At 47.6% G+C, this 121,896-nt stretch overlaps 1 protein-coding gene across 2 annotated transcripts; it reads left to right on the top strand.

Annotated features, from left to right (window-relative positions):
- Positions 1-387: 387 nt before the first annotated feature.
- Positions 388-108,115, top strand: ULK1 (unc-51 like autophagy activating kinase 1). Of its 2 annotated transcripts, none has more exons than XM_056859320.1 (28): positions 388-528; positions 1,702-1,794; positions 1,932-1,973; positions 25,778-25,810; positions 27,748-27,784; positions 33,739-33,912; positions 35,535-35,608; positions 43,919-44,020; positions 53,189-53,247; positions 60,704-60,786; positions 63,854-63,904; positions 75,044-75,126; positions 76,977-77,136; positions 81,350-81,410; positions 81,994-82,083; positions 83,206-83,331; positions 90,917-91,071; positions 92,838-92,921; positions 93,449-93,729; positions 94,085-94,269; positions 95,773-95,888; positions 96,053-96,196; positions 97,398-97,585; positions 100,008-100,186; positions 101,214-101,332; positions 104,245-104,402; positions 106,347-106,482; positions 108,037-108,115. In XM_056859320.1, the coding sequence occupies exons 1-28, from the start codon at positions 439-441 to the stop codon at positions 108,090-108,092; spliced, it is 3,159 nt and encodes a 1,052-aa protein (XP_056715298.1). In that variant the 5' UTR covers positions 388-438; the 3' UTR covers positions 108,093-108,115. The 2 variants fall into 2 exon arrangements, with proteins under 2 accessions (XP_056715298.1, XP_056715297.1); XM_056859319.1 differs by having other exon boundaries at positions 83,203-83,331.
- Positions 108,116-121,896: the final 13,781 nt, after the last annotated feature.

Raw genomic sequence — 121,896 nt, 5'->3', positions numbered from 1 at the left:
CTCCCCTCCTGGCAAGGAATGGGGCGAGTTGGCTAGCCGGACCGTGAACCCAGCCTCTTGTCTCCCCCACCCCCCACCCCTTCTCTCTGTGTGACCATGACTAAATCCCGGCCTTTTTGCAGAAAAAGACAGCCGATGGAAGGAGCCGAGCTGGGAATTCAGAGCCAGAAATTTAGCAGCCGAGAATTGGACGGGAGAGAAGGTTTACTTTTTCAACAAGTTTCTAGCTCTTCTTGATCATTCTTGAAAGGAGGGGGGGGGTCGCCTTGGAAAACTTAAGCAGGTTTTTTTGGTTTTTTTTTTGTTTTGGTGTAGGGATCTGGGCAGACGCCTGTGTTTTTTCCCCCCTCCCCTCGTTTTCATCTATACATACCCCCCCTTTTTTTTTTTAATTTGTCGCCAACCCTTTTCAAGAGCCAAAGAAGGACTTAAAAAGACATGGAAACGGTGGGGAAATTTGAATTCAGCCGGAAAGACTTGATCGGCCATGGAGCTTTTGCGGTGGTTTTCAAAGGGAGACACAAAGAGGTAACTGGAAATATATATTTATATATAGAATTTTCCTCCATGTTTTTTTCCCTCCTCTTCCTCCTCCTCCTACAATTGATCCCAGAGCCTTTCTGCCTTCTGTTCTTTATGGGGGGGATGGATGGATTGATGGATATTGAGGTCTCTCTTTTTTTCCTGATCTTTGCACATTGGGGGGAGAAATGTTTTGATTGGGTGTGTTTAGAAAAAGAATATACATTTTCCCCATGAATATTAGGCTAAGTACATTTACTTTTTGAAAGTTCTGTTGATACACATAGAATCATACAGAAGAACTTCAGCCAAAAGCACATTGATTTGAATCACCTGCCCTTGGAAGTCCCGTGGCTTCCCTTAGGGGCAAAAATGTTGTGTATGGGGAGCAACAGAGGAACCTAGCTGCCCCTCTGGAGTTCAAAAGGCTCTTTCTCCCAGGTAAATGCCATTGAAATCCAAAAGGGCTTTCTTCCCAGGAAATGAGGTCAGGATGATGCAAATCCCTTCGGGCGATCTACTCAGGAGTAAATCCCACTGACATCCTGAGACTGCCTGTCCAAGAAAATAGGGTGGGAGATTCTAGTTTGCTGCAAGGTTTTTTTTTTTTTAATTGAGTTTGGGGGTTGGGGGGATGTAATTCTCCAAGTCAAGAGCACTGAAACTTTGGACAGGCAAACAAAACCAGGCCTTGACTCTTCGGGCTGCCCAACTGGGATCTAATGCAGCAGAGAGCCTGCAAACATTGCCATATAGAATTATAAGTATTTATTTAGGGTGTCTCGGAGACCAGAAGGTGAAAATGCAGCTCTTCTGCTGTCGATTTCCACAGAGTTGGAATAGCTTTTGAGTGTCTGGCTTCTTATCCTCAAAGATTAGCCTATGTCTCCTTAGCGTCCTTACGTTGTCATATGTTGATTAAGCAAAAGAGAAGCAATCCATCAGTGGATGTAAAAATGCATATATACTCGTAAAGCTGCAGATCAGTTCCTACCATGGCTTAATGCAGAAGATAATGGCTTTGTACAATTCATTCAAGGGCAAGTCTGAACATGTATTGGGTATGGCTTAAGATGCTGAGCTGCTCTTGTGATCTGAAGCGCTCTGATCCATTCAAGAAACTGTGTATTCCTCTTGTTTATATGTTTCAACTGTGCCTGTACGTTATTTAACTTTCAGAAACCTGAACTGGAGGTCGCGATCAAATGCATTAACAAGAAAAACCTGGCAAAATCCCAAACCCTCTTGGGGAAGGAGATTAAAATACTCAAGGTAAACACACAAACACCAGAAATCCTTGGGCTCTTGCAGCATTTCAACTGAGGGGCCTGTTTGTGTGTGTGTGTGTGTGTGTGCGTGCGTGCTTTTGTGACTTTGTTATGCTTATCTGCCTTTCTCTCTCCTTCTAGGAACTGAAACACGAAAACATTGTGGCCTTGTATGATTTCCAGGTATTACTTTTCATCGAGGTTGACGGGTTGAATGGGGAGGGACAGAGGAGGGGGGCATGAACATAAGATACGCACTTAGATGCAGTGAGAGATTTGTTTGGAAACTTGGCCAAAAAGTCTGCAATGTATCTTGAAAACAGTCTGGGCTGTTAATGTCGGCCAAAAGTCTACGTATGTGGGAGGGTAGATGCTGGAAATAGATAAATGGGATGGCGGAGACGCTTTTGAATTGCTGTGGATTGATAATGGGGTGTATGGTATGTTCCTTATCGATGCCGTTTGGTCACTGTGGCTGTGCTCATTTCACCATCTGTGTTTTTGAGCACTTAATTATATTGTGTTCAGAATTTGTATATATACACACAGAACCGTTGGAGAAAAGCTGCTTCCGTTCCCATTTTTCAACCTGTCAGGTTCCCCTGTACATCCACTTGGCTTTATGCTGGCCAGTCTAGGAAGTTGGCATTCTGTTCAAATAAATACCCCCTCTTTGATGGCTGTTCGTAGGATTCTTTGCGGGGTTGGGGGAGCTTTGGCTTAGTGGGAGAGCATCTTGATATGCGGAGGGTCCCAGGTTCAATCTCTGGCATCTCCAGTTAAGGGACCAGGCAGTAGGTGCAGTCCCTGGCACCTCTATTTGAAAGGCTCCGGTGATATGAAAGACCTCTGCTTGAGACCCTGGAGAGTAGCTACCAGTCTGAGTAGACAGTGTTGACTTTGACACTTCAATGGTTTGACTCGGTAGAAGGGCAGCTTCACGGATAGCTACCAGTCTGAGTAGACAGTGTTGACTTTGACACTTCAATGGTTTGACTCGGTAGAAGGGCAGCTTCACGGATGTTTCGAGACTGAATTGCGTTTTCCTAGAAAGTCAGCACTGAAATCCTAGAGGGGAAGGCATGTGACTCTGTTGCAACCAGAAATAAACAGAATATCCCAGCCAGAAATTCTTAGCTGATATAGAGTGTAAAGCAGCTTAGCAAAACTTGAGAGGGTGACAGTTCTGTTTTGAAGGGTCTCTGTTCTTGTTGCCCTGTCTGTACTTTTCTCGATTGTATCTGAGTTTTACATAATTGAATATTGCACTGTACTTGGCCGTTGGCCCTGTTTTAAACCTCGTATATAAATCTGTTCCTAATGAGGCCCCTCTACATACGTCTCGCCCGCGAAAGCGGATGCTAGAACTAAAAGCTTCCTCTGTCTTTTCGGTGCCGCAAGGCTCCTGGTTAATTTGTGACTGAAATCCCAATTTCAACCCCCCACCCCACATCTCTCCCTCGGTGAAATTTTGATGAGCTGTCCCAGATGGGCCCTGACCTGGATAGCTCAATCTCATCAGATCTCGGAAGCTAAGCAGAGTCAGCCCTGGTTAGTATTTGGATGGGAGACCACGAAAGAATACCAGGGTTGCTATGCAGAGGAAAGCAATGCCAAACCACGTCTGGTAGTCTCTTGCCTTGAAACCCCATAAGGAGTTGCCATAAGCTGGCTGTGACTTGACAGCACTTTACACACACGCACATCCCAGATGGAACTTCTTGTGTTTCTGCAATGAAATCACCAGATAGAGGCGAATCCTCCGGTGTAAGCCCAGCATTAAATTCTAGTTTGGATCATGAGGGCTGACTCACACAAACCGATGCTGAAATACATTGTGTTAGTTAAATTGTGGAACTCCCTGCCCAGGATGTGGTGATGGCGGCCAACTTGGAGGGCTTTAAGAGGGGAGTGGACATGTTCATGGAGGAGAGGAGTATTCATGGCTACTAGTTAAAATGGATACTAGTCATGATGCATACCTATTCTCTCTAGTATCAGAGGAGCATGCTGAATATATTAGGTGCTGTGGAACACAGGCAGGATGGTGCTGCTGCAGTCGTCTTGTTTGGGGGCTTCCTGGAGGCACCTGGCTGGCAGCTGTGTGAACAGGCTGCTGGACTTGATGGGCCTGGGTCTGATCCAGCAGGGCCTTTCTTATGTTCTTATGTAGTCTGTAGGGTGCCCTTGTTTTGTGTTGCTGCAACAGATTTGTGTGTGTGTGTTAAGTGCCGTCAAGTCGCTTCCGACTCATGGCGACCCCATGAATGAAAGTCCTCCAAAATTTCCAATCCTTGACAGCCTTGCTTAGATCTTGCAAACTGAGGGCCGTGGCTTCCTTTATTGAGTCAATCCATCTCTTGTTGGGTCTTCCTCTTTTCCTGCTGCCCTCAACTTTTCCTAGCATGACTGTCTTTTCCAGTGACTCTTGTCGTCTCATGACGTGACCAAAATATGACAGCCTCAATTTAGTCATTTTAGCTTCTAGGGTCAGTTCAGGCTTGATTTGATCTATAATCCACTGATTTGTTTTTTTGGCAGTCCACGGTATCCGTCACACTCTCCTCCAACACCACATTTCAAAGGAATCTATTTTCTTCCTATCAGCTTTCTTCGCTGTCCAGCTTTCACACAGATTTACCCCTCTGGAATAATTTTGCCTTTGATCCCTGTGCCAGTTTTCCACCCCAGAGCCCTTTTTTCCGTTTGGGATTTAGAGCCCTGCCTTGCTTCTGCATCTGCAAGAGGATTTGCAGCCCCAGTCCTTGTTGTCCCTGATCTGGGGCTTGTTGCCCTGTCTGGTGTCACGTGGCCTCCAGGCCTCCTTGTTTGTTGACATTCCTCCCGCGCTCTGCGATTGGTTGAGCGGAGCCGTGGCGCCATTGGTGCAACCAGATCCCCGTCTGTTCGGCGTCGGGTGAGGGCAGTGCCTTCTGGGAGATGTAGTCTCAGCTCCAAGACACGGAGTGGCTTTTGCTTTGGTGCGTCTCGAGCAAAGGACTGTCTTTCCCAGCCTGCCTTTCTGTCTGTCTTTGAAAGAAAGGCTGGATGTTGCATTGGGGGAAGGTTATCTTGGGTCAGATAATCAGGAAGCAAATAGGTTTTGCGCAGTCTCTCGTTTTTAAGGCAGATAGATAGCTTCCCCCCCCCCCCAATGCGTGTTTTTCTGCTTCTCCCTTGGAAATGGAGCAAAAAGCTTATATTGCAAAACTGAAATAAATGTTCTGCCGCACACATGATACGCCAGTATTATTGTATCAATTCCCAACGACAATAACACAGTAGGAGGTTGATAGTTCAAAGCAGTTTGTTTATTAGGCCCAATATACACACATTGTATATATACAATATACACAATATACAATATACACAATTGCCCAAATGCGCAGGACAATTCACACCAACATCAAAGGAGTGCAAGCACGGATATAATCTTTGGTAATGGGAGGTACAAAAGACGAAATGCATGGCGTCAATACATAGAACCAATAATAGATAATTAAGGATTTGAATACCCTATTAGAGATTCGCAGGCTTTACATAGAAATGGTGATCTCATTCTCACTAATGAGCAGTGAAGACCCTCATGGTCAGGTGCTTCTCTATTTGATCCTAAATTGCTGCAGTTCTTATCTTGGACCCTGGCAGCTGCCAAGGCTAACTAAGAGGGTTCCTAGCTGGTTCTTATCTCTGGAAAACCAGCTTATGCAAGCATACTAAGGCCATCTATGGATCCTTTAATTAGCTTCTAACTAAGGCGCAACAGTGGGCCTCTTATACTCACATATGCAAGTGCTTGGTGTAACTACACAAGCCACCTCCAATATGCTGAGTGTGGCATGTTCATGAGTGCAGATATACTTTATTGAGTACAAAGAATATATTTCAAATCAAAGAATACATTTCCAATACATTTGTAGTGAATGAATACATTTCTTCAGTGAAAGAATACATTTTCAATAACATATAATGATTTCAGGCATTACAAACAAGTCTCATGACAGTACTTAGAAAGTCATTGTGCCTTTGGCCCTCTTTTTACCCCTCGGACCGATCAAAAACACAGTTGTGTGTGTGCGTTTTTTCTTTTTGAAAAGGAACTTTGGGATTTGCAGAGCTGCTAGTATTTTCCTTCTGCGTAATTCACTCCTTCCAAACAAACCCGCAGAAAAAAAAAAAAACATCAGACTACAAAAGGCTGAGAATAAAATGAGAGGGGAGGGAAGCCAGTTCACTTCCCAAACATTCTTTTCATTAAAAAAAAAGCATTTAAAAAAAAAGCATTGTCAGTAATGTATAAAGCTTCTGCCGGAGTCTCAATTTGCCAAATCGATGGATCCAGTAACAATCTTTTTTAATACCAAAGCCAAGTAAATGATGTAGATCTGGGCTATCTACAAACTGGAGTCAAATATTCCATCTATGCCTCTGGTTTACACTGTTTTAAATGTACTGGTCTTGGATGGTTCAATTTTTCCATAATTTCCATTCTCCAGTATCTAGAGCATCTGCTGATGTCACGTCTGCGTTTTCACCCAGACGCGTCATCCCTCTCTCCTGCACTGTTCTCCCACTAGGATCTTCATTCCATGTTGGGTTTGGGATAGGGTTGCCAACTCCGCACTGGGAAATTCTTGGAGATTCTAGGGGTGGAGTCTGGGTAAGGAGGCTTTTCAGAAGGGAGGGTCCATGGCTCAGTGGTAGAGCATCTGCTTGGCATGCAGAAAGTCCCAGGTTCAATCCCCGGCATCTTCAGTTAAAGGGACTAGGCGAGTAGGTGATGTGAAAGACCTCCGCCTGAGACCCTGGAGAGCCGCTGCCGGTCTGAGTACACAATGCTGACTTCAATGGACCGAGGGTCTGATTCAGTATAAGGCAGCTTCATGTTTTCATGGAAGGGGGAGACTTCAGCAAGATATAATGCCATAGAGTCCACCCTCCAAAGCAGCCATTTTCTTCAGGGGAACTGATCTTTGTGGTCTGGAGATCAAAGGCAATTCCAAGAGATCTCCAGGCCCCACCTGGAGCTTGGCAACACTGGGGAGTCATATAGAAGGTGGGTCATATCTTTCTAAAATTCTTGTACTCTGTTGTGTCCAACATAGGTTTGCCAACCTCCAGGTACTAGCTGGAGATCTCCTGCTATTACAACTGAAGAGGGACTTGGCAACCCTAGTCCAACAAAATGCTTGCGTGTTAGGGGGTGGCATTAGGGTTGCCAAACTGAAGTCGGCACTAGCTTGCAGAGATCCATTCCCCTAGATAAAATGGCTGCTTTGGAGAACTGTGTGGCATTATACCCTGCTGAGGTTCCTCCCCTCCCCAAACCTTTCCCTTCCCACCCTCCACCCCCAAATCTCCAGGAATTTCCCTACCCAGAGTTGGCAGCCCTACATGGCATGCTCGGTAGGTGGTTACCTTGCCCAAAGTTGCCCCAAATCTGATGCCATCCCAGCAGGCTGCGGTACATGGGTCTGGTGACCTGCATTTTGCTTGCCAGGTAATGCCTTGTTGCTCTTCTTCTGAGGACAGAGCGCTAAATGGGGTCATTGGGTCTGATTCAGATTCAGGCATCTGCTTGGGCATGGCTACATTGCAAACCTCCCATCTGTTTCATGGTTACTGCTTCCTTGCAAGGAATTCCGGGAACTGTAGTTTTGGGAGGAATCCCTGGATTGGAGCAGCCCGCAGCCTCACAGGATGGCAGAATTTCTTGGGCTCTGGCCCGACCGGATGCTTAAACTGGTTGTAAAGTGGGTAGTACGTACAGTGTAATTATGTCATAATCTGTCTCTAGGGGAGGGGTGGGTAGAGAGACCCCTGCTCCGGCTTCATTCTTCTTTTCCCTACAACTGTGCCCCGCCGTCTTGCACAATTAGATCAGCAAAGCTCTCGTTTCCGTCTTTTATTTCTTAAAGAGCAAACTTTGTTTCTCGACATTTTTCTCTCCTCCAACACCGTGGCTGCTTGCCAATACTTGAGATAGTTATTGTTCTGTTGTTTGAAATTTGCTTCCATCTGCCCTTGGCAATTAATGATTCTAAAAATAGGCGGCAGTTAGATTTTTTTTTTTTTCCTGGAACGTTTCTAAATTTGTGTTGTTGTTTTTCTAGGGTTGGTTTTGACATTTCCTTGCCTTGTTTTCCCCGCCTCCTTTTTGTTCGGCGCTGTCTTTGTTGCTTTCTTCCTGCACCAGGAAATTGGTGACAAAACCACAGCGAATGCCGTTACCAAGCAGTGGCACACCAAGATCTTGTGTTGTTTGCACTTGATTTTCGAAAGGGAAGACTTAAAAAAAAAAATACACGCACAAACAAAACAAAAAGCCTGCCAAAAGGTTAGATTTATGATGTAATAAGATTTCAGGAGGAGTAACACCCTAACCCAGCATCCTGTTGAAATGCAGGCATTTGTGTCGTAAGAGAGTATTTCTTCTTCCATCCTAGGGGAAAATGGGTGTTTGTTTTCACACGGGTTTTGTAATACCGGCTTGGGTTGCAGGATAAGCAGCCAAAGATCGCCAGATAAACCTGGTCTGTGTAGGGTTGCTCGGCTTGGAAGCGGGGATCACTTGTGTGCACGGCCACGCCAACGCGATGACATCACTTCGGGTTTACACCTGGAAGCACTGCTTGAGTGGTAAAAGTAGGGTTGACAATCTCCAGGTAGTAGCTAGAGATCTCCTGCTATTACAACTGATATCCAGCCGATAGAGATCAGTTCACCTGGAGAAAAGGGCCGCTTTGGCCATTGGACTCCATGGCATTGATGTCCCTCCCCTCCCCAAACCCCGCCCTCCTCGGGCTCCTCCCCAAAAATCTCCTGCCGGTGGCGAAAAGGGACCTGGCAACGCTAGGTAAAAGGCTCGTTGCAATGTGGCGCTTCCGGGTGTAAACCCTCAGTGGGTGGGAGGGTTGTGGGGAGGGGGCAGCATCCCAGGAGAAAAATTAGAAACAAAACTAAGGCCTCATCTACTTCCAGGACGCTCTTTTTTTAAAAAAAAAAATTTAAATCTATATAACAAACACAAAAAACAAAACAACAAATACAGTAATAATAATAATAAAAATACAAAAACAAAAAAATACAAACGAATATCAATTATATAATCTACTTAGTAAAATCAGAATTACAAAATTCATTATATCTTTTTTACCCACCACCCACCCAAAAAGTGACCCATCACCGGACTTCCGGAGAAGTGTCTAAACAGTTTAAAATTACACTATTGACAGTAAAGTAAAAAAAGTTAAACTTATTTCTATAACTCATTAACTAAAATAGTAAAATCCATTTTTGCCAGTTTATCCCAATATGTGACGGCCTTTGCCCATGTTTTTTTGAATTCTTCCATATCTTTTCCATGTAGGAATTCTGTTAATTTGGCCATCCTCATATACGTCCATAGTTTCTCTCTCCAGTCCCTTATCGAAGGTTTATTTACTTGCTTCCAAACTTTAGCTATCCTGACTTCCAGGAAGTTCTGACCATAGCATATATGTAAAGTGCCGTCAAGTCACAGCCGACTTATGACAACCCCTTATGGGGTTTTCAGGTCAAGAGGTTAACAGAGGTGGTTTGCCATTACCTGCCTCCACATCACAACCCTGGTATTCCTTGGAGGTCTCCCATCCAAATACTTGCCAGGGCTGGCCTTGCTTAGCTTCCAAGTTCTGATGAGATCGGACTAGCTTGGGCCATCCAGGTCAGGGCTCTGGAAAGAAAGAAGAATGAATTGCCAGGAGCTCTGACCATAGAGCTCCTGGCAATTCATTTTTTTTCTTTTTTGCTATCAAGTTTATGGTGACCCCATAGGGTTTTCAAGGTCAGAGATGCTCAGAGGTGGTTTGCCATTGCCTGCCTCCACGTCACAACCCTGGTATTCCTTGGAGGTCTCCCATCCAAATACTTGTCAGGGCTGGCCTTGCTTAGCTTCCAAGTTCTGACGAGATCGGACTAGCTTGGGCCATCCAGGTCAGGGCTCTGGAAAGAAAGAAGAATGAATTGCCAGGAGCTCTGACCATAGAGCTCCTGGCAATTCATTTTTTTCTTTTTTGCAATCAAGTTTATGGTGACCCCGTAGGGTTTTCAAGGTAAGAGATGCTCAGAGATGCTCAGAGGTGGTTTTCCATTGCCTGCCCCCATGTCACGACCCTGGAATTCCTTAGAGGTCTCCCATCAAAATACTTGCCAGGGTCAGGGCGGAGTGTGTGTGACTGGCCCAAGGTCACCCAGCGAGTGGGTATTTGGACCTGTCCTGGTCCAACACCGTCACCATGCTGGCTCTCTCCAGCTACCTAAAAGTGACAAAGGTAGCTCTAGGAACCACCAGAAGCTTTATGGTCAGAACTTTCTGCAAGTAGACAAGGCTTTCTTTTTCTTTTTTCTTCTCAGGTCAACGGGTGGGAGGGTTGTGGGGGGGCGGGCGGCGTCCCAGGAAAAAAAATCAAAAACAAATATAAGGCTTGAGTGGTCTGTGGAGGACATTGATTCACTCGCCCCTGAAAATAAGCCCTCTTGCTTGAAATGCTTTGAAGGGCAATCCGAGGCCTTGTCTCTGCAAAGCCTTGCTAATTCCAGCTTGGGAAATTCCTGGCAATTTGGGGACAGTGCCTGGAGGAGGGCAGAATTTGGGGAGGGGAGGGAGTTCAGCAGGGATGTGATGTTGTAGAGTCCACCCTCCAAAGCAGCCGTTTCTGCAGGGGACCTGATCTCTGTAGTCTAGAGAACAGCAACAATTCCAGGAGATCACCAGGTCCCACTTGGAGGGTCGTAAGCCTAGCTGGCTCTTTTCATTTTTAAGACTTTGAGAGGAGGGAATGAGATCTGATTGTTGACCGATGGAAGGAAGTTGTGTCGAAAACCAAGAGAGCTTTTTAAAGGCTTCAGCCTCTAGCAAATGTTGAAAGCAGGATGCGGTGAGTTAATCACAGAGGGTAAGCATATCTTTCTAGTTGCCAAAGTCTGACCCATCATCCAATCCAAGTGGCCAGATTTTTGGGAAACGGTTTCAACGCGCGAGTCAATACTGCCAGTGTGGTGTATCAGACTGTGTCAGACTGTGATCTGGAAGACTTGTGTTCAAATCCCCAATCTCCTGTGACCTTGCTGGCAGTCACATTCGCTCGGTGTAACCTACCTCGCAGGATACTTGTGAAGATAAAAATGCGGAAGGGAAAACCCTGTCCTACCCTGATGTCCTTGAAGGAGGGGTGGGAGAAAGATATAGTAGATAGAAAAACCTGGTCTGCCTAAGTTGAACACATGAACACATGAAGTTGCCTTATGCTGAATCAGACCCTTGGTCCATCAAAGTCAGTATTGTCTACTCAGACCGGCAGCAGCTCTCCAGGGTCTCAGGCAGATGTCTTTCACATCACCTACTTGCCTAGTCCCTTTAGCTGGAGATGCCGGGAATTGAACCTGGGACCTTCTACATGTCAAACAGATGCTCTATCACTGATATCTCTCATGCTTTCTCCCTACACCGTCCTAGCCTTTGACTTTTGTACCTGCCGCTGCTCCTTTCTCTCTGTCCCCCTTTCCTGTCCTTGTATCTTCTTGTGTGTGTGAGAGAGAGAGGTTCCTCCCACCCTAATCTGATCTCGATCGTTTTATGATAGCTGCACTGATTGTCAACCTTCTACAGTGGACGTTTTCACGCCGAGCAGTTTTAACTAACATTTTGTAAGGATGGTCGATTGGCTAGGGGGTAGATTGCTGGTGAAACCCAGTTCTTAGAATTAAGATGTCTTCAACTTTGTGTTACCAATGGATTCTGGAAATTGTGGGGTCGGGGATGGGGGAGCCGCCCCACCCCTTCTCCTTTCCTTCTGAAGTTCTAAACAAAAGCAGCTGTGGTCTAGAACGGCCTCTCAAAAGCATTGAAAATAGATGTCCCAGTTCCTGTTTCGTTATATATTATTGAACAGAGCTAATGGGGTCAGCGTGAAGCAAAAGGCTGCATGAGATTGTCCCCGATGAAGGATGGGGAGGAATCTGTTATTTTTAGAACCAGAAAGATGATATTTGAAGCAGGCTCCCAGATAGGTGTGAGCTATTCAGGGTAAATCTCAGTCTATGTGTGAGAGTGTGCGTAGGAGACCATTTATTTGGGCAAAAGCCAGTGCATCCTCTGTCGGTACATGACACTTAACGTCACAGATGGCCCCCAAGGCAGTTTGATTTGGGGCCCCTGGCTGTTGTGCCAAACTTTGATCGAGACATGGTGAAAGTTTGCAGATACTTCTTGTACAGAAAAGATAATTTGTCTTAAGAGTGAATTCATGCTTAAAGTTATGGCACTTGCTGTCATGGGAAGTGGCAAGGGCTACTGTTTTGCATGGCTTTTTAAAAGGGGACTAGGTAAATCCATGCTGCCTAGGTCTATCCGTGGTGGCAAAAAGCAGTGTACCTTTAAATTCCAGTTGCTGGACGGGGCAAGTGGGGGAGTATTACTTCGCTTGCTTGCTTATTTATTTAGAACATTATTATCCTGCTGTGCCTCCAGTGAGCTCAGAGCTGTGACTAAGAGTCTCCTTTCTGTCATTTTACCCTCACAACAACCCTGCGAGGTAGGTTAGACTGAGAGAGAGAGAGTGACTGGCTGAAGGTCATCCAGCAAAGCAGAGTGGAGACTGGAACCTGGGGCTCGCAGGCAGTATTTTAACACTCTAACCACTCCAGTATGCTGGTTCTCCTGGGAAGCTTGTGGGCTTGCTGGGTGTCTTTTGGTGACTTCTGGCGGAAATAGTATGTTGGACTAGAGGGATTTTTTTTTGGTCCCATCCAAAAGGATTTTCTTGCATTAAATTTTTGTATGGGATGCCCCATTTTGCCTGAACGCCTGTATTACAAACTTGTAAAGCTTAGCTTTCTAGGTGACCCTGGTTTTCTTACATCGTCCCAGTTTAGGGGGCAACATATGTTTCTGGGTTATGAGCTGTTGCGCTGATTTTGCCCATTTCTGACCTAATTCATCAGACTGTTTGAATTCAGTTTCTTAGGAAGAGCATATGCTCTCCCTAAGCCAGCGTGGTGTAGGAGAGCCAGAGCGGTGTAGTGGTTAAGAGCGGCGGTTAAGAGCTGCGGACTCTAATCTGGAGAACCGGGTTGGTTTCCCCACTCCTCCACATGAAGCCTGCAGGGTGACCTTTGGCCAGTCACGGTTCTCTCCGAACTCTCCCAGCCCCACCTACCTCACAAGGTGTCTTGTTATGGGGAGAGGAAGGGAAGGAGATTGTAAGCCGGTTTGATTCTCCTTAAAATGCAAGACAAGTTCTGACGACACAAACTAACCCGAGTCAAAACCGAACTGTGGTTTCGCGTTACGTTGGGGGCCGGCTTTTCGTATGTGCGTTCCCCTCCCTCGTGCTGTTTTTGATCCTTTCTCGGACCTTCTCCTCCGATGATGTTTGCTTTTTGCAATGTCCTTGGCCCATTCCTTCTGGTCACAACGCAGCCCTTTGGGATCCGGGACGGTGTCGGCTGGCGTCCTGGTACCTGCCGGAAGGCCCTGCTTGCTGGGTGGGTGCACGTGTCTTCGTGTGACTTCAAATCCTGCAAACGGCGAGCCTCCTTAGCCTGTGAAGGACTACCTTTCTGAGACCAGAGGGCTTCCTGGCCTCTAGAGAAGGCCCTGGGGAATACAACGACTCCCACTTGCGGCTGTTTTGAGTGAGAATATTCACCTATCGGCAGAGGGCGGGGCCGTTTGGCCATTTTTTGGCAGTGACGGTCCCTCTTACTCAGATGTTGACGTTTTTGACGGGTCTCGTGTTTTCCCTCCCCGTCACCTGATTGTACCTCCGAGCAGCGGTGGTGAAAAGAGGCAGCTTTCCAGATTCTCAAACTTCCTTCTGGAAACCGGCGTCCGGCTTACTCAGCGTCCTTAAGGGATGTTTCCCAAGAGTAACCGGAGACCGGCATGTGGTTTTGTTTTTGAATGCTGCAGCGGGGTCTCGGGTTACTGCAGCCGTGTTGTTCCCAGGGCCGCCGTTTTTTCCCTGGGCTCTGTCAGCGTTTCCATTATGAAAATCCCCCCTTCAGGAGCGATTTTTACGAGCGGGTTTGTAAAATGCTTTTCCGCTGTCTGGCCGAAAGCTGGCTTTGCTTGGGTTTCCAGGGGTGACATTTGCCCACAGTGTAAAGTTTCAAGCTTGGCGCTTGGAAAATGCTAGAAAGGTGTAAGGGAGACCCAGCCTCACAGATGGGAACATTTTCCTATCATAGGAACAGTTGGGGGGTTACCGCACTTTGTATTCCCAGCAATGTATTAAGAGTTTGAAAATGTTATAAAACACATCGCTTTAAAAGGGTTTTTGGATACCATGGCTTATAAATGGTTGGAAGACGTCTTCACAGCTAAAGGGGCCAAACAAAGTGCGAACAGTATTTATTATAACGTTTTCATAATCTTAATACATCGGTGGGAATACATAGAAAGTGCGAACAGTATTTTTTATAACATTTTCAAACTCTTAATACATCGCTGGGAATACAAGTGCGGTAACAGCCTTGGTTGCAAGGCAAGAGACTAACAGAGGTGGTGTGCCATTGCCTTCCTCTGCCTAGCAACCCTGCTATTCCTTGGTGGTCTCCCATCCAAGTCCCAACCAAGGCCGGCCCTGCTTAGGTTCTGAGATCTAATGAAATTGGGCTAGCCTGGGCCATCCAGATCACGGTAGAAGAAGAAGAGTTGGTTTTTTATATGCCGACTTTCTCTACCACTTAAGGAAGAATCAAACCAGCTTACAACCACCTTCCCTTCCCCTCCCCACAACAGACACCCTGTGAGGTAGGTGGGGCTGAGAGAGCTCGAAGAGAGCTGTGACTAGCCCAAGGTCACCCAGCTGGCTTCATGTGTTGGAGTGGGGAAACAAATCCAGTTCACCAGATTAGAGTCTGCCACTAATGTGGAGGAGTGGGGAATCAAACCCAGTTCTTCAGATCAGAGTCCATCACTCCAAACCACCGCTCTTTAACCACTACGCCACACTAGTCCATGGGATCTTTACTTGAGAGCTGCTGTAGAACCGTCCAAGCCTAGATTAATGTAATCCAAGCGAGAGACAGCGTGGTTTTGTGGTTAGAGTGCTGGACTAGGATCTGGGTTTGAATCCCCACTCTTCTATGGAAGATTGCTGGGTGACCTGGAACCAGTCATTCTCTGTCTCTCTGTCCTACTGCACAGGATTGTTGTATGGACAAATGGGAGGATGTGGTAAACCACTTCTGGGTTTCCCATTGGCGAGGAAGGGCGAGGCGGGGCGTAAATGAAGTAAATAAGGAGACAGCTCTGTGCCCCAAGTGAGCATACAGCTAAATTTAGGCACTTGAGGAGACAAACAGGGAGAGGGAAGAATAACAGCGAAGGACATGTATAATTCATGACTCATCTGAAAATTTAATAATTATACCGATGTGATTAGGTAACCTGTGATTTCTACTCTGGTTTCAAAGACAAAAGCCATTTCAATGTGTTTAATTAGGATCAGCCCACAATGTAGAAACGTTGAGTTCTCTAGACATCTTCATCAGGCTGAATGGTTTTTGGGGAGGGGGTAAGATTGTCTCTTCCCTGTATAGAGTGCCTGCGGATTTGAATAGATGGTTGCGTTGAGCAGAGTTAGGATCAAGTTGCGTCTTTAGCCTTTTGTGAACGAGAAGGGGAAATGTCAGGCTTCAACTGGAAATGTAAACCCGTAGAGAAATCCTTATTGCTTTGCTAGGTTGCCCAGTCTGCTTAGCCTAGTACAGATAGGTTCTTCCCGTTGGGTAGGTTCTGGATGTGAAACGGATGCCCAGATAGGGTTGCCAACCTCCAGGTGGTTATGCCAATAACTCACTCTACTGTAAATAGTAATGATGCAAATAAAACAGTAGTAGGCAAAACTGAATGAGACAATAGGCAATGGATAGCAGGCAGCAAAACAGCCAAGGCTGTAACTATATTACAAATAAATTAATATACAATGAAGCTAAGCAACAAGGGTTACAAAGCAAGGAAATAGCAACGTCAAGAAGGTGGTGGCTGGAGATCTCCCGCTCTTACAACTGATTGCCAGCCAATAGCGATCAGTTCACCTGGAGAAAATGGCCGCTTGGGCAATTGGAGGCTATGGCATTGAAGCCCCTCCCCTCCCCAAACTCCGCCCTCCTCAGGCTCTACCCCCAAAATCACCTGGAGATCACCCAACCTGGAGCTGGCAACCCTATGCCCAGATTACAGCAGCCGTGGCTGTTCAGAATATCGACATTTCTGGGACCTGACCTTCCAGTCGCTTTACAATTTAAAATATGGGGGCTTCCATGCTCGCCTTTTCCCTTTGTTCTTTGTTTGCTGCTGGCAATCCTGGCGAAGTTCACCCCAAATCATCATATTCCTAAAATCTGCCTGCTGCTATGCTGGTTTGTTCAAGTGCAAAATCCCTACCCCCCCCCCACCTCAGGTTTCCATCCCATTTGCAGTGTGTTTTTGGGGCTGGCTGATGAGGGTATGTTAAGCTTCATTATTGTCAATTTCAATCTTCAGTGCCTTCCGTTTTTGTCAGTTTCATTCTTTTTCTTTGCCTTTTTTTTTTTTTTTTTAAAGAAAGGTATTTTTGTACTTCCCCTGCTTAAAATAGAATATCCACACACCTCTCCTCGGTGCAGAAATGTTCCTGGAGCGCATTCAAAAATCATCCCATCCCATCCTGAGCCCTTCTTCCGTGGTCAGGCAGGAAACACGGGCAAAATGAATACGGCCAGTAGGATGGGAGGCCTTTGCAAAGAGCACCCGCTGGACTGGCTAGCCGATAAATCAATCAAATGGAGTGTGTGTGCATGAATCAATTTAGGGGAAATTGGGCATGGAGCCCTACGACCATTTGAAATGCCTCCTTTGCGAGTGGGCTTGAAAATACGCAAACGGGCTGAGCGGCTCCGGTGAAAACAGAGTCGTGGGAAAAATACTCTGCCTTTTTTGCTGTCCTCTGGAAGCATCCAAGGCTTTCAGTTGTTGGTGTAATTGGCTACTATTAATTTGCTGGCACCTAAGCTTTCATCATTCTTCTCTTCTCCATTTTATCTTCACACTAACCCTGTGAGGTTTTCAGGGTGGAGCCTGAGGAGGGCAGGGTTTGGGGAGGGGAGGGACTTCAATGCCATGGTTTCTGAACTGAGCCTAAGCCTGTGGGGAAATGCTAAGTTCTGGGCATGGAAATGTTAGTGGAGTAGTGTGGTTAATTCAGACTACAAACTAGGTCTTTTTTGGTTCTTGTAGGTTATCCGGGCTGTGTAACCGTGGTCTTGGTATTTTCTTTCCTGACGTTTCGCCAGCAACTGTGGCAGGCATCTTCAGAGTAGTAACACTGAAGGACAGTGTCTCTCAGTGTCAAGTGTGTAGGAAGATATAGTCAGAAAGGGGTTGGGTTTGAGCTGAGTCATTGTCCTGCAAAAGTAATGTGCTAGTCATTGTCCTGTAAGTATCAAGATAATGTGCTAATGACGGTGTGGTATGTTAATATGGAACCATTGTATCCTGAAGTGATCTGTTAATGTGTGAAGTCCAAAGCTAATCTCCATGGCTATTGTTGACTATAGTCTTTGTTAGTCTGGAGGTTTTTTAGGACAGGAAGCCAAGCCTTATTCATTCTTAAACTCTCTTCTTTTCTGTTAAAGTTGTGCTGATGTTTATGAATTTCAATGGCTTCTCTGTGCAATCTGACAAAATAGTTGGTAGAATTGTCCAGTCTTTCGGTGTCTTGGAATAAGACCCTGTGTCCTGTTTTTTTTACTGGGGAATTTTGGGTCTCTGTCTGTGCATTGTATATTGCTTGAGTATAGGGTTGTGAGGTCCCTCTTCGCCACAGGCGGGAGGTTTTTGGGGTAGAGCCTGTCAACCATCGCTTAAGCTTCTTTCCACACATCTTGACATGGTTTCTGAACTGAGCCTAAGTTGGCAACCCTACTTGAGTAGATGGAAGGTTAATGTATGGGCCAGGAATGCTTTGCCAGTCTAAGTTGGGTTACCAGGTCCCTCTTCGCCACTGGGAGGAGGTTTTTGGGGTGGAGCCTGAAGAGGGCGGGATTTGGGGAGGGGAAGGACTTCAATGCCATAGAGTCCAATTGCCAAAGCCGTCATTTTCTCCAGGGGAACTGATTTCTATTGGCTGGAGATCAGTTGTAATAGCAGGAGATCTCCAGCTAGTACCTGGAGGTTGGCAACCCTAGTCTAAGCTAGTCTTTTCCAAACAAGCAAGGTCCTTGAATCCTGTTCTAAAAAATATATTTTCCTTTCTTTGCCTTGTATAAGCTTGCTTTTGACCTTGCTTCAGAATTCATAGTTGTATAAAAGTGCATATGTTTTCTTTCCCTTTTTCATTAGTGCAGAAGCATAAATCTTCTTGCTTTTAATAGAACCATTTCTTATTTTTTTTAAAAAGCCACAGCAACCTCAGTTTGCATTTCCCTCTGGTTTCCTAACAAGCATGGCGTTTTGAAGAGGGAGCAGACGCAAAGCTGGCTGCGTTTATTGAATGGCATGGGACGCTTTTGCCTTCCCTGCACCGCGCGGCCGGTGAGTTAGCATCAGGACAGGCAGCAGAATTAGGTCATCGGCGCTAGCAGCCTACTGATCGACCAGACGTTAAATATCACTTGCCGTCGTCGATGTGGGATGCTGAATTGAAAGCCTCCGGGGATCCAATTAGCAAAGCATCTTACAACTCCCAAAAAAGGAAGGCCTGTGCAAATCCACCTTGGTCTCTCTCAGCAGGGCCAAGATGCTGACGTGCCGGGAGAGGCGTAACACCCTGTTTACTCTTGCAGCTGTTCAGAAGCAAGGCCCTCTCTAGATTTGCAAAGACTATGGCGGGTGGAGAACAGGAAAACGGGGGTCAGGTCAAAAAGTCATAGATGAGCGTGGAGGTTGGTTTTTCAAGGCAGCATAGTAGAGTGGTTAGTGTTAGACTAGGCCCTAGGAGTCCCACCTTAGCCTATCCTGTTTACCTGAAAGGAAGACTTTCCCCCTACACCCTGGAGTAGTGTTAAGAAAAATGGGGTTGGGGGTCATCTTAAATTTACATACAGGTTGCAAGAAAGTACAGTAATAAAAAGCCTTTGGTGTATCATTTTTTAAAAGGGGTGCAGTAGAAAAGAGGAGGAGTCCAGTAGCACCTTAAAGACTCACAAAATTTCTGGCAGGGCGTGAGCTTTTGTGAGCCACAGCTCACTTCTTCTGTGGCTCGCGAAAGCTCATACCCTGCCAGAAATTTTGTTAAGTCTTTGAAGTGCTACTGGATTCCTGCTCTTTTGTACTGCTAGTGACAGACTAACATGGCCCCCCCATCGTGATCTAAAAGGGGTGCGTTCAGGTTTGTCTTCCTTGTGTGTCAATACAGTACCCCACGGGGTTGTTGGTAGGATAAAATGGGGGAGAAGACAGCCTCCTTGAGGTCTTTAGAAGTAGGGTCGGATAGAAACACAGTGGATTTTTATCAAGGCAGGGGGTTGGACTAGATGACTCTTGCAGTCCCTTCCAGCTCTGTCTTTTCTATGTTTCCTTGCCTCTCATTAATATTCATCGGCTTCAAGTCGGAGACATCACCTGTTTTACAGGTGTGTGTTTTCTGGGTGACCCGGCACCCAGCCCATAGCACCTATCTGGCCTGTAGGTATCACTAGATCAGCGATTCTCTTAAGTGTGACAAGGCATTGCTTGCAAAGGGGCCTCTGGAGCCGAAATTAGAGAGGCCATTAGAGAGACTCTGTGAGAGCATCACTTTTGCTTGCAGAAGGCCGCTGGTTCAAACCCTGGCATCTCCAGTTAACAGATCTCAGGGCGCAGATGGTGGGGGAAGACCTTTCTCTGAGATAGTTGACAACTGGAGTGGACAATATTAAGTGAAATGGACCGTTTTTTCCCAAGGGAAGAGCCATGGCTTAGTGGCCTAGATTTTATGCAGAAGGTCCCCAATCCCTGGCATCTCCAGGGATTTCAGAATATCTGTGGTGGCACCATGGCTGGGAAAGTCCGACCCTGCCTGGGATTTTGGAGGGCTGCTGCCATTCACAGTGAACCACAATGGGGGGAGGGGCCGTGGCACAGCAGTAGAGCATCTGCTTGGCATGCAGAAGGTCCCAGGTTCAATCCTTGGCATCTCCAGTTAAAGGGACTAGGCAAGTAGGTGATGTGAAATACCTTTCTCTGCTTGAGACCCTGGAGAGCCACTGCCGGTCTTAGACAATGCTGACTTCAGTGGACCAAGGGTATGATTCAGTAAAAGGCAGCTTCATGGGTTCATTTGTTCATCCTGGGCTAGATGGATCAATGGTATTACTCTGTATAAGGCAGTGTTCCACAACAGTGTTGTGGCCTGCGTCAACCTAAATCCAGTGCGACTGGCACAGTTGGTTGAGAGGACATCATGGGAAATAACTGCTGTTGCGCCCGCGGACATGGTACTTCCTTACAGATGTGCTAAAATGGCGTGGGACCGTTGCAATTGTGAATGGCTCCCCTGTGGATTTTTGTTGTTCTGCGTTTCATTCCTAGTTGCCTGGGGCCATTCCATAGTCATGCATATATCCGCCCGCCTGTCTGGTTTGGTAGCATTTTTACCCCCCATTTGTGTGGGTGGGTGATTGCCGGAATGAGGCATTAGGAATCAGGATGGAAGCAATCATCTTGTGAAGAGGAAGCTGGAAATGTGGCTCCAGAATTGGGGGGAAAGCCAGTTGGATCACTTTCCCCTCCATTTAGGGAGGGGCCGTGGCTCAATGGTAGAGCATCTGCTTGGCATGCAGGAGGTCCCAGGTACAATCCCCGGCATCTCCAGTTCAAGGGGCTGGGCAAGTAGGTGATGTGAAAGACCCCTGCCTGAGACCCTAGAGAGCCACTGCCGGTCAGAGTAGACAGTATTGACTTTGATGGACCAAGGGTCTGATACACATGAACACATGAAGCTGTCTTATACTGAATCAGACCCTTGGTCCATCAGCGTATTGTCTACTCAGACCGGCAGCGGCTCTCCAGGGTCTCAGGCAGAGGTCTTTCACATCACCTACTTGCCTAGTCCCTTTCACTGGAGATGCCGAGGATTTAACCTGGGATCTTCTTCATGCCAAGCAGAGGCTCTACTGCTGAGCCACAGCCCCTCCCCAGCTGTGACATAGCAAGTGGGCATCCTTGTGTGTTCTTGTTGTCGCCGGTGGAAGGTTGTTTGTCCTGCAGAAGGTCCCAGGTTCAAACCCCAGCATCGTCAGTTAAAAGTGTCAAGTAGCCCAAGCTTGCCCAATGTTGTCCGATCTTGGAAGCTAAGCACGGTTGGTCCTCCTTAGTACCTCGTTGATTCTCATTAGTTGGATGGGTGACCACTAAAGAAGCCCAGGGTTGTGACGCAGAGGCAGGCAATGGCAAACCACCCCTGAATACGTCTTGCCTTGAAAACCCCACGGGGTCACCGTAAGGCAGCTGTGAATTGACGGTTAAAAAAAGTAAGTCATGTGAAAGCCCTGAGACCCTGGAGGGATGCTGCCAGTCAGAGTAGACATTAGTGATCTTTGTAGAAAGCATCTTCATGTGTTCATATATATGTGACTGGGGGCTGGTATGATTTGGACCTATCAAGCTACAGAGGGGGGAAAGTCTTATTACCGTTCCCTAAATAATTTCCCCCATCAAAAATTCAGATTTTTCAGTAGGGGGGCCCCGGGAGATCTCTTAGAATTGCAACTGACCTCCAACTGATTTCCAGACCACAGAGATTAATTCCCTTGGAGGAAACAGCTGCTTCCGAGGGTGAACTCTTTGGCATTGTATTCCACTGACGTTTCTCCCCAAACCCTGCCCTCCCTAGGCTCCGCCGCCCAAACCTTCAGGAATTTCCCAACCCGGAGTCAGCATCCCTAGTTGAGTTAGGCCAGCGGGTGAAATCCATGGCCTTCAGGTGTTCAAAATAGGCCATGTAGTTTTTATTAACATAGGACTCTCTTGCATACTACAAAAAAGGCTTTCTTCCTCTGAACATGGGGAGATGTGCTTATGTATTGATGGTGATGCTACAGGTTCCTATACCAGGTCCCCAAATAAGTCATAGTCTTATGAGCTGGCCATAATTGTAAACATGCGACTCTTAATTGGCCAGCAGGATCGGCTGATGTAATGACCCTCTGGTGTCTGCCATCTATGCGGCATTTGGCCGTAGGTTGCAATTCTATGCATACTTCTTTGGGAGTAAGTCCTGTTGAATTCGGTGGAATTACTTCTGAGTCACAGATTCTTGGAGAGCGTTCTCACCCCACATCAGGCCACAATGCAAGTTACCTTTCCTCCTGGGCTTCATGGATTTAATTAGGTGCCTGCTCAGGTCGGCTGGTCGCCAACTTCTCTGGATACCACTTAGGGGCTTTAGCAAACTGAGGATGTTCTCTGAGCAACCCCCTCCCCAACTAGGGTTGTCAACCTCCAGGTGGTGGCTGGAGATCTCCCACTATTACAACTGATCTCCAGCCGGCAGAGGTCCGTTCCCCTGCAGAAAATGGCCGCTTTGGCGATTGGACTCTATGGCATTGAAGTCCATCCCCTCTCCAGACCCCGCCCTCCTTAGGCTCCACCCCCAAAATCTCCCGCCGGTGGCGAAGAGGGACCTGGCAACCCTATATATTTTATGTGTTTTGTAATGCTATTCAAAGAGGTTGCGTAGCAAGGTTTTGAAAAAAATTATTTACGAGAGTCACAAACTCCTGTTGCCCAAAGGCTGTTTTCCTTCCTGAAGAAGCCCCCTTGAAATATTGCAGAAAAATTGCATGTTGGCGTAACAAAAGGGACTTTTTTCCTGGCCGGCAGCAGCTGTAAGAGCTACAGACAGTCTGGCTGGGCGTCTGGTTGAACGCTGAACTGGGGGGGTGGGGACTGTTGGAGCATGTGCCGGCAAGCTGTCGGCGCCCTGCGTCGAGTCGATGAACGTTCTGCCGCCGGAGTAAAACCTCACAATGTCATCTTGCTCCGCTTGACTTTGCACCCTCTCTAGTTAGGTAAAAGCCTGCAGAGCGAAATGATCCGCTTGTGTTCTGAAAAAATCGAAAGCCGTTAAAATTCAGCTGTGCCTACAGGACAAAGCTGTATCCCTTTCACGCTCATCAAATGGCCATAGGTTCCCCCTTCCCCCCCCCAAAAAAAAGGATTGTGGGACTTGTAGTTTGGTCAGGATGCTGAGGCTTTTCTCCTGGGGTGCAGACAGGTGTGCCTAACTGGAGCATAATGTGGAAACCTTCCTGTTGTTTTGGTCAGGCGTACCATGTTCTGTCCCAGACAGAGCCTGCAGGAAACCGGTTTGGTGTGCTGGCAGCAGAAGCTGACTGTGCATAGCACTGATTGGCCCAAACCTGTGGTGTGGCTAACCCTCCTCCTGGAAGTGGCTTTTCAGCACTTTTGGTTTACCTGAAACATGGAAGGGGATGGGGGCAGACTACCACATCAGCGTTCTGTGTGCTTGCCGATGCCTCTTAATTGGGTGAGAAGGCGGTGAGGCTTACCAAGCTCTAGCTGCGGGGGGTGGGGGAATATCCTTCACACCCCTCTCTGCAAATGGTAGCTCCTTGGGTTGAGTTGGTAGGAAAACATATTGGTAGATATCGATATATAAATAGATATATTGCTTGGAGATAGAGATTATACGTTGCAACGTGAAAAAAAAGCAATGGAATTTTGTTGTTGCAAAATTAATACATGCAATTTTGATTCATCTGCCTCGTGCGCCCCCCAGGTCTTTTTTTTTTTTTTAATGCTATGAATTTCATGCTCCCGAACCCTGGAGTTCTACTGATTCTGCATTCCCTTCACCTCTGAAATGACTATGAACATTCAGTGGCTAGCACTTCCCCCTTGGAGACTGGAAACACCTGTGGACATTTTTGTGACATCGGGGGTTACTGCACTTGTATTCCCAGCGATGTATTAAGAGTTTGAAAATGTTCTATAAATTCTGTTCACACTTTCTATGTATTCCCACCGATGTATTAAGAGTTTGAAAACGTTATAAAAAATACTGTTTGCACTTTGTTTGGCCCCTTTAGCTGTGAAGACGTTTTCCAACCATTTATAAGCTGTGGTATCCAAAAACCCTTTTAAAGCGATGTTTTTTATAACATTTTCAAACTTTTAATACATCACTGGGAATACAAAGTGCGGAAACCCCCATTGGCGTATCTTGGCCAGTGTTTCAGGCAAATGGTGGTGAGGGGATAGGGGGCAGATGGCCATTGATTTTAGACTTATCTATAGTATCTTTTTAACATCCCCTAAAAGATGTCTGTTTGGATGTTTCTCGAACTGGGGGGTTTGCCTAGCTAGATGGAGTTGGGAGAGCATGCCGAGGTCGGTAATATACAGGATATCCAGTTGGGGATTTGTGCCAGGATTTGGTGATGCAAACCTGTAAACTTCTGCGCTCGTAAAGAACCTGAGCTGCGTGCCGTCAATATAACCATCTGTTTATTAGCGTGTAGCGTGGGATTTGACAATTCGCACGCAGGCTGGAATAGAGCGGCCAACCCAAAGCCACGCTGGTTGCTAACCTCATGCAGCTACCTGCAGGTAGTGTATTTTGATAGGGATGAGATACTTTACTCTGAACGACTGTGCTGATATAGTGTTCTGCATAAAATTAATATCCCCGCCTTTAAATCAACCGAGGCTAGGGTTGCCATCACTGTCTTGGGAAATTCCTGGAAATTTGGGGGTGGAGCCTGGGGAGGGCGAGGTTTGGGGAGGGGGCTCAGTGGAGTATGGTGCCATAGAGCCCACCCGCCAAAGCAGTCATTTTCTCCAGGGGAACTATTCCCTTTTGTCTGAAGGTCAGCTGTAATTCTGGGCGATCTCCAGGCCCCAGCTGGAGGCTGGCAACCCTAACTGAGTCACCTATAGATTTGTATTTAAAAACTGATTTGTGCTGCTCCCCTTCCCAAGCAGCCATTTTCTCCAGGGTAACTGGTGCAGACCTATTCTCTCCGGTATCAGCAGAGCATGCCTATTGTATTAGGTGTTGTGGAACACAGGCAGGATGGTGCTGCTGCAGTCGTCTTGTTTGTGGGCTTCCTAGAGGCACCTGGTTGGCCACCGTGTGAACAGACTGCTGGACTTGATGGGCCTTGGTCTGATCCAGCATGGCTTTTTCTTATGCTCTTGTGGAGGACAGGGCTATCCATGGATACTAGTCATGATGCATACCTGTTCTCTCCAGGCTCAGAGGAGCATGCCTATTATATTAGGTGCTGTGGAACACAGGCAGGATGGTGCTGCTGCAGTCGTCTTGTTTGTGGGCTTCCTAGAGGCACCTGGTTGGCCACCGTGTGAACAGACTGCTGGACTTGATGGACCTTGGTCTGATCCAGCATGGCTTTTTCTTATGTTCTTATGTGCTCCTAGGGTTGCCAAAGCCAAGCTGGGAAATTCATGGAGATTTTTTTTTTGGGGGGGTGGATTCTGGGGAGGAGGGGGACCTCTCAGTGGGGTACAATGCCTCAGAGTCCACCCTCCAAAGTATCCATTTTCTTCAGGGGAAACTGATCTCTGTAGTCTGGAGATGAGCTGTAATTCTGGGGGATCCCCAGGTGCCACCAGGAGACTGGCATCCCTAGCCACACCAGCTCTGCTCTGTGAACTGGAAAAAAAAAGCTTGAGGCAAAGCTGAACAGCTTGCTAAGCTCTGCATTAAATCTTTGGCACCCACATTGTATTCTTGTCCTTCTTTTTAAAAAAGATCCCAACAATTGTAATCCTCCCCAATTATCCATGTGTGGTATGCAAGAGGAACTTTTTCTCCCCCTCTCCCTCCACCCCTGCAAAGCAGGATTATGAGACAGGGTGGGTGAAGGTTTAACATAAAAATGGGAATAACCTGTGGCGTTCCCCCCCCCCTTTCCTCCCTCAATTTATGCAACAGGTTTTGTTATCTGGACTCATTGAATAATAATGGCTTTTCTTTTCTCTCCTCCCCTTTCAGGAAATGGCCAACTCTGTTTACTTGGTTATGGAGGTGAGTGATTCTGCTATTCCTTTCACTGAGTTCTTTCTCTTGAATCTAATACTTAGGACATAAATAAAACTGATTACCTGGAGCAGCGAGTCTCAAACTGGTAGGGTTGCCAACTCCAGCTTGGGAAATTCCTCGAGATGTGGGGGACAGTGTTTGGGGAGGGGTGGAGTTTGGGGAAGGGAGTTCGGTGGGCTATAATGCCACAGAGCAGGGGTGTCGAACTCATTTGTTACGAGGGCTGGTTGTGACGTCAATGTCACTTGGCCGGGCCATGCCTCGCCAACCCAGATCGGGACTGGGGGTGGTGGTGGCATCCTCAGCTGGCTCGTGGGCTGTATAAAAGCTCTCAAGGGGCTGGATCCGGCCACCGGGCCATATGTTTGACACCCGTGCCATAGCGTATGCCCTCCTGAGCTGCCATTCCTCCAGGCGAATTGGTCTCTGTTGTCTGGCACTCAACTGTAATTCCAGGAGCTCTCCAGGCCTCAACTGGAAGGTTGGCAACTAGGGTTGCCAGCTTCTTCTTTTCCACCGGTGGGAGGGTTTGGGGGCGGAGCCTGAGGACGGCGGAGTTTGGGGAGGGGAGGGACTTCAACGCTATAGAGTCCAATTACCAAAGCGGCCCTTTTCTCCAGGTGAACTGATTTCTATCGGCTGGAGATCAGTTGTAATAGCAGGAGATCTCCAGCTAGTACCTGGAGGTTGTGAAATCAAAAAATTGAGCACTGATGGCATAAAAAAACCTGTTAAGCCTATTTCAGAGTAGTGCAACCTTTATCTAGGTCCTTGACACTTGTAAAATACAGTGTGTAGCCAGCTAGCAAGGGAGCGCCTTGTCGCTGTACAGTTGTTAACAAGTATCCCAATTTACAATTTTTTCACAATAAAGTGGCTTTTCAATATTTGTGGTATATAACACAACACAATAGAAATGTCCATAGAGGCCACCGGCAATGGGGTTCCGGTATTTTATCCCATTTCGCATCTGCTTCTTGGGTCGTGGCGATCTTATGTTGATCGTTCCGACTGGAACTTTTGTTCTGCAAAAATTTAATATATACCATACTGCATAGTGGTATATATTTAATATATACCACAAAAAATGTAACTTGTGATACTTGTTAACAATTGTACAGCGACAAGGCGCTCCCTTGCTAGCTGGCTACACACTGTATTTTACAAGTGTCAAGGAGCTAGATAAAGGTTGCACTACTCTGAAATAGGCTTAACAGCTTTTTTTATGCCATCAGTGCTCAATTTTTTGATTTCACAGTCTCCTTTGGGGCACTAGTTATTTCTGTTTGACTACCAAACTACCTGGAGGTTGGCAACCCTAACCTAGAAATGGAGGTGGCTGGTTAGTCTGGCTTAATGTTGAGGGAGTCTAGCCTTGCTGCATCAAATCTAGAATTTGTTTTTTGCTCTGAGCCTGTTTGACGATTTTGGGAGAGAATTTTGGCACCTTTTTTCCCCCTGGCATTCTTTTTGTGCCGGTAACTGCCTTGCAGCAAGCAGAATTTAAGTAGCAGGGACCTGTTTTCACATCTCTGTGCCAGGAACACCTTCGAGAGGGGCTGGGGCTCAGTGGTAGAGCATCGGCGTTGCAAGCAGAACATCGCAGGCCAGTCTTTGCCCTTTCCACTTAAAGGATTTCTGGTAGCGGGTGTGGGCGCACCGAGTTTTCTCTACCTGCGACCCTAGACAGCCACTGCCAGCCAGGCTGATTTCGGTACCTTTAACAACTCTTACTTTGCTCTGACTGACAATTTAGATAGGAAATGGTCCAAGATTTATCTTGTGTCTGAGCCACCTCGATCATTTTGGAAAAGTGGCATCTTAAGTGTTTAAATAGATAAAACTTAGCTTGTTCTGGCTGTCCATGCAAAACAAAATCAATCTGATATGCTTTTCTCTCTTTCCCCACCCCTTCCTCCTAGTACTGCAATGGGGGTGATCTGGCAGATTACTTGCAAAGTAAGTACCACCATGAGGATTCTTTCTTTTGCGTAAAGAAGTGAGCGTATGAAAAAGGGTTTTAGTGTTGGCTGCGGGTGCTGAGAGGCCTGGTAACACACTGCTTGCCCAGTCTGCCCTCCTGGAGGTGTAGGGTTGCCCAAGTTGGAGACTGGGCCCTGGTGGGATGGTGTCGTGCCGGCACGCTGACGTCACTCCTGGTTGGAACTGAAGGTGACACAGTGGGGAGTGGCCTAGCATTTTGCAAAAATGCATTTTGCATGAGAAGATATGCCCTGCACCTAAAAAATTAGCATCTCATTGAGAAGGGCTAAAAGTGGAACCCTTTCTGCTGGCTTTCTATGTGCAAGGATTTTTAAAAAAAGTACACAAAAGCCATTCTGAAGTGGTCCAGGTCCGGTCCAGTCAAACACTGGCTTAGCTTCCCAGCGAGAAAGCTGACCAAAGAAAGGTCACACGCCGGGAAACTAGGAACCGGTTTGCAGCTGGTAAGGCAGGCGGTTCTAGCACCATGACGCCGTCCAAGGGGGCTTCCCCGCTGATCATCTTAAAAGAATTTTTCTCAAGGATTTGAGCCCTTGAGAACTGGCTTGTGTGATTTGCGGGTTGTGTGTAATCCAGATCAGCAGCAGCTGATAGGGATCGGGCTGCTTTCTGCAGTGGTATTCTGTTTATAAAGCCATTGCAGATTTTGTTTTGTTTTGTTTCTAAGTTTGAGTACTAACAATGATAAAAGCCTCAGGCGGAGGTTTGCAGTTGTTGCCCGTTGGATGTGGGAAACGTTTCTCAGTACTTAGTGGGAACTTGGCATTTATCCCATTTTTTTTAACATTGAAAAATTCATGTTCCTTTTGGGGGGAGATGGGTTGGAGGGTCTTTCCCCAATTTAGCCATTCATTATATTGTCGAAGGTTTTCACGGTCAGAGTTCATTGGTTCTTGTAGGTTATCCGGGCTGTGTAACCATGGTCTTGGAATTTTCTTTCCTGACGTTTCGCCAGCAACTGTGGCAGGCATCTTCAGAGGAGTAACACTGAAGGACAGTGTCTCTCAGTGTCAAGTGTGTAGGAAGATATAGTCAGAGACTCCTGTGGATTGAGACTCAATCCACAGGATGTATTAGTCAGTTTTGATGTTGTATCCCTCTTTACTAAGGTTCCAGTAAAAGACACAATCTCATTGATTAACCAGATTTTTCCAGAAGATATAACAGCCTTATTTCACCATTGTTTGACAACAAGTTATTTCCTATGGGATCAAGAATTTTATGAACAGATTGATGGAGTAGCTATGGGAAGTCCACTCAGTCCAGTAATAGCAAACTTTTACATGGAATATTTTGAAAAGACAGCATTAGAATCGGCACCTTACAAACCTACAGTCTGGTTCAGGTTTGTAGATGATACATTTACTATTTGGAGCCATGGTGAAGAAAAATTAATGGACTTTCTAAACCGTCTTAATAATATCCATCCAAACATTTAGTTTACCATGGAAAAGGAAATTGAAAGTAAACTCCCATTTCTTGATACCCTTGTCATCCGTAAAACAAACTCTCAGTTAGGTCACAAGGTCTACCGGAAATCAACTCACACAGATCGCTACTGACACAAAAACTCCAACCACCACCCCCGACAGAAAAGAGGAATAATCAAAACATTAATGGACCGTGCAACACGGATCTGTGAACCACACTTTCTCAAGGAAGAAACTAATCATCTAAATCACGCACTGCTAGCAAACGGCTATTCCAAGAATGAAATCAGAAGGGCCATTAAACCAAACAAAAATCAGAAAACTCAGGAAAAACAGTCTCCCATAGGAAAGGTATTCTTGCCATTTATTAAAGGAGTCACTGATAGGATGGAGAAACTTTTGAAAAAACATAACCTACAAACAGTGTTTAAACCCACCAAGAAAATACAACAAATGCTACGATCAGCAAAAGAGACCCCCTCACCTCTGCAGGAGCATATCGTATACCTTGCAGCTGTGGAGAAGTTTACATCGGGACCACAAAACGCAGCATACAAACAAGGATAAAAGAACATGAAAGATACTGCAGACTTGGCCAACCTGAGAAATCAGCAGTGGCTGAACATAAACTGACCCAAACAGGACACAGGGTCTTATTCCAAGACACTGAAAGACTGGACAATTCTACCAACTATTTTTTCAGATTGCACAGAGAAGCCATTGAAATTCATAAACATCAGCACAACTTTAACAGAAAAGAAGAGAGTTTAAGAATGAATAAGGCTTGGCTTCCTGTCCTAAAAAACCTCCAGACTAACAAAGACTATAGTCAACAATAGCCATGGAGATTAGCTTTGGACTTCACACATTAACAGATCACTTCAGGATACAATGGTTCCATATTAACATACCACACCGTCATTAGCACATTATCTTGATACTTACAGGACAATGATTAGCACATTACTTTTGCAGGACAATGACTCAGCTCAAACCCAACCCCTCTCTGACTATATCTTCCTACACACTTGGCACTGAGAGACACTGTCCTTCAGTGTTACTACTCTGAAGATGCCTGCCACAGTTGTTAGCCATTCATTCTTTGCCACTTTCAAAAAGCTCAGGGTGATATATGCCCCCCTTCCCAAATCCCCCCGTAATCACTGACTGGTCTAAGATCATGTTGTGTCTGAGCAGGGATTTGAATCTGTTACTTCCCTGAAGGTAAAAGGTAAAGGTCCCCTGTGCAAGCACCAGGTCATTCCTGACCCATGGAGTGACGTCATATCCCGACGTTTCCAAGGCAGATTTTGTTTGCGGGGTGGTTTGCCAGTGCCTTCTCCAGTCATCTTCCCTTTACCCCCAGCAAGCTGGGTACTCATTTCACCGACCTCGGAAGGATGGAAGGCTGAATCAACCTTGAAGCCCACCCTCAATTATTGTCATTGGCTCAAATCCTACAGATCTGTTTCCACAAATGGCTATGCTTTCCCCCAGCTCAAGGAAACTATTGAGACGGGACAGCTTCCTTGCACTAGGGGGAAAGCATCCCCATAGCAGGATTCCAACCATGTTGTTTCCTCCAGAGTTTTAAATAAGCATTTGCAGTATGGTGCCAGTGTGGTATAGTGGTTAAGAGTGGTGGTTTGGATCAGTGGACTCTGATCTGGAGAACTGGGTTTGATTCCCCACTCTTCCCCATGAGCAGCGGAGGCTAATCTGGTGAACTGGATTTGTTTCCCCACTCCTACACACAAAGCCAACTGGGTGACCTTGGGCAAGTCACAGCTCGGTTAGAGCTCTCTCAGCCCCACCTATCTCACAGGGTGTCTGTTGTGGGAAGGGGAAAGGAAAGGTGATTGTAAACCAGTTTGAGTTTCCCTTAAGTGGTAAAGAAAGTCGGCATATAAAAACCAACTGTTCTCCTTCCTCTCCTCCTCCTCTTCCTTGCAGTGGTACATTGCGGGATTTTTAACTGGTAGCTCTTTAAAAATGCGCTCGGATTTAGAATTCAGTCTTCTCCCCTGCCTTTTCCCAGTAAAAAAAAAAAGACATTAAGGCTTGCATGCTAACTAAAAGATTAAAGCTGTCTCTTCATGTTTATTAATCACTTTCTACTCCGATTTTTGGTTCCCGTTTAAACAAACAACGTTAATCTACTTTGTCGGCCTTTTTTTGTTAATTTTTGTTTGGTTGACTTCTGGGAGAAAGGAGGGGGGAGTTCTGTCAGATGCTCTCGGAGGTTCTTTCATGTTGATCTGCTGGAATGGAAGGATTAAAAAGCTAAGTTCGTATTTACCCAGAGGCTGACGTTGAGAGTTTTATGAATGATTAGTTCAGGCCCGAATGCAAAATGTGCAACGCCCGCCCATTTGTCTGGGATAGCAACCGGTGTTTGAAGTATTAACAAGGCTGTGTGAACTCCTGGACTGAAAAATAATTCGACATTCTGTTTGGGGTAGCTGCAGGGGAAAATCGGAGACAGCTCCTGCAGCTCAGACCAGAACTAGATATTGCAAGTAACGCAGGGCTGCCAATGAAAACAGCAGCCTTGGGTCTGTTTTGTAGTGTCTGGCTTCACAGTGTGACCTCGCCGTGCTATAGGTTTTCCTGAGTTGTCCTTTATTGAGTTCCCACCCTCTGTAGGTCATGATGACCTCAACACTGCATTCAGACAACACATGTAACAACGATTAAGTAAAAAGTGCAAAAGCAGTGTAGTGGTGAAGAGTGGTGGACTCTAAAGTCCACCACTCTTAATTACTACACCACAAATTTCCTGCACTGTGCAGGGGGTTGGACTAGATGACCCTGCTGGTCCCTTCCAACTCTATGATTCTTCTATTTTTATCACCCTTGACTATATAACTTGATCACTGCCCAAGTTTGAACTCACGGGGCATGCTACTACAATGCCAGTGGAAACCAAAGGCCGCTGCCCTTCAGTTCTACATCCAGGCTGGATCTACGCATCGTTGGCAATTGGGCCGTCGTAAAGATTTGTCAGCAAATCCAGGAGGCTAATCTTCACGGCAATACAATTTCCAGCAACGTGTCGATCTGGTCCCGGTACCCAGTCCTGGGCTAGAAGTTCTTACTCATTATAAGGCAACTTTCTCTGTGTCCTCTCAAAGTGCAGAATCACCATGGGGAGGGACCGTGGCTCAGTGGTAGAGCATCTGCTTGGCATGCAGAAGGTCCCAGGTTCAATCCCCGGCATCTCCAGTGAAAGGGACTAGGCAAGTAATTAGAAATAATCTGGAGAGCCACTGCCAGTCAGAGTAGACAATACTGACTTTGATGGACCGAGGGTCTGATTCAGTATAAGGTCACCTGTACGTATCCCTGCGTCACACCTCATGACAAAGCTGGTCACATTTGGTTGCCTGAGGGCTTCTTCTGACATCTTGGGTGTGTTTCACTTTCCTAGGCTCATAACATGCATAGTTCATTTGCCAGGCTCCTGACAGACAAGCAGCATTTTTAGCTGACTGAAGTCCCCCTGATCCCTGGAGCGGGGCTGTAGCTCAGTGGTAGAGCATCTGCTTGGCATGCAGAAGGTCCCAAGTTCAATCCCTGGCATCTCCAGTTCAAGGGACCAGGCAAGTAGGTGATGTGAAAGACCCCTGCCTGAGACCCTAGAGAGCCACTGCCGGTCAGAGTAGACAGTATTGACTTTGATGGACCAAGGGTCTGAAACACATGAACACATGAAGCTGTCTTATACTGAATCAGACCCTTGATCCATCAACGTATTGTCTACTCAAACCGGCAGCGGCTCTCCAGGGTCTCAGGCAGAGGTCTTTCACATCACCTACTTGCCTAGTCCCTTTAACTGGAGATGCCGGGGATTGAACCTGGGACCTTCTGCATGCCAAGCAGAGGCTCTACCACTGAGCCACAGCCCCTCCCCAGCTGTGACATAGCAAGTGGGCATCCTTGTGTGTTCTTGTTGTCGCCGGTGGAAGGTTGTTTGTCCTGCAGAAGGTCCCAGGTTCAAACCCCAGCATCGTCAGTTAAAAGTGTCAAGTAGCCCAAGCTTGCCCAATGTTGTCCGGCATGGCATGGGGGCTCTCAAACGTACACCCAAAATTGTGTGGTTTAGAGTATCAGCTGGAGCCAGCATGGTATAGTGGTTAAGAGCGGTGGTTTGGTTTGGAGTGGTGGAGTCTGATCTGGAGACCGGGTTTGATTTCCCACTCCTCCACATGAGCGGCGGAGGCTAATCTGGTGAACCGGGTTGGTTTCCCCACTCCTACGCACGAAGTCAGCTGGGTGACCTTGGGCTAGCCACAGCTCTCTTAGAGCTCTCTCAGCCTCACCTACCTCACAGGGTGTCTGTTGTGGGGAGAGGAAGGGAAGGTGATTGTAAGCCAGTTTGAGTCTCCCTTAAGTGGTAGAGAAAGTCAGCATATAAAAACCAACTCTTCTTCTGCTGCTGTCTGGGTTTGCAACCGTTAACCTTTTCCCTCTCACCAGGTATGAGGACACTCAGTGAGGACACGATCCGACTCTTTCTCCAACAAATTGCTGGCGCCATGAAGGTGTTGCATAGCAAAGGGATAATCCATCGGGACCTGAAGCCTCAAAATATTCTCCTTTCCTTTGCGGGGGGCAAGAAATCGAATCCCAATAACATCCGTATTAAGATCGGTAAGCTGGCCTTCAAATCTTCTGAAAAGAAAGAGGACTTGTGCCTTTTTTGGGGGGGTGGTTAGATCCCACAAATTTGTTCTTGCATAGGGAAAAGCTCCTTCCGTTCTGCTGGGGGAAATGCCTTCACTAGAACAGACCCACAGAATCCAACCCAATCCCTCTTCATACAGAACTTTTAATATTTCCCCTACACAAAGAAGGCAGCTGTCTGCATCCATTACCTCGAGATTTCTAAAGAATTCTAAATTCCAAAACCCAGTCATCTTTTCTTATTGTTGCATCTGACTATGGGAATTGGCCCCTTTCGAAAGACCATAGCACTGTTCACAAGTTACAGTGAACTAGGGTTGCAGCTCCGGGCTGGGAAATTCCTGGAGATTTTTGGGGTGGTGCATGAGGACGGCGGGGCTTGGGGAGGGGAGGGACTTCAGTGTGATAGAATCCAATTGCCAAAATGGCCATTTTCTTCAGGTGAACAGTCTATTGGTTGGAGATCAGTTGTAACAGCAGGAGATCTCCAGCTAATACCTGGAGGTTCAACAAAAACAAAGCAGAGCTACTTTCAAAACTAGTACTAAAAATTGTAGCTACAATGGCTAAATTTTATATACCCTTATATAAACAAATAATGAATTAGGTAAGCTTATTTGCCATTCTTATGTATTACTTCTCCTATTCTCTCTAGTATCAGAGGAGCATGGCTGTTATATTAGGTGCTGTGGAACACAGGCAGGACGGTGCTGCTGCTGTCGTCTTGTTTGTGGCTTTCTAGAGGCACCTGGTTGGCCACTGTGTGAACAGACTGCTAGATTTGATGGGCCTTGGTCTGATCCAGCAGGGCCTTTCTTATGTTCTTACGTTCTTATGTACTTTCATGCATTTTATCATCATGTCAATTGCATTTTACATACAGCATGTCAATACAGCTTGTCAATTTCATCTCAAGAGTTCAGTATATAACGGAAAAATCTTTCACAGAGGACTTTCCTTACAGAATTGTGGGACTATCTGAAGGACTTTCCGTTATATATTGAACTCTTGAGATGAAATTGACAAGCTGTATTGACATGCTGTATGTAAAATGCAATTGACATGATAAAATGTATGAAAGTAATACATAAGAATGGCAAATAAGCTTACCTAATTCATTATTTGTTTATATAAGGGTATATAAAATTTAGCCATTGTAGCTACAATTTTTAGTACTAATACCTGGAGGTTGGCAACCCTGCAGTGAACACATGTACAGTCCGTGCACAGTTGTACACTGGAATTTTCTTTATTCGTGCATTGAGTACTTCCCATGTTACGTTCAACGTACAGCTCAATGGGTGATCGAAACCCCACATTTATCCGGGTGCTGGTCCCTGGTTTAATTTGGAAAGTGAATGTGTGTTGCCTCTTTCTCACAAGCGGACTAACACAAGTACACGCAAGATGAAAATCCGTTTGCAGTAGCGTGTGATCAGGGCTTGTGTGTTTGGGAGGTGAAACGAAAGCCCTGTTGGTGGAACTGGCTGAACAGCAGTTGTTGGGCAAATGCTGGTGGCTGTCCTTGTGTGGTTGCATATGAGTGAACTTCCCTTTCTCATCTCTGCCTTGTTTTATTCTGCACATAGCTGATTTTGGATTCGCACGGTACCTGCAAAATAACATGATGGCTGCGACGCTCTGTGGGTCCCCGATGTACATGGTGAGTCCCTTTTGGTTGTTTGTTGAAGGGGGTCTCCCCTTCCCAGTTGGAAGCGCAAAAATAACCCGTCTGCTTCTGCCACAGAAAAAAACGACTTGTAGGTATTTTTCTTTTTGCAAAAGATGAAGTTAAAGAAGCATAGGTAAATTGTGGAACTCCCTACCCTAGGATGTGGTGGTGGCTGCCAACTTGGAAGGCTTTAAGAGGGGAGTGGACATGTTCATGGAGGAGAGGGCAATTCAGGGCTACTGGTCAAAATGAATACTAGTCATGATGCAGACCTATTCTCTCCGGTATCAGCAGAGCTTGCCTATTGTATTAGGTGCTGTGGAACACAGGCAGGATGGTGCTGCTGCAGTTGTCTTGTTTGTGGGCTTCCTAGAGGCACCTGGGTAGCCACTGTGTGAACAGACTGCTGGACTTGGATGGACCTTGGTCTGATCCAGGATAGCCTTTCTTGTGTTCTTGTCTGGTGCTCGTGTTTCAAGCTCTCTGCCCCGGCTGTTTCTCCTCCCTTTCTTTTACCTAAACCTACTTTGCATCCTGTCTCTTGCTAACTGTTAAGCCACAGCAGCAGGGGGTGGAGAGAGGAATATATGTCAGGGAACTTTGAGGGGAGGAGGGGGAGGACGTGGTGTGTCTCTCCTGAGCCTTGTTTTTTGCAAGCCCAGTTTGCAAAACACAGAGACAGCACTGTGCGGTTGCCCAGCAGTTATACAATAACAAGTCCTTATCTACACCCATGCATTTTATAGATGTATACACATGCGAGCAAACAAAGCCAGTTCTTGGACTGCTTTTTTAACTCACTGTTTGGTGTCACTGTTCAGCAGGAAGCAGAAATGGAAGATGGGGCGGAGTTATGCAATGAAAGGGGCAATGAAATGCAAATCAGGGCAGGCTGAGTTCTCAGGAGTCCTCATTGTATCTGTGTCACTAATGGCTAGATGATACCATATCCCCTAGTCTGCCTCGGGGACGTGGCACCTTTTTAGAGGGGTTCAAACCATCATGGGGAGGCAATCCAGCGTAGTGTAGTGGTGAGGAGCTGCAGACGCTAATCTGGTGGACCAGGTTTGATTCCCCACTCCTCCACATGAGCGGCGGGCCCTGATCTGGTGAACCGGGTTGGTTTCCCCACTCCTACACACGAAGCCAGCTGGGTGACCTTGGGCCAGTCACAGTTCTTTCTGAACTCTCAGTCCCCACCTACCTCACAAGGTAGGGGAGGAAGGGGAGAGGAAGGGGAGGCGATTATAAGCCGGTTTGATTCTCCTTAAAAGGTCGAGAAAGTCAGCATATAAAAAACCAACTCTTCTTCTTCTCTGGAGATCTCATGGAATTACAACAGAGATCAGTTTCCATGGAGAAAATGGCTGCTTTTGAGGGTGGCATTGTATTGCACTGAGGTCCCACCCATCCCAAACCACATCCTCTCAAGGCCCACTCAGTGTTAGAGCATCTGCTTGGCGTGCAGAAGGTCCCAGGTTCAATCCGCAGCATCTCCAGTTAAAGGGACTAGGCAAGTAGGTCATGTGGAAGACCTCTGCCTGAGACCCTGGAGAGCCGTTGCCGGTCTGAGTAGACAGTACTGACTTTAATGGATCAAGGGTCTGATTCAGTATAAGGCAGCTTCATGCGTTCATGTGTACCCCCAAATTTCCAGGAATTTCCCAAACTGGAGTTGGCAGCCCAACCAATCCTGCTAGTGACTGCAGTTTTGTGGGGACGAGGGGTTTCTCTCTCTGCCCCACCCTTGTGTTCCATTTTCAAGAGCAGAAATGGCTGTCGTGGCAGAGTTGGGGACGTGGTATCATCTACTTTGGCCCATCGTGGTATGTGAAATGAGGACCACTGAGAATTCAGTCTCCTTGTATTTGCATCACCCCACCCCCTTATTTGCATCACCCGCCTTTTGAATTGCATAACTCCACCCTTTGCTCCATTTCTGCATCCTACTGAAGCGTCCACTAACCATACAATAATATCATACATTAGTCATAGTAATAATCCTAAATAACTACCTAATGCACAATGAAAGTCCAAAAAGCATAACACGATTCCACATTAAGTCAGCTCAGTTTCAACCATAGCGACTTGATTCCAACTGAAGCTCACTTCTAAGCAACTCAGTTCCAAGCGTGAACAGCTCAGTCCCACACTTGGAATAGAGTTGTTTTGCTTAGATTTTATTGTATTGTTAGTGTTATGTATAGGTGTATTCATATTTATACTGTTTGTGTGTGTGTGTGTGTGTGTGTGTGTGTGTGTGTGTGTGTGTGAAGTGCCGTCAAGTCGCAGCCGACTTATGGCGACCCCTTATGGGGTTTTCAAGGCAAGAGACTAACAGAGGTGGTTTGCCAGTGCCTTCCTCTGCCCAGCAACCCTGGTATTCCTTGGAGGTCTCCCAGCCAAATACTAACCAGGGCTGACCCTGCTTAGCTTCTGAGATCTGACAAGATCAGGCTAGCCTGGACCATCCAGGTAAGGGCATATTTATATGACTGCATACTTAAATTATGATTTTGTGAATATCATTGTATGTGTTTGGCATATCTATGTGGTTTGCATTTGTGATTGCAGTATGCAGTTCATAGAGATGTGTCTTATTGTTTATTCCTACTGAAGCGTGACACCAAACAGTGATAAAAACAACAACAATCCCTTAGTTAGAATGTATGCGTAAAGGTAGTCCCCCGTGCAAGCATCAGATCATTCCTGACCCATGGGGTGATGTCACATCCCGACGTTTCCTAGGCAAACTGTGTTTATAGGGTGGTTTGCCAGCGCCTTCCCTAGTCATCTACACTTTACCCCCAGCAAGCTGGGTACCCATTTTACCGACCTCAGAAGGATGGAAGGCCGAGTCAACCTTGAGCCGGCTATCTGAAACCGACTTCCGTTGGGATCGAACTCCGGTCGTGAGCAGAGCTTGGACTGCAGTACTGCAGCTTACCCCTCTGTGCCACTGGGCTCTTATAGAATGGATGTGTACAGATCTGTCAACAACAGATCTGTAAAATACGCGGGCCTTTGTAAAGAATCATTATTGTATGCCTTGTGGGCAGCAACAGTGTTGTTTATGTGTTCTGTAAGGTGCCTAGCGCGGTACTGATCCTTCCGTAAACGTGGAATTTAGGCCTGCGTCTCAGGAGTGACCTGAGCACGACTTGAATCAGCTCACGGGCTCTTAAACTGGCGAAGATGGTGATCCGCTAATCTTGATTTGTGGCAACACAAGTGTCTGTGGATGCGCGGGGTTGTTTTGTTAGGGCATGCTTCCAGTCTAACATGGGCTGTGCCAGTGAAACGTGGGTGCGCAGATGGGTTTTCAAATTGTTCATCACAAAGAGTGCACCTCTCTTGTTAAGGGAAGAGATGTGGTTGTGGGTCCCTTTGGGCTGTTGCTGTTGTATGCACGCACTGAGGCTGGTTGTGTTGCTATGAGCCGGTGCGGTTTGTGCTGTTATGTACACAAAAGCTAGAGAGTAATCTCCACTGGAGTTAATTTAGCCCAGGCTAGGCTTCTAGACCTGGGCTCAGTATAGGGTTGCCAACCTCCAGGTACTCGCTCGAGATCTCCTGCTCGACTGATCTCCAGCCGATAGAGGCCAGTTCACCTGGAGAAAATTGCCGCTTGGGCAATTGGACTCTATGGCATTGAAGTCCCTCCCCTCCCCAAACCCCGCCCTCCTCAGGCTCTGCCCCCAAAACCTCCTGCCGGTGGCAAAGAGGGACCTGGCAACCCTAGCTCAGTAGTAAGCCGTAGCCTCGAAAATTGGGGTGTCAGACATAAGGCCCGAGGGCCGGATCCAGGCCCTTGAGAGCTCTTATCTGGCCCGCGAACCAGCCGAGGCACCCCCCCCCCCCAATTCTCAATCTGGGCCAGCAAGGCATGGCCCAGTCCAACCAAGTGACATTTATGCTGTATTCGGCCCTTGTAACAATTGAGTTCGACACCCCTGCTCTAAATAGGGTTGCCAAGCACCAGGTACTAGCTGGAGATCTCCTGCTATTCCAATTGATCTCCAGCCGATAGAGACCAGTTCCCCTGGAGAAAATGGCCACTTTGGCTAATTGGACTCTATGGTGTTGAAGTCCCTCCCCTCCCCAAACCCCGTCCTCCTCAGGCTCAGCCCCAAAAACCTCCCGCCGGTGGCAAAGACAGACCTGGCAACCCTAGCTCTAAAATATGAATTGGAACAGTCATATATTTCTAGAAGGGTGCTTCCCTTGTAAGATGCCCTTTATAAAGGAAGGGCCATGGCTCCATTGGTAGAACGTCTGCTTGGCATGTCGAAGGTCCCATATTCAATTCCTGGCATCTCCCGTTAAAAAGATTGGGTAGCAGGTAACGTGAAAGAGCCCTGGCTGAGAACCCGGAGAGGCGCTGCCAACCAGAAAGGAGAAGGGTGACCTTGATCGATCGACGATCCCACTTGGCATAAAAGGCACCTTCGCGTGCTCCCGGAAGAGCCGTCATGTATTTATAATGTCAAGTGTATTTAATTGCAGCGTTGGATTCGGCGTGGGTGGTCTTGAGGATTTGCATCAGCTCTTTCTTGCATTTTGCAAGTGCCTCGGAGCACAGACGACGCGGGGCTTTTCTCGGATGCTCGTTGTTTAGTCTTGGGAGCCGCCGGCAGATGGCTTTCTTTGTGCTGCCCGCCGCTTTCCGCTTTTGAGCCTATGTTTTGTGCAAGAGAGGAAGGGAGACAGACAGAACGACGTCCCTCTGGAAAGGCAGCCAAGTACCTGCCCGGTCGGGGGCGGGGGGAGAATAACGGCTTCAAGTTTTTATCTCTTGAGATGAGTATATAATCTGCTTCCAAGAGGAGAGTGCTGCCTCTCTAATGGAAGAATTACATTTCTGGTTTCTACTGGATGAAAATTTGGCTTGCTGCAGGAGATCCAGTATATATGTGTCTACTGGGGGATGCCTCTGAGTTGGGTCTCCGACTGGCTGCTTCACCTGCCTGTCGAGAATGGGCCAGTCTAGCTCTCACGAGACACCATGTGCATCTGCTCCCACGGTCCATGCAAAAGGTATTACGGGACGTTCCAACCTCCTAACTGGACCAGAATCTGAAAATACCTCTTTTGATCATATATGGCCTTATGCCAGGGGCTCCCAAAGGTTTTATGCCCATCTCCTAGACAGTGCTTCAGCACTCCAACAGCCACGGCCCACCACGTTGCCCACACACCTTGCCTCCCCACCAAAATACCAGGCACCCCACATTAGGAAACCCCATGTCAAAGATCCCATGCTGAGATAACTAGCTAGTTCTGAAGTTTCTTGGGAAACGGGAAGATGTTCTCATTCTACGGGCTGAGCAGACAAAGTTATAAGAACATAAGAAAGGCCCTGCTGGATCAGACCAAAGCACATCAAGTCCAACAGTCTGTTCACCCAGTGGCCAACCAGGTGCCTCTAGGAAGCCCACCAACAAGACGACTGCAGCAGCATTGTCCTTCCTGTGTTCCACAGCACCTGATACAATAGGCATGCTCTTCGGATACTAGAGAGAATAGGTATGCATCGTGACTAGTATCCATTTTGACTAGTAGCCATGAATAGCCCTCTCCTCCATGAACATGTCCACTCCCCTCTTAAAGCCTTCCAAGTTGGCAGCCATCACCACATCCTGGGGCAGGGAATTTTTGTGTGTGCTGTTCTGCAGTGGGAAACTTGGGTTTGCTACTTGAAAGGATAGGGGGCTACGCTCAGAGGGCAGATTCGCACATTATGGCGAGCGCATTATGGAGAGCCACCCTGTGTAGCCATCAGTTGTTCTTCTCAGTTCTTCTCAGTTCTTCTCAGTTCCTGAAATCGTCTGAGGGGGATGCTGTTTGATTTGCTGGGGAAATTTCTAATAATACATGTGGATTTTAGGACTGGCGGACTTCCTGCTGTGGTGGGAGAACCAGCGTGGTGTAGTGGTTACGAGCGGTGGTTTGGAGCGGTGGACTTTACCACTCTTAACCACTACACCACACTGGCTCTTTGGAGGGTAGACTCTATGGCATTATACCCTGCCAAGGTCCCTCCTTTCCCCAAACCCCCAAATCTCTAGGTATTTCCCAACCCAGAGCTGGCAACCCTATACCGAGAGGAAGTAATGTGTAAATCAGGCCTAGCTTCCCATGGAACGTCGCCTGGTTCACATGTGCGTTTTAGTCCCTTCACGACTGCAGCATGTGTGGAGGGACTGTCACCGACGCAACATGTACACACGTGAAGCTGCCTTATACTGAACCAGACCCTTGGTCCATCAAAGTCAAAAGTCTTTCGCATCACCTGCCTGCCTAGTCCCTTTAACTGGAGATGCCGGGGATGGAACCTGGGACCTTCTGCATGCCAAGCAGATGCTCTACCACTGAGCCACAGCCCCTCCCCAAAATTTAGAGGGCAGAGTGTGTCCTCCCACCTGTTTTTGTTACTGTCGTTCATGTCTGTTCTTGTATTCAGCTGTGAGTCCAGAGCAGAGATTGTATGTGCACGTGTGAATCCTGTCTGTGTGTGCCCAATGCACGTATTTGCGAACTCAAAACCGTTCCCAATCTCCCCCCATCCCCAGTATAGCAGCCAGAACCAAGTGTTTATGCTCCTCCAACAAAAGCTTTATTTTCATAGGGTCGCCATGAGTCGGAAGCGACTTGACGGCACTTAACACACACACATGTACATGAAGCTTGGTATTTATGGGCGTGAAACATAACCTCGGGGAAAGGAGAATTCTTGTCCCGATATGCACAGCCTTCAAAAGTGGGAAGGTTTTATACATCTGCTCCTGAGCTTAATTGGAAAAAAGTCTGGATTAGCCTGGAATTGGCTGGCCCTCTGTTTGTTGCTATGGCTTCAGCTAGGATGCTCACAAGGGGTTGGCGGAGCTTGCAAAAACGAGGGAGGAGGAAGAGAAGGGGAAGACCCAGGCTGGGATGCAGCAATTGCCTGTTTGTGTGAAGTCAGCAAATGTGGACTAGCACCGGGTGTGCAGCCGTTGGCACCGGCGCAACCCCAATAGCCAAGGCAGTCTTTAAACTCAGTCTTGGTGACTTTTTGGAGAGAGTGTTTCATGGGGCAGCTGGAAAGAAAAAAGACTGGGGCCAATAGGCGTGCAGTGCCATTTTAATACGCGGGTGAATTCAAACTAAGTTTGAGCCCTGTACGATCTGGTTCTCTCGCAACCACGTTGTGCCAAGCCTCGATATTCGTGCCTTAAAGCCTTTCTGATAATGATCTGTTCTGCATTTTAAAAGGGTAGGCTGGTGGTGGATCAACATTCAGGCACCGGAGTATGAAATTACCTATCCTGGCGTGATCTTTTTGTTTACCTGTGTGGCAGCCGGTAAACGCGGCCTCCGAAACACGCTTGCGCACATTCACCTCCCCTTTTAAGACCCTATTTGTGTCCATGGCCCAGAATGGGGATTTTTGTTTTATCCTCAAAAGTGACTCAGTCGAGTGAATGCAAGAACATGTGCGCGTGTGTGCATTTAAATATCATTTTAAGTTGAAATGGCAACCACTATGTTGACAAATATCCATGTGTCTCATGTTCCCTTGCCTTCTCGCGGGTATACAGGTAGAATTTCAAATTAGTATTTAGCATTAGAAGCCTGTAGTTTTAGATTATGATATAAAAAAGGGTACTTGTAGGTGCATCGTCATAGTCACTGTTCGATGATGAACAACCAATGAGTACTCCCAGTTTCTTTGCTTTTTAATATGAAACTCGGAAGATCCACAAATTAATAATCAATACAAGATTTTAATAGTGCAAATGTAAAGTTGAAGATGGATGTATTCATTTAAGATTATATTGAATCTCGGACACTGACACAATGTTTTGACTTGATTTCCCCCCCCTTTTTTTCCCCCCTTTCTTTTTTTCTGTATCCCAATATATAAAAATAAAATTATTTTTTAAAAATAGAGAGAGAGATGAGAAAGGATTTGCTTCTTTAGCCGATCAAGGGCCACGGAGTGTGTGTATGTGGGTCTTCTTTGATCTCATTAAAGCAAAATGAATGCCCGAATTAATCAGATTAGAGTTATGAAACGGCCTCCTCCGTGCCTGTTATTATTACATCGGTTTGAGCTGGGAACAAAATCGGTAATCTCCCTTTTGTGAGATCTTGGCCGGCGCCGTCCTTTTACCTTTTTTTTAAATACAAAAAAAACTAATTGGAGAGGGGGGAGAGGAGGGCAGGCGCTCAGTTCCTTTCACAGCTACCAAGAAAGGGGGTGGGATTTGGAAGCCGAGGCATTAAATGAAAATTAATGTTCTGTTCCCCCCACCGCAGGCCCCAGAAGTCATCATGTCACAACACTATGACGCCAAAGCTGACCTGTGGAGTATTGGCACCATCATTTACCAGTGTCTGACGGGAAAAGCACCCTTCCAGGTGAGTTATTTGGTGGTTCATAACAGGCTCCCATTCTGGGTTCCCAGTCGCCCGACTGCTTCCCACAATTCGCCTGAGGAGGGTCAGCTTGACCTTCAGAGGGGACCAGCCTTCTACTTGGGTGTCATTATCCCTCTTCTGGAATCGTCCTCTACCAAGACTCGTATCCTGTCCTTTCATGCTTGGACGAAGCTTCTTTAGCTGATCAAGGGCCATGGAGTGTGTGTGTGTGTGTGGGGGGGCTTCTTTGATCTTATGAAAGCAACACAAGGAATGGACATGTTCATGGAGGAGAGGGGTATTCATGGTTACTAGTCATGATGCATGCCTATTCGCTCCAGGATCAGAGGAGCAGGCCTATTATATCAGGTGCTGTGGAACACAGGCAGAATAATGCTGCTCCAGTCGTCTTGTTTGTGGGCTTCCTAGAGGCACCTGGTTGGCCATTGTGTGAACAGACTGCTGGATGGGGCTTGATCTGATCCAGCATGGCCTTTCTTATGTTCTAAGAAATGTGTGCATGTGTGCACTTGTAAACAAGGATTTAATTTGGGCATGAGGAAATTTGTGTAAGGTAGGGTGTGGCCGTTGCTACAGGGGTTCCACCATTTCTGCTTGTGGCTAGTGGCTAGTATGTTGGATTAGTTGGGGAGCCCAGGTTCAAATCCGTGTTCACTATCGAACTGTTGTTGGATGACTGTGGTCACTTGGCTTGAGCCCCCTAGGGTGGCCAACTGTGGTTGGGAAATTCCTGGAGATTTGGCAGTGAAGCCTGGGGAGGGGGCGGTTTGAGGAGGGGAGGGAACTTGGCAGGGTACAATGCCATCGAGTCCAAAACAACCCTTTTCTCCAGGGGAAATGATCTCTATAGTCTGGTGACCAGTTGTAATTCTGGGAGGTCACCAGGCCCCACCTGGGGGTTGGCAACCGTATAACTACCTCACTTCTTTGTTTGAGGGTAATCTGGAGGACAGGCGAACCACGTATACCACATTGAGCTTCTCGGAGGAAGGGTTGGATAAAAATATACCAAATATGCACATTTTCCTTCGGGAATGTTTCCTAGGAGATAAAGGCTGCATAGGAGCCAGTGTGGCACAGCGGTTAGAGTTTTAGGCTATTTATTTAGGAAAAAATTTTATGCCACCTCTCCAGAATCCTGCATGAATCTGCTAGGGAGAGAGGCTTCAGGTTCATTTCTCCACAGCCATGAAACTCAGCAGGTAGCCTTAGGCCCATCTTTGGTCTCGGGCAGACCTACCTCGGGGGATTGTTGTAATGGTAAAATAGAGGGTGGCTCCTTCCCTCTGAGCAGTTGGGCAGAATACTGCTCATACAGTTTGGTTTGTCACTCTGGATCTCTCAGAACAAGAGACTGGTTTATATATTTGTTTTTAAAATGAAAGCTGGGAACGGAGCCAAGCTCAGGAGCCCAAGAAGATCCTAAATGATTTCCTTAGCGTGGTGTAGTGGTTGAAGTGTTGGGCTAGGATCTGGGACGTACAGGTTTGACTCCTCATTTGTGCCATGGATACTTGCTGGGTGACCTTGGGTGGGTCATGCCCGCTCAGCCTAACTTACCTCCAGGGTTGTTGTGAAGATAAAATGGAGGGGAGGAGAATGATGTAAACCACCCTGGGTCCCCATTGGGGTGAAAGGCGGGATAAATGAAATAAATAATAAATAAGTAATCCTCCCCCCCCCCCAAATTCTTGGTTACAAACAAGCATCAGAAGAGGAGGTGGAGGGGGAACGTGATTGCTCTCTTGAAGTATTTGAAGGGCTGTCACTTAGAGGAGGGCTGGGAGCTGTTCCTGTTGACAGCAGTGGATAAGACTCACAATAGTGGGTTTAAATTGCGAGCAGAAAGGTACCAGCTGGATATTAGGGGGGAAAGTATGTAAGACTTAAGTATGTAATTCTTAAGTATGTAAGAATTGTATGTAAGTATGTAAGAATTGGGAGTTGGGAATGTTTAGTCTGGAGAAGAGGAGGTTGAGAGGGGACATGATTGCTCTCTTTAATTATTTGAAGGGCTGCCACTTAGAAGAGGGCAGGGAGGTGTTCTTGTTGGCAGCAGAGGAGAGGACTCGCAATAATGGGTTTAAATTGAGGGCGGAAAGGTACCGGCTGGCTATTAAGGGAAATTGCTTTTACAGTAAGAGTTGTTCAACAGTGGAATTGTCTACCTAGGGAGGTGGTGAGCTCCCCCTCACTGGCAGTCTTTAAGCAGAGGCTGGACAAACACTTGTCGGGGATGCTCTAGGCTGATCCTGCATTAAGCAGGGGGTTGGACTAGGTGGGCCTGTGTGGCCCCTTCCAACTCTATGAGTCTATCATTTTCATTTCATTGCATGCCCAGTCTCAATATTACAGTTGAGACCACTGGGGGACATATATTTGAAATTGGGACATTCCAAGGTGACGGTCACCTCATATCGTTTTGGGCAGATTACTTTCCAGCCTTGACCTAGGTCATGCAAACGAGAAGGGAGGGAGAATCTTCTATAAGATACTCCACCAACGTTTATGCTAACTAAGTAGCCAAATGAGTCATAGAGCCCAAAGCGCTGTTGCTGATAACTTTCTTGTCCTTCAAAGACCTTCTTAAGCAAACATTACAAATGCTAGGCAATGAATACTGGCCCAGTGAGTTTTATGCAAATGTTCAAGCCATTTCGACACACAATAGTGACTCTCTTCCAGTTTCGGAAAGCCAACAGTGGGGTTTATATTTCATGAACCTTTCTTAACCCCCTTGGAGAGCCATCTATGCTAGAAGCTATCATTATCATCACCCTTATTAGGCATTTACTTCACCCTAGTTATAAATAAGATGACAAAAAGTCTATAGAAGCATTAAAATAACATTGCTGGTCACATTATCTGGGAGCACGTACAAGCAGTTCGCGTATCCTTGATACAGCTAGCAGGTATCTGGCTACTTGTTGAGTAATAAAAGAATTTCCGTCTGATAAAAGATACACCACCAAGTACTGGTCTGAAAAATTCTGAGCATTCGACAACAGAAGTCTGATATTCCTCTGCCTCAAGTAAAACGTACGGTGCAGTAAGACATGAATTAAGTGTTCAGGTACCCCAATCATGCGTGGACAACACCCGTCGCTGAGAGGAATTATCTTATATCTACTATATAAAATGGCTGATAGAAGAATATGAGAGGATTCTAACATGGCAGCTGGCTACTGGCTATCACTACATTCGCCAGCAGTGAATCCCACAATTTAATTACTCGTTGAATATGGAAATACTTCCTTTTGTCATTCTTGAATCTGTTGCCCACCACCTTCAGTTTTGTGAACTTTATTATTAGTATTTTTTGCCGTTAAGTCACAGCTGACCTATGGCAGCCTTGTGGGTTTTCAGGGTAGGAGACATTTCACGGTGGTTTGCCATGGCCTGTCTCTGCGGCATGACCCTGTTATTCCTTGGAGGCCTCACATCCCAATACTAGCCAGGGTCGACCCTGCTTAGCTTCTGAGATCTGATGCGATCAGGCTAGCCTGGGCGATCCAGGTCAGGGAACGTCGGCCTTGACAAGTTGCCTTCAGCGTTAGGAGCCACCCCAAAAATTTAGGAGCCAGACTTATTTGTCAGCTTTCATGGTTTTTATATTTTAACAACCACACTTTGTCACGATTGTTACCCCAAAGCCTAATCCTACACTCTTCACAGTTTATCGTCATTTTTAAAGCTGTAACAAAAGCCTTATAGTCAATAAATAATTACGGGGACGCTGTAGTTGTTATCCCAACAAAAAGCTAACCTCTGTCCCTTACCTAAATAAGCTTTGAGAATCACCAAGAGGCTCTTTCGGTAAATGACTTACAGGAAGATCAGGCGCCGCGATGGGATTTCTCGGCGCCCTGGCACCTGGGACTTGTCGAGTCCTGATATAAACAGCGAGAAAGCGATCCTGCTAAAGTAAAGTGTTTCGACATTCCTTTTATTTCGGCAGTTGAAACCTATACGAGGTTCAGTGTGTTTAACATCGCAGGATTGTGTATTAAGAATATTGCGTATAACCGGTTTAATGACAGTCTTTGGAATAAGGGCGATCCGTCGTTATCGTCTCCTTTGTTTTGGCTTTGAGTTCCATCTGCGACTGGGCTGGATGGTTTGCTCAGAGTTGCAGCCGAAGCAGGAGGCTCCAGGTTGAGAGGCCGTCCTTTGAGTAAACAGTCTCTGTTGGGAGACGGGGAAATGCTGATTCGACATGATCTCATGAAGGGGCAGCAGAACGAGCTCAGCCTGCAGAGTTGGCTGTAATCGGGCTGCTCAGAATCGCAGGTCAATATGCAAACAAAGCAGTGACCCCAAAACCAAGGGAGGGAAAGGTATCCATATCCAAAAAACCCTGTTCTATTAGAGAAGCTCGTAAATACCAGATCCCTTCATTTCCCTATCTCGTTTTAGCTTTCAGGCTGGATTTCTCGGCGTTTGCTGACCCAAGGTGCCCTCTAAGCCTTTTGGGCAGAAGTCTGCTCATTTCGAATGATTGTGTTACGAATAGGGCGTATGGGCCTGTGCCTGATAAGTGGTTCTGCAGACGCCTTGTTCAAAATAGCTTGTGACTCCAGGAAGAACCCAGAGAGGGATCTGGCTGCTGCTCTGACACCCCCTCCCTCCTCTGGTGTAACGGGATATAGATGCCTTGCTCTCAAATGATGGTTCCTTTGCATTCGATCCCACACGAGGCTTCCCACATTCTTGTGTTAGTGTCTGGCAGGTGCAGCGTGCATGCTCAGGGATCGAAGTATCAAGGGGTGGGGTGGCATAGCCTTCCAAAAATACTGCAAAGGCATGTCCCGTTCTTTGGAAACCTGGTCTGTAGGTAAGAGGGCTGGGTCTCAGACCTTTCTTCCTGCAATGTTTATGGAACAGGCTGGAGTATTTTTCCATCCAGATGAATGAGAACTGATGCCAAGCCGAGATTTTAGCATTTACCAGCTTCCTGCAGCACTGGATTAACTGGGACTCCAAGTGTGGAAATTCTGTGGTGTCTTTGTTTTTGCAGACTTTTCTTTTTTTCCTTTTAGAGAATGTAAATGCTCAGGCTGTGGTTTTGAAGGGGAGGTCGCGTGTGTGGAGGGGGAAAAGAGAGGCTTTTAAATTCCAGTAGAAAAGAGCAAGAGGTCCAGTAGCACCTTAAAGACTAACAAAATTTCTGGCCGGGTATGAGCTGAAGAAGTGAGCGGTGGCTCACGAAAGCTCATACCCTGCCAGAAATTTTGTTCATCTTTAAGGTGCTACTGGACTCTGGCTCTTTTCTACTGCTAGTGACAGACTAACACGGCTACCCATCGTGATCTTTTTAATTCCAGGTGGTGATGATCATGGGAGGAGTATTTGAATAGTATGAAAATTGTTCTCCCATTCAGAGCAAGGGCAGGAAACATTGTCCTTGCTCTTACTTGGCTTGGTGATGTTGTTACATGTTGCCGTCTGATAGGCTATGAGGTGCCATGATGTCCTCACTCTGGCTACGTGGTCCCTCATTGGTTTGGATCACATACCCTGCTAGGGGGGAAAAATCCCTCTTTTGAAAATAATCGGTACTGAAGCTGCTGCCAAGAAAGGCAAAGGAATACGAGCCAAACCAGACAAAACGTTGCGTGAAAGGGGAAGGTTTATGGAGCCCGTGGCCAAATATCTGAGCTGCTTGAAGCTCCCTTATTTTTTATTGCAACTATCACTGCCGAAATTTCAGTTCGGCCAGAATTGTGGCCACCCAAAGATACATTCCCCGCTGGCCAGACGTCGACATTGGGCCGAGCCTTATGTGTGGCGAACGGTGGCTCGACATTAAAGCCGTGGAAGCTACGAGGGTGAATGAGATTAATGAGATTTGTGATCCCTCTAAACAGATTGGCTGAAGGCTGTTGAATGGTTAATTTGATTCTCCCTGAAAGCAATGGTCTTTCCCTCTAATTCAAATGTTTGTATCAATTAACAGATGCACAGGTCATGTGTTTCTCTAGTTTACATGCTCATCTCTCTGATGTGGTTGTTGCCGGTGTGCTTTCCCCCCCCCCTTTTTTTTTTTTTTGGTCCAAAGCTTGCTGCATGGTGTTATGCTTTATGAAGTACAAATTGAGAAGAGGAAGATGTTTCCTCCCCCCAATTTTTTTTTGTTATATAAAGTATAAAAGGGGTACAAAAGGAAAACAGGGAAAGGGGGGAAATATAAGTATCTAACGTATCATTAAAAAACTGAAGATAAAAATTCTAATGCAAATCAAGCAGACGACGTCACTTTGCATTTCAGTATTTGGGCGAGTGGCACAGATAACATATTCGAAAAATGATCGCTATCTATATCTAGTTAATATGTTAACAAATTGGCAAACCACCCCGTAAACAAAGTCTGCCTAGTAAATGTCGTGATGTGACATCACCTAATGGGTCAGGAATGAACCAGGGGACCTTTACCTTTTTAAAAAATTGAAGTTACATTATAATACCACTAACTATTGTCTGGTTTTTCACTTTCTATTTGTTAACCATGAGCCTCGACATAACTATAAAATAGGGAGATGGGTTTTGAGATATTTTTCTACTGGTCTCCCTATTTTTTATTTTGTAATTTAATAGCTATTGCAGTTGCATTTCCTGTTTTTCCTCCAGAGACCCTAAGGAAGCATCCATGGGTTTATCCCACGCTATCCTCACAATAACCCCGTGCAGTAGGATAGGCTGGGAGAGTAATTCTCTGGGTAAGGGTTACCCCAGGCACTTTCATAGCTGAGGGAGGATTTGAACCTGGGCCTTCAAGTTCCTTATCTGATACTCTAACCACTGTACAGACCGACTTTAATCACCTCAGTGCAACACTCTGTACTTCTCATTGGCTCAGTTTTGATGGTTTGGAGTACGGGGAACGTACTGTCCACTCCCTGGCTCTCTTCTTTCCCCTCCGAATCTAGATTGCAAAAGCAATTTGTACAAATTATCACTAGCTTAATTTCCCAACCTTGATCTCAAACCCTATTTGGAAGAGGATTAGCGAACCGTGGCTTGGAGCTTGGCCGCCATCAGCAGTTGTACAATGTGTAAGTCGTGGCGAACTCTGGTTATTTCGGGCTGGAAATGGAGGGGAAACCTGTGCATGTTGGGGGGCGGGGAGACAGGCTCACAGCTTCTTGCTGCGTTCCAAAGTGGGGTTTGGGGGATCATCCAAACTGAGCTGTGGGCCTTCGGGGCTTCGATGCATTCGGCATCCGCTTCTGTCTCCTTCGGTAGCGTGCCGAAATGACAGACGGTCGTGGCTTTTTGCTGTTGGATAAACGTTTAAAGAAATGGCTGTTGTCGTTGTCGCGGGACTGGACTCCAGCCAGCTGCAGTAGCGGTGGATTTGGTCTGTTTTCACATCTGTTTTGTCCTGGTGATCTTTGGTTGCGATGTAAGTCACGTTCAAGCTGATGTGACCAGTTCAATGAATAAATGTACCTGTGACATTAAAAAAAGAGAGAAAGACAGAGAGAGTCCACCGGAAGAGCAGGCAAGACTGACAACCCAACCAGTGTTCAATTTGCAGATAAGGACAGCAGTCATTTATATCGGGTGTCAAACGTAAGGCCCGTGGGCCAGATCTGGCCCCTTGAGAGCTCTTATTTGGCCCTCAAGCCATCGACCCCCTCCACTCTCGATCTGGGCTGGCGAGGCATGGTGCTGCCCGGCCAAGTGACATTTATGACATTTCCGGCCCTTGTCTCAGTTGAGTTCCACGCCCCTGATTTATGTTGTGCATGCGGGAGGAAGCCGGGCTCTCTGCAAGGGACCGAAATCTACTGTGACTCCCAGTTTTATCGCTAAGCTTGTAAGCACCTTTACTCTCTCGTCATCCAACCTACCTCACAGGGTTGTTGTGAAGATAAAACGAAATAACCGTGGCACTTTTAGGAAGAAAGGCGTGATAGGGATTAAAGAAGTAGTTCCAGGAGAGTAGCTGTGTTGATCTGCAGTAGAAATCTAGAATTGAGTCCAGTAGCACCTTAGAGGCAGACAAGATTTTCAGGGCATATTCTTTTGAGAGCCAGCGTTCGCTTCGTCAGATCTTACAAAGAGAGCTTTGGCTCTTAAAAGTATATACCCCGAAAATCTTGTCAGTCTCTAACAAGTTACTGGACTCGAATCAAGATGAAATAAATGCAGTTTAATTGTAGCAACTAGCAACAATGGTGTGGGTGGCAGCGGTGTTTGTTATAATTCTGGGGCACAAAGTGTCTTACGACTTGCATTAATGAAAAAAGGATATTTCTGGTTAGAACTAAGCAGCTTTAACATAAATCTCTGTTTATTATTGGGGGGGGGGATAAAAATCAAGTTTCTAGTCCTGAAACTGGGAAGTGCTGCAGAAATTTCCAAAGCCAAGCTAGATTTTCAGCAGCTGATGTGCCCTCAGGGTCCTTACCAGCTCTTTGCCCCTTCCCCAGTTACTGGAACATATAAATGATTTACAGGTAGATTTTATGCTGCCTGTGTCTAATGGCTTGCGTTTTATCCTGCGGTTTTTAATTGTAAGCTGCCTGGAGCAGGACTCTGGAGAGGTGGCATAGACGTGTTCTAAATAAGTAAATAAATTGTGAAGCATGTTGCATATATGCATGCAGAGGAAAGAATTTGCCTTTTATTAGCGCAGAGCAGTGAATCCAGGCCCTGGAAGTTACCAGGTATCCAAATGGAGAGGTGGCAGAGACATGTTCTAAATAAACCGCAAAGCATGCTGCATATATGTGTAGCGAGCAAGGAATTGGCCTTTGAGCAGTGAATCCAGGCCCTGGAAGTTACCAGGTATCTAAATGGGGAGGTGGCAGAGACATGTTCTAAATAAATTGCAAAGCATGTTGCATATATGTATAGCGAGCAAGGAATTTGCCTTTTATTAGCGTGGAGCAGTGAATTCAGGCCCTGGATGTTACCAGGTATCCAAATGGAGAGGTGGCAGAGACATGTTCTAAATAAATTGCAAAGCATGTTGCCTATATGTATAGTGAGCAAGGAATTTGCCTTTTATTAGCGTGGAGCAGTGAATCCAGGCCCTGGAAGTCACCAGGTATTAAAGTAGGGACTCCGTAACTTTCCAGGCAGTTGCGTGCACTTGTTGATGACTTTTCTTTTTCTCCTCTTTGCCCCCCTTCTTTGCAGGCCAGCAGCCCTCAAGATCTCCGACTCTTCTACGAGAAAAACAAGACGTTAATGCCCAAGTAAGCATTCTTCCGACGCCGCTATTCCCCCCCTCCCCACCCTGCCCCTGCATGCCCCATTTGCTCGTACACCTGTCCCCTCGTGCACTCGACTCTGCATGTTTTGAAATTCTTGGCAACCAGACTCCCGGCTCGTTTGCCAGGAATGATGCCCAGAGGCAGGCTGGCAAGCTGAAACTCGATTACCCGAAGTGACCTCGTCCCGGAGCATAAAGAACAGTCTCCCTGTGTTGTTGTTGTTGTTATTAAGTGGGGTGGAGGAAGGAGGGTTGAATGATGCTGGGTGCCGAAGCCTTTGCCTGCTCAGCCCAGCTCAGCCCCTCCAAAGCCTGCCATCTCCACTAATCTTGAGCGTTGTTAGGGGAGGGGCTGGAGCACACCAGTAGAACATCTGCTTGGCATGCAGAAGGTCCCAGGTTCAATCCCCTGCAGTAAGATCATGCAGTATAAGGTAAAGGTCCCCTGTGCAAGCACCGGGTCATTCCTGACCCATGGGGTGACGTCACATCCCGACGTTTCCAGGGCAGACTTTGTTTGCGGGGTGGTTTGCCAGTGCCTTCCCCAGTCATCTTCCCTTTACCCCCAGCAAGCTTGGTACTTATTTCACCGACCTTGGAAGGATGGAAGGCTGAGTCAACCTTGAGCCGGCTACCTGAAACCAACTTCCGTTGGGATCGAACTCAGGTCGTGAGCAGAGCTTTTGACTGCAGTACTGTAGCTTAACACTCTGCGCCACGGGGCTCCTAGGATCATGCAGTAGGTGATGTGAAAGATCTTTGCCTGAGACCCTGGAGAGCCTTGGAGAGGGGCCGTGGCTCAGAGGCAGAGCATTTGCTTGGCATGCAGAAGGTCCCAGGTTCAATCCCCGGCATCTCCAGTTAAAGGGACTAGGCAAGTAAGTGATGTGGACCCCTGGAGAGCCGCTGCCGGTCTGAGTAGACAATACTGACTTTGATGGTCCAAGGAGTCTGATTCAGTAGAAGGCAGCTTCGTGTGTTCATGTGTTCAAAGCTCCATCACATACAGCATGGGGCACGTGATGCTAAATGTTATGGGGGGGGAGCATTCGAGATGAGGGATTGGGTTCTGGCGGCGTCCCCTTATTGTACACAAGTTCTCCCCACCTAAGTAAGTGGGTGAAGTTCTGTGTTTTGTAGAAGCTCCTGTTTTGCTGACACAGACAGATGCCATTCTGAGGTGGGGAAGCCCTTGGCTGGGAGCTGAATAAGTTTGCTATTTTAATTACCCGACCTGAAACAGAACGTCTTCATCACCCCAAACAAATGTGCAGGCAGTGTGTTTTTCTTTTTCAAGTGACTAGGGCTTGAGGAAACAAATGTTGGAGAGATGAGAATGTGCAGATTTCGGTAGAGGCTGGGAACAGCCTCTTCATCAGCTCTCAGTGGTCCCCGCGTGACCCCTGAAGGGTCATGTGGGTGTGTGTGTGAAGTGCCGTCAAGTTGCTTCTGACTCATGGAGACCCTAGCGTCATGGGCCGTCCTGTTTAAAGTACTAGTAAAATGGATACTAGTCACAATGCATACCTATTATCTCCAGGATCAGAGGAGCATGCCTATGATATTAGGTGCTTTGGAACACGGGCAGGACAATGCTGCTGCAGCTGTCTTGTTTCTGGGCTTCCTAGAGGCACCTGGTTGGCCACTATGTGAACAGGCTGCTGGACTTGATGGGCCTTGGTCTGATCCAGCAGGGCCTTTTTTTATGTTCTTATGAGTCTATGGCATTGTACTCTGCTGAGGTCCCTCCCCTTCCAAAACCCTGTCCTCTCCAGGCTCCACCCCCAAAATCTCCAGGAATTTCCCAACCTTTGTTGTGAGGGCTGTTGTGAGGATGAACAAGCCTACCCCCTCCTCCACTTAGTAAAATCCTTTGTTTATGAAAAGTGATCAGGGGGCTAGAGCATCTGCCCTATGAGGAGCTGTTGAAACGCTTAGGGCTCTTTAGCTTGGAGACATGATCAAGGTCTATAAAATTATGCATGGTATGGAGAGAGTGGACAGGGAGAAGCTTTTCTCCCTCTCTTATAATACTATCCATGGCTGCTAGTGAAAATGGATATTAGTCATGATGCAAACCTATTCTCTCCAGGATCAGAGGAGCATGCCTTTTATCTTAGGTGCTGTAAAGGAACACAGGCAGGATGGTGCTGCTGTAGTCGTCTTGTTTGGGGGCTTCCTAGAGGCATCTGGTTGGCCACTGGGTGAACAGGCTGCTGGACTTGATGGGCCTTGGTCTGATCCAGCAGGGCCTTTCTTATGTTCTGAACGACATGGAAGAAAGGGGGGAAATGTGAACATTGTTGTTTCTATTCTGTGCAGTGAGATAACTGAATGTAGGCTTTCATTGAGAGCCCATTTCCTCACCACTGTGATGCAGATGAGAGCCAGGGTGGTATAATGGCTGGGATCTGAGAGACTCCGGTTCAAATCACCTTGCTGGGGAGGGCTTGTGGCTTAGTAGAAAAGAGTGGCTGTGGCTCAGTGGCAGAGCCTCTGCTTTGTATGCAGAAGGTTTGAGGCCTGACATCTCCAGACGAAAGGACCAGGCAGTAAGTAAGTAGGCCATGTGAGAGACCCTGGAGAGCCGCTGCCAATCTGAGTAGACAATACTGACCTTGATGGACAGAAGGTCTGGTTCAGTATAAGGCAGCTTCATGTGTGTGCCATGGCTGCTCACTTGGGTGGTCCCTTCCAACTCTATGATTCCTCTTGAGTAGGGGGAAGAATGAATGAATAATAATAATAATAATAATAATAATAATAATAGTTGGTTTTTAAATGCCGACTTTCTCTACCACTTAAGGAAGAATAAAACTGGCTTACAATCACCTTCCCTTCCCCTCCCCGCAACAGACACCCTGTGAGGTAGGTGGAGCTGAGAGAGCTCTAAGAGAGCTGTGGCTTGCCCAAGGTCACCCAGCTGGCTTCATGTGGAGGAGTGGGGAAACCAATCCAGTTCACCAGATTAGTGTCCACCACTCCTGTGGAGGAGTGGGGAATCAAACCTGGTTCTCCAGATCAGAGTCCACCGCTGCAAACCACAGCTTTTAACCACCACACCACGCTGGCTCCCCCCCTCCACTGCTTATCTTTGCAGAGAAGCAGCTTGCCATTTAGCAAGGCAGTCTCCAGCACCCAAAGCCGCAGGACGGGAAAACCTTCCTCCCCAGTTTGTGAGTGCCCAGAGGCTCTGCCGCTGTCAGAGAAGCATAGGGTGGGACCACCTGGAATGCCATCGAGATCCATTAAGGCCATGTTTATCTTCTGAACCGCCGGCTGCTGCGTGTCTCATGGAAGCAGCTGTGCATTAGGAGAGCATGCGGTGTAGGGGTGGGAGGGGAAGCGCCCGACGCTTCCTCTTCTAACATTCCACGTGTCAGCAACGCCGCCTCTCATGTGCATCCCGGCTGGCAAATTTCCTTTTGGCTCCACCTCTGGAGGCCAAGGCATTTGACTTGCAGCTGCTTGCCGGTTTCTAGGAACTGCCTGTGAGAAGCTTGTGGGTTTCTTTGTTGGGGGGGCGCGGGAGACGGACAACCTCTCCGAACAAGAGAGCCTTGAAAGTCTCTGAATAGCAGCCAGGTGCGGCTCTGAAAAGGCAGTCTTGGGAATTCTCCAGTTGCTTTAACTCGTGTGGGGTTCCTTCCCCCCAACCCCATGCCGGTGTCCTTAGCTGGAGGGTTCACTTGGAGAAAAAGACAAAAGCTGAAAATGTGCCGCAAATATTAACTCTTGGCAAATAGTTGTTTATGCCTATGTTTCTAAGTGGAAAAAAGAGGTCAGTCCCAGAAGGTACAGGATCCTGCCCATCTGAGTGGGGCGGGTTAGCCTCAAAGGACCGGGTCGGTGTAGGGTGACCGCCCCGTTACCTTGCCTGACCCCGCCAAGCAGAAGTGGAAAAGTCTGGCAGGCAGGTAGCGGCCGTGCTGTGTGTACACAGCAAATGCCAAGGCGGCCTGGGTTTGGCCGAGCAGAACTTTTTACTGTCTCTGCCAGCTTGGGTATTTTCCCCCACTCTGTCTTCTAGACAGGTCTCTGCCATGCCTGGGTATATTACCCAAAAAGGTGGGGGGGAGCCCTTTCTGTTTGGCGACTTTTATTTTCCCTGGACTGCAAGTTCAGAGAGCAGCATTTGGAAAAAAGAAAAGGAAAGAAAAATGCCCGTGCATGCAGAAAACGAATGTCAGAAAGAAAGGCTGACCTGTTCTGTATAGTGTGTCCCAGTGCCATTTTAAGCAGATAGTTTCAGAGGGCAGCTATGGAGTAGAACAGCTAGATTTGATTCCAGTAGAACCTTAAGAGACCAACCAGACCAACCTTGTGAAAAAGATCTTGGGGTCTTAGTAGACCAAACACTGAACATGAGTCAGCAGTGTGATGCTGTAACTAAAAAGGCAAATGCGATCTTGGGCTGCATCAACAGAAGTATAGTGTCTAGATCACACAAAGTGATGGTATCGCTTTACTCTGCTCTGGTTAGACCTCACCTAGAGTATTGTGTTCAGTTTGGGGCACCACAATTTAAGAAAGATATAGACAAGCTGGAAGGTGTCCAGAGGAGGGCAACAAAGATGGTGAGGGGTCTGGAGACCAAGTCCTATGAGGAAAGGTTGAAGGAGCTGGGTATGTTTAGCCTGAAGAGGAGAAGACTGAGAGGGGATATGGTAACCATCTTCAAGTACTTGAAGGGTTGTCATATAGAGGAGGGTGCCGTTGTTTTCTGTTGCCCTAGAAGGTCGGACCAGAACGGGTTGAAATTAAATCAAAAGAGTTTCCGTCTGGACGTTAGGAAGAATTTTCTAACAGAGCGGTTCCTCAGTGGAACAGGCTTCCTCAGGAGGTGTTAAGCTCTCCTTCCCTGGAGGTTTTTAAGAAGAGGTTAGATGGCCATCTGTCAGCGATGCTGATTCTGTGACCATAGGTAGATGATGAGAGGGAGGGCATCTTGGCCATCTTCTGGTCACTGGGGTTGTGGGGTGGGGGAGGTAGTTGTGAATTTCCTGCATTGTGCAGGGGGTTGGACTTGATGACCCTGGTGGTCCCTTCCAACTCTATGATTCTAAGATTTTTGGAGTGTAAGCTTTCAAGAGTCAAAAGTATCTGACGAAGAGAGCTCTCTGACTCTTGAGAGCTCATACCCTGAAAATCGTGAACACATGAAGCTGCCTTATACTGAATCAGACCCTTGGTCCATCAAAGTCAGTATTGTCTACTCTGACTGGCAGCGGCTCTCCAGGGTCTTAGGCAGGGGACTTTCACATCGCCAACTTCCTAGTCCCTTTAACTGGAGATGCCGGGGACTGAACCTGGGACCTTCTGCATGCCAAGCAGATGCTCTGCCACTGAGCCACAGCCCCTCCCTTGTTGGTTTCTAAGATGCTACTGGCCTTGAATCTAGCTATCCTAGGCCAAGTTACACCCTTCTAAGTCTGTGGATTTCAGTGGACTTAGAAGGACGTAACTCTGCTTAGGATGTCAGTGGAACACACCATATAGAAAAGTTTGCTATATGCAAAGAATAGTTACAATATGTATATTGGAATCAGGGTGGATGAAGATACTTTTTGGTACCTAGAATCATAGAGTTGGAAGTGACCACCAGGGTCATCTAGTCCAACCTCCTGCACAGTGCAGGAAATTCACAACTACCTCCCCCCCATACCGCCAATGACCCCTACTCCATCAGAAGATCCAAGTAGCACCTTCCTTATGTATGGATGTGCTGTTAAGTTGCAGCCGTTGCCTTCCTCTACAAAGCCTTTCTTGGTTGTCTTCCATCCAAGTGCCGACCCTGCTTAACTTCTGCGATCTGACGACATCGGGCTGTAGCATGTCGCCTTCCTTTCTAGTGTTTCCCTTACACCAATTGAAATGGAGTATAATCTACCTGGGTAGATCCCCTTCTCCGAAGTCTGGAAAAAAGGCTCTTCCTTGCTCATCACGCTAGTCAAATTTCCTCGCTGTGAAACTCTTGCTCGGCTTGTAATTAAAAGCGAGAGCTATTAAGGGCATGTGTGCTTTCACACCTGCACGGTCAGCATTCATCACACCAAGCTCCGAAAGCCAAGAACGGTTGCTGACGTACAGTTAGATTAATTCCCTGCAATTAAACTTCCTTTTAACCTTCTGTCCTGCTGAAACTTGTCTTTGCTGAAATTAACTAGAACTTTTAAAAAAATGGGAATGTCAGTTGCAAAACAATTGCATGACCCCAGCTGTCAATCTGATTGGTAATGTCCAAGTTGTGTCTGTGTGTGTGTGTGGGGGGGGAGATCACAGATACCCCACAGACAGGGTGTGCCTGGTGCTCATGATAATGCATCACAGGTACATTGTGGCATAAGCTTTTATAAGATAGAGATCTGTCTGCATTAGAATACACAAAGGGCTCTGCTGAATCAGACCAGTGGTCCATCTAGTCCGGCACCCTGTCTCGTAGGGTTTTCAACGCGAGAGACAAACAGAGGTGGGTTTGCCAGTGCCCTCCTCTGCGCAGCGACCCTGGACTTCCTTGGTGGTCTCCCATCCAAGTACTAACCAGGGCTGACCCTGCTTAGCTTCTGAGATCTGATGAGATCAGGCTAGTCTGGCCCATCCATGCCAGGAGACCAAGCCCTTTGAGAAAAGGTTGAAGAAGATGGGTATGTTTACCCTGAGGAGGAGAAGACTGAGAGGTGATATGATAACCATCTTCAAGTACTTGAAGAGGATGGTGCCAAGTTGTTTTCTGTTGCCCCAGAAGATCAGACCAGAAACAATGGGTTGAAATGAAATTAAAAGAGTTTCCATCCAGACATTAGAAAGAATTTTCTAACCGTTAGAACAGTTTCTAACAGTTAGAGCGGCGATGAGCTCTCCTTCCCTGGAGGTTTTTAAGCAGAGGCTAGATGGCCATCTGTCAGCAATGCTGATTCTATGACTGTAGGCATATCATGAGAGGGAGGGCATCTTGGCCATCTACTGGGCATGGAGTAGGGGTCACTGGGGATGTAGGGGGAGGTAGTTGTTAATTTCCTGCATTGTGCAGGGGGTTGGACTAGATGACCCTGGTGGTTCCTTCCAACTCTATGATTCAAGTCAGGACCCCCCTTTGTTTATAAATAGAAATGAAACAGCATCTCTTTCCCAAAGAAAAACCCTAATTCCACTCCAGCAACCGTTTTGTGATTGGATCAGTCCCCGTGGCAGCCATTTTTGTAGTGGCACCAACTTCCCTTTCTCAATATTTGGAAACTGTGGGGACCCCCGCCATAACAGACTGATGTGACTGCCCCTCTGGATTTTGCCAAAAGACAGATTAGGGAGTGGCTTCTATTGTGTTGGAGCTTTTCCCTTGAGGACATTGTGTCAGTGTGTGCTTCACAGTCCAGAAAACCAATATACAAGCATAGCACGGTGCTGAATTTCTTTTCTCCCCACCTTCTTTGTTTTTAAAGCATCCCCAGAGAGACATCCAGCCACTTGAGACAGTTGCTGCTTGGACTCTTGCAACGAAATCACAAGGACCGCATGGATTTTGGTAAGTGGTTCTCCTGTCTCTGCCTTCACATTGTATACCTACCCACCAGAGCCCCAGGGCTCGGTGAAAATGAAGCTTACACATCTCCGTGATGCATTTCTGTCCATCTATACAGTATGAGCTGCAGCCTTATTCGGCCTCAAAGATTTCCTGATCCATTTCTCTGTCTCTTACAACTGACCTACAGTGGTTAAAGTTGAAAAAGAGACTTGGTCTCCCATGCATTCGGTGGGCTGTGTGGGGAGCATGTGTCTTCCACCCCTGCATTACGAGGTTCATCTTCATAAGAACAGCAGTGGAATTAGCTGCCTAGGGAGGTGGTGAGCTCCCCCTCTCTGGCAGTCTTCAAGCAGCGGCTGGACAGACACTTATCAGGGGTGCTCTAGGCTGGTCCTGCATTGAGCAGGGGCTTGGACTAGATGGCCTGTGTGGCCCCTTCCAACTCTATGATTCTATGGTTCTAAGCTGCATGGCCTGCCCATTGTGCTCCCCTGCCTGGTTAAGAACATAAGGAAAGCCCTGCTGGTTCAGACCAAGCCCCATCAAGTCCACACTGTTCACACAGTGGCCAACCAGGGGCCTTTAGGAAGCCCACAAACAAGACAATTGCAGCAGCATTGTCCTGCCTGTGTTCCAGAGCACCTAATGTAATAGGCATGCTCCTCTAATACTGGAGAGAACAGGTGTGCATCATGACTAGTATTCATTTTGACTGGTATCCATGGATAGCCCTCTGCTCCATGAACATGTCCAAGCTGGTAGCCATCACCACATATGAACATAAGAAAATCCATGCTGGATCAGACCAAGGCCCATCAAGTCTAGCAGTCTGTTCACACAGTGGTCAACCAGGGGCCTCCAGGAAGCCCACAAACAACTGCAGCAGCATTGTCCTGCCTGTGTTCTACTAAATCTAATATAATGGGCATGCTCCTCAGATCCTGGAGAGAATAGGTGTGCATTATGACTAGTATCCACTTTTACTAGTAGCCTTGGATAGCCCTCTCCTCCATGAACATGTCCACTCCCCTCTTAAAGCCTTCCAAGTTGGCAGCCATCACCACATCCTGGGGCAGGGAGTTCCATTATTTAACATCTTCAGATGTTCCTTCTCCTAAATATTCAGGGTCACACCCCATGGTCTAAAGGTACATGATTCAGCAGCCTTGCTGAAGCAGAGCAGGTTTGGCCAGTGCCAGACACGGGAAGAACGCTCTGTGCAGTGCCCCGAGTCCCAAAGATAAATATCCTCCCTAAGCTTGCCTGTCTTGCCCTCTGGCCACTTTGGTCTAACCTGACCCTCTGGAACAGGTAAAGCCGAACACAGGTAGAGCCTGCTGGATCAGACCAGTGCTCCAGCATTGTGTTTCACACAGTGGCCAGCCAGTTGCCCTGGAGAGCCAACAAACAGGTCGTAGAGGCCAAAGCCTTCCCCTGATGTTGACTACCTCTAAACAAGGAGGTTTCCTTTAGTCATCACACTGGAGAGACAGTGTGGTGTAGTGGTTAAGAACGGTGGTTTGGAGCAGTGGACTCTGATCTGGAGAACCGGGTTTGATTCCCCACTCCTCCACATGAGCGGCGGAGGCTAATCTGGTGAACTGGATTTGTTTCCATACTCCTACACACGAAGCCAACTGGGTGACCTTGGGCTAGATTAGAGCCCGCCATTCATGTGGAGGAGTAGGGAATCAAGCCCGGTTCTCCAGATTGGAGTCCACCACTCTCAACCACTTCACCCCACTGGCTATGTAAAAGCAGGCAGGGTGTAAAGTAAGCATAGAAATAAATGTAGCTCTGACAACTGTCCTGTTGAATAACCACTGTGAGCAGTGAGCAGGTCAGAGATGTCGCTCCTCCTAGCTAATAATCATGTGTGTTGTAAAACAAAACTGGAGGGGGGATATTCTTCTTCCTTTTCCTTTTCTTAGTGTCCTTTTCTCCAGTAAAGCTTCCCCCCTCTCTTTGACATTATGCCAACCATCTCCTTAATCCTAATTGGTTTGCAGTCTGTTATTCTTTCAGATTATAGCTGCCAATGAAACCGTTCTTAGCGTCCTCCCCTCGGTACCCCGCCCCGAGCATCTGGCCAAACCATCCGCAAATCAATCCTGGTTGTAATCACGTATTACTCTTTTTACGTGTTAGCAGCCTGGTTGCATTTAATAAAATCAAGGCAGGCTCGTCCCATCGCCTTTGGGGATTAATTTTGCTAACAGGGCGGCCCCATAATGCCTCTGTTGTGTGGGTTTAAACTCTTAGCAACCTGCTGTGGGGGTTCCCCGTCTGCTGGCAGATGTCTGAAGCAGGGTTACCAACCTCAAGGAGAGGGGTTGGAGTATACCCAGAATTACGCCTGGTCTCCAGCCTACAGTGATCAGTTCCCCTGCAGCAAATGGCAGCTTCACAGGGGGGGACTCTGCAGTACAGCAGATAATCTAGGATAAACAGGCGTCCTAGAGCAAGGGTGTCAAACTCATTTGTTACGAGGGCCAGATATGACATAAAAGTCACATGGTCGGGCCATAGGGTTGCCAGGTCCCTCTTCACCATGGGCGGGAGGTTTTTGGGGCAGAGCCTGAGGAGGGCAGGGTTTGGGAAGGGGAGGGACTTCAGTGCCATAGAGTGCAGTTGCCAAAGTGGCCATTTTCTCCAGGAGAACCGATCTCTGTCGGCTGGAGATCAGTTGTAATAGCAGGAGATCTCCAGCTAGTGCCTACTACTGTCTTATTTGACCAATACCCATTACAGTAGAGTGAGTTATTTGTATAGTACCTGGAGGTTGGCAACCCTATCGGGCTGGGCCATCTCTCGCCAGGTCAGATCGGGCGCAGGAAAGGGTTGCTGCTTCGGCTGGCTTGTGGGCCAGGTAAGAGCTCTCTAGGGGCTGGATCCGGCCTGTGGGCCATAGGTTTGACACCCCTGTCCTAGAGTGACGTATCCTGCAGTGTACTGTGCAGCATGATGCATGCGGAGAAGGCGGTCTTCGTTTGAACTTGTGACGTATCCAGGTTCATGGTCGCTAAAGCTTATGCAATCCTCATTCACTTCTTTTTTTCCTCCTCAGATGAATTTTTCCATCACCCTTTCTTGGATGCAAGTGCCTCTATGAAAAAATGTAAGTTAATTTCTGTCAACCTCTTCTTTGTAAGTTTACCCACATGATGCAAATCACCAGTTTGCGGTCTGTAAGCAGAGAAACAATGTCTGGGCCATACCTAAAAATCCCCTTCAGGGGAGATGGAAGTCCAGGAAGGGAGAATGGGGTTCCCACACCATTAGAGATCCAGATGTGCGCTGTGCAAGCGGGTCACACTGTTTGGAGCTCAAAATAATCTCTCGGTGTCAAGTGGGTCTAAGGGTTTTTTTTAGATTCTTTTAGTATTGGAGTGTCTTGACCTAATCTGTGTTCCAAATGTTAGCTTTCTAAGGCAGCCCATTCTAGCCTGAACTTGACTGATTTCAGACACAAAGCAGAGTCAGCCCCGGTTAGCGCTTGGATCGGAGACCACCAAGGAATCTCAGGGTCCTGATGCAGAGGCAGGCAATGGCAAACCACCTTTGAACGTCTCTTGTCTTAAAACCCCAACGGGGTCAGCATAAGTCGGCCGCGACTTGATGGTGCTTTCCATCACCAGTCAGTGTTGGAGTAGCTTATCTGTTTTTGGGGGTGCAATTCATGCCACCATTTTGAGGAAGACAAAATATTCTTATTTTTCTATCAATCGGGGTTATCTTGGGCAACATGTGTTCCAAATTCCAGCTTTCTAAATCAAGGGGAGGTACCCCTTTTAAGGCCAGACTAGATCTAATAGGTTTCGGGTATGAAAGGGAAGACGGCACTTGAACACTAGGAGAAACTTCCGAATTGTAAGAGCAGTTCAGCAATGAAACCGATTACCGGGGAGAATGGGGGACTCACATTTCCTTACGATCTTCAAGCAGAGATTGGACCGCCGTCTGTCAGATTTGGGTTCCCTGTACTGAGGAGGAGGTAGGACTAGATACCCTATTAGGTCCCTTCCAACTTTACGGCTCTCTGCCCCCAGCAGTTTTGATAGCTAGTGAGTCGGTAAGTGAAGCTGATTGTTCTGCAGTGTATCCTATTCTACAGTGTTAGGAAAGCAGGCTGTTTTTGGTTACATAGCCGAAACATGCAAATCAATACCCTGTGGCTGATTTTGCAACGACTACAAGGAAGAAATATTTTGGCACTATGACAATAGTACTAATTCCTGTGTTTTACAATGGCGTTGCTATCGTGACCTTTATAGATGGCACTTCTAGATTTAATCTTTTGTAGTGTCCCTTTCTTCTTTGGGGGAGGGGGGATACATTTTTCTGCCTGGAGTAAATATAAACGGAATTAAAATTCATTCTCTTGAGAGGCCTTGAACAGCTAGGAGTTTGGTAAAGTTGGGGGAAGATTATGGTTGCCCGCTCCGGGTTGGGAAATACCTGGAGATTTGGGGAGTGGAGCCTGAGGAGGGCAGGGTTTGGAGAGGGGAGGGACTTCAATGACATAGAGTCCAATTGCCAACGCTGCTATTTTCTCCAGGTGAACTGATCTCTGTCACCTGGAGATCAGTTGTAATAGTGGGAGATCCCCAGCCACCACCTGGAGGTTGGCAGCCCTTGGGCAGATGACAAAGTCAGGGTGCCAGTTCCTGGTTGGGAAATTCCAAATTTGGGGGTGGAGACTGGGGAAGGTGGGGTTTAGGAGGGGTGGAACCTTCACCAGATGGAATCCCATAGAGTCAACCCTCTGAGGCTGCCATTTTCTCCTTGGGAACTGATCTCTGTAGTCTGGAGATGATTTATAATTCTGGGAGTTCTCCGGGCCCCGTCTGGAGGCTGGGAACCCTCCAGCGAAGCTGTGGTCTTACCGAAATCTAAGCAGTGAAGCCATGTGCAAATGACAGAGATCATTTTCTTTGTAATGGTAGACGGTGTCGCACTATCGTGTAAGTGCATGAAATTGCTACCACTCGTATCTCATGATCCTATCGATCACTCCTCAGGGCCTCATCCGGTTAGTCAATGAGCAAACATAAGGCGGCGCATTAGGAACGCAACAAAACTTTCCCTTGGTTTACTGAAGGCAAGTTTGCATCGCCTGCTTGAGGTTGTCTAGCGTGAGACGCCTCTGGGCAAAAGTAGGATTTTGGCCTCGGTTGCTTCGAAGCAGGAGTTGGTGACTTCGCCTTTTGACCAAAATTTTAAACACAACCTCCCCCTTGCCTGTACTTAGGTGTCCCATGCGTGGGCAGAAAAAGGTTCTCCTGGTTTAAGGCTGCTTCCAAGCCTCCCTGCCCATTACCTTCGGCTGCAGTATTCCCTTCAAGCCTTCAAAATCAGGGGCGCTCCAGAAGACAGAAAGGCTTCTGTCGGCTCAAGGACACTTACAAAGTGGCACATGCTCCTGCCCTAGCAGCTGTGCCATTTTGGAAACGTTTCTCTTCAAAGTCAGAGCCCCTCGCCAGCCAGGTAGGATCACCTCAGCCCTGGCCTTCAGGCCAGACAGCCCGGCGAGCTCCGCGAAAGGGCCTCCCCTCTGCACCAGCGTTATGGAAACCACGCACCACCAGGCAGGAAACTCCACAAAAGCCAGAGAGGATTTTCTTGACTTGGCCTCCATTCCCTTCATTGCCAACATCCTCAGGACCACGGGCGACTCCATCAAAGCCACCAGATCAAGGAAAGCAGAAAAGGATTCTCCCGTCTCCAGCATCGTCTGCCCTGCTGCCTTGGGATGCTGGACCTGGCTCACGTCCACAGACCTCAATGAAACCCCTTGCCAGTCCACTCAAGTCCTTCAACTGGGTGTGAATCGAGTTCAGCTCACAAAGCTTCTCGAGTCAAAAAAGGAAATCATAGAATCATAGAATCCTAGAGTTGGAAGGGACCACCAGGGTCATCTAGTCCGACCCCCTGCACAATGCAGGAAATTTTCAACTACCTCCCCCCTCACACCCCCAGTTACCCCTACTCCATGCCCAGAAGATGGCCAAGATGCCCTCCCTCTCATCATCTGCCTAAGGTCATAGGTTTGACTTCCATCAGGACTTCCTGTTTCCATCCTTTGGACCTACTTATGGTGGTCCTGAGGTCCATTCTACAACATACAGTTCAATGCCCAAATGTCTTCATTCAAGCCCTGGGCCTGCTTCTCCCAGAAAGACAATAAGATGGGCGATTACTTGGATGAAAGGCAAGCAAGGACATGGCTCGCCATGTACTTTGAGTGGAGTTTTTCTCACCATACTACTAGGAGAGGCCCTGCAAAAGAGACGTAGTGCGGTGACTCTCCATATCTCTCAGGGAGGTGACGTGACCACTTCACAACTGTTGATGTGAATCAGCTCTGGCAGAAGGAGGAAAGAGTGCTAAGAAACGCTGACTTAGGCAGCCGTCTCAGGAAAGTGCTTTGATTTTCAGACCTCTCGATAACCTGAAAATTTAGGCCAAATGACAGAAGCAACAAGACTGATCTTTATGGGTGAGATCAGTCTTCTTTAAGCTGTTCTTGAAGCGCTTCATCGTAAGCATTTGTTGGTTCCGAGAGTGTCTCCCCACACTCCTGTTCTGGTGCTAACTGGGGAGGTTGCATAGGTCAGTGGCAGATCACGTGTAAAATGTTCTAGGTTCAACCCCCTGGTATTTCCAATCAAGAAGATCTCTGGAGGCGAGACTGGGAAAGACCTCTGCTTGAGACATTAGAGATGCTGTTAAGTCAAGATAGGCAGTATTGAGCTTGATGAACAAAAGAACTGATTCTGTATGAGGAAACTTCATGCATTTGTATTGGTATGAATCAAGATGCTGTTAAGTCAAGATAGGCAGTATTGAGCTTGATGAACAAAAGAACTGATTCTGTATGAGGAAACTTCATGCATTTGTATTGGTATGAATCAAGACGGTGTTGTGTCCATCATGGCTTCCCACCACAACATAATGCTTTCTCCCTGCAAACAAGTCAACCTCGGTACTATCGTATTTATCTTCCCCCACCCCTCTCTCCAATCAAAGCATCTTACCTTTTGCTATCAATTTGTATTCTTGGGTTCTTCCATTTCATCCACTGAGAACTTGATATATTTGTTATCTTTATTTGTATTTATGTGTATCTTTATTTTATATCTTTTGATGTATTTTATATATTCCTATTTATTTACAAAGGATGCATATGTGTCATTTTGCTTCTTTTAACCAAGTGCTAACCTCATCAGGCAATGATTTCCAATCAAAGCATCTTTCTTTTTGCTACCAGTTTGTCTTCTTGGGTTCTTCCATTTCATCCACTGGGAACTTGATAGAGCCAGAGTGGCATAGTGGTTAAGAGCGGTGGACTCTAATCTGGAGAACCTGGTTTGATTCACCACTACTCCGCATGAAGCCTGCTCGATGACCTTGGGCTAGTCACAGTTCTCTTAGAGCTCTCTCCACCCCACCTACCTCACAAGGTGTCTGTTGTGGGGAGAGGAAGGGCAAGAGATTGTAAGCCGGTTTGATTCTCCTTAAAAGGTAGAGAAAAACGGCATATAGAAACCAACTCTTATTATTATTACTATTTGTTTATTTTATATCTTTTGATGTATTTTATATATTCCTATTTATTTACAATGGATGCATATGTGTCCTTTTGTTTCTTTTTGTATGGAAATATATTCTGCATGGATTATAAAAATAAAAAAAATTGGAAGGTGTACCATTGGGGTAGATGTGCATATCTTTTTTCCTGTACATGATCTGTAGGGTCTCCCGTTAATGCAAACCCTTTGATTACTGTGTGTTAAGAACGAACTGTGTTTAGTTGCTGAGGAAATGGGGAATGAGGCCGTTGGCTCCTCTGGTGGTAGAATCTGCCCATCAAGTCACACCCGACTTATGGCGAACCTGTAGGGGTTTAAAGTCAAGCGACGAACAGAGGTGGCTTCCCATTGCCTGCCTCTGCATAGCAACCCTGGGCTTCCGGGAGGTCTCCCATCCAAGTACTAACCATGGCTGACGCTGCTTAGCTTCTGAGATCTAATGGGATCGGGCTAGCCTGTGCTGTCCAGGTCAGGGTTGGGTTCTTGTACTCGCCTATTCCCCCGCCCCAAACACACTTTGGCACACAAACAGCCCATTCCTGAGAATTTGGCCGAATCTCATTAGGAGGCGGTGTGACCTCGCTGCCAGCGTAAGTGTGTCTAATCATGGCACAAGACGCACTTATGCTGGCGGCGAGGGCAGTTCTGTCGGCGCCTGAACGCCGTGGAGCTGCGCACCGCTCCTCCGCCGGCGCAGTCTCCCCGTGGCGCAGACCACAGCGGAGACTTGCGGCCCCAGCATGGAGGGGGCGTTCCCAGGGCAAGCCGTGGGGAGGAGCCACCGGTAGGAGGCTTCCTGTTCCCTTTCGGCCCATTACGCCGGCGCCGAGAACAGTGTTGCTGCGCCTGCTTTTTAGCAGGCGCAGCCTCACTGTTCTCTATGGGGCGAAAGGCCCCATTTAACAAAAAAAAAAGCCGCAAAAAGGCTTTGTTTTTGTTTAGCGGCGTAGCTGCAACGGTTTTAGGAGACGGCTTGACTGCGCCTTCTCCCCGCCATTCCCCTACGCCGATTCTCAGGAATGGGCTGATAAAAGACCACAAGCGCAGCTTGATTCCAGTTTTCTGCTCTTAAAGGGGGGAAATAAGGCAGGGATTTGACGTTTCGAATCCATTAATACTTCATTGCAAGTATTATATTGGTGATTTAAAGTTTGTGTTGATTAATGAAACTGGCAAGCGTAGAGTAAATGCAAGTTGTCACTTAGCTTTAAATTTTCATTCATAACCACTCAATGCCCAAAATAATACAAGGCACCTTAAAAACCAATAAAACAAATTCCACCAATGCCTCTAATGTCAGCTTTGACACACAAAAACTTATTCTGGAATAAATTTTGTTAGTTTTTAAGGTACCACTGGGATCTTCTTTTATTTTGTTGCTACAGACTAACGTGGCTACCCACCTGGAATTATCCCTCAGTACTAGGGTTGCCAGCCTCCAGATACTAGCGAGAGAATTCCTGCTATTACAGCTGATCTCCAGCCGATAGAGATCAGTTCCCCTGGAGAAAATGGCTGCTTCGGCAATTGGACTCTATGGCATTGAAGTCCCTCCCCTCCCCTAAAACCGCCCTCCTCAGGCTCCGTCCTAAAAATCTCCCACCAGGCACAGTGCAAGATTTTCAGGTGGCTAAGCAACGTGACGGTCGCCCAGCATTGCCCTTCACTAGGCGAGACCTGTTATAGCTCCATAGGGAAGATTTCCCCCTTGAAAGTAGTCCTGGTAGCATTTTGGGATCGGATGGGCTCAGGAACATGTTGGGGGCACCTTTACCTCCTTCCCAGTCAAGGCAGGGACTTTTATTCACTTCCTTTCTAGCCTGCCTTTCTCACTGAGACTAAAGGCAGATCCCATCATTTGAAACAATGCCATGGAAGACAATATAATGCAAATTAAAACAATGCAAATAAGGATATTATGCCGGCAGCAAGTAACACAGTGCAACTGGATTGCAAATCGGGGAGCAGTGTGCTTGAAACAGCATAGAAGCTACAGTGAACAATGCAATGAATTACCGACAGATTTTTCATAGACCTAGGAAATTACATGGGTAATTTTGGGTGGGGTGGGTGGAAAAACCTATTTATTTATTTTGAATATTTATATGCCTCCTTTTTAAGCATCATGCTTGAGGCAGCTTCACAAATGAAAAATACAATAAAATCATTTCAAATATATAAAAACATCAACAACATGAGAATGATCAGTATGAAAATAAATGATTAATAACAAGTCGGGGCATAAAAACAGCACAAAACAACACTCAGCCACCTAAAACAATATTCATAAAACAGTCCTTAGGTTAGAAGCTGACAGCTTACAAAAAGTTCAGTTAATATTCATCCAGAAGATTCATTCTGAAGGCAGAAACTTCAGATGAAGAAACCAGTTCTCTTTCTAGGTTAGGGTTGCCAGGTCCCTCTTCACTACCGGCAGGAGGTTTTGGGGGAGGAGCCTGAGGAGGGTGGGGTTTGGGGAGGGACTTCAGTGCCATAGAGTCCAATGGCCAAAGCCGCCATTTTCTCCAGGGGAACTGATCTCTGTCAGCTGGCAATCAGTTGTAATAGCAGGAGATCTCCAGCTACTACCTGGAGGTTGGCAACCCTACTTCAGAGTAGCTCCCTTGGAGAAAATGGCTGCTTTGGAGGGTGGACTTTATGGTATTATACCCAGTGGAGGTCCCTCACTAGGGTTGCCAGGTCCCACTTTGCCACCAGCGGGAGTTCAATACCATAGAGTCCAATGGCCAAAGTGGCCATTTTCTCCAGGTCACTATCAGAACAGATCGCTATCAGCTGGAGATCAGTTGCAATAGAAAGAGATCTCCAGCTCGTACCTGGAGGCTGACAACCGTGTTCTAGGTTGCCAGTTCCTTGCCTGGAATATCAACCCCTTTTAAATGCCCCATTGAGGCTGGTGATACTTGTTCTTGCTTCTCTTTCTTTTGCTAGTTGTCCCCTTGCCCAATTTCTTCTCTTTCTTGCTCTGGGGGCACAGTTAGGATCCCGTTGCAGCCTCTTTCCACGTTCTCTTTCCTTTGCCCTGGCTGACTCATTGCTCCTCTTGTATTTAGGGTTGCCAACCTCCAGGTACTATCTGGAGATCGCCTGCTATTACAACTGATCTCCAGCCAGTAGAGATCAGTTCCTCTGGAGAAAATGGCCGCTTTGGCCATTGGACTCTATGGCATTGAAGTAGGGTTCCAAGTGCCCGGTGGTGGCGGGTAAAATCCCGCCAATCCACCGGGCTGCCCACCAACCACCTGAGGGCCAGCGGGCAACACATCCACGTGCAACGCATCCACGTCCCTTTCGGTTTTACCCGGAAGTGATGCGGACGCTCTAGCAGCCTCCGCCGAGAGGAGGCAGAGAATCATAGAGCATCCACATCGCTTCCGGATGAAACCGGAAGTGGCGTTGCACCGCACGCACACTTCGTGCAGGCTCATGGACATGTTGTGCCAGGCGTACGCGCATCACGTGCCAAAGAGAAGTTCCCGCTGGTGGATCTGCAAGACCTGGGAAGCCTTCATTGAACTCCCTCCCCTCCCCAGACCCCATCCTCCTCAGGCTCCATCCTCCAAATATCCAGGTATTTCCCAACCTGGCTCTGGCAACCCTACCCGTACTGCAGAGTCCGATGCAGTGTATCCTGCAGAAATGGTTCTGGGGATGGTTGACCATGGCCAAAGCCTGCCCATAGCTCTCACAATGGCGCTGGCAAAACATTTCTAAGGTGGCCACATCTCTGAATGGAAAGATGACTACTATCTAAGCATGTGTTGTATGTGAGGGCTTCTGATTTCACACCTCTGTGTTTTGGTGCACAATAGGACATATGGGGAAACTGCTCTATGAGGAGTGTTTAAAACGCTTAGGGCTGTTTAGTTTGAAAAGAAGGCGGTTAAGGGGAGACATGATAGCGGTCTATAAAATTATGCATGCTATGGAGAGGGTGGACCAGGAGAAGCTTTTCTCCCTCGTAATACCAGAATGCAGGGTCATCTGCTGAAGCTGGAGGGTGAGAGATTCAAAGCAGATAAAAGGAAGTACTTCATCACACAACGCATAGTTAAATTGTGGGACTCCCTGCCCCAGGATGTGGTGATAGCTGCCAACTTGGAAGGCTTGAAGAGGGGAGTGGATATGTTCATGGAGGAGAGGGTTATTCATGGCTACTAGTAAAAATGGATATTAGTCATGATGCATCCCTATTCTTTCCAGGATCAGAGGAGCATGCCTATTATCTTAGGTGCTGTGGAACATGGGCAGGACGGTGCTGCTGCAGTCGTCTTGTTTGCGGGCTTCCTGGAGGCCGCTGGTTGGCCACCGTGTGAACAGACTGCTGGACTTGATGGGCCTTGGTCTGATCCAGCATGGCCTTTCTTATGTTCTTATGTAATTTTTCTCACAAACACTAGCTTGAGTTTGACAAAATGTTAAGGCAGTCTAACTTCTGTCCACATTTTCTTTGAGAGGGGAGTTGGTGAAGGAAAGGTTTATTTGACCTTTTGTGCAGGGATGTTTCCCCGCGGTCACCCCCGCCGACTGCTTTGGGGCTTCCTTTTGATTATGCATGCCTTTCCCGACCGTCAGAGGCCGCCTTGCCCTCCCCTCGTTTTCCCGATTCTGGCTAAAACAGCATCTGGAAAACATGGGCAAAACGCGCGGGGAGAGCGAGGCCACCTCTGATGGGCTGAGAAGCTGTGCATAATCAAAAGCAATCCCTGAAGCAGTCGGTGGGGGTGACCGTGGGGAAACGTCCCTGCACAAAAGGCCTACATCAGTATTCCTGAACTGGTTTTCTTCATGTGAACATTAGTGGAGTGTGGCCTAAGTCCACCTGTTCTCACATGAATTGAACACAGGGGTCTGGTTAGGGCATTGGTGTGGCCTCTATTTTCATTTTCCCCTGTGTTTCAGGTACGAACAAGCCTCCTCCCCACCTTTGGTGCAGCTGGTGCAGAATGCCACAGCGAGGTTTCTTACTGGTACCTCGCCGCGGGCACATATCACGCCAGTGCTCCGTCAACTGCACTGGCTCCAGCTGGCATATCGGGCCAGGTTCAAGGTGCTGGTGATGACTTTTAAAGCCTTACACGGAGTGGGACCGTCGTATCTACGGGACCGCCTCTCCTGATATGTTCCCCAGAGAAGCTTACGTTCATGTGATACCAACTTGCTGGTGATCCCTGGCCCAAGGGGTATCCCGCTGGCCTCGACCAGGGCCAGGACTTTTTTGTCCCTGCCTCCTGCCTGGTGGAATAGCCTCCCTAGTGAGATCAGGGCCCTGCGGGACCTTCAGGAGTTCTGCAGTGCCTGCAAGACGGAGCTATGGTTGAGGCCAGCGATGGTCCTCATTATAATTACTGGCCTCCCTACTCCTTTCCCCCCCTTTCCCCGCTGCTGAGCACCACCCCTTTTATACCACCTTAGGGTGGTTAGATTAATTTTATTACTAATTTCTGTCGCTGGAGTTTTGGCGCCATTGAGGGGCATTATTGGGCTATTTTAAATTGTATTTTAAACTATTTTAATGGGTTATTGTTTTATTGTGTTTTTAGACTGTGTAAGCTGCTCTGAGCCCGACCGTCGGGTTGGGGAGAGCGGGGTAGAAATGTAATTAATAATAATAATAATAATAATAATAATAATAATAATAATAATATGTTTTTGGATTATCCACTTTCTCTCAAACCCTTCCAACCGCCATCTGATCCTGGGATTACACTTTATGGTGCTGAGGACAGACAGCTAAACCATAGCCTTAGAGGCAGGGAATACTACTATCAAGTACTTTAATTGTAGCCTCCATTTAAAAAAAGGGTGGTTTAAAAAAAAAAAATCAGAACATTTTCTTGCAATAATAAGCCAAAGAACCATATCTCATGCCCTTAGTTTGTTGGCCCTGGGGCAGTAATTTTCTGCCAGCACCAGTTGGAGGAAAAGTCGAGGGGCACCGTGTTTTAATTACAGCCTCAACCATTGCTTTTAAATTACTATCTCTGCTTCAAAATAAATAGTGACGGTTTGACGTTTTCACTCCTGAGGTTTCAGAGGGTAGCAGTGTAAGTCTACAGTAGAAGAGCTAGATGCAAGTCCAATGGCGCCTTAGAAACTTAACAAGATTTTCGGGGCATAAGTTTTCGAGAGGCATAGCTCCCTTTGTCCAGCTTGTATCTGATGAAGGGAGCTTTGACTCTCGAAAGCTTATACCCTGAAAACCTCTTTGATCTCTAAGGTGCTCCTGGACTTGAATCACACCTGAGGTGAAACGTCAAAATGATACACGCAAATATATACAGCTCTGGGTTGGATTGCCTGGACCTTTTTTTGCCTGCTGGAGGATTTTCTGAGCTTCTGTTATCACAGGAAGGCTACTTCCCCTAGAAGAAAAGGGACTTTGCTAGCAAAACAGATCTGTGGGACTGAATGGTCTCTTTGGGCCTCTGTTCTAATGACATGCCATGGTGGAAACGACCATCCGGATAAGTGAGTTCACAGAGGAAAAAATGGTGCCTTTCACAATATCAAGAAGTTTAATATCTTTTCCCCTTTCTGCTATCAAATGACATCTCCTGACATCTGTTGGCTTGATGAAAACCTTGCTAATCCAGCTATGGGTGGCCCTGGAAGTATGACCTTTTTCTTTCCTTTTTCTGCAGCTGCTTCTGTGCCAATGCCTTCTTACCCAAGCTCCGGGAGTTCCTCCAGCAGCTCGTCCACTTCCCATTTAGCATCTCCACCTGTAAGTATAACGGCATCTGTTGGTGGTGTTTCCTCACCGCTAGAGTTTCTCTTTGGCATTTCTAATCACTGGTGCCGGCTGTTCTGCCGACGGCCGTCTCGTTTTCTACTTAGGGTGGCTCTTTCAGGGGGGTACCACTGAGCCACAGCCCCTCTCCTGGAGGAGGGGTGGGACTTTTGAGGAGGATTGCCACACAGGCCCTTACAACAGCGTGGTGCCATCTTGATTATGGAGCCTTTCAGGGGGTTGGATAGTCCGAGCCCTGCGTTGTTGTTTGGGGAATAAAGTGACCCCAAGAATAAACAGCTGGGCCGTTCCTGGCTCTATAAGAGCGGTGGTTTGGAGCGGTGGAGTCTGATCTGGAGAACCGGGTTTGATTCCCCGCTCCTCCCCATGAGCGGTGGAGGCTAAGCTGGTGAACTGGATTTGTTTCCCCTCTCCTACACATGAATGAAGCCAGCTGGGTGACCTTGGGCAAGTCACATTCTCTCAGCCCTACCTACCTCACAGGGTGTCTGTTGAGGGAAGGGGAGGTGATTGTAAGCTGGTTTGAGTCTCCCTTAAGTGGTAGAGAAAGTCAGAATATAAAAACCAACTCTTCCTCTTCCTCTTCTTCTTCTTCTTCTTCTTCTTCTTCTTCTTTCCCCCATAAGATGAAAAGGAAGTGTATTTGATTTTACTTCATTTATACCCCACCTTTCTCCCCCTAGTGGGTACTCAAAGCGTCTTACGTCATTCTCCTCTCCTCTGTTTTACCCTCACAACAATTCTGTGAGGGAGGCTAGGCAGCATGTGACTGGCCCAAGGTCACCCAACAAGCTTCCACGGCAGAGTGGGGGTTCGAACCCGGGTCTCCCATATCTTCGTTCAGCGCTCTAACCCTTACAAGTGATTCCAGGGTTGTCTGATTCTGTTTGTTTGCTTCTTGGGTTCCTTGAAGCTGTGAACAAAACAGAGACTCATCTCGGTGGCCGCTCACATTGTTAATGGGGTCACTGATCATGCAGTAGTAGGATCATAACAAACCACTGCACAGGATGACTTTTCAAAAGATCCTTTCTCTTCTTCCCGTGGAGTGATCGGTTGGCAGAAGCACACTGGTTTAGGGATACTGGTTTAGGGATACAAGCTGGAACGTCTCCAGAGGAGGGCATCAAAGATGGTGAGGGGTCTGGAGACCTACGATGAAAGGTTGAAGGAGCTGGGTATGTGTAGCCTGAAGAGGAGAAGACCGAGAGGGGATATGATAATCATCTTCAAGAATATGAAGGGCTATCATAGAGAGGAGGGTGCCGAGTTGTTTTCTGTTGCCCCAGAAGTTTGGGTTGAAATTAAATCGAAAGAGTTTATGTCTAGACATTAGGAAGAACTTTCTAACAGAGCAGTTCTTCAGTGGAACAGGCTTCCTCAGGAGGTGGTAAGTGCTCTTTCCCTGGAGGTTTTAAAGCAGAGGCTAGATGGCCATCTGTCAGCAATGCTGATTCTATGACCTTAAGCAGATGATGAGAGGGTGGGCGTCTTGGCCATCTTCTGGGCATGGAGGAGGGGTCACTGGGTGTGTGGGGGGGAGGTAGTTGTGCAGGGGGTTGGACTAGATGACCCCGGTGGACGCTTCCAACTCTAGGATTCTATGATACTAAAACACCATTGTTTTGCTGTGGAGTTTTCTTGGAGCTTTTCTTTAAAAAAAAAAACCTTCTGAAAGAAGCAGCTGTTTCTTAGACATGCTGGCAGTATCTCATTTTATGGAGCGTTTGGTATGGCTTAATCTAGTGGGGGCCGGCGGAATGATGAACGAGTCGCTTCAAAGGCTGTGTGTGTTTGAGTTTGTTTCTCGCTTCCCTCCACAGTCCCTCGCAGAGATGCATCATCTGCAGGAGAAGGTCTTGGCCTCCCCTACCCAGGATTCTCCCGGCTTCCTGCACGGGTCGAAGGAGTCAGCAGGCAGCAGTAGCAAGAATTCCTCCTGCGACATCGACGACTTCGTCATGGTGCCAGCCCAGTTTTCTAGTGAGCCATGGTTTCTCCTGATTTGATTTTTTTTTTTTAGCATAGACTGGGTGTTGTTTGGTCAGGGGAAAGGGTGCTGACGGAGATTGGGTCCCCATAAAACTCAACACCACCCTGTAGGGCCAGCTTGGTGTAGTGGTTAAGAGCGGTGTTTAGGAGCGGTCGACTCTAATATGGAGAACCTTGTTTAATTCCCCACTCCTCCACATGAAGCCAGCTGGGTGACCTTGGGCTAGTCACAGTTCTCTTAGAGCTCTCTCCGCCCCACCTACCTCACAGGGTGTCTGTTGTGGGGAGGGGAAGGGAAGGTGATTGTAAGACATTTTTATTCTTGCTCTAGTGGTAGAGAAAGCTGGCATATAAAAACCAACTCTTCTTCTTCTTTTAGTTCTCGTATGTATAGTTTGTTTTGTTCTTGAGCATTGGGCTGGGGGAGGGGCCATGAACACATGACGCTATCTTATCCTGAATCCGACCATTGGTCCATCTACTCAGATTGGGAGCAGCTCTCCGGGGGCTCAGGTAGAGGTCTTCACATCACCGACTTACTTAGTCCCTTTAACTGGAGATGCCAGGGATTGAACCTGGGACCTTCTGCGTTCCAAGCAGATGCTCCCCCACTGAGCCACAGCCCCTCCCCCAAGGTCAGCGGTGATGAAGCAGACGTGATTGTGCAGGGTACTGATTGGCTGGGCGCCTATGACATCACCAGCCAGTGAACAACCACTGTCTCCTCCCCGCCACGGGAGTAGTTTTTCAACTTCAGAATAAATTGTTTGGTTTGGCACTATATAGTTATTGCAAAGTATGATAATGCAAGCAATGCTTTGATAAAGAAAAGAAGGAGGGCCAGACCAGGAAATGTGCATGTGTTACGTGGAAGCCAGATGTGCATATTGAAGGCAGAGGAGAGCCACAGGGGCAAAAAGGCCATGTCTTTGTTTCTCTCCCACCCACCCCACCTGGTGTACCCATCTCTCCAGGATCAGAGGAGCATACCTATTATATTAGGTGCATTGGAACACAGGCAGGCTAATGCTGCTGCAGTGGACTTGTTTGTGGGCTTCCTAGAGGCACCTGGTTGGCCACTGTGGGAACAGACTGCTGGACTTGATGGGCTTTGGCCTGATCCAGCAGGGCCTTTCTTGTGTTCTTATAACTTTGTCTGCTCGACCTGTAAAATGAGAACATCTTCCCGTTTCCCAAGAAACCTCAGACTAGCTAGTTATCTCAGCATGGAATCTTTGACTTGGGGTTTCCTAATGTGGGGTGCCTGGTATTTTGGTGAGGAGGCAAGGTGTGTGGGTAACTTGGTGGGCTGTGGTTGTTGGGGTGCTGAAGCACTGACTAGGAGATGGGCAGAAAACTTTGGGAGCCCCTGGTATAAGGCCATATATGCTAAAAGAGGTCTTTAAAGATTCTGGTCCAGTTAGGAGGTTGGAACGTCCTGTAATATCTTTTGCATGGACTGGGGGGCCGTGGGAGCAGGTGCACACGGCGTCTCGTGAGCTAGACTGGGCCATTCTCGACAGACAGGTGAAGCAGCCGGTTGGCATCCCGTTTTTGAATACTGCACAACTCGCAAACGTGTTTGTGCGGCATTGCCAGGCTGGCGCACTGGTAGGGTGTGCATTCCCCTGAGCATTGGTACTGGTCAAAGACACACAAAGTAGGATTATTGCCACTCCAAGCGCCTGAGCTAGGGCCGTTTATACACGGAAGGTTTTGCCATGGATTTGCCACTCTCTAGATGTACATTTTCCCCATCCGAATTCTCAAAACTCTGCACGGGGGCTTATTTTTCAGTTTTGAGAATTCGGATGGGGAAAATGTGCATCTATTGAGCAGCAAATCCAAGGCAAAACCTCCCGTGCATAAATGGCCAAGGTCTCTGGGGCTGAAAAGCCAGCAGGAAGCAAAGTATTTTACAGGGAAACATTCCAAAAGGGGGGGGGGACCTATTTGCCTTACGTGTCCCTAGTCAGAAACCCCAAGCCCTTTCTGAAACGGGACCGAACCTAAGTGTTGTTGGCAGCCGTTGAAGATCTGACCTTAGGGGTAATTCCCCCCATAAATACAGAAAAGAAAATTAGTACCTTAGTCTGGCAAGTCTGTGCAGATTTCTGTAATTACAGAAGAGCATATTACTCCTCTTTCTCTCTCATATAAAATCCCAGTTCAGTCAGTAATTGGCTTGAATAGCTTTGGGCAAATCACTCTCTCTCGGCTTACATCTCCCGTGTGTCAGATCTGAGTGATGGTGGCCCACCTCGGAGGGCTGTTGTGAGGATGAACAAGCCTACCCCCTCCTCCACCTAGTAAAATCCTTTGTTTATGAAAAGTGATCAGGGGGCTAGAGCATCTGCCCTATGAGGAGCGGTTAAAACGCTTAGGGCTGTTTAACTTGGAGACATGATCGAGGTCTATAAAATTATGCATGGTATGGAGAGAGTGGACAGGGAGAAGCTTTTCTCCCTCTCTCATAATACTATTCATGGCTGCTAGTCAAAATGAATACTGGTCATAATGCATACCTATTCTCTCCAGGACCAGAGGAGCATGCCTATTTCCTTGGGTGCGGTGGAACACAGGCAGGATGGTGCTGCTGCAGTCGTCTTGTTTGTGGGCTTCCTAGAGGCACCTGGTTGGCCACTGTGTGAACAGACTGCTGGACTTGATGGGGCTTGGTCTGATCCAGGGTGGCCTTTCTTATGTTCTTATTTTAAGTGACATGTGTGTGTGTGTGTGTGTGTGTATACACACACACACACAATTTTTTTAAAGGGGCAATTTTTTTAAATGGTTGGGATCGCTTAGTACAGAAACTGAGGTGAATGCAAAATTCGCCGAGTCAATCAACAGCTATTAAACCGATTAATTAGTTGATTAGATCTGTGCCCCTGTGAATAAACCTGTTCTAATGGGAACAAAGCGCTTTCCATGTTTTGAGAGGATACTCACTTGTCATAGCCAGAATCCTCTTGGGAGAGGCATTTCCTTCTGTGTGAGAGAGGTGAAGGTACGCCTTCTCTAAGGAAGTGCCTGCCATTTTTGTAAGCTCATCTGTCACAGCTGTAATCCTCCTGGGAGAGGCATTTCCTTCTGTGTGAGAGAGGTGAAGGAATGCCTCTTCTCAGGAAGTACCTGCCATTTTCGTAAGCATTGATATGATGTCCCTGGAGTTGTTCAGAAAATTCTTTTCCCTGCTTCTTAACATCCCAGTGGGGGCCATCTTGGAAAACTGGAGTGGCATGGGTATTTCGTTCGACTCTGACATAGTTTGGTAATGAATGTCGTTTTCAGTACTATTCGTGTACGCCTATCATGTAGCAAACAGCAGTTTGGGCCCAATCTGACTGTTGCAGATAGATCAAAGAATCATAGAGTTGGAAGGGGTCACCAGGGCCATCTAGTCCAACCCCCTGCACAATGCAAAAAATTCACAGCTACCTCCCCGCCACACCCCCAGTGATCCCTACTCCATGCCCAGAAGATGGCCAAGATGCCCTTCCTCTCATGAACTGCCTAAGGTCATAGAATCAGCATTGCTGACAGATGGGAATCTAGCCTGTGCTTAAAAACGTCCAGGGAAGGAGAGCTCACCATCTCCTGAGGAAGCCTGTTCCACTGAGGAACCTCTCTAACTGTTAGAAAGTTCTTCCTAATATTTAGACGGAAACTCTTTTGATCTAATTTCAACCCATTGTTTCTTGTCCGACCTTCTGGGGCAACAGAAAACAACTCGGCACTATCCTCTCTATGACAGCCCCTCAAATACTTGAACATGGTTATCATATCCCCTCTCAGTCTTCTCCTCTTCAGGCTAAACATACCCAGATCCTTCAACCTTTCCTCATAGGACTTGGTCTCCAGACCCTTCACCATCTTTGTTACCCTCCTCTGGACACAATGGGTAGCCATGTTAATCTGTCAATAGCAGTAGAAAAGAGGAAGAGTCCAATAGCACCTTAAAGACTAACAAACCTGGCAGGGTAGGAGCTTTCATGAGCCACTGCTCACTTCTTCAGATAATTGGTGAACCTTTTCAAGTCTCATTGTTTTTGGTGGATGAGAATGCAGCACGTGCATAAATCCCCGTACTGAAATGGATGGGTCCTCAAAACGATATCACCGTGGCTAGATTGTGCTTTCAGTGTTGAAACAGTAGGGGGGCTTGAAGTGTAATCCTTTTCTGAACTTCCTTGAACCCTAGGTGATATCGCGGTGGAAGCTGCTGGAGGGAAAACCATCCAGGACAGCCTGATGTGTAGCGGGTAAGGAAGAGCTTCACTTTAATTTCCAACAACTAGGTGAAAAAAAACCCAAAACCATCGGGTACTGTCAGACCAATTGGGCCACTTAGCCTAGGGTTGCCAAGTCCAGGTTGGGAAATTCCTGGAGATTTTTTTTTTCTGGGGGTGGCGGCCCTATGGTGGGCAGTGTTCAGTGAGGAGACTGACCGCGCTGGGGTATGATGCCATAATGTCCACCCTCCAAAGTAGCCATTTTCTCCAGGGGAAGAGGAGCTGTCACTGCTGTGTATCAAGAAGGATGGGTTTGCTGTGCTCTTCCCCTGTGCTCTTCCCCTGGAGAGCACATAAATATGTCCCACCATTGGAAAGGGGCAGGAAATCTGGGTGGGTGGTAAGAAACGGGAAACGAAGGCCCCAAACCTAGATAATTCTGGGCGAATGAGTATCCTCCTGTTGTTACCCTCCTATAAAGATACAGGTGGAAACGTTCTTTGCGAGTCCATCCCCGTTCAGTTAGAAGCCTGAGGCTCAGCACCATTGTTTCAAGCAGTGACATGCTCAGCACTCAATCAGGTATCTCACATTTGTTTTGTTTTGTTGACAGGAGTTCCCTGGTGACTTCAGCAGGTTTGGAAAGTCAGGGGAGGACTCCGTCTCCTTCGCCTCCGTACAGCAGCTCTCCCAGCCCATCAGGGTAAGATGAACGCTGGTGGGATCGGCGGCCCCAGTCCATCTCTCCTACTCCCTCACCCCATGAAGAGAGGAGCCAGCTTCACAAGTTACAGTGAATGGCCTGTACAACCTACGTACAGTGTACGCTTGGTTTTTCCTTATGCATGCGTGGAGTAACTTCCATGTTGCAGTTGAGAAACATACAACTGAACGTGTGGTTGAAACTGCCCATTTATTTATTTATTTCACAACGTTTGTATCCCGCCTTTCTGCCCTCACGAGGGCCACCCAAGGGGCTAACAAATTAAAAGATAAGAACATAAGAAAAAACATGCTGGATCAGACCAAGGCCCATCAAGTCCAGCTGTCTGTTCACACAGTGGCCAACCAGGTGCCTCTAGGAAGCCCACAAACAAGACGACTGCAGCAGCACCATCCTGCCTGTGTTCCACAGCACCTAATATAATAGGCATGCTCCTCTGATCCTGGAGAGAATGGGTACGAATCATGACTAGTAGCCATTTTGACTAGTAGCCATGGCTAGCCCTCTCCTCCACGAAGATGTCCACTTAAAGCCTTCCAAGTTGGCAGGCATCACAACATCCTGGGGCAGGGAGTTCCACCATTTAATGATGTGTCGTGTGAAGAAATACTTCCTTTTATCCGTTTTGAATCTCTCACCCTCTGGCTTCAGCAGATGACCCTGCGTTCTAGCATTATGAGGGGGAGAAAAGCTTCTCCCTGTCCACTCTTTCCATAGCATGCATAATTTTATAGACCCCTATCATGTCTCCCCTTAACCACCTTCTTTCCAGGCTAAAGATAGACGATAAAATCACATTACAATCAACCCCCTCCCCAAAAGCTAAAATACATCAAAACAATTAAACATCAAAGCAATTAAAACAGTGATCAGGAAGAAGGGACCACTGCGGGAAGGCCTGAATTTTTCCCTCAAAGTCATAAGTAGGGCAAATCACACACACACACACACACACACACACACACACACACACACACAACACCAGCCTTGTAGAAAGTAGAAAGGTCAGCTTGGACCGCCCTGGGTGAGTCTGCTTCGTGATAGGATCAGGCAGCACCTCCCTCACCGTTCTCTGTGGCTTTTGTTCCCTTTCTGCAGCAGGCCTGGCCAGTTTTCATCGGGCAGCAAATATGGGCAGTCCGTCCCCATCCCGGTCCCGACGCAGATCCACAACTACAGGCGGATCGAGCAGAACCTTCAGTCTCCCAATCAGTACCCTTCTCCACGGTGAGTCACAAGACACGGCGGTGCAGAGATTCTCGGGGCTGTTTCTTGTTGGATGTTGGAGAAGCTGGAAACTGGGAAGGGGTGAGGACTTGCAGCTCCTGTCTTCCTGTCAGGTTTCCCCAGAAGCCCCCAATGTCTTCAGCTGGAGGGAAGGGGGCTGGCAAACCAGAAGTGTGTAGTGGTTAAGAGGGGTGGTTTGGAGCGGTGGACTCTGATCTGGAGAACCAGGTTTGATTCCCCACTCCTCCTCACGAGCGGTGGAGGCTAATCTGGTGAAGCGGGTTGGTTTCCCCACTCCTACACGTGAAGCCAGCTGGGTGACTTTGGGCTAGTCACAGTTCTCTTAGAGCTCTCTCAGCCCCACTTTCCTCCCAGGGTGTCTGTTGTGGGGAGAGGAAGGGAAGGTGATTGTAAGCCAGTTTGATTCTTCCTTAAGTGGTAGAGAAAGTCGGCATATAAAAACCAACTCTTCCTCCTTCTTCCCTTCTCTGACTCTTCCTCCAATGCAGAAGGTTTCTCATTGGCCTCTCCATTCATCAGAAATGCCCACCATTCCCAAAAACGCATTGGCAAACTGCAGACGGGCCTGTACATGTGCTGTCTTGAGCAAGGGGACCTTGCGGGCTCTGCAAGATCTCAGTCCTTCACGGCGTAGTGTGTTACCAACTGTTTTCATGGTGGCTATGGTCCCAGCTGCCCTGAGATCATTGACAAGTTCCCCCCGTATAGTTCTGGGCTGCTTCATCACCGTTCTCATGATCATTGCAACTTCACGAGATAAGATCTTGCATGGAGCCCCAGACCGAGGGAAGTTGACAGTTAGGGTTGGGGTTAGGGTTGTCACCTTCTCACCAAGCTGCTTGGCAATAGTCTTGTAGCCCAGTCCAGCCTTGTGCAGGTCTACAATCTTGTCCCTGACATCCTTGGACAGCTCTTTGGTCTTGGTCATGGTGGCTAATTTGGAATCTGATGGATTGATTGCTTCTGTCGACAGCAGAACCCTAACCCTAATCTGGCTGGTTGATAGGGGATCAAATACTTATTTCACTCATTATAATGCACATCAATCTCTGACTTTTGTCTTCTGGATTTCTGGGGTTTTTCCTGTTGTTATTCTGTCTCTCACAGCTACAATAGACCTACCACTAAAATTATGGACTGGTCATTTCTTCGTCAGAGTGCAAATGGGCAAATTTAGCAGGGGATCAAATACTTATCCCCCTCACTGTAATTCATAGGGTGCAATCTAGGGAAAGTTAAGTTGTCCCATTCAAGCGAAACATAAGTTATCAGTTATGTGTCTCATCGATATCGCCCAGCTATCTCTAGATTGTCTCTGCATGTTTATTTTTGGCATTTAATCAGTCCTACTCATTGGCAAATGGGGTCACGTGGAGAATTTATCAGAAGGCAAAGAGTTGCTGTTAAATGGCCTGTGCTCAGATAACTTTGATGTCCTTTTCAGGAGAATGTCTGCAAGCTCTAGACTGGTCTTGCCATGGTAATGCTTAGAGATCGTGGACGTCAGGGAGGTTTGGTGGTTAGAGTGCTGGACTAGGACATGAAAGACCTGAGTTCAAATCCCTGTGTGCATGTAAAGTGCCGTCAAGTCGCAGACGACATATGGCGACCCCTTTTTTGGGGTTTTCATGGCAAGAGACTAACAGAGGTGGTTTACCAGTACCTTCCTCTGCACAGCAACCCTGGTATTCCTTGGTGGTCTCCCATCCAAATACTAACCAGGCTGACCCTGCTTAGCTTCCGAGATCTGACGAGATCATGCTCAAATCCCTACCATGGCCATAAAGCTCACTGGGTGATCTTGGGCTAGTTGTCCCTCTGTCCTACCTGGACCTAGCTCATAGAGTCATAGAATCCTAGAGTTGGAAGGGACCACCACGGCCATCAAGTCCAGCCCCCTGCACAATTCAGGAAATTCACAACTACCTCCCCCTCCACACCCCTAGTGACCAGAAGATGGCCAAGATGCCCTCCCTCTCATCATCTGCCAAAGGTCACAGAATCAGCATTGCTGACAGATGGCCATCTAACCTCTTCTTAAAAACCTCCAGGGAAGGAGAGCTTACCACCTCCCGAGGAAGCCTGTTCCACTGAGGAACCGCTCTAACTGTTAGAAAATTCTTCCTAATGTCTAGACGGAAACTCTCCTGATTTAATTTCAACCTGTTGGTTCTGGTCTGACCTTCTTGAGCAACAGAAAACAACTCGGCACCCTCCTCTATATGACAGCCCTTCAAGCTCCTCTGTCTTCTTCCTAGGGAACTTTTGTATTAGATTTCAGCTGCCGTTTGCATGAGAATTCAGGTCCCATGAGCTGCTTTGGAAGCCAAATCTGACTGTAAGGCAGCATAAAGAGAGTCAATAAATAAATACAGGTAGAATATCCCTTATCTGGACATCCCATATCCAGGTTGATCCCAAAACCAGACCCTTCGAGCCAGCATGCAGGCAGATTCGTGCTGCCTGCTTTCAATGTTTCCTCTCACCTAAAAAAATAAAACACAGAGTACACTGTAACTTAGGTGGAGACTGAAAGCCTGCAGTTTAGTTAGTTTGTTGTTGCTCTTTTTAACAGCTGACACAGGTATTCTGGTGCACTAGTTACACCTTTGTTTTCTGATGATTCAACGTATACAAAATTATCTAAAATATTGTTTAAAATTACATTCAGGCGATGTGTATGAAGTGTATATAAAACACAAATGAATTTGGGTCCCATCCCCAAGGTATCTCATTATGTAGGGGCAAAAACTCCAAAATATTCCAATATACGGAAAGATCCGAAAGATGGACCACTTCTGGTCCCATGCAGTCCGGGTAAAGGATACTCCGCCTGTAAGCGTGTAGGACTGATTGTCTGTGGATAACCACCGTGAGATTAGATCAGGTCAGTCATCCTGCTGCGTAATGTAAACATGCTCACCTGCTTTGTTAGATGTCTCAGCAACATGCCTTACGCATGTTTGCTATTATCGAATGGTTCAGTCACTGAGTGAGCAATCCATGCCTCCGGCCCAGGTTTGGGAGTCAGTCAAGTTACACCGGATGTCAGTCCCTGGGGCGGTGTGACAGATTCCATCCGTCCCATGGGGGTGGCGCTTTTTCCCCTTTTCCAAAGTCACTCAGCTCTCCTGTTGACCTTGCCACAATGCCGTAGAAGCTCGTTCCTCTTTCATGGCGCTCCCGAAGCAAGAGGGAGTGGAGAAGGAGCCATTCAGGAAATACGAGGTCTTGAAAAGGGCTCTTCTTCCGAAAGTGGGACTTAATCAGCTTCTTGGCATACGCCCATGTGTCATAAGCGGCAAAGGAACAGACAAGCCTGCTCGAGAATCTGGCCTGTCGGCGAGGTGAGCTTCTTTTTAGACTTTCCGCCCTTTCGGGCTGCCGTTCCAGCCTCTCTTACCCAACAGACGGCACCAAGAGTGGGGCCGGTTGGTGCTGGCAGCTGCAGGGGAAAGAGCTGGGAATCAAAATTGGGCGGGCACGGGTGGGTGGAGCCAATATGGGGCTTCGGGACACAGTGATCGCCCCAGGGGTCCTCAGTTCTGCAATTCCAGCTCCTCACCACGTGGGGCAGCAGAGCAAAGACCCCGGGGGATTCCTGACCGACTTTATTTTGGTTGTTTTGGCAAGCGATGAGAAAAACTTCCATGCCTTTCAAAGTGCGCACTTTGAGAATGATATCATTGTGGTTTGGAGCATGGGACACAGTCTGGTGTTGTGGTTTTTTGCAATTTGGAGCCCCTCAGGCTGTTGCTGGAGAGCCAGCGTGGTGTAGCGGTTCAGAGTGACAGACTCTAATCTGGAGAACCGGTTTCGATTCCCCACTCCTCCACATGAAGCCTGCTGGGTGACCTTGGGCCGGTCACAGTTCTCTCTGAACTCTCTCAGCCCATGCGCAGGCAGGCAGTGGCAAACATCTCTTGCTTTGAAAACCCTACGGCAGGGGTGTCGAACTCGATTGTTACGAGGGCCAGATACGACATAAATGTCACTCGGTTGGCCCGGGCGGGCCATGCTTCGCCAGCCCAGATCGAGAGGGGTGTGTGTGTGGCTGCCTCGGCAGGCTCGCGGGCTGGATAAGAGCGCTCAACGGGCCGGATTTGGCCCTCGGGCCTTACGTTTGACACCCCTGCCCTACGGGGTCACCATAAATCAGCGGTGACTTGACGACACACACACAAGCTGATAAATTAGATTGGTCTGAGGGGAGGGGCCGTGGCTCAATGGTAGAGCATCTGCTTGGCCTGCAGAAGGTCCCAGGTTCAATCCCCGGCCTCTCCAGCTAAAGGGACTAGGGAAGTAGGTGATACGAAAGACCTTTCTCTGCCTTAGACCCTGGAGAGCCGCTGCCAGTCTGAGTAGACAATATGGACTTTGAAGGACCAAGGGTCTGATTCAGTGTAAGGCAGCTTCATGTGTTCATGTGAAATACAGCTACATCCATGTTAACAGGCATGCTTTTAAAGACATACAGCATCTGTTGCCAGTTTTCCTAGACAGAGCAGTAAACCTCCTCTTCTCTTGCTGTACTTGTGCATGTTTTCTCTTTTCCTCCCGCACGAGGCAGGCGCGTTCCATGCCACAGCCCAGCCACATTCGTCATTTGGTATGTGCCTAATGCAGGTGGACATGACATCGTCGCACATGGGGAAGTGACTGGGCTAATGATGTCACGCCTGCCTGAGAAATGCAGCTTAGTTTTAGGAATGAGGTAGCAAAAGGCAGGCTTGTTTGCGTCGCCGGTTTCCTGCCCACACTGTAATATGCGCCCAGAGGAGATAACAGTAAAAACCATTGAAAGCACTACCATGAAAACAGCAGTGTTAATAAAAGAACAGGAGTGAAACGACAGCATAAAAATACAAAGCGCAAATTTCAGCAGAGGGGTTAAAAATGCAAACCGTCTCCAAAAGGGGCCACCCATGAATACAACACTATATAAAAAAGCTTTCTTTCTGTATTTTCTAAGTATAGTCTTTGAAGGATTTTCCCCGTCTTTGTACTTTTGATTAAAAAAATGTACTTTTTGATGTTATCCTTTATGTTGGTGGTTCTTGAACAGTGGGTCATGACGCAGTTGGGGTCTGAGGCTCAGGGTGGCCTTCCTCCCCACAGCAGGATAATGAGAAAAGGGGGCAGAGCTGTTCCTTCCCCTTCCCATCTTTCACCCTTTACCTGTCACCCCCATTTGTTCCTAGGGGCTATACTTGCCTAGGGTTGGTTGTCCCCATCGCGCACATGAAGCTGCCTCATACTAGCCCTGTTCACAGGTTCCAGTGAATACATGTACAATCCACGAGAAGGTGCAGAAATGAGCAACTCAAATGATCAGGGGCCTAGAGCAACTATCCTATGAGGAGCAGTTAAAACACTTAGGGCTGTTTAGCTTGGAAAGAAGGCAGTTAAGGTCTATAAAATTATGTGTGGTATAGAAAGAGCGGGCAAGGCTTTTCTCCCTCTCTCATAATACTAGAATGCGGGGTCATCTGCTGAAGCTGGAGGGTGAGAGATTCAAAACAGATAAAAGGAAGCATTTCTTCATGCATCATTAAAATGTGGAACTCCCTGCCCCAGGATGTGGTGATGGCTGCCAACTTGGAAGGCTTTAAGACGGGAGTGGTCATGTTCATGGAGGAGAGGGCTATCCATGGCTATTAGTCAAAATGGATACTAGTCATGATGCATACCAAAACACAAACAAACACAAACCTTTATTGGCATAATCATGATGCATACCTATTCTCTCCAGGATCAGAGGAGCATGCCTGTTATATTAGGTGCTTTGGAAGATAGGCCGGACAATGCTTCTGCAGTCATCTTGTTTGTGAGCTTCCTAGAGGCCCCTGGTTGGCCCCTGTGTGACCAGACTGCTGGTCTTGATGGACCTTGGTCTGATCCAGCATGGCCTTTCTTATGTCTTTATGTAATCCATGTACAAGGCTCTTAGGATTGGTCTGTTCCAATGCAGCTGTTAAGAGTGAATGGTGTGGAAAATGTGTGAAGATCAATCTGTTTCCTGAAGGAAGAGTGAAGATGCAACCTGTAGAAAAGGGTCCTGCTGAAAGGGTCCCCCTGCTCTGATAATCTGCCTGGACTTCTCAGCTCAGGCTGGAGGGAACTGGGCCCAGCCTGATCCTCTGCTGGCCCACCTCTCATGGCTGCTTCAGCGGATCCCTCCTGACAGTGTCTCTTTGGCCACCCACACCAGCCTTACAAAGGCCGTTTCATGCCGGACAGTCTCAGGTGGTACCGAGTCTCCCGAGATTTCAGCCATTGGTTCTTGGGAAATAGCTCAATGTGGCCGTTTGTCAGAGCATTACTTGAGACTGCTGCGGGTGACCACACCTTCCCTTCTGAGCTTTGCTGACTTTTCCTTTTGCATCTCTGCCGGCAGGGCTGCCTTAAACTCCGAAACTGGATAGATCTTATGAGAGTATGTTCGTTTGTGGTATTCCTACACTGCTGTCGTAGCAGCCTGAAGGATCCAGACTAACCTGAGCTTGTCAGAGCTCAGAAGCTAAGTAGGGTTGACTGTGCTCAGTACTTGGAAGGGAGACCACCCAAAAAGACTGGGGTCGCTGTGCAGAGGAAGGCAATAGCACCTCTGCTCATCTTTTAGCCTGAATAGTCCAATTAGCCCAAGGTTATCAGGCCTTGGGAGCTAAGCAGGATCAGACACGGTCAGTGCTTGGATGGGAGAACACCAAGCAAGATCAGGGTTGCTATGCAGAGGGCGGCAATGGCAAAGCACCTCTGCTCATCTTTTAGCCAGTATAGTCCAGATTAGCCCACGTTTATCAGACCTTGGGTCTAAAGATCCTCCACCAGGGTCTGGTGTCTCAGCTGTGATCATTCTGTCTTGAGTGACTCTGCTAGGAGTTTAGTCTCTTGATTGAGTCTGGACCCCTTACGGCATTGCTTCCCGCTTCGTTGACACACACAAACCCCCTCACCACATTAAAGGTGTGCGTCCAAAATGGGGAAAAGACAATCATGCTAGGAAAAGTTGAGGGCAGCAGGAAGAAGAGTTGGGGGTTTTTATATGCCGACTTTCTGTACCACTTAAGGCAGAATCAAACCGGCTTACAAATCACCTTCCCTTCCCCTCCCCACAACAGACACCCTGTGAGGTAGGTGGGGCTGAGAGCTGTGACTAGTCCAAGGTCACCCAGCTGGTTTCGTGTGTAGGAGTGGGGAAACCAACCCGGTTCACCAGATTACCATCCGCCGCTCATGTGGAGGAGTGGGGGACTCAAACCCGGTTCTCCAGATTAGAGTTCACCGCTCCAAACCACTACTCTTAACCACTACACCACTCAATTGACTCAATAAAAGAAGCCATGGCCCTCAGTTTGCGAGATCTGAGCAAGGCTGTTAAAGATGGGATGTTTTGGAGGATGTTGATTCAAAGGGTCACCATGAGTTGGAAGCGACTTGACAGCACTTAACACACACACACACTGTGGAGGAAAGTTCCTTGTTCTTCTTTTTGTTTTCAAGTTCTATTGTGTCTCTCTTCTACCGCTTCTGGAATAACCGTGCACCGTTTCTTCCCTGTCAGGTCCGGTGTGGTCAGGAGATCGAGTAGCACGAGTCCGCTCGGTTTCACCAAGGCCAGCCCTTCCCCTCCGTTCGCGGCCGGAGAGCATGGAGCCGTACCAGGTTCCAGGAGGTTCTCCTTCGGTGGTGCAAAGCCTTACACGCCCTCCCCGCAAGGTACGCTTTCGACCTCATCCACTCAACCATCCACTGAACACTGCACTGGTCAGGCCACATCTGGAGTATTGTGTGCAGTTCTGGAGGCCTCACTTCAAAAAGGATGTGGACAGAACGGAGCGGGTGCAGAGGAGAGCGAGGAGGATGATCAGGGGCCTGGAGACCAAGCCCTATGAGGAAAGGCTGAGGGAGTTGGGAATGTTTAGTCTGGAGAAGAAGAGGTTGAGGGGGGACAGGATTGCTCTCTTGAAGTATTTGGAGGGCTGTCACTTAGAGGAGGGCAGGGAGCCGTTCCTTTTGGCAGCAGAGTTTTAAGCAACAATGGGTTTAAATTGTGGAAGGAAAGGTAATGGCTGGATATTAAGATTTTTTTTTTTTTTACAGTAAGAGTTGTTTGACAGTGGAATTGTCTACCTAGGGAGGTGGTGAGCTCCCCCTCACTGGCAGTCTTTAAGCAGAGGCTGGACAAGTACTTGTCAGGGATGCTCTGGGCTGATCCTGCATTAAGCAGGGGGTTGGACTAGATGGCCTGTATGGCCCATTCCAACTCTATGATTTTTAGAGCAACGGGACCCATTGGGAAGCCCCCTCACTGCGTCCCAAGCCAAACATGCTTATTTTTCTCCAGGGTTGAGGTCAGGGAATCATAGAATCACAGAGCTGGAAGGGACCACCAGGGTCATCAAGTCCAACCCCCTGCACAAGGCAGGAAATTCACAACTACCTCCCCCCCCCCCACACTCCCAGTGACCAGAAGATGGCCAAGATACCCTCCCTCTCATCATCTGCCTAAGGTCACAGAATCAGGGACAGTGCTAGTTGGCTAGAGGCTTGTGATGTTTTCAACAAACCATTGGTCCCTCCTACGTGCAATGGGCGGCGTTTCTGTTAATCGCCAAGGCAGAGGGTGACTAAAAAAACACTGCATTGCAAGCCATTCTAAAACCAGAGAGGGTAGAAGCACTCCTGACCTCCAATGCAAAGCCATTCCATGAATCCTACTGTGTAAAAAGGCCCCAGCATGGGCAGCAGCCGTTTTAGAATCACAGAGTTGAAAGGGACCACCAGGGTCATCTAGTCCAACCCCCTGCACAGTGCAGGAAATTCATGACTCCCTCCCCCACACACACCCAGTGACCCCTACTCCATGCTCAGAAGAGGGCCAAGATGCCCTCCCTCTCATCATCTACTTATTTTGTTATGGTTGTTGTTATGTCCCCCAGAAAGCTCTGCGCTCTTCTGGAGAAAATCTGCTGGTGTTCCCTGGCCTGAAATACATCTGGCTGTCCTCAACCATGGCCAGGGCCTTTTGGACTCTGGCCCCAGCCTGTGGAACTCTCTCCCAAGTGAGATCCGGGCCCTGTGGGGCTTAAATCAGTTCCGCAGGGCCTGCAAAACGGAGTTGTCCCACCAGGCATACGGTGGAGGACAGCAACAGTTCCCGTCTTGCTGGCCTCCTTTCTCTTCCTTCCCCTTCTTTTTATCTACTGCTGGGACATAAGGAATTAATGGATATTATGTGTTTTATTGGTTTTATATCATATTGGTTTTTAACTGCATAATTATGTTGTAAGTAGCTCTGAGCCTGACATATCAGAATAAAGCAGGCTAAAAGTCCAGTAAATTATGTTGATTTTCACCACCCCAGTCAGTGGCACAGTAAGAAAATGTCACTGGATGGAGTATTATTGGCACACAGAATGCCACTATTAAAACTGTGCTTTAAAGGAACGTAAGGAGCTAATGTGTTATCTTTTCTTTTCAAGTTGGAACAATCCCCGAGCAGCCTGACCAGACCATTATCCCTTCCCCTCTTGGAGCAGAGATGAGAAGCGGGGTACCCGTGCCTGGTATGTCACGGCTGGGTTTATTTACTTATTTTGTTTTATTTATGTTCTTAATAGTCTGCAAAACAGATTACACATACGGAGTCAGTGTGTATGTGTGTGTGTGTGTATTTTGCTGTGGGTTTGATTCCCCACTCCTCCATATGAGTGGCAGAGGCTAATCTGGTGAACTGGATTTGTTCCCCCACTCCTCCACATGAAGCCAGCTGGGTAGCCTTGGGCTAGTCACAGCTCTCTTAGAGCTCTCTCAGCCCCACCTACCTCACAGGGTGTCTGTTGTGGGGAGGGGAAGGGAAGGTGATTGTAAGCCGGTTTGAGTCTCTCTTAAGTGGAGAGAAAGTTGGCATATAAAAACCAATTCTCCTCCTCCTTCTTCTCCTTCTGCTTCTTCTTCCTTACAATAAGCCATACACAGCAGTATGGACCACAGTCTCAATCGTTTGTGAACCATTTTGTAATCGTAGCTCCCTCCCTGTGCCTTGTTGCTCATGCATACGGGACCCATGGCCCTCCGCTTTTCTCCCTTCCAGGTGCCTCCGTGCCTGACCCTTCCCCGCGAGGGATGGGCTCCCGCCTGCACAGCGCCCCAAACCTGTCAGATATGCATTCCTGCCGGCAGAAGATCACCAAGCAATACTCGGATCCTTTGGTCGCCCATTTCAGCCACGCCTCCCAGTTCAGCCATGCGCCAGCTGGCCAGCACACAACGGCGCATGGGCTGCAACCTTGCCGCCCACTGCGTTCTTCACCAAAGCTCTCTGAGTTTATGCAGAGGAGCCCCTTGCCGACAATTATGGGCTCTCCCACAAAGGTATTGACGCTGAGGGATCTGATTTGGGGTCTTGTGACTCTAAATCCGGGACCCTGATTTTTTCGAGGAGGAGGGGGGCTTTGGTCGGAGCAGTGGGATCCCCAGCCACTCCTCCACATGAGCGGCAGAGGCTAATCTGGTGAACTGGGTTGGTTTCCCCACTCCTCCACTTGAAGCCAACTGGGTGACCTGGGGCTAGTCACACTCTCTCAGCCCCACCTACCTCACAGGGTGTCTGTCGTGGAGAAGGGAAGGGAAGGTGATTTGTAAGCTGGTTTGAGTCTCCCTTAAGTGGTCGAGAAAGTCGGCATATAAAACCAACTTTTCTTCTTTTTTTCGTTTTCTCTTAATGAAGGCTATGTCTCCCTTCGAGTTCAACAAAACCCCAAGCTCCCAAAACCTGCTTGCCCTCCTGGCCCACCAGGGTGTCATGATTGCCCCAACGAGGAACAAGACTCTTCCGGATCTGAAGGAAATGGGCCATTTCCAGTGCCAGCAGGCAGGGCTGGGCCTGAGGCCAATGGAGGAAGCCAAGGGCAGGTACGAGGTTTCATAGGCCTAGAGGACTTCTGCCTTTTCGCTTGAAAAGTTGCCCTTCCCGGTTGGCCAGAAGAAAGTTATTGGGAAGATAGGGTTCCCTTTCAAGTGGCAACTTCTGGGTCGTTTTGCCCATGGCAGAGTTCACATCTATTGGGGTCTCTAAAATAACAGTCGCAGCTAGTCACAGCTCTCTTAGAGTGCTCTCAGCCCCACCTACCTCACAGGGTGACTGTTGTGGGGAGGGGAACAGAAGGTGATTGTAAGCCAGTTTGATTCTCCCTTAAGTGGTAGAGAAAGTCGGCATAGAAAAACGAACTCTTCTTCTTCTACTACTACTACTACTACTGTGATATTAAATATCATGTTGTTAGCTGCCCTAAGCCTAGCCTCCGCCGGGGATTGAGGGCTGGATAAAAATCTAAATAAATAAACTAAAACAGTTGTGTGGTAGGGAGGTGCGATAGATCAGGGCCCCACTGCTGGGGGAAAGGAAAAATTCTCCCTTGGTAAGCTTTAAGCATTGTAGGAGAGAGAAAAGACAGGCGGAGTATGGGGACCTGTCTTTTCTCCCTACTGGTATTAAAACCAGCTGGGGGAAGATAACTTGATTGTGGAAAATGGAATGGGGAAAATGTGAGCCAGCATGGTGTAGTGGTTAAGAGCGGCGGACTCTAATCTGGAGAACCAGGTGTGATTCCCTACTCTTCACATGAGCGGCAGACTCTAAACTGGTGAACCGGGTTGGGTTCCCCCACTCCTACACATGAAGCCAGCTGGTTGACCTTGGGTTAGTCACAGTTCTCTCCTTTAAAGGTAGAGAAAGTTGGCATGTAAAAACCAACTCCTCTTCTTTTAAATCCCAATGCCACTGCCCCAGTCCTACCTCTGCAGCTGCTCCCAACATCAGGAGATCCCATCACAAAACTCAAATGTCGCATGATGCTTCACCCTCTTCTTCTCTACCTTAAAAACGAGCTCTCCCCAGAGGTCAGCTCTGCGAAGGCCAGTCATAGACTGCTGCCTTTCGACTGAGAAGCCGGAGTCCTCCCAGCCTGCAGACTTGTTGCTCTGCAAAGCAGATAGAGTTTCCACCCCAGCCTACCTAGAAGAACATAAGAAAGGCCCTGCTGGATCAGACCAAGGCCCATCAAGTCCAGCAGTCTGTTCACACAGTGGCCAACCAGGTGCCTCTAGGAAGCCCACAAACAAGACGACTGCAGCAGCATTATCCTGCATGCGTTTCACAGCACCCAAAATAATAGGCATGCTCCTCTGATACTAGAGAGAATAGGTATGCATCATGACTACCATTCATTTTTACTAGTAGCCATGAATAACCCTCTCCTCCATGAACATGTCCACTCCCCTCTTAAAGCCTTCCAAGTTAGCAGCCATCACCATATCCTGGGGCAGGGAGTTCCACAATTTAACTGTGAGTTGAAGTGAATGGTCTCCATGCTTCTCAAACACACTCCCTTCCTGTTTCCTGCCTCCTGTCTTCAGATCGCTCAGTACCGGCCGCCTCACCGACCTCCTCCTGAAGGCTGCCTTTGGGGCCCAGATCCCTGACACCGGCAGCAGCGACAGCTTGAACAATGAGAAGCCCATGGAGATAGCAGGTACTGGAATGTTCTCTCTCTTCCTTCTCGCCGTTTCCAGTTTCTCATCTCTCGGGCTTTCCCTATGTGGCTTGTTGGGCATTGTCTCATCGGCCTTAATTGGATCTGCCTGTGTTTATTATCTTTTCCCCATTTATTTTATTTCTTTGCTCTTCCTCCCGCAGCTCCTTCAGCTGCCTGTGGAGGGAACTTACACTCCGGGGCCAGGGATGGGGGCTCAGCAAGTCCTTCCCCTGTGATCTTCACCGTTGGATCCCCTCCCAGTGGGACGACACCACCGCAGACCACCAGGACCAGAATGTTTTCAGGTAACCCCCTTCTGTAATATCATTGCCTTCATAGCTTCTGCCCTTTGACACAGGGCGGGGCATTGAATGTCGCCAACCCTACATGCGTGCATGGGCGGGGGTGTAGTAAGAGCCCCCCCCCCGGCAGACCCGCTGCCATCAATGGAACTGGGGCTGTGGGGGAAGGGCTGTGACTCAGTGGTAGAGCATCTGCTTGATATGCAGAAGGACCCAGGTTCAATCCCCGGCATCTCCAGTTAAAGGGACCAGGCAAGTAGGTGATGTGAAAGACCCTTACCTGAGACCCTGGAGAGCCGCTGCCGGTTTGAGTAGACAATACTGACTTTGATGAGCCAAGGGTCTGATTCAGTAGAAGGCAGCTTCATGTGTTCATGTGTTCAACAGAACATAAAGCACCCTTTTACAGATCAACTGTTGAGTTTGTAGCTCAGGCATGAAACACTTAATGGCGCTTGAAATCTGAATTTCGAGACCGAAGGCAGCGATACTCATTCCAGGCCTGTTCAAAGCCCCGCAGGGCTCTAGCGCACACATGCACAGAGCATGCTTGGAGATTGCTTATTTTACTCTCTGGGGAAGCTCCACGCACTGAATGGAGAAGCCCCTAATCACGCAGAACTCCATTCACGCCGGAGCTGTTGAAATGGGCTGATTTAACTATAAGTGAGGCTATTTTTATTCACTACTTCCTTTTTAAGGGGAATTAGTCAATTGAGGATTAAGTTACTATAATTAAACCAGGCCAGATTTGTAATTGGCATTTGATACATTAAAAACAAGGAGCCCCGTGGAGCAGAGTGGTCAGCTGCAGTACTGCAGTCAAAAGCTCTGCTCACAACCTGAGTTTGATCCTGACTGAATTCGATTTCAGGTAGCTGGCTCAAGGTTGACTCAGCCTTCCATCCTTCCGAGGTCGGTAAAATGAGTACCCAGCTTGCTGCTGGGGGGAAAGTGTAGATGACTGGGGAAGGCCCTGGCCAACCACCCCGTAAACATAGCCTGCTTAGGAAACGTCAGATGTGACATCACCCCATGGGTCAGGAATGACCCGGTGCTTGCACAGGGGACTACCTTTACCTTTACATTAAAAACGGAGCAGCAGGAAAGTGGGAAGTGGTTGCTGTTGTTCAGCCTGATCAGTTTCAGCTTTGTTTGTTTTAGCATTACTGGTAACTTTTAAAAAATTATTTTGATTGTACAGTGGGATCTTCTAGCTCCTTAAGTTCCGGAGGGTCTTTCAGTGGACGACACTTAATCATGGGAGCTGGCGCTGATATGCTGGAAGCTCCGTCGGGGCTCAGATACACGTTTGCTGACCCCATCACTGCCAACCTGGAAGGAACGGTAACTTTTGAGGCCCCGGAGCTCCCGGAAGAGACCCTGATGGAGGTGAGTTGCAACCCTTCCCCCCAAAAAATATACCACATCTAAAGGTCAAAGGATTAACCATTTACAAGGCAGTTTGTATTCCACACATTTCATAGAATCATAAGAGTTGGAAGGGTCCATAGAGGCCATCTAGTCCAACCCCCTGCTTAATTCAGGACCACCCTAGAGCATCCCTGACAAGTGCTTGTACAGCCGCTGCTTAAAGACTGCCAGTTGGGGGCGAGCTCACACCCTTCCTAGGTAGCCAATTCCACCGTTCAATAACTCTTACTGTAAAAAATGCTTTCCTAATACCAGCTGGTACCTTTGCACCCGCAATCTAAACCCATTCTTGCGAGACCTATTTCTAGGTTTTTCGTGCAAGCGTGGTGATTGGATGTCCATGATAGCATTTTGCTTTCTGAGCCTCTTTCATGCATCATTAGAATGTGCTGAGGGCAGCAACAGTTCCATCAAATCTGGCCTCCCTGCCCCCCTCCTCCCCTCTTTTAGGTTTCATCCAGCTGTATGAGGGGACCCTGATTGTGTTGCCGGGCGTGTGGCTGCCCTGGGCTCTAATGATGCGCCATTAGTTTTTATGGAATTATACCATGTTTTAACCATTGGTCCACATCTTCTTGAGCAACTTTGGAGCAAAAGGTTCAGGTCATCTTAGAGGACTCTGACCCTCCATGTACTTATTTTGTTGCTTGTTTTTTAGAGGCTGCATAGAAGAGACAAGGAAAGGTGTTTTTAGAAATGGGTCTTATTTAAGTTTTATTGTTCAAGACCTCGGTCTAAGAACAGGGGGAAAGGAAAAGAAAGTTCTTATAGAACTGATTTATTTTGAGACGATTTTAATGATTTTAGGTAGCATCTTTTATGCATTGATTCTATTAATATCTGATTGTATATAATGTTGTGAGCCGCCCAGCCTGGCCAGGGATAAACGGCGGGATAGAAATAAAAGAATAAGTAAATAAAATAAAATAAAATAAAATAAATAAAAAGATAAGGCAAGCTTCTAGTTCTTATGATGGAAAAGAAAAAGTCTGGAAAGATGCAAGTGCTTTTTAAAAAGTGAAATCCCAGGAATTAGTGTGGAATTCAGGGGGCGGGTATGGCTACTGTGCCTCGATCTCAGATCTTGAAGGTGTGATTCATATCGAACCTTTCACATTATCTGCAAAGGTGTTCGAGATATCTAGCTAGTGAGGAGTTCTTTGCCCTGCATGACTATCTCCCAGAAGCGCAAAGGTGTTCGCAGCCAATTATGATCTCTGAATGAAAGGAGTGAAAATAAGCCCCTTTACCACCGTCTGTTTTGATGCTTGGAAACACATTGGGTTCCCACCCTTTTTTAAAATATATATATATGAAATAACTATAATGCTGTTGATTCATTGGGCTGGCAGCATTCCTAATCTCCCAGTTTCTGAAATGCTTGTTATGCATAAATCTGGTTTTCAAAAAACAAAACGTAATGATGGTGAAACAATCACCGTGTAGTGAGGTGCATGCATCGATTGGCCTAATTATACAAGCTTGTTACTATAAGTATATCATGCATAATCAAGTTTATACCAAGTTTCCAAAAAACAATAGCACTTTGTGTCAAATATCAAAATAACTACAGCAAAGTGCTATATGAATCTTAACAGAAGAAATGACTTAATACAGTTTGTAAATAAACACAGTCTTGACTTAATTTTGTCTTTAAAAAATCTGGTTTTCAGCATTTTTTTTAAAAAAGAGGGTGACTCTGGATTATGAGTGGGCTGTCTGTTCATAGCCTGCCAGATTGGGACCATCTAAAAACCCGGGCTGGGGGCTGTTGCCAGCTTATCCTCCCCCCAGTCCTCCAGCTGTGGTGCAGGAGGAATGGCTGGGGGCTGGAAGAGGAGAATCAGCATGACCCTACAGTGCCTGTGAAAATCAGCTGCTGAGATTGCTCATAAACTACTTCTGGGAAATGGCCTGTATTTAGGGGTGGGTATCAAAACAAAGAATCAGTATTTTTCAGATTAAGTAAATTGGAACTGAAAAATATCAGCATTCCCGATATCCCCAAATTCCAATGCTGGTATGGTATTCCAGTTCCGTTTTTATTCGGGAATCAAATCTATTTGGCTCCATTATAGCCTATGGGGATGTAGTCTTGGAGTCTGGGCAAGCTGTTTTTTTTTTTTTTTAAGGTAGAGGCACCAAATCTGCATCAGAACTGCTGGTGCTTGTCCACAACAGAACCCCCAAGTTTCAAGAAGATTGGGCCAGGGGGTCCAATTCTATGGGCCCCCAAAGAGGATGCCCCCATCTATCCTCCATTGCTTCCAAACCTAGGGAGATATGTTTTTTTTTTCTTGTGGGGATCAGCAACTGCTTGATCTCTGCAAGCCAAAGCTGGCCTTTCACGCCCCTTCTCCTCGGTCTCCACCCGCCACAGCAAGAGCACACCGACATCTTGCGCAGCCTGCGGTTCACCCTGGCCTTCGTCCACTACGTGATGGAGATAGCGGCCATCAAAGGGAGCACCAGTGAGATGAACATCTCGGTGGCCTCCGAGTACCAGCTGCAGGAGAGCGTCGTGGCCGACCAGATCAGCCTGCTCAGCAAAGAATGGAGGTATAGACCAGACCCGGTGAGAATGTCAGTGGAAAGCTGGGCGGGCCGGCCTCCTAAGCCTTGGCCCGGGTTCGCTGTGCTGTTGACAGAACCCTCCGCTTGAGAGGTGAAGCTTTCTAACTTTCCCCGCTCCTCCACATGAGCGGCGGAATCTAATCTGGTGAACCAGGCAAGAGATGAGCAGAGGTGATTTGCCGTTGCCTTCCTCTGCATAGCAACCCCAGTCTTCCTTAGTGGTCTCCCATCCAAGTACTGGGCAGGGCCAACCCTGCGTGGCTTCTGAACTCTGATGAGATCAGGCTAGTCCAGGGCTATTCAGTTCATGGTAAGTCTGGACTTGCCACGAACCAAAGCTTTATAGAGGTTCCAAGTCACTCAAGAAGCTCCTTGACTACAGTGTCTACCCCCATTCTCTTCAGTGTTCTTGTCCAGCATGGCATGGTGTAGTGGTTAAGAGCAGCTGTTCAGAGCAGTGGACTCTGATCTGGAGAACTGGGTTTGATTCCCCACTCCTCCACATGAGCGGCGGACTCTAATCTGGTGAACTGGATTTGTTTCCCCACTCCTATACGCGAAGCCAGCTGGGTGACCTGGGGCAAGTCACATTCTTTCAGCCCCACCTACCTCACCGGGTGTCTGTGATGGGGAGGGGAAGGGAAGATGATTGTAAGCCGGTTTGAGTCTGCCTTAAGTCGTAGAGAATGCTGGCATATAAAAACCAACTTTCTGCTTCTTCCACTCGTCCCTTTAACTGGAGGTGCCGGGGATTGAACCTGGGACCTTCTGCATGCCAAGCAGATGCTCTACCACTGAATCCCAGCCCCTCTATAGAAGTAAACAGAATAAAAGAGCTAATGCAAATTCATATAGTTTTTGTAATATATGCAGTTTCCAGAATTTGCATTGCCACGATTCAAGATGACAATAGTTGCAAAAGTCCACGCAGCCCAGTCCGATATATCGTGGTGAGGAGGACTGTGGTGGGTGTGGCGAAGCATCCGTTGATGGATCTGTCCCCCTTTCACAGCTATGCCGAACAGCTGGTGCTGTACCTGAAGGTGGCAGAACTCTTATCCTCAGGCCTCCAGATGGCCATCGACCAGATCCGGGCGGGCAAGCTGTGTCTCTCCTCCACGGTCAAGCAAGGTAAGGGCCGGCAGTCGAGAGGGCACGGGGGTTTCACAGGCAGGGAGGCTGAAGAGATGGTTCTGCTTGCCCCAGAAGCCTGTCGTGTTCCCACACTCTTTAGCCGCTCTGCGTGGGGTAGTGGTTAGGAGCGGCAGACTCTAATCTGGAGGGCAGGGATGGGGAACGTCCAGCATGGGGGCCAGAAACGGCCCGTGAGGACAATTTCAGTGGCCCCAGGGCCCTGCCATAGAAGCATGGCGCAGCAGGGCGGCTTCAGGAAAAGTTTCGGGGAGGGCCCTGGAGCTCCTGAGGGCCACTGAAAATGTTAATCAGCGACTAGAGGGGGGAGGGAGAAAGTCGCTTCCCCCAAGGCTGCCCCTACAGCCGCTGTGCGAAGGAACGCCACGGCACACTTAAAATACTCCTCTCACCACCTGTCAGCTGTTGAGCGGCGAGAGGGTTTTTTTTAAGTGTGCCACGGCTTTCATGTACGCCTCAGCAGCCCGCGCAGCCCTGCGCAACCGGGCTTCAACCTTCCCACCTCCCCACCCCACCCCCAGAGTCGCCTAATTGGCTCCCGTGCGGATGCTCCGCCGCCGGGAGCAGCTGGCTTCTTCTTCTCCCCCCGCTCCCTTTCTCCGCTCAACAGCTGACAGGCGGCGAGAGTGGGGGGGAGAAGAAGTAGCCAGTGTGTGTGTGGGGGAGAAGCTTTTCTCTCTTTTCTTCCTCTTTTTCTGTCACTCACTCTCCTTTCTCTCCCTTTCTCCCTCTTTTTCTGTCTCTTTCTTTGTCTGTCTCCCTCCGCCCTTTCCTTTTTCTCTTCGTCCTTTTCTTTCTTTCTTTCTTTCTTTCTTTCTTTCTTTCTTTCTTTCTTTCTTTCTTTCTTTCTTTCTTTCTTTCTTTCTTTCTCCCTTCCTTTCCTTCCTTCCTTCCTTCCTTCCTCCCTTCCTCTTTCTTTCTTTCTTTCTTTCTTTCTTTCTTTCTTTCTTTCTTTCTTTCTTTCTTTCTTTCTTTCTTTCTTTCTTTCTTTCTTTCTTTCTTTCTTTCTTTCTTTCTTTCTTTCTTTCTCCCTCCCCAAAAACCTCCCACTGGTGCGAACAGGACCTGGCAACCTAGCCTCTTCCCTCCCGCCCCCAGCTGGGAGATCTACCACTGGTACGGCCCCCCAACAATGTGATAAATATGCAAATAGCCCTTGGCAGAAAAAAGGTTCCCCACCTGCTGGAGGGCACAAATTGAGGACACAGCCAGAATTAGGGTCCATGAGAGCAATTGCTCAAATGAGCAAACTATGGCCAATTTCCCCCAGTCCAATGTGTTCACTTGGAACGAAAATGTCTAGGGCCGTTTATGCTTGGCGCGTTCCAGGCTGAAGTGCCCCGCATATATTTTTTTTTATTCCGTCACTGCGAAGCCGGCACATACCTGCTTCGCATTTCTTAAGAGCTCCTTTAACTCGACCTTTTGTATTTGCTCCACCCCCGCATCGAAGCATTTACTGAAAAAAACACGAAAAATCACAGCCACAGCTTAGCTATGTAAATGACCATTGCTAATGGCTATACAAATGAAGGAATGAAGGAGCAGGCGAGTGGGGGGTGGAATTTGTTTGACTTTCTCCTCTTGCTTTGGGACCGTGAATAGTCATTTTAAAGGGCGGATTTTAAAAAAACAGCTTTGAGCGAGCATCAAAATTGACCCTGCATAAATGGCCTAAGATTTTTGTGAGCCAGTGCAGTGCCGTAGTTAAGAGTGGCAGATTCTAATCTGGAGAACCAGACACTGTCCTTCAGTGTTACTCCTCTGAAGATGCCTGCCACAGCTAATGGCGAAACGTCAGGAAAGAAAATATCAAGACCACGGTTACACAGCCCGGATAACCTACAAGAACCTGGAGAACCAGGTTTGATTCCCCGCTCCTCCATATGAGCAGTGGACTCTAATCTGGAGAACCAGGTTCGATTCCCCAGTCCTCCACATGAAGCCTGCTGGGTGACCTTGGGCTAGTCACAGTTCTCTCCGAACTCTCTCAGCCCCACTCTGTTGAAGGAAAAGGGAGGGAGTGTGATTATAAGCCGCTTTGAGACTCCTTAAGGTAGAGAAAAGCGGAGTATAAAAACCAACTCTTCTTCTCCTTCTCCTCCTCTTGGGATGATTCTCCCAGAATCCAGTTTTGAATAGGCGAAAAGCCACAGACTTGGATCAGGGCATTGCAAAAGCCCATTTGCAAAAAAGGCAGTTGCCTCTATTCATCCCCCACAGAATTGCCTCTTCCCATCATTTTGCTGCCACCATTACCCACACGCTCCCTGGGGTTTAATGACAAAGTCTGTATGATCAAGCTGCCCTATACTTGCTCGTCTTCTCTCAAATTGGCAATCGTCCTCTGATTTAATTTTTTGCATGGTTTTTCTTTTTGTTTTGTTTTTTGCTGGCTAGAAAACATGAATGCCACTACAGCCCCCCCCCCCCACAATTTCAGATTACCGGTTTGGAGGGGGTGGGGAACACAAACAAAAAAACCAAATTGCCTCTTCAGAATGTTTCCGCACTTAGTGAGGTGTGAGAGCTTAATGATAATTGATGTGGATGCAACTTAATAATTACATGTTGTGCCTCTGCTGTTAAGTAAAGCTCCGTTCCTCACCTGGCTGAATCATTCAATTCTTGGCAAAGGTGATTTAGAAGGGGAATTTATAAAAACAAGACTACAGAGGAGAGAAGTGACATATCTATATTCTTCATATTCAAGCCTGTTCCGTATCTGTGGGTTAGGGTTAGGTTTACAGGAAGGGTCAGCCACAGCTCCAGAGTTCTCTGGCAGGAACGCCTTATAAGCCACCGGTGCACGGGTGAGGAGCAGGCAGGAAGTGTAGATTCACCTAGCCAGCTGGGACTGATGACCCGCTTCCTCTTCCTCCTTGCGCCAGTGGTGCGGAAGCTGAACGAGCTGTACAAATCCAGCGTGTCGTCTTGCCACTGCCTGAACATGCGGCTGCAGAGGTGGTTCTTGGATAAGCAGAAGCTGATGGACCGCATCAACAGCATCACTGCCGAGAAGCTCATCTTCAGCCATGCTGTGCAGATGGTAAGTTCAGGAAGGGGGGACACTGCTCAGTGGTTGGAGCGTCCGCTTTGTGTGCAGAAAGTCCCAGGTCCAATCCCCAGTATCTCCAGTTGAAAGATCTGGTAGTAGGTCATAGAATCATAGAGTTGGACGGGGCCATACAGGCCATCTAGTCCAACCCCCTGCTTAACGCAGGATCAGCCTAGAGCAGTGGTTCCCAAACATTTCGGGCCACCGCCCCCTTGGTTCCCCATATTCAACCCCAGCGCCCCCTACCCTATCCTATCAAAAGCATTATTCAAAATAGGGGCCTGCATGACTCACTATAGAAGATAAGAACAATACAATTTCAAAACAATAACAATTAATTTCACCTCTATTCAAAATCAAATTAAAACTTTTTAGTTGAAATTTATTCAACAAGACTGATGAACTTGATCCAGTGGTACCGGCTCTTCAAAGTCTGGAAAAAAATTCTGATTGTTTCCACCAAATTTGCCAGCATGGTGCCATAGCTTGATCTGTTGTAAATGAGTGAGCAACACAATTGAAGGGGCCTACCTCTAGCGCCCCCCTGCTGCCCTCTTGCGCCCCCTAGATAATTCCACCCCCCCCAGGGGGTGGTACTGCCCACTTTGAGAACCACTGGCCTAGAGCATCCCTGACAAGTGCTTGTCCAGCCGCTGCTTAAAGACTGCCAGCGAGGGGGAGCTCACCACATCCCTAGGTAGCTGATTCCACTGTCGAACAACTCTTTTCCATACTAAACATTCCCAACTCCCTCAGCTTTTCCTCATAAGCTTGATCCAAAAGAGGTGATGTGAAAGACCTCTGCATGAGACCCTGGAGAGCCTCTTCCAGTCTGAGTAGACAGTGCAGACCTTGATGGGCTGGTGGTCTGGTTCAGTATTGGGCAGCTTCCAGTAGTCGTGTTCTTAATGGCTGCCAAGGCATTAGGGGTCATGGGGATGGAATGATCTTTGAGTCTGGCTGTGGTGGTGCATGACAGCCAAACTAGGTAGAATGTCTTCCCCTGTGCTGGGTCAGGGTTACCCCAACCTGACTCTTCTTCATGATAGCCCTGGGGATTGGGGGCATGGTGTGGGAGAGGCCCTTTTCCTTCCATGGTGCAGTTCTGATCCGATCAAGCCCCCGTGGTGCATGGGAACAGCAGCTGCCGTCAGACTGAAGTGAATGAGAGTTGGTTTGGGCAAACCTAGACCCAACTCGGGGTAGGCAGAGGTCTTGTTTAGTTTGGCCCCAAGTCTAAGAACTTAAGAAAGGCCATGCTGGATCAGACCAAGGGCCATCAAGTCCAGCAGTCTGTTCACACAGTGGCCAACCAGGTGCCTCTAGGAAGCCCACAAACAAGATGACTGCAGCAGCATTATCCTGCCTGCATTCCACAGCACCTAATATATTTGGCATGCCCCTATGATCCTGGAGAGAATAGGTACGCATTATGACGAGTATCCATTTTTACTAGTAGCCATGGGTAGCCCTCCTCCACGAACATGACCACTCCCCTCTTAAAGCCTTCCAAGTTGGCAGCCCTCACCACATCCTGGGGGAGGGAGTTCCACAATTTAACTATGCATTGTGTAAAGAAATACTTCCTTTTATCAGTTTTGAATCTCTCACCCTCCAGCTTCAGCAGATGACCCTGCTTTCTAGTATTTATGTTTTATTTATGTTCTTTATAGTGCCAGGGAGTTCTTCAGTTTAACTAGGTGTTGTGTGAAGAGTCTGGCAGTGTTCATTGGCAAATCTTTGGCACTCAACCCTTCACTCGACACCACCGTTCACCACTCCACAACAATCTCCCAGAATATCTACAGGGAGGTAGTGTGCGTCTCCTTGGTTCCAAGGAATGGCCTACAGAGAGGGGCCTGGTCTTGAGTGTATCAAGGGGCCCAATGCAGCGTTCAGTGGCCGCATGACCATCGGAGGCTTCCGTTCTTCCAGGTTCAGGCTGCGGCGCTCGACGAGATGTTCCACCACCGAGAGGACTGTGCACAAAGATACCACAAGGCACTGCTGCTGATGGAGGGACTCTTGAACATCATCACCGAGCAAGGGGACATCGAGAACATCAACAAGTGTAAGGGCCGGCTGTTGTTGGAGAAGTCGGGGCGGGGGGTCACTTAGGGCGCACTCTCTTGGGAAAGACAGTTTCACGCCTACGCTGATATATCTTAAGTAGGGATGTTACATCAGTGCTGGTAGGCTAAGAAGGGGTACAAAAGAGAGCCAGCGTGGTGCAGTGGTTAAGAGCAGCGGTTTGGAGCGGTGGAGTCTGATCTGGAGAACCGGGTTTGATTCCCCACTCCTCCACATGAGTGGCGGATGCTAATCTGGTGAACCGGGTTGGTTTCCCCCACTCCTACACACGAAGCCAGCTGGGTGACCTTGGGCTAGTCACAGTTCTCTTAGAGCTCCCTCAGCCCCACCTACCTCACAGGGTGTCTGTTGTGGGGAGGGGAAGGGAAGGCGATTGTAAGCTGGTTTGGTTCTCCCTTAAGTGGTAGAGAAAGTTGGCATATAAAAACCAACTCTTTTTCTTCTTCTTTATATTCTGCTCCCTCCACGAGGGTCCAAACCAGCAGAGGTTCTGGAGGGAGAAGAGAATGACTTTTCGGTTCTCTTTTTAGCTATGTGTGCATCCAAGTTGTCCATAAGGTTGCTTAAAAGGTGTCCAGAAGAGTCACACTCTAATCTCTACTCCAGAAAGGTGTTATTGTTCATGAAAGTGCTACACACTTGGAGGGCCCTGGAGACTATCTGGCCCTGCCCCCTTCAGACTTGGACCCCCCTGCTATTGAGTGACACCCCCCTCCCCCATAAAACTGGGAACCTCCCCCCCCCCAATTGGGAAACCCAAAGATCTATTATTAGGATCTCCCAGTTTAGAGGTTAAAAGCAGGTGCCAGGCACCCTGATTTAAAGTTGGCCTGAGGTGCTAGAACAGGGGTCATAGAATCATAGAGTTGGAAGGGACCACCAGGGTTATCTAGTCCAACCCCAACCTTTTTGATCCTGAGAACCTTTGCATTTCTGATGCGGTGTGCTGGATGCAGCCACAAAATGGCTGCTGCAGGAGGTGAAGCCGGCCACAAAATGGCTGCCGCAGCTTACCTTCAGTCCCACAGTGAAGATCCTTCTACTGGGGTGACAGTTGCTGCCAAAGCTGTGTTTTAAAAAAGCTACACAGCCAATCAGATTTCCAGTGGCCTTTCAGAAGCCCTTTGGGACAAAAGACCCACACAGCCCCACACACTCTCTAAAAACATTGGGTGGGAGTTTATTGGTTCTTGTGGGTTATCCGGGCTGTGTAACCGTGGTCTTGGTATTTTCTTTCCTGATGTTTCGCCAGCCGCTGTGGCCGGCATCTTCAGAGGAGTAACACTGAAGGACAGTGTCTCTCCACTGTCCTTCAGTGTTCCTCCTCTGAAGATGCCGGCCACAGCTGCTGGCGAAACGTCAGGAAAGAAAATACCAAGACCACGGTTACACAGCCCGGATAACCCACAAGAACCAATGAACTCTGACTGTGAAAGCCTGTGACAATAAATTGGGTAGGAGCTGTGAAAGGTGTGGCCGATGGTGGGCCGGGGGACAGATGGCGAGACTGTCAACTTCCCTTTCTCCTTTTCAGGTAAAATGTGCATCGAGCGCCGACTCTCAGCCCTGCTGTCCGGGATCTGTGCGTGACAACGAGCCCTTGCCCCGCAGATGGCCACTGTCGGTTTCTCAGACACTCCCTACTGAGAGGGAGGGCGCAAACTTCATTCAGACAAGCCTCTGCCACAAACCTCTTGGACACTGGCTGGGGTCTCGTTCCCCATGGCCGTATTCGAGGAGACGACTTCCGGGTTTGGGTTGCCACTTCTCTCCTTCCCTCTTCAGGGACAGCAGCGAGGATGATCGTGGCCTTTTGCCACGATGCGAACAGAGAGCGGGGCAGAAATGGATACCTGGACGGCTTGCCCCTCTTCCCTTTTGGTGGAAGATACTGGATAAAGGATCAAAACTCCTCCTTTGCGCGTCCCCTTGGGAGGATGGGTTACGACTAGGCTGTGACCCCCTTGGAGAACCGGAGATACTGTGTCGCTTTGTGCTCCATTGCTGGCAGTGGATGCACCATACACTTTCACTTGTGGACGGAAGGAGTTGGTTGGGAGGACGTGTCATTGGTTGGGAAAAACGTTGTTCTGCGATTGGGTCCCCTCTCCTAACTTCACTGATCTCTCCAGGAGCTTTCAGAAGAATTGTCCCTCCTCCTGGTTGTCTCCCCCTCCCAAAAACCGTTAATGCATTTCAGTACTGGCGGCATGGGAATAGGCGGGGCGGTCGATGTGGCAGGGGGGCAGAACCAAAACTCCCCATTTGCTTGGGCGACTGCAGCTGTAATCCTCCCATAGCAAAGCTGGAATCTGCTTTCAGGACAGAATGTCGTGGGACGGGGAGGGGGGGCATTCCTTGCTGGCTATGTGGGAAGAGCAGCCAAGAGATTTTTTTTTAAAGATCTTTATCTACAAACTGTTTGGAGCATCAGAAATCGACTATGAACTGTCTCACATCAGCTTCAAGAAGCCAAAACGTGTTATATATATATTTTCTTCTTCTTCACCCAAAGGGGGAAATCCTAAATCGATGAATGGATCGAGCCCCCCCATCCCTCTTTCCATCGCCACGTATCCAGCATGAGAAAGGATCTGTGGGGTTTCTGGCTGTCAGCCATGGGTCAAGAATTAAGCCCTCTTTCCCAGGAAGAAGAACACACACACACACACACACACACAAGCTTTGTGAATCAAAGGAGCACTTTACAGACTGTTTGAACTTGACCTTTGGGCATTGCATCCCACCGTGATCCAAGGACACTGTCACTTCTCGGAATGCTGTTCCCCGAGTCCTTCTCCCCCTTCTGCCCGTTCGTTGATATATTCTTGGTTGATTGGTTGTTGGGTTTGGGTATTTTTTTAAAAAAAGATTGCACTACAAGTGTGTATGTGTGTTTGCGTGTACGTATATATTAATACATATTCCTGGCGTTAATATGTATTAATGTGTATCGTCGATAATGCGTTATACGTGTTTTAATTGTACTGTATCTTCTGCTTACGAGGAGGAAGAACGGAAACCAGCCGCACAGCCCACTTCCTCTCCGGGATCAGCTGCACGAGTAGAAGGAATCGTTTGCTTTTAACATTTTTATGGTTGGCTTTCCCTCCCCTCCCAACAGACACACTGTTGACAACTCAGAGAAACATCTCGCCTGCTTACGAGTTAACGAAACGCGTCGTTATTTCATTTTCGTTTTTAAAACGAACTCAGATTTTTCGAGCCATCTGTTTTTACCTTCATTGACTTTTCTGTTAAAAGCAACTACACCGCCAAAAAAGAAAGGAGGTGTGCTGTGTGCGTTTGTGTGTGTCTGCAGCTGTACAGCTGTGTTTTGTCCGTATGGGCAGAGGGTGTTTGGTTGCAAGCTGATGTGTGACGGCCTTGCCTCGAGGGGATGTGTTTCGTGCGCGTGGTTTTTATAGAACGGATTTGGTTCACGGCAGTATTTTTTCAGGCTACGAAACTTCCCTTGGCAAGCAAAAAATTTTGTTTATAGGGTGGGGGTGTCAGACGTGTTTGTTTGCACATGGCAGGTTTGGTCATCATCGTTTGTTTTCCAGCATGTTGGCATATAATTTTTTCCCGTGTTCTTTTCCCTTTGAAAATATGCAAGGAACAACCCCATTGACCTGGGAAGCCAGATCTATCTGTGGTGGTAGATGGACTGGCACCGGGGGGAGTTGCAAAAAATAATTAAGAAAACCCCACCCAAGAGGAAATCCAGATGTCTGCATAACTGGCGCGTTTCATGGAATCTGTAGCTTGCACCGGCTCTTAACATGCCGTCTGTGTTATTGCCCGTTTGGGCCACAGCTCTCTTCTTCGGTGTTTCTTGTCATGCCTAAACCATGTTCAGAAGAAGGAAGGGTTGGTGGCCCTTGGGGTTTTCAGAAAGGATTGTTGGTTGCCCTTGCAATGGCAGACTTTGACCTGGTGGTTTGAGTTAACCCGAGCATTATGTCGCTAGCACTACTGCTGGTGCTGCTGCTGTGGTCAGATCCACCCTTCATCGCTGCTTAGTTTACCATCTAGTCAGACTGAGGGTCATGTCTGCCGTCGCTCGCTTATTTGTGGGCACCGTCGAAAAGCCCTGCCTTGGCCCGAAAAATCCACACAGCAAGGAAGTACATGACAAGCAGTCTCCCTCTCCAGTTCCTGTTGTTATTTCTCCGTCTCCCTTTCCTGTGCTCACACTCCATTCTGACAAATATAACCAAATATTAACCAAGCTGGCATGGGGAGGGGAAATGGGGAAGAAGCTCAATAAATAAAAGCCAAAGTGTGCTCTGTAACCAGCAGTGCATACTCTCTTGTACGTGATTCACTCGCTTGTACGTGATTCACTCGCTTGTACGTGATTCACTCGCTAGTTCTCGATTCACTCGCTAGTACATGATTCAGATGGAAAGGCAAATCCTAGAAGCATCTTTGACCTGCTGAATGCCACCACCACCACCCCTTCGTGGACAGCCATTAAAGGAAGGACTTCTGCTGTACTGGCAAACCGCGGCTTGTTGCTTTGTTCAAATCATCAAACTTTGGTTTGTGCACTGCTTCACTGTTTTGGAATCATAGCATGCAGGGAAGAAGGAAGACCATAGCCTTGGGTCCCAGGCGTACCTACGCCCCCCTCCCACAGAGATTTTTTAAAATCTTTCCCTGGGGGGGGGGTCAAGGGACCCTCTTGAAAAGCACAGGGTCAAAGCGGTGGAGGATCCGCATTAGGAGAGTGGAATCAGTCTCCTCCTCCACTGATACAAGGACCTTCCATCACCAGAAAGTTTAGTTTTTCTTTTGGGGTGCAACAAAAAAGAACAACAGTGGTTTGTCACAAAGGCGGGTGTTTGTCATTTGCCGGTAACCCACGCCAGGCTCCTTGATGTGACAGCAAGCCATTTTGAGTCGTTATCACGTGGTGCGCACACCTACGCTGCAGAAGAGGCACGCCCTGTTCTGTGAAAGCAAAAAGGAATGCATCTTCCAAAATGGCGGCTGCCATCTATAGTTCTTGTCCAAAAAAAATATTTAAAATAATGAGATTTTAGTTGGGCCAGTTAATTGGGTTGCCATTTTAGTCACCTGAAAGCTTTTAATTTCACCTAACCAGACACTTAAATGTTGTGGCTCTGAAGCCATACTTTGCAACAATATCTTGGATAGCCGCAGGTTTTCTTTAGTAAGCGGCACGTGTTGAAATCGAGCAGGCACACGGAAGTAAACATGCAAACTGTCTGGAAATGCATAATGAGCTGACCCCACCGCAGGTAACTAAACGCAGCCGCCGCAGCCTGCTGCACCGTAAGCTTTTCTTTGCAGTCCTGTGGATGCCACTGATTCTCCACTAGCCGTGCCAGCCGCTTTGCTCCAGGGATTGTTTCGAAAATAAACAACCCCTTCTCCCCCCCCCCCCCGCCCCCATCTTAGGGAACGACGGGATGTCACTTTCACACATGCCGAATAATGCACTTTCGGTCCACTTTCAATGTGCAGCTGGATTTTTGTGTGTAAAACGGCAAAATCCACTTGCAAACAATTGTTAAAGTGCATTGAAAGTGTATTATTAAAAATGTGTGAAAGCGCCCTTAGATGCTAGTGTTTTTTACAGCCATGGGTTTAACTAAACCGCATCCTTTTTGCCGGCTTGGCACTAACTTTCCAGCTCTCCTTAGTTACTTGAATGTATCAAAGTTGTCCGCATTCAACCTAGGCATCGCTTCACCCCCCCCCCCACTATGTGGTTTACAAATCTTCAACCTATATATAAATATATATATATTTCTCAATACTTGAAATGTAGCCACTTTGTGCTTGGATTAAAAATAATTTAAAAAGTGAGGCGGCTTTTGCCACCCGGTTGGTGATTTTAATTTTTTTCCTCCCCAATCTTAACTGCATGTAGCATGAAATGAACTTTTCTTGTGGGGGGGGGGAGGAAAAATAGTATTTATTGCTTTGTTAAACAAGTAAGGAATAGAAAAGGGGCGGTTTTTTATATAAAAAAGAAAACCTGAGCAGAAGTGGCTATTGTAGTCTGTTCACTATCGTTAATGGATTTGTTACTGTCGTAATGTCTGTATGTAGCGTCTTCAATTAGATTTCAAGAAACCTCAAACGTATGTATCTTCAGGTTTGTGAGGAAGTTGTGTGCTGCTTGGTGTTCACATGGCTATGCTTGATAGCGTCATTTTTTATCACTGTTTCGTGTCTTGTGATGATTTTTTTTTGCTTTAAATTGTTTAATGCCAACTTAAATAAATTGGTTTCTAATTGTTGGTTGTGGTTTTTTGTGGCCTGTATTTTCAGATCGGAAGGGGCGGTGGCATGGTATAGCCCGATCTCATCAGATCTCAGAAGCTAAACAGGGTCGGTACTTGGAAGGGAGACCTCCAAGGAAGGCTCTGCAGAGAAGGCTAATGGCCAACCACCTCTGCTTCTCACTGTCCTTGAAAACCCCTTGCTGGGGTCGCCAAGACTTGATGGCACTTTACACACACACATATTTTCAGATCCTCAGGTGCTTGCTGTTTACCGAGGACAGACCCTATTTTCCACCAGCGTGGTGCAGTGGTTAAGAGCGGTGGACTCTAATCTGGAGAACTGGGTTTGATTCCCCACTCCTCTACACGAAGCCTGCTGGGTGACCTTGGGCCAGTCACAGTTCTCTCAGAACTCTCAGCCCCACCTACAACACAAGGTGTGTGTTGTGGGTAGAGGAAGGGAAGGGAATTGTAAACTGCTTTGAGACTCAAAGGTAGACAAAGGCCATCTTCAAGTACTTGAAGGGCTGTCATATAGAGGAGGGTGCCGAGTTGTTTTCTGTTGCTCCAGAAGGTCAGACCAGAACCAACGGGTTGAAATTAAATCAAAAGAGTTTCCGTCTAGACATCAGGAAGTATTTTCTAACAGTTAGAGTGGTTCCTCAGCGGAAGAGGCTTCCTGGGGAGGTGGTGAGCTCTCCTTCCCTGAAGGTTTTAAAGCAGAGGCTCGATGGCCATGTGTCAGCAATGCTGATTCTATGACCTTAGGGAGCTCATGAGAGGAAGGGCACCTTGGCCATCTTCTGGGCATGGAGTAGGGGTCAATGGGGGTGTGGGGGGAGGTGGTTGTGAATTTCCTGCATTGCGCAGGGGGTTGGACTAGATGACCCTGGTGGTACCTTCCAACTGTATGATTCTATGATTCTCCTCCGGCTCAAGAGGCTCTTTGGCTGTCATGGGAGAGTCGCCCAGCCCCCCTATACCTGGAACTGTGGCCAGACACTAGCTCTCTCGCTTCCTTTGCCCCCCCCTTCATGCACAGTTTTTGGTACAATCCCATGTCCCCCCTTCCCCTACTCGATTTCAGTGCAACCCAGGCAAGGCACTCCCTCAGTGTCTCAGGTGGGACTGGACAGATTGACATTGTTTGAATAGGTTGATACTTGCACACAACTTACGTGGGAGACATATACAGCCCAGCATAAAAACCTAAGACAGTCTTACCAGATGTTGGTGTAATTGGTAATATATACAACCATATACAACCTATTACATATCTGGTATGTTACAGATTCCGTGGACTGCCAAAAAAACAAATCAGTGGGTTATAGATCAAATCAAGCCTGAACTGACCCTAGAAGCTAAAATGACTAAACTGAGGCTGTCGTATTTTGGTCGCATTATGAGAAGACAAGAGTCACTGGAAAAGGTAGTCATGCTAGGAAAAGTTGAGGGCAGCAGGAAAAGAGGAAGACCCAACAAGAGATGGATTGACTCAATAAAGGAAGCCACAGCCCTCAATTTGCAAGATCTAAGCAAGGCTGTCAAAGATAGGACATTCTGGAGGACTTTCATTCATAGGGTCGCCATGAGTCAGAAGTGACTTGATGGCACTTAACACACACACATATATCTGGTCTGTTGTATATTGTTTGCATATGTAAATATATTTGTAATGTGCATGCATGTTTTCTATATGATTTAAATAGACCACTGAGGAAGGCCATATAGGCCGAAACGTGTTTAGCTTGTGGTGACTGACATCAACCTTAGAAAATGCCATTGTGCTACTTTAACGGTTTTGAAATAATTTTAATCTTGATATAGGAGCGCCGTGGTGCAGAGTGGTAAAGCTGCAGTACTGCAGTCCAAGCTCTGCTCACGACCTGAGTTTGATCCCGATGGAAGTCGGTTTCAGGTAGCCAGCTCAAGGTTGACTCTGCCTTCCATCCTTCCGAGGTCGGTAAAATGAGTACCCAGCTAGCTGGGGGTAAAGGGAAGATGACTGGGGAAGGCACTGGCAAACCACCCCATAAACATAGTCTGCCTAGTAAACGTCGGGATGTGATGTCACCCCATGGGTCAGTAATGACCCAGTGCTTGCACAGGGGACCTTTACTTTTACCTTTTTTAATCTTGATATAGCGCTTCTAATAAATTATATATTTTCATTATTTATATATATTTTTCATCCCACCCAGCCTTGGGTACCCAACAAAAGAATGGCGCTGGTGCAGAGGAGACACAGGAGGGTGATCAGGGATGATGTGAAAGACCTCTGCCTGAGACTGGAGAACAAACATTCTCTTGGCTTTTCAAATCAGCAGAGAGAAGCTAATGCAGAGAAGGCGTAGTATAGCACACCAGCAGAACATTTGGCGGTGGGCAAAGGTGGAGAAGACGACCTTGTGGAGTGGTTTATATCCGTATCCTTATTTTGACTGGTAAATAATAGAAAACTTTGGAGGGCCTGTGCGTTCTCCATAGATGTTTACTATTGCTCTTCCAAGAGTAGAGCCAGCTAAGGATTCTCAGTTAAAGAGTTAGTTTTTATATGCTGACTTTCTCTACCACATAAGGAAGAATCAAACAGTCTTACAATCACCTTCCCTTCCCCTCCCCACAACAGACACCCTGTGAGGTAGGCAGGGCTGAGAGAGCTCTAAGAGAGCTGTGACTAGCCCAAGGTCACCCAGCTGGCTTCCTGTGTAGGAGTGGGGAAACGAATCCAGTTCACCAGATTAGCCTCCGACGCTCATGTGGAGGAGTGGGGAATCAAACCCGGTTCTCCAGATCAGAGTCCACCGCTCCAAACCACCGCTCTTAAACCATTACACCACGCTGGCTCTTGACAGCTGACAGCTGATATCTGCATGGTGAGATGTCTATATCAAAGTCAGGGTGCAGTCTGTATACTGTGATACCAGGACCAAAACCTGGAGATTCGAACCCAGGTCTCCCTGGGGAGTGGACATGTTCATGGAGGAGAGGGGTACTCGTGGCTATTAGTAAAAATGGATGTGTGGTCTGATCCAGCATGGCTTTTTCATGTTCTTATGAGATACTAATCCGACACTCTTCATCACTACACCACACTGGCTCTTAACACTGTTTTGCTGTCTCCAACATTTACTGTTTGTCTTTCCACAGGTCCGGTTCGTAGGAACGAGATATTTAAACAGCATCCTCGTTTTTTAAAAATGAACCGGAAGAGCCCCAAACACCGTCATTTTGTTCATCCTGTTGGACATCCTTTCTAAAATGGATTCTTGATGTATTAAAGATCCATTAGTACTGGGGGCGTTATCACTAATGACATTCCTCATGATGGGCAAACCACATCTTGAGATCATCGTTTTTACCACCTTGTATGAAAACATTCCAAAGATAGTATGAGCTGCGCACAACTTTTGCCACATTTCTGTCAGTGTTTGATTCCATCACTGGGCCAGCGTGGTGTAGTGGTTAAGAGCGGTGGATGCTAACCTGGTGAACTGGGTTGGTTTCCCCAGCCCTCCACATGAAGCCAGCTGGGTGACCTTGGGCTAGTCACAGCTCTCTTCGAGCAATCTCAGCCCCACCTACCTCCCAGGATGCGTGTGGTCGGTGCTGAATCTCACACATTCTCGCAGACCTAAGGTGACGTAAGAATTGACTTCAGGGGTCAGCTTAGCCATTCTGGGGGCCTGAGATGCCAGGAAGCGCCAACTCGGTGGTTCTTCCTGTGCGCATCAAACCAGGGAGAGCTTATTTTTTTAATAAACAAAATGAGTCTTGGGTTTTTCCTCCTGTGGGCAGATCAAAGACAGTAACAGTGCATTGCTTGGCTGGCAGTTTCCGGGAGTGGAGAAATCCTCTGAGCTGACAGCTGGTTGCTAGCTAAGGGATTACAGGGAGACAGTACATAAGACAAGGTCTCTCTGTGCATCCTTTTACTTTAGACCAAGCGTGGCTTTGCAGTTGCAGTCCACCTGCACGCTTCGAAGGGAACTGAAACAATGGCTTCTCCGTCACTCTCGCTAGGGTCAGCTATGGGGAGGGGCTGTGGCTCAGTGTTAGAGCATCTGCTTGGCATGCAGAAGGTCCCAGGTTCGATCTCCAGCCTCTCCAGTTAAAGGGACTAGGCGGGTAAAAGGGTAAAGTAGTCCCCTTGCAAGCACCGGGTCATTCCTGACCCATGGGGTGACGTCATATCCCAACGTTTACTAGGCAGGCTGTGTTTACGGGGTGGTTTGCCGTTGCCTTCCCCAGTCATCTACGCTTTACCCCCCAGCAAGCCAGGTTCTCATTTTACCAACCTCGGAAGGATGGAAGGCTGAGTCAACCTTGAGCCGGCTACCTGAAACCAACTTCTGTCAGGATTGAACTCAGGTCGTGAGCAGAGCTTTTGACTGCAGTACTGCAGCTGACCACTCTGCGCCATGGGGCAAGGTGGTGATATGAAAGACCTCTGCCTGAGACCCTGGAGAGAAAGTCGGTAGAAAAAGTTGGCATATAAAAACCAACTCTTCTTCAAACCCCAGTTCAGCCATTGCTCATTTTTAAAAACACATTAAGGTTAAGATAAGGTCAGAAAATGTCTGAATAAAATGGGTCGTGTTGTAGGCAGGATTTAGCAAAACAGAAATGCTCCTTTAAAAAAAATGGCGAGCATCAGTATTTTTAGCACTCCTAAGTGTCTGTCCTGCTTTTTGTTTAATGATCAAGATCTGCTTTGTGATGCACAGAGCAATCAAAACAATTCTCCTCCAAAGCCTTTGGCTGGGATCCCGGTTTTTATATATAGCCGCTCTACAATCGGTCACTGTTGAATCAACAGAGTTAAGTTGGCTTCACCGAGTCAACAGACCTGGGTGGGACAGAAGCTTGGCAAACAGAAGATAGCCCCGTCTGAAATATCCTAATTTTAGCTCCTGCTTATAGACAGCTTGCCCTTTTTTTCTTTAACAGTAGGGTTGCCAGATCCTGATTGGGAAACTCCTGGAGGTTTGGGGACGGAGCTGGGGAGGACAGGGACCTCAGTGGGGTTACAATGCTATAGAGTCCACCCTCCAAAGTATCCATTTTCTCCAGGGGAACTGATCTCTGTAGTCTGGAGATGAGCAGTAATTTCAGGGGATCCCCAGGTCACACCTGGAGGCTGGAATCCCTATTTTAACATACAGTGGTGTGTTTTGGGGTTTGGGAGATTGGGTTTCCAAAAGCAGTTTGGCCCACACATCCAGAGTTTCTGGGAGAAACGCTTCCCTTGTTCCTGTCGGTTTGTCTTGGAGGCAAACTACATGTTCGAACATCCTTGGGTTGTGTCCTGGTCCACCAGGAGCTCTTGCAAACATGTGTGTGTGTTTCGAATTCTGAGCCGGGAACTCAATTCCCAGGAGGGTGTGCTTGCCCTATTCTGACTGGGACCTTGATGCATGGGGTGCTTAAGCCATCCCGCCTGTTCTGCTTTCCCAAGCTGAAACTGCTCCAGGGGAGACAATTGTACGTGAAAATCATTATTAGGCAGGTTGTTTAATCTTCCTTAGTGATTGAGAGGGAGAAACAACAGCACAACTGGAACAGATGCAATTTTTCCACTGAAAGGGGTGGTCTTGTCACTGTACCAAGTTTCTTTAAAAAAAAAAAAAAGCCTGAAGAGGAGAAGACTGAAAGGGGATATGATAACCATCTACAAGTACTTGAAGCTGAAGGGCTGTCATATAGAGGAGGGTGCTGAGTTGTTTTCTGTTGCCCCAGAAGGTTGGACCAGAACCAACAGGTTGAAATTAAATCAAGAGTTTCCGTCTAGACATTAGGAAGAACTTACTAACAGAGCAGTTCCTCAGTGAAACAGGCTTCCTCGGGAGGTGGTGAGCTCTCCTTCCCTGGAGGTTTTTAAGCAGAGGCTAGATGGCCCTCTGTCAGCAATGCTGATTCTATGACCTTAAGCAGATGATAAGAGGGAGGGCACCTTGGCCATCTTCTGGGCATGGAGTAGGGGTCACTGGGGGTGTGAGGGGAGGTAGTTGTGAATTTCCTGCATTGTGCAAGGGGTTGAACGAGATGACCCTGGTGGTCCCTTCCAACTCTATGATTCTATAACATCTAGTGTCGTTGATTTAATATCTTATAGTCTCAGAAATTATTTATTTTTAAACTAATACTTTCTATACATACATTATTTTCCTACATAATCAAAAGACGGCTTCCAGTTTCTGTGATGCATGCCTATCGAGTCTCTATTATGCATGGATTGGCTCTTGCGGGTTCTGTTTCACTGGCAAAGGCACTGCCCACCCAAGGCTGAATGTGGCCCTCTTTGCAAAGGAAACGCTGCCATCTGCCGGCATCTTTAGGAAAGCAATTATGAAAGGCCTGACCGCTTTGAGCGCTTTTAACTTTCTGCTTCATGACAACAGAAGCTTAAATCGAAAATCGGGACCAAAAACCTTAAAAGAGACCCACTGTTTACGAGGGCAGCATAACATTTCGTACAAGCTTAACTGGAGTGATAAAATTAAAGGCAGGTGCAGGGGACCACCTGTCTGGCCTAAGTTGGCAAGGCAGCCATCAAATTTACTCAGCCGTGAAATCAACCTCATAAAGCCACTTGGCAGAGGGAGGGAGCGCATGAATCCAGGGCTTACGGCACATGGGGCACATTAATGCTTCAGTCTGCTCTTTGTGCTACATTAGCTGCTGGAACGGCGCCGCTCCTGAAGAACACGCACACGTCTAGCGTCGAACGAGTCCCCAAAAGAATGTTATCCAGTAGTCAATAACATGGCTCTATCTATCGCCTATCCTCGACTCTCTGGGAGAGGAAGGCAACTGGCAATTACAGCGAGCTGGTAAACCTCCCGCCAAGCTAGTAACCATCCAGATGGCAGATGGGGGGCTCACAGGGTCGCAGCCCACTCCAAGCAAACAAAAAAAGTCTTACATGTAGAGAATTAACATGAGAGTGGAAATGTGTGTTCAGATCTCCAGATAAGAACACAAGAACATAAGAAAGGCCCTGCTGGATCAGACCAAGGCCCATCAAGTCCAGCAGTCTGTTCACACAGTGGCCAACCAGGTGCCTCTAGGAAGGCCACAAACAAGATGACTGCAGCAGCATCCTGCCTGTGTTCCACAGCACCTAATATAATAGGCATACTCCTCTGATCCTGGAGAGAATAGGCATGCATCATGACTAGTAGCCATTTTGACTAGTAGCCATGGATATCCCTCTCCTCCATGAATATGTCCATTCCCCCTAAAGACTTCCAAGTTGGCAGCCATCACCACATCCTGGGGCAGGGAGTTCCACAATTTAACTATGCGTTGTGTGAAGAAATACTTCCTTTTATCTGTTTTGAATCTCTCATCCTCCAGCTTCAGCAGATGACCCCGCATTCTAGTATTGTGAGGGAGGGAAAAAAGCTTCTCCCTGTCCAATCTCTGCACACCATATATAATTTTATAGACTTCTATCATGTCTCCCCTTAACCGCCTTCTTTCCAAGATGTGCAAGCTGGACCTGTAACCGCATCTGTGGGGGGATCCTGAGATAAATGGAGACTTGGGGCCTTGAGTAGGAACTTTGAACTTGCAATAATTTTTTCCCATTGAATCAGCACATGTGAGAAATGGGATGTTCCTTTTTTGCAGAAGGCTCTGCTCCGTCTGTAACAGCAAAAGTCTCTCCAGCACTCTGGTTTTAAAAAGCCAAGAAAGTTTGGGTCAAGATATGCTTTAAAAAAAAATTAAGGTTGCATAGTTGCTTGAGCCAGCATGGTGTAGTGGCTAAGCTGTTGGACTAGGAACTGGGAAACCCAGGTTTGAATCCCCATTCGCCCCATGGAAGTCTGCTGGGCAGCCTTGGGCCAGTCACGTACTCTCAGCCTTGACCCTGGCTAGTGTTTAAATGGGAGACCTCCAAGGAATACCAGGGCACTCTATGCATGGAGCTCCTGGTGCTTTCCCCAAATAGCCAGTTTTCTGGACCCTTATCAGGACTTGGCATGGGGGTGGGGGGTGGGGTGGAGCCATAACTTTTCAGTCCACACACGTCCTCTCCCCCCCTTCCCAGATTCTACACACTGCAGACTTTGGCTTCTCCATCAATAGTGATGCCAACCTCTAAGTGGTGGCTGGAGATTTCCTGCTGTTACAAGCGATCTCCAGGCGACAGAAACCAGTTCACCTGGAGAAAATGGCCGCTTGGGCAATTGGACTCTATGGCATTGAAGCCCCTCCCCAACCCCCCCTCCAGTATTTCCCAACCAGGAGCGGGCAACCCTATCCATCAAGCCCCCAAACCTCTTCCTCTCCCCGTTTTTGGCAATGACTAGCCATCTGATCTAACAAAGAGTCCTGCACAACTCCAAAATCAGAAAGGAGATTGAGACTGGGAAGGGCAGCCATGAAGGAGCTAAAAAATATTTTGAAGTGTAAGGATGTGTCACTGGCCACCAAGACTAGATTAATTCATGCCATCGTATTCCCTATTACTATGTATGGGTGCGAAAGCTGGACAGTGAAGAAAGCTGATAGGAAGAAAATAGATTCCTTTGAAAAGTGGTGTCGGAGGAGAGTGTGACGGATACCGTGGACTGCCCAAAAAACAAATCAGTGGGTTATAGATCAAATCAAGCCTGAACTGACCTTAGAAGCTAAAATGACTAAACTAAGGCTGTCGTATTTTGGTCATGTCATGAGACGACAAGAGTCACTGGAAAAGACAGTCATGCTAGGAAAAGTTGAGAGCAGCAGGAAAAGAGGAAGACCCAACAAGAGATGGACTGACTCAATAAAGGAAGCCACAGCCTTCAATTTGCAGGATCTGAGCAGGGCTGTCAAGGATAGGACATTTTGGAGGACTTTCATTCATAGGGTCGCCAGGAGTCGGAAGCGACTTGACGGCGCTTAACACACACACACGTGTTTCAATAATTGCAAAACATCTTAAACAATGTGAAATTTACAAAAGTGAAGAAAAATCCTATATGCGACGGTGAATACGTGCAAACGAACAAGGCATAAACGACTCCAAAGCTTGCATATAAATCCCCCGCGGTCCAGCCTTCGCCTGCCCGCACGCGCGAAACCCTGGGGAAGGCACGCCTACGGGACACGCCCCTCCCGCAACGAGTTCCCCACCAGAT

This window comes from Euleptes europaea, chromosome 13 (assembly GCF_029931775.1).
Source record: "Euleptes europaea isolate rEulEur1 chromosome 13, rEulEur1.hap1, whole genome shotgun sequence".
Lineage (NCBI taxonomy): Eukaryota > Metazoa > Chordata > Lepidosauria > Squamata > Sphaerodactylidae > Euleptes > Euleptes europaea.
The sequence above is the reverse complement of the archived record's forward strand: the minus strand, read 5'-3'. Positions and strand labels throughout refer to the sequence as shown.

Bases quoted from the DNA above. Each gene is read 5' to 3' on its own strand.
- ULK1 (XM_056859319.1), top strand. From the start codon at position 439: ATGGAAACGGTGGGGAAATTTGAATTCAGCCGGAAAGACTTGATCGGC. The intron at 25,811-27,747 runs GTGAGTGATTCT...CCTTCCTCCTAG, and splicing joins CTGTTTACTTGGTTATGGAG to TACTGCAATGGGGGTGATCT. The intron at 53,248-60,703 runs GTAAGCATTCTT...TTGTTTTTAAAG, and splicing joins AACAAGACGTTAATGCCCAA to CATCCCCAGAGAGACATCCA.